Genomic DNA, 144,179 nt, shown 5'->3' with positions numbered 1-144,179 from the left:
AGAGAAACTAAAGGCAAAGGAGAAAAGGAAAGATATACTCATTTGAACGCAGAGTTCCAAAGAACAGCAAGGAGAAATAAGAAAGCCTTCCTCAGTGATCAGTGCAAAGAAATAGAGGAAAATAATAGAATGGGAAAGATTAGTGATCTCTTCAAGAAAGTTAGAGAGATGTGTACAATAAAGGACAGAAATGGTATGGACCTAACAGAAGCAGAAGATATTAAGAAGAGGTGGCAAGAATACACAGAAGAACTATACAAAAAAAGATCTTCATGACCCAGCTAACCACGATGCTGTGATCACTCACCCAGAGCCAGACATCCTGGAATGCAAAGTCAAGCGGGCCTTAGGAAGCATCACTATGAACAAAGCTAGTGGAGGTGGTGGAATTCCAGTTGAGCTATTTCACATCCTAATAGATGGTGCTGTTAAAGTGCTGCACCCAATATGCTAGCCAATTTGGAAAACTCAGCAGTGGCCACAGAACTGGAAAAGGTCTGTTTTCATTCTAATCCCAAAGAAAGGCAATGCCAAAGAATGTTCAAACTACAACACAATTGCACTCATCTCACATGCTAGCAAAGTAATGCTCAAAATTCTCTAAGCCTGGCTTCAACAGTACATGAACTTCCAGGTGTTCAAGCTGGATTTAGAAAAGGCAGAGGAACCAAAGATCAAATTGCCAATATCCATTGGATCATCGAAAAAGCAAGAGAATTCCAGAAAAACATCTACTTCTGCCTTTTTGACTACACCAAAGCCTTTGATTGTGTGGATCACAACAAACTGTGAAAAATTCTTCAAGAGATGGGAATACCAGATGACCTTACATGCCTCCTGAGAAATCTGTACACAGGTCAAGAAGCAACAGTTAGAACTGTACATGGAACAATGGACTGGTTTAAAATTGGGAAAGGAGTACATCAAGGCAGTATTTGTCACCCTGCTTATTTAACTTATATGCAGAACATATCATGTGAAATGGCGGGTGGATGAAGCACAAGCTGAAATCAAGATTGCTGGGAGAAATATCAATAACCTCAGATATGCAGATGACACCACCTTTATGGTAGAAAGCAAAGAAGAACTAAAGAGGCTCTTGATGAAAATGAAAGAGGAGAGTGAAAAAGTTGGCTTAAAATTCAACATTCAGAAAACTAAGATCATGGTATCTGGTCCCATCACCTCATGGCAAATAGATGGGGAAACTGGAAACAATAACAGACTTTATTTTCTTGGGCTCCAAAAATCATTGAAGATGGTAACTGCAGCCATGAAATTAAAAGACTCTTTCTCCTGGAAGAAAAGCTATGACCCACCTAGACACAATATTAAAAAGCAGAGACATTACTTTGCCAACAAAGTCCCATCTAGTCAAAGCTGTGGTTTTCCAGAAGTAATGTATGGATTTGAGAGTTGGACTATAAAGAAAGCTGAGTGCTGAAGAACTGATGCTTTTCAGCTGTGGTGCTAGAGAAGACTTTTGAGAGTCCCTTGGACAGCAAGGAGATCCAACAAGTCAATCCTAAAGGAAATCAGTCCTGAATATTCATTGGAAGGGCTGATGCTGAAACTGAAACTCCAATACTTTGACCACCTGGTGCAAAGAACTGACACATTGGAAAAGACTCTGGTGCTGGCAAAGATTGAAGGCAGGAGGAGAAGGGGATGACAGAGGATGAGATTGTTGGATGGCATCACTGACTCGATGGACATGAGTTTGAGCAAGCTCCAGGAGTTGGTGATGGACAAAGAAGCTTGGCGTGCTCCAGTCCATGGGGTTGCAAAGAGTGGGACACGACTGAGGGATTGAACTGTACTAAACTGAACAACTCTCTGACACTAGGAGGGGGGTGCTCTTTATTGACATCCCCATTTTACAGATGAGGAGCCAGAGGTTCAGAGAAGCAAGTTGCATTTCCTACCAAGGTGCCCCTGTGGAGTTAGGGGTGTTCTGAGAAAGTATGCACACTCTTGGCATTGAGTCCTGACTGAGCACACTCATCTGTTTCCATCACAAAAGACCAAAATGTATGCATTTTCTATGTGTTCTTCGATCTGGGAAATGGTGAGAAGCACCAGGGCGATTAATTTACCCAGGGTCACCCACAGGTGAGTGGTGGAGGGGGAATTCAGACCCTGGCTCCCAAGCTCACCCTCCGCAACAGGAAATGCCCTGCTACTCCCACATCCTGGCCCTGAGGTCTCACACAGTGACTACTTTGCTCTCACCTCAGGCAGGATGCAGTCAGCCATGAGCCTCTTTGACCCTCCCACAGACCTGGCAGGGCAGGTAGGATTCCACCCACTATACAGATGAGGACATCAGAGCGCCCTGCAGGCCTTCTTCCCACTCGCAGAATCTTGTCCAGGCCGTGCCTTCTCTACCTTCCCAGAGCAGTGGCAGTGGGGCCAGGATAGATCATGCTTGGTTCTAGAGCTCCCTGGGGGCCTCTGTCAGCAGCTGCTTTGTAAGCCTGGTGACACTTCCTCACCCAACCTTCCAGGCTCAGCTCAAATCCCACCCCTTTGGTCCCACCCTCAGAATCTAATGATTCTCTGCATCTCACGCCCAAGGCTTTGTAACAGCAGCTTCTCCCGGGATTATAACTGGCTCTGCAATGGCAGCATCCCATCCTGGAAAGAACTTCGGAGGAAAAAACCTCGATGCACAGGGCTGTGATTCACTGGGAGACAGAATTAACAGAACCTGAAGATGAAGTGGCTGTGGGGAGAATGCTGGCTGAAGGAGGGGTAAATACACCCAGCTCTCTGGTATAAGCAAAGGTGGAAAATGGTGTCATTTGCTGAGAGGGGATGGAGGAAGCCATCTGGGGCATCTATGGAGGGGATGGGATGATTGGAAGTCCCCCATGGAAGCAGGAGTCCCAGCTCCCATGACAACAATGTCACAGCAGAGAAATCTTCACAAGGAATTGAAACCTTTGGAAGCAAAGTCACCTAACACCCCCTTTCCCTCAAGTCCCAGCTATTACTGATATATTTCTAGACCTTTATTTGAATGGTGGATGAATCTAGAAAGAAATGGAACCAGGAATTTTCAGTGTGGATGAGCTCAGCTGAGCTTAGATGGTTAGGAAGTCACCCACTTTTTCGATTCCAGCTGTTGTCTAATGAAACCCTTATTTGGGGGGAGGAAGGAGAGAAGAGAAAGGTGAGGGGAAACGGACGTCAACAGCATCTGGGGTTCTGGGCTAAGCATAGGGCTGGCCTTAGAGTCAGGAGGTCTGCCTTCTGATCACTGTGCCACTTCTAATGATGGCTGTAAGCCTGGCCCTTTTACTGGAATGCTCCAGCTTGCCTGGAAACTTTCTCTTTGTTTCAAGGCCACTTTCTGTGACTCTTGAATCACTCTCAGAAGAGTTAGACATTTTCCTTTTTGCTCCTCAGCATCCTGTTCATCCCTCAATTACAGCAGCTGCCATATTTAATTATAATCATTCCTGGTCAGTGTCACAGAGTAGAAAGAACCAGGAAAACAGATTATTTGGGGTTCCCAGTCCAAGCCTTCCTCTCACTATATGTGGCCCTGGGGAAGTCTCTGTTCTCTTTAGGTTTCTAGACCTCACTATTGTGAGGTTTTAAACATGGGAAGAAAAATGTGCATAAACTGCATATTATCATGATGGGCACGTGCTAACTTAACAATAAAAAGTAGGCCCTCAACCCAAGAAGATGGCAAGTTCTGTTAGGACAAGGACCCTCTATCTTCTGTATCTTCAAGGATCTGGACTTTGCTACTAGCTTGAAAAGTGTCCATGTCCTGGCTCTGCTTCTTATCAGGTGTGTGTGTTTTTCGTTACTCAGTCATGTCCGACTTTTTGTGACCCCATGGACTGCAGCCCGCCAGGCTCCTCTGTCCATGAAATGGGTTGACATGTTCTCCTCCAGGCGATCTTCCCAATCCAGGGATCGAACCCAAGTCTCCCACATTGCAGACAGATTCTTTACCATCTGAGCCACCAGGGAAGCCCAAGAATCCTGGAGTGGGTAGCCTATCCCTTCTCCAGGGGATCGTCCTAATCCAGGAATCGAACCAGGGTCTCCTGCATTTCAGGTGGCTTCTTTACCCAACTGAGCTACCAGGGAAGCCTCCCTTTATCAGGCAAGTGACCTTAGAGCAGATGGTTTTATTTCTCTGAGCCTCCATTTCCTTATCTGTAAAATGGTGACTTATAGGAAAAATGTATATCATAAATGTGAAGTGTCTGGTAGTGTCTGGCACTCACTGTTATAAAAGTCTCAAACTGTTGAAGTTAGCCTTTTAAAGTGTAGAGTCTGTGAGATCAGGAACTATTTCTGTTTTCACTAATGTAACCCTAGGCCTGTTGTGTACAGTCGTACAAGTTGTGCACTACTCTACTCCAGAGCATCCTTCATACAGATTTGATGTGTATCGTGTCCTCTAGAGTGGTGCAGTGCATCCACCCTGCAAGCAATACATCTGGCATTGTTCTGAGTGCTGAAAACAGGATCATACTCTCATAGAGCTTGCATCATAGTAAGGAAGGGTAAACACAAGACAATAAGCTAAATATTACAATAAATAAAATAGGGTGATGTGACAGATGGTGAGGGCTGGGGAAGCCTTCAAGGTGACAGTGACTTGAACTGCAGCATGAGTGTCAACTGTGCAAATGTGGAGTGAGGTGTTACAGGGAAATCACAGAGACAAGGGCCCTGGGGCAGTCATGAGTGTGGTGAGAAGCAGGCAGAGGGCCAGCCATCTTGGGCGCACAGGTCCTTCTAAGGGATCCAGGTAGCCACAGAAGATTTCCATTAGGGGTGGGATGTAATCGAGTTTGTGATTGGCAAAGGGGAGGGGTGGAAGCAGGGACCAATCAGGAGACTGATCCAGTCATCCTGATGGTGAAGAATCCACCTGCATTGCAGGAGACACAGGATTGATCCCTGGGTCGGGAAGGTTCCCTGGAGGAGGAAACAGCAAACCACTCCAGTGTTCTTGTCTGGAGAAGTCCATGGACAGAGGAGCCTGGGGTGTTACAGTCCATGGAGTCGAAATGAGTCAGACACAACTGAGCAGCTAACACTAGGATCAGAGGGCGAGTATTGGAACCAGAGAATTCAGTTAGTACATACCAGAGGTAGAGAAGCAGTAGACACAAATGAATGGGATTTGGAAGAGAAGGACTAAGAACTGCTCTCGTCTCGGGTTAATGGGGAGCTGCTTATGGAAACAGGAAACCTGAAAGGGGAGAGTCTGCAGTGTCTACGAGGCAGCCTCATATAGCTGATATGGCTCAACTGGTCAATAAAACCCACTGGATGAATGAATGAACGAATGGGACTCCATGTCCTCTCTAAACTTGGGATAATAATTCCTCCCTTTGTGAAGATCAGAGGAGCTCATGGAGGTCATGGAGAAAGAACCTTGTCTCATGCTGCCCGGAAACGGGACAAATGGCCCTGGTGGTCTGATCCTGAGGGGCCCGCCTCCCTTTCACCTGCCTCCTCCAGGAGGATGGGAGGTGGCACTCCTGGTGTCCCGGGGAGGGGCCAGGACTCTGCAGGACAAAGCTGCTGTTCATTCCCTGTGCTTTCCTGTAACCCCCTAACCCCACTGTTCTCCACACCCCTCAGCTCCCTCCTCGCATCTGTTTTTTTCATTTTCTGGCAGGTATTGTCTCTGAACCAAAAGTGTCTGGAAACACTGCGGATTCGTGAAAATGTCAGTGCTCTTCTTTCTGCTCCATTTCACTGTAAATGCTCTTCAGAGAGACCTACAACTTCACAGTAGAGCTATGGGACCAGAGAGACTTGGGCTTAGATCTTGTTAGTCTTGAGCAAGTTGCTTCCAGTCTCTGAGCCTCAATTGCTCACCTACAAAATGGACTACTTGTTCAGCCTAAGTGTTTACCCTCAGACAGGCCCTAGACCCCGGCAGAAGGTCTGGACCAGAAGAGCAGCAGATTGAATGTTAATGCTCAGCTTTCTCCCAAATGGATGTAAAAGCACAGGCCCCAGGAAGCTCACTTCCGAGATTCAAACGTCTACTCTCCAGCTGTTCATTCATTCAGAAGGTATTCCTGAGGCCTGTCCTGTGTGCCAGGGCCTGGGCCAGATGTTGGAGCAGATGGAGTGTGAGTGAGACAGGGAATCCCAAATCTTGGCAAAGGAAAGTCATGTGAATGGGCAGAGAGTGGGCTGCAGAGGGATCTGGGAGTCAAAGGGCCCCCCTGCCCCGGTCAGCCTCTGCACAGGCTGCAGAGAGGATAGGTGTCTGAGCTGAAACCAGGAGAGGGAAGAGCTCCCAAAGCAAGATGGGGAATGTCACCTACTCCAGGCAATCAACAGCTCAATGAAGCCTAGAAGAAAGGAAGCATTTACAAAAAGGAGGGAGGAGGAAGCATAAAAGGGGGAGGCCTCGCATGCCATCCCATCCCTTCACAGAGGGCTTGGCAGCTTTAGGCCACACACAGCAATGCTATTCAATTTAAGGAGTGTCCTGAGGGTACAGACCACGTGGGTGGGCTGTTAGCAGGAGCACAGGTCTGATTTCTGATTGCTTTGCAGAGAATGAATTAAGGACAGTAGATGGAGCAGGAAGTGCTGAAATCAGGCAAGAAATCAAAGCTGAATTTCTCTTCCACTCATGAGCCCTGGAATCAGAAGGGGCCTCAGTTTAAATCTCAGATTAATATTTAGGCAGACGTGGCTAAGTCACTTTTTCTCTCTAAATCCTCGATTTCTCACCTATAAAATGAGAGTAGTTGTAACATTCATCTTTGAGCAGTTGCGTGTGTGTGTGCGTGTGTGTGTGTGCACGCTTAGTCGCTTCAGTTGTTTCTAATTCTTTGTGACCGTATGGACCCTGGCCTGCCAGGCTCCTCTGTCCATGGGGATTCTCCAGGCAAGAATACTGGAGTGGGTTGCCCTGCTCTTCTCCAGGGGATCTTCCCAACTCAGGGATCAAACTTGCACCTCTTACATCTCCTGCATTGGCAGGCAAGTTTTTCACCACTAGCACCAACTGGGAAGCCTCTTGGAGCTGTTATAAAATATTAAATGAGTTGATCTATGGACAGTGGTTGGCACGGGACAAGTGAGCGGTAATCAGAAGGTATCACTTTGCTCCTCTTCCTCCCTGTTGGGCACGTAAACACCCACTACTCTAATACACCCTTGGATTTCAGGTGAATCTCTCCCCATTTTTATAGCCTGTTCCAAAGCAGCCACTGTCAGCAGGTCTGGGTTGAGGGGTGAGTCGAAGAAAGGCCTCACAGGACTTGTGCTGTAGCTCAGTTGCCTAGCAACAGCATCAGCCTCTGCATCATTGTGGAGCCAGGCGGCATCCGGCACCCATCAAAACAAAGGCAGCAGCGGAGCTGACTCACAGCCAGTCACTGGGAACTGGTGGGAGCAGGGTCTTTATTGGAGGGTGAGGGGAATCAAGTATACCCAAATTCTAGCTCGATTCAGGGACCAGCCTCAGTTCCAGCTCCGGTTTTCTCCCCAGGGGCCCACCCCTCTCACCAGCCCCTGGACTCCCTGGTACCAGGAGAGGACTGAGAGTTGCTCAGGTGCCACTGTTTGCCAGAGTACCCTGTGGGCATTATGCGTGCTGTCTTCAGGATGGTTCTTCTCCAGTTCCTCTGGAGGAGGAAATGGCAACCCACCCCAGTATTCTTGCCTGGAGAATCCCACGAACAGAGGAGCCTGGCGGGCTATGGCCCACAGGGTCGCAAAGAGGTGGACATGACTGAAAAATTGCACTGCACTCAAGAAGATCAAAACTGGGCTCCTCGTCATCCCTCACCCAGCTCTTCCCTCTCCTGAGTCCTCCTCTTTGTGATGGTATTAGCACCAACAGGGAAGCCACATGAAATAAAGTAGGTGTCCTGGTGGGCCTTCCCTCCCTCCTCAACTTCAGGCCTGTCACCAAGTCAGCAACCGTCCCCTCCCCACCCTTCTTCCCAGGTCATTAATCCAAATCACTGCTGACCCTGGTCTCCCGGCTGGTGTGTGCTCACCCCTGACTGGTGACGGCTTCCCACCCCACACTCCACCCCATAGCTCCTCCCAAAGGCCAAGTCTGACCCTGGCACTTTTTGCTTCAACCCTATATGGCTCTACCCACCACAGTTTAAAGCCCAGACTGCTTACCAGGGCCTGCAAGATCCCACTATCCAATTGCCATGCCACCTGCCTACTGCACACAGATACACACAGATACACACACACACACAGCCATCCTGGAAGAGGGTCCCACTATCCATCAAGCCTTCAGATGACTGAAGTATCAGCCAACCCCTGGATTAGTGTTTCATGAGAGAACCCGATCCAGAACCACCCAGCAAATCCACTCCCAGAATCCTGACCCACTGAAACCTTGAGATAATAAAGGTTGGCTGTAAGGTCCCAAGTTGTAGGGTGATTTCCTCCACAGCCATGGATAACTAATAAGATGTCCTGGAGGAAATTGTCTAATCTCTCTGTGCCTCCATTTCTTCATCTGTAAAATGGGATTAATAAGAACACGTGGACAGTGTGAAAATGTGAAAAGAGTTAGTGACTAGGGACGGTTTATCACAGTGTCTGGCCTCTGTGAAACATTCAATAATTATCAGTATTGCTTATAGTTTCCATTATTATTTATTATAAATGTTTCTTCTTCATCTCCAAAGACTCTCATTTCCAAAGTGTGATTCTCCTGAGTAACACTGAAGAACTTTTTGGTATTTTATTTTTAAATATAACTTGCGATGTTTGACAGTTTGTGGGACAGCATCCTTCAGTATTCTCCACTGTTTTGTTGTTTCAGTCCCTGAGGCATGTCCCACGCTTTGTGACCCTAAGGGCTGTACTCTGTCAGGCTCCTCTGTCCATGGTGTTTCCCAGGTAAGAACACTGGAGTAGGTTGCCACTTCCTTTTCCTCAAGATCTTCCTGACCCAGGGATCGAACTGCATCTCCTGCTTTGCAGACAGACTTTTTACCACTGAGCCACCAGGGAAGCCCGTCTGCTTCTTTACTTGCTTTCTTTACACTCGGCAAATATGGAGACATACCAAACCACACCATGCTCTCTTTACCTTGAATTTTCAACCATCAGTTCAGTTCAGTTCAGTCGCTCAGTCATGTCCAACTCTTTGCGACCCCATGAATCGCAGCAAGCCAGGCCTCCTTGTCCATCACCAACTCCCGGAGTTCACTCAGATTCACGTCCATCGAGTCAGTGATGCCATCCAGCCATCTCATCCTCTGTCATCCCCTTCTCTTCCTGCCCCCAATCCCTCCCAGCATCAGAGTCTTTTCCAATGAGTCAACTCTTCACATGCGGTGGCCAAAGTACTGGATTTTCAGCTTTAGCATCATTCCTTCCAAAGAAATCCCAGGGCTGATCTCCTTCAGAATGGCCTGGTTGGATCTCCTTGCAGTCCAAGGAACTCTCAAGAGTCTTCTCCAACACCACAGTTCAAAAGCATCAATTCTTCGGCACTCAGCCTTCTTCACAGTCCAATTCTCACATCCATACATGACCACTGGAAAAACCATAGCCTTGACTAGATGGACCTTTGTTGGCAAAGTAATGTCTCTGGTTTTCAATATGCTATCTAGTTTGGTCATAACTTTCTTCCAAGGAGTAAGCGTCTTTTAATTTCATGGCTGCAGTCACCATCTGCAGTGATTCTGGAGTCCATAAAAATGAAGTCTGACACTGTTTCCACTGTTTCCCATCTATTTCCCATGAACTGATGGGACCGGATGCCATGATCTTCGTTTTCTGAATGTTGAGCTTTAAGCCAACTTTTTCACTCTCCTCTTTCACTCTCCTCAAGAGGCTTTTAAGTTCCTCTTCACTTTCCGCCATAAGGGTGGTGTCATCTGCATATCTGAGGTTATTGATATTTCTCCCGGCAATCTTGATTCCAGCTTGTGCTTCTTCCAGCCCGGCGTTTCTCATGATGTACTCTGCATATAAGTTAAATAAGCAGGGTGACAATATACAGCCTTGACGTACTCCTTTTCCTATTTGGAACCAGTCTGTTGTTCCATAACACTTGTCAAATATGGAAACATACCAAACCATACTATGCTGTATTTACCTCAAATTTTCAACCATAGCAGAGACTATTTCTATATAGGAAGACCAACTAATTTCTGTTACCACTCTCATTGTTTGCAAAAGATAAGAGAACAAAACAGTTTCTGGGAATTCAGCTTCCCAATGAGGGAAGCCCACATCATCCATATTAAATGGTAAATAGGAAAAAAAAAAAAAAATCACCAGCCTATATTCTGTGATCGCTGGAAGTCAATGTCATTACTCCGCTTAGAAAAAATTTCAGCCTGATGATTCTCAGCCTTTTCCTGTAGAGTGATGCTTACCCTAAAAACAATAACAATAATAATAAAATAATAGGTAGCCACAGTCCTTACTACCAAGCTCTCACTCTGCTGAGTGCCTTATGTACATGAATCCTCATGTGCGGGAGCGTCCTCTCCAGGGACAGATGGCAGACTTGAAGCTCAGAGAGCTGAGAGCTATGGCCGAGGTGCCCCAGGGAGCAAGCTGCAGAGCCAGGACACAAACCTTCCCCAGGGGCATTTGGCGATCTGGCCTCTCTTCTCACCTCCTCAGGCTCTTCTAAAAGATTGAGCTGTGGCTGCAGCCAGTTTCTGAGTCTCTGTCTTTAGAACATGCTTCCACTTGCGCATCAGGGTCACGGGAACCCAGAGAGCTCTCCCCGAAGCCAGGAGCCTGGCTTTGCTTCAGGGTGTAGCACATGTCCCAACCCCCACACCATCCATCAGCTGCCCCAACAGCCCTCTGAGGCCTGCAGATGAAAAGAAGGCGCGAAGGCGTGGAGCGAGTGAAAGTGCCATCCAATCCCGGCTGGGTGACCCCAGCATCCCCTGGCTGAGATGTGACAAAGGCCGTGGCACCGGAAAGCAGGAGGGGCCTGGCTCCATGCTTCAGGACTTCTGATTCAGAGCTCTGCCATCAACACCCTCCTTGAACTTGTCTGTTTGGACAATTCCTGTTCCACCCCATCTTCCACCCAACAGATGCCCCAAGAGGTGGCTGGCTGTGGCTGTGAGCCCAACAGTGACCTAGCCAGCAGCTATCAGGAAAGTCATCTCTTCTGGCCCTTTGTCCTGGTGCCAGAACAGGAGAATGTGCAGAACTGAGATTCTGTCATCTGTGTGAGACCCATCAGATATTAAAGTTCAAAGACGTTGGGTTCATCTGCCAAAACACAAGCTAGCTTTCCGATCTTCTTTCTCACCCAGCAAGAAGAACTGGACACCATACAGCTAAAGCGTGAAAGAGGGCAGGCTCTCCTTTTGGTTATCTCCCAGAGGCAGGGGGACAAAGAGCCTTTATCTGGCGATGTGATGTTTGCACGACCTTTCAATAGGAAAGCCAGAACTTGAGAGTGGGCGGGAGAGGCCACACAGCCTGCCTTTCACCCTGTTGCCTCTTCTATTCCCTTGTTTAGGGATACTTAGCTTCTCCTTACATAACTCTACTGATGGAGAGCTTACCGCTTCTCAAGACAGCCCTCCCGGAACCCAGATTTTGGAATCAGAGCCCTGGATTGGGTATTCGGTCCAGCACATGACCCTGGAGAAGCCACTTCACTCCTGTCAGTTCCAGCCTTTCCCTTTCCATAAACAGGGCTCCTGGTTCACAGGTCTGCAGGGAGATTCATATACAATATTGGTTATGGATGTTTTGAAATGGCAAGCTGCATGCAGACGGCGAGGGTTATTTTTATCATAATTGCCGTTATTATGAGGCTGTGACACAGTGCTAATTGTTCTGGAGCTTCTCTGATGTAGCGCCCACACTCGCTCCCCATCAGCCTCTGTGCACTGGGTTCCCACCATGGGTCGATCACGGTGGTTGTGGCGAGAGAGAGAAGCATTTGTCCACTTTCTGAAGATGCCAATCCAATGTGAGAATTGTCATTCTGGAAAAATACTGACCAAGGTGGCACTCACTTAGACTCCTCACTAATGAGCCAGTCATAAGGTCATGTGCACCCAAGAGAGGGACATGCTCCCACCAACTCCCTCCCTCTCCTCCTTTCTGCCAGCAAGCATTCTAGAAGCTTCTGTGGTAGACCAGAGTCCTTCCCAGATCACCCAACATAGTCCCAACACAGGCCGCCCCCCTAGTCCTTCTCCTGCTAATATTTTTCCTTCTCTCTGCTTATAACCATCAGATACTTCTTATTTATTTCCCCCTAGCTGTCCTCTCCTGCTAGAGTAGGGCCTTCTCTTTCATGTTTTCCATCCAGGTCCCAGTGCCAGCCCAGGACCCAGCATAAGAGATATTGAATCTATGGCAGTTAGATGAATTTATAAACAAGTGGAGAACAAAGTGTAATCTCTGGACCCATAGAGCTCTGGTGGAGGAATAAAAGACAAGTATAAAGATGGTATCAATCCAGAGCGATTAGGGCCATGATGACAGATAACAAGGAATAGCAGGAACTCTGCTCCTGAGGTGTCTGGGAAGGCTTCCCTGAGTCCAGACTTGAGCTGGACCTTGACGGGTGAGTAGGAGTTAGCCAGGTGGATGAGGAAGCTCTGTGTCCAAAGAATCAGGGTGTGGAACAATGGGATGCATTGGTGGTAGGACATTTTGTTCTTATGGCTGCAGCTGAGGGTTTGTAGGCTCTGCTGAGACAAGTGGGGCTGGGGTGGGGAACTGCGTCTGAAATACAAGGTTAGGACCCAAGCACTTCATCATTAAGAGCAATGCAGTGTTCAGAGAGCTTCTTGGCATGAGTGTGGTGGGATACAATTACAGTTAGGAAGATCAGTTTGATGCCATGGGGAGGAGAAGGTAGTAAGAGACTGGACGCAGCAATGGACAGGGAGGAGGCTGGTACAAGAGAGCGAAGGTGTGGTTTCAGGGGAAGGACAGGTCTAGGAGAGGGGTGTGTCCAGGGGAGGGGCATGTCTAGGAGAGGGGTGTGTCCCGGGGAGAGGAGGAGCCTCCTGAACAGGGCAGGAACTGGGAGCCAAAGATGCTGCCTGAATGAGAATGTCTGGAATCTGCATAAGAACAAAATTAGCAACTTCAAAGATCAGAGAGATTTTTACATGAAAAACTCAACTGCTTTGTGACATTAGCACTAGTCTAGATTCCAGAGGTAAAAAAAAGGAGATAAAGCCACATGTATATATTTACTATGTGCCAGATACTTTTGGTTCATTGCTTAGCTTGGTCCGTGAGGTGGGCATTATTTTCTCCATTTTACAGGTGAGGAAAAATGTTAAGAGAGGTTCAAGAAGCTGCTCAATTTTTTGTAAGTAAGGCAGTGTCAGGAATTAAACCCAGATTCTTCTGATGTTAAAAGCCAAGCTCCTCACCTTCTATCACCACCTCCCAGAAGACTCAGTGGGCATGGGTTATAGAAAGAGGGAAAGAAAAGAAAGTAGCAAGGGACAACACTGTGCTGCCTGCTATGGTATGAATGTGTCCCCTCAAAATTTATATGTTGAAACCCTAACCCCTAAAGATGATGATATTAGGAGGAGGGGCCTTTGGAAGGTGCTTGAGTTCAGCAATGCTGAACACCACATTGCTCCTGTGAAGAAGTGCTTGGGTCCTGACCTTGCATTTCAGGGTGGAGCGCTCATGAGTGGGATTAGTGCCCTTATAAAAGAGGCTCCAGAGAGCCCCCTCACAATTCTCACCATGGGAGGACACAGAGAGAAGGTGTGGGCTATGAGCAAGGAAGAGGACATTCCCTGGAAGGGGGCAACCATGCTGCATCTTGATCTTGGACTTCTAGCTTTCAGAAATATGACCAACATGTTTCTGTCATTTATAAGGTACCCAGTTACAGAGCAGCCTGGCAGGCTACAGTCCATGGGGTTGCAGAGAGTTGGGTACAAGTGACTAAGCGTGCACACACACACACACACAGTTGGTGGTATGGTATTATAGCAGTCCCAACCAACCAAGACATTGCTATTGGAGGCCACCTCCATGGGGATCTTTCTTGCTGCTAAGTTCTGTCTTGTTAAGTGTTAATAGTAAAGAGAACAAATTATCTTTTTTCTTCTGTGCTAGTTAGGTTAACATCAAACATTTTTTAAAATCCTGCCTCATTCCTGGATTCAGGCACCATTTTCCTTTTCATACATTAAACTGAGACTGTGGAAATGCAAACTCTGACCTGCTTTGCTCCCTCTTTTCTGGCACCAATTGTTGGAAAAACCTTTGGCTTTAAAATGAGAATTTCAGAACAGACGGTCCAAGCTCTTAAAAGGGAAGGAAAATCCCAGTTATTGAATACCCAAGAGAGTGCTATTACCGGAGATGCCTTCTGTGCAAGATTGTTGAATCATGACATATAATCATCTTCATTTTACAGATGAGAAAACTGCGAGTCAGAGGTGAACTTTTTCACACCGGGTCACACTGGTAAATGAAGATCAAACATACCAGATCCAGCACATGGATCCATGCCACCAAGTGGCAAAGGCCATGGCCGTTTCTTCATCACTGGGCACAGTATGGGTACTTAACAAATGTTTGTGGAATGCATGAGTGAGTAGATGGATGCGTGTCACCTTGCTCACTGTGACATCTGCTTCTGTACCCGCATTTCCAAGTATACTACCTGATGACGAGTGTTACTCCAGCCAGGTTTTTTGAGAAGACTGACAAATCATGTCCTTCTTGGTGCGGAGCAGCAGAACAGTCTCCTGCTGGGGTCCCAACAGTATACCCGTAGTACAGAGCTGTCCCTGCCCCCAGACCATGACTGACAGAGGGTCGAGCCGTGAAGGTGGGCTTGTGTAGAGCCACCGCAGAGAAGGCAGGCTGGGAACTTACCCAACCCATCTGTCTGGTTTCCTAGGTGTAGAGGGACCTTCCGTTTGTACGCAGATGGGGCCATGTGACTGGAAGAGGGTATGATAAGAACAAAGAGCTTGAGTCAGAAAATAACAGGATTCAGGGTTGAGCTATTAATACAATAAAGTGGTAAGTGTGGCTGGGGTCTGCCATGGCCACTTTTACCCGACATGGCTTTTCTGGGGGTCATACAAAGTTAGATAAGGGGAAAATCTTAGGCAGCAGACTCCTCTTTGCTTTCTTCTTGGACCTGCCACGGAGAGATGGACCAGCTGAAAAGATGGACAAGAGCTTAAGCTTAATGGGAAGTTGAAGATGATGGGACTGAAGATGATGATGGTCCAGGAGGGTACCACTGCGTGGCTTTCAGTTGAAGTGACAAAAAGTGCCCGGACTCTGGTTCCTTTACTAAGAGCATTTATTTATCTCTCATAGAAAAAGTCAGAAAGTGACCCAGGGTTCATATGTGAGCTCAACAGTACTAGCAGGCTAGAGCAATACCCCTGGAGTTCTCTTGTCCTTCCCATAGTTGCAAGATAGCTGTCATGGCACCAGGCATCACAGCCTCACTTGATTATCGTCAAACACGGAGGCAATGGTGGCATGGGGCAGAGTTTATCCTCACACACCTCCTTCTTATTATGGAAAGTTTTCGCTGGTCATACGCTGGGAAGAGACTAGTATTTTATGTTGCTGTGGTCACCATGCCCCCACAGCTGCTATTCAGTCTCTAAAGTTTATTGGTCAGTTCAGGACAAGTAGACAAACACATATTGAGCTAATCAGTCAGCCACCAGGAGTAACAGCTCTTCTTCGAACAGCACTTTATGATTATAAAATGAGTTCACATACATTATCTCCTTATGTCCTCAAAGGCAACTTTTCAGGAAGAGGAGATCATCCCCACTTTACAGATGAGAATACTGAGGCTCAGAGAGAGAATGACTAGCATATGGCAAAGCTACATTCATCTGACTCAAAACTTCCCCCGCTGCATCTACTTACTCTTCCTCCATCCAAACCATCTGCCTGGTTGGCTAAAGGGTTCTCACTGCCCAGAAGTTTCCTTCAGAAGGAAGGGGAAGGGGAGAGGGGTCCTGGGCTGTTAATCCTCCACTCTATGCAGAGAACAGATACACAAATCTCAGAATGATGTCTCTAGATGGTCATTTGGGGTTAGTTCACATTCTAGGCTCTACTGATCTTTCTGTAGACTGGAGGTCTTGGCATGGCCCTGTGGGGAATTTGGGTCATCCAAACAGGAAGACCAAGAGACAGACATGGCAGATGTGTGCCTTACTGACTCCCAAAATCGGCTCTGGAGAATCAACAGGAGAGGTTGTGCAGGAAGCGTCGTGCAGAGTTTATGAGCCTATATTTGGAAAAGAGAAGAGGGGGAAATTTACGCCTCTCTTGCCCTCACTTATGCCCCAGGCATGGAAGGAGTGAAACCGGGGAGTGGCTCTCTTCTGTGTCTCCCTCCCTCTCTCTCTCATATCCTTCCCTCCCTCTGTCTCTCACTCCCTCTGTCTCTCTGTCTCCCTCTTTCTAATCTGTCTCTTTACAACCACACACACACACACACACACACACCCCATCAGGAAATCTCAGACCGATCCTTCAAAACATAAGTACACAAGGGGTTGTCCCACCATCATTATTATTTCTACTTTGACTTTCTAGCCGCCCTCACATCCTAGATCCCGCCAATGTCATCTCTCACCTGAATTGCTGCACAAGCCTCCTAACTTACTCCCACACTCATCCCGCTACATTTTCCTGGCCTCGGCAGTCAGTGTGTTCCTTTAAAACCACAGGTTAGATAACGACACTCCTCTGCTCAGACTCCTACAGCACCATCTCACCTCACTCAGCATGAAAGCAAATGCCTTCTGTGCCCTGCAAGGTCCCACCTGCTGCCCCCAGAACTATCTCCCAGTCACATCTGCTGTGTCCACTCAGCACCAGCCACTCCACTTCCTAGTTGCTGCTCAGACACACTGAGCTCACCCTCTAGCTCAGGGTCTTTGCACAGGATCTACAATGCTCCCCGGCTGGCACAGAACTGACTCCTTTAATGTATTCAGGTTTGGGCTCAAACACTACCTGAGAACCCAGTCTCTATAAGTTGGGAAACATGGCTTTGTCTAGTTCTTTCATGGCTGTATCCCCAGCACCTAGGACAGTGCCTGATGTTCCTTTGTGATCAATGAATACATACTGGATAAATAAATATCCCATATTGGCAACTAACCAAGGGTCAGTCAGGTGGAATTCTGGATTTTGATGGATGTTGACAAAACCCAGATTAGCCAGCTCCTTCACTCCTCCAGATCTTAGGCTCCACTCTACGAAGAAGCAGGGGAATATTTGATCATGTCCATCACCCTAGAACGGGGACTAAAAATAGAATTAATATAAATGATAGAAATGATGTTTCTTGCACTAAGTGTGTGGCCTGGGATTCTCAGTAGGCATATTTTCCTTGAAGCAGAAATCATCAGCCAGTTGGGGGCAACCCATCCACAGCCTTTACAGTTTTCTGTAGGGCCAACTCATCTGCTTTTTTCATTTCTGGGCATACTTAAAGAGTAGTGACTCCCTTCTCTGTGCCATAGCTGGGCTGGTGGGCACTAGGCTACTGCCAATAATAATGATTAACATATATTGGACATTTACAGTTTCAGAAACTTTGCTAAAGGCTTCCTAATGACCCTGTGAGGTTTGTAAGGCTTGCACTATTATTAGCCACCTGTTAGATGGTCCCTGACCTAGAAGCAATCAGCGTTCCATTGGGAAAGCAAAGACACGAATCAATAATTACCATACAGCACAGGCTTGAGCAGAAAGAAGTACAATGCTGCAGGAACACAGGTGGGAAGCTGATTAATTCTCTTTAGGGTGAGGATCAGCAAATGTTCCTTTTTGCAGCTACCCTCCCAGCCTCTTCCTTTTTAGGGCTTCCAAGTCACTTGTGCCTTCTTTCACATACCCTGTCCTGGGCTGTTCCCATAGCTCCTCCTCCTTCAGCTCTAGTCTCCTCACAAATCTGCCCCCCAAAGTAGGATCCCATCTCCCCCACTAGAATGCAAGCTCCCTGAGGGTAGGGCCCCTGTCTATCCTGTTCACTACATAACAGAGATGCTCAGTAGGTATGTATTTACTGGACCAATGTCTATAGGAGTGTGGGAGTAAGTTAACTGAAATTACAGCAGGCTTGGTAGGCTGAGGGAGGGGAGAGAGGAGCAGAGCATCCTTGTTTTTGTATGGCTAAAGCTGGAGAAGGGTTGCCAGAATGGTGGCAGGAAAGAGCAAAGACCCATCATAGATGTCCCCTACCCCACTGTGCTTCAGAAACCTCATGGTCATTATTACTGGCCCCTGGTATGAGTACTAGAGAGTTCTAATAGAGCCCTTAGAACACTAAGTAGAGTTCTTAGAACCTACTAGCGTCTCTTGATATTTGATGAATGAGGGAATAACTGGAAATTACTACCTTTCACTGGCAAGAAAGGACATGATCAAATATTCCCCTGCTTCTTCTTAGAGTGGAGCCTAAGATCTGGATGGGTGAAGGAGCCTTAAAAAGGAAGAGGCTGGGAGGGTAGCTAAGCAAATGCACAGCCAAACAGGGCGGTGCCTCCCGCCAGCTTTCCTTCCTCAGCGAGTAAATGACTGTTCTCACTGGCCCACTCACTGGAAGCTTTGATTTAGGCAGATCTGAGTTGGTACCCCAACTCCACCACCTTGGAGAAGCTGCTAAGCCCCTGACCCCCAGCTTCTACTCCTGAAAACAGAGGTGACAGTATCTGCATGAGAGCTGAGAGGACTGAATGAGATGAGGTGGTCTGCAAAGCCCTCTACATATGACCGATGCATAGTAAAGTCATAATAAATCACTGAGGATGAAGGAATGGATGGATGAATGAATGAATGAAAAAGGGAATATGTGTTTTGGTAAGACCTTAGAGTTTGTAAATATGAGACACCTGGATGCAAGAGAAGCTGAAAATCCACATTTCCAAGCATCCTGAGAGATCGAGCTTATTGAAAAGTGTGATGTGAGCCATGCTGGAGCCTTACCTCATAACCACCCTCCTGATGAAACTAGAGTGGTGGCTTTAAGGGCATGGTCCACGGACGCTGCTGTGAGGATCAGCATCATCCTGTCCTAGTCTGGCCAATCAACCAGAGGCCTACCCCAGCACATGGAGAAGGCATCGCCACAGCAGAGACTGGGTGTTTTAGGCAGCTCCTAGGGAGCTTACTGGACTTTTGCAAACTTAGTTTAGTAGCTGAGAGTGTGCACTCCTGAGCTGTCTGAGTTTGAAAATCAACTGTGCTTTGTATTATTTGAGCAGCTTTAGACAAGTTACATGACCTCTCTATGCCTTGGTTTCCAAATCTATCAACTGAGAGTAAAACAGCATCTGCCTTTCTGGGTTGTTGTGGGGATTAGTGAGTTCTCACAGGGAAAGCATGAGAGTACGCCTGGAGCACTGTAGATACCCAAGAGATGGATACCAGTTGAAAGCAAAATCAAAGAGATTTTATAACCCTCCCTCACTCCATGTTTGCTCTGTTCTGGATTCTGGACTTGGAGGATACAGTGGTAAATAAGATGTGACTTCAGTCCTGACGTCACACCCCATCTGGTGAGGGAGGCAGCTGTGTCAACAGACGGTGGCCCACCATGGTGACCTTGGTGCCACGGTGGAAGACTAACAGGCCGTGAACCCCCACAACAAGGGCATCCAAGCCAATCTAGGAAACCAGAGAGTCCTTCCTGGAGGCGGTGAGGGACTTCAAGTGGGAAAGGGCACTGAACCAGGAAGAGAGCAGGGAAAGAGCATCCTATGTAAAAGACTGTGTGTGCCGTAGCCCTGAGGCGGGCGAGGTTGGCACAGGCAGGGCACAGGAGGGTGAGAAACACACTGGCAAGGTAGAGGGTGGCGGTCGGCGGGAATCTGCAGAGCTCGCGCTGTGTGCAGACCCTGTGCTCAGCGCTGGGAATGGGAAAAGCTGTCTGGAGCAGCTCTCTAGGGGGCACGCACTCTAGGAAGAGCGATGGAAACCTAGATTACTATATTATAGTCATAGTAATAACGTAATACGGAGGGCGCTAGGGCTAAATTTTGCCCAGGCGCTGGCAGGAGCCCTAGGCAAGCACATGAGAAGAGTTTTAGATGCATTCTCAGAGGAAAAAATAACTGCAACCATGTTTGTCCTTTCCTTCCTGCTCCCAAGAGGTGGCATGGAATGTGGTTGAGAGTGCCAGCCCTCCATTTAAATCTCAGCCCTGCCTATTTGCCAGGTTACTGTGTGGCCTTGGCTGAGTCTCTTAACTTCTGCATCTTCATTGGGATCATTATAGAATTACACAAGTTAACATAACTCAAGCACTGAAAACCATGCCCCCCACAAAAGTAAATGCTCTATACATTTGATGGAACAGACCCACTTATTCAGTGACTGTGTATTAAGGTGCACTGCATGCCAGACATAGTTCTAACCACTGGAGACACGAACAGTTCAGTTCAATTCAGTCCAGTCGCTCAGTCATGTCCCACTCTTTGTGACCCCATGGACTTCAGCATGCCAGGCCTCCCTGTCCATCACCAACTCCCAGAGCTTGCTCAAACTCATGTCCATTGAGTCGGTGATGCCATCCAGCCATCTCATCCTCTGTTGTCTCCTCCTCCTGCCTTCAATCTTTCCCAATATCAGGGTCTTTTCTTTTTTTTTTTAACTTAATTTAATTTTATTTTTTAACTTTACAATATTGTATTGGTTTTGCCATATATCAAAATGAATCCACCACAGGTATACATGTGTTCTCCATCCTGAACCTTCCTGCCTCCTCCCTCCCCATACCATCTCTCTGGGTCGTCCCAGTGCACCAGCCCCAAGCATCCAGTATCGTGCATCGAACCTGGACTGGCGACTCGTTTCATATATGATATTATACATGTTTCAATGCCAATCTCCCAAATCATCCCACCCTTTCCCTCTCCCACAGAGTCCAAAAGACTGTTCTGTACATCAGTGTCTCTTTTGCTGTCTCCTATACACGGTTATCGTTACCATCTTTCTAAATTCCATATATATGTGTTAGTATATCAATATCGGGGTCTTTTCAAATGAGTCAGCTCTTCATATCAGGTGGCCAAAGTACTGGAGTTTCAGCTTCAGCATCAGTCCTTCCAATGAACACCCAGGACTTATTTCCTTTAGGATGGACTGGTTGGATCTCCTTGCAGTCCAAAGGACCCTCAAGAGTCTTCTCCAACACCACAGTTCAAAAGCATCAATTCTTCGGTGCTCAGCTTTCTTTATGGTGAGCTATTTCTCTGAGGATGAGAAGAAGACAGCTGGGAAAGAGCTGGAGACAGAGCTGGACAGTGACTGGCAGGCTGGATAACACTGGCTGAATGCATGGAACTCAGCCCAAGACTCACGCCAGAATATCTTCCAAGAGGTCGGGAATCCATGTGGCAAGTTCAAAGAGGAGAAAGCAGATCAGTGTGGCTGGAGCCAAGTTCACCAAAGGAAAAGTGGGAGGAGATGAATGAAACGTGGCCCAGAATGATGGGGTTTGATGAAGTGGGGGCACGGTGACCATTTGCAGGCCAAAGGCTCAGATGTGTGAGTCTGGTTCTGGCTGGACTTCAGGGTGGTTGGTGTGGGTAGTGATTGGAGAAGATGTTGCAGGGATAAAAAGGCACTTGAGCTCTAGCCTCCGTGCCATAGGAGCCACCATAAATCAAACTTGATGTTTTAGGAAGATCACCATACTGTGTCAGTCTCCTTGGGCTGCAGTAACGAAGCCCTACAAACTGGGTGTTTTAAAACAGAAATTGATTGGCTCACAATGTAGAGGCTAGAAGTCTAAAGTCGAGGTGTCAGCAGAGCTGTGCTCTCTCTGAGAGCGGAAGAATCCGGCATCGCCTCTTCCGAGCTTCTGGTTATTTGATGGCAATCTTCGCAGTTCCTTGGGCTTCCCAGGTGGCGCTAGTGGTAAAGAATCTGCCTGCCAATGCAGGAGACATAAGAGATGAGGGTTCTATCCCTGGGTCAGGAAAATCCCCTGGAGGAGGGAATGGCAACCCACTCTAGAGTTCTTGCCTGGAGAATTCCATGGACAGAGGAGCCTGGCAGGCTACAGTCCATGGGGTCACAAAGAGTCAGACACACCTGAGCTAATAACAATTTAATTGTTTTTTGTTCACTAATGATCTTCCCTTGATTACTTATTTCCAAATATAGTCATTTTCACAATTACCAGAGATTAGAATTTCAGCATATTTTTAGAAGATGCAATTAAACTTGCAAGAATGGATAACCTCAGAGTTGTCTCTGGGCCAAATTAGCACATATCTGTATGCTGGAAAATAGAGGCTGGCCTGGGAGAAAAGGTGAAGACACATGAGAGCTGTTTTTTCGAAATTTCAGCCATAAACATTTGCCTTTAAAACCTTCTCAAAAGTGTCTGGTGGGATTTGTTGCCTGGATCCAAATAGCGGTTACCTTCCTGCTGAGGATATGAATCAATAATCTTTTCTCAAAGGCTATAAAATTCAAGACCTTATCTCCCCACTAGAGAAGTGTTTGCCTCCCCTGACTTCAAATGCATTTCAGAGACACAGCGGTCCTCCTGTTAGCTCCACCTGAACAGCAGTGGGCTCCAAGGGCTGAATTCCATCTGCCCCCTGAGAGGGACATCTCTTTGCCTCTCTGGTCTCTGCAGTGGGAGGTAGGAGGAAGGGGTGGGGTGGAAGACTGAAACTTACCAAGCTCTGCCACATGCCCAGGGGGTTATGGACTCTGGAAAGAACCAGAATTTGAAACTAAAGATGCTAAACTTATCAGCCTTTGCCACAGTCATGCCTCCCTGCCTTCCTCTCTAGGCTAGAAGAGTGCTAAGTAGGTGCTTTCAGATCCTTTGTGTGTGTCAGAATAGACCAATTGCTATAACAAACAACCCCCGCATTTTGGTGGATCATCGTAAGAAAGTCTCTTGCTCATTCACACAGAAGTTCAAAGTGAATGTTCCTGGGTGGTAGATTCCCTAGGTAATGAGGAAGAATCATGAGGTTCTAAGCTGGCTTGCCAGCACTCCATGGATGCTGGCAGAAGGCACCGGACTCTGGATCAGAGACAAACAAGCTGAGTGCCACATTCACATTGGCTCCCCTTGCCCCCAAGCCCCATGGCAGCCAGTCTGGTGCTGCACAGCCAGCTTACATTGGATGGGGAGACCCATGCTTCCGGAACCAAAATCTTTTGGCTTGGGTGGTAAGTCTACCTGATCTTTGCCCTGGAAGGAAGTATTATCTTTATTCTAAAGGCAGCAAACAAACCTGCCCTCTGCTCCAGAAGCAGACACCTCTTTATCTTCCAAAGCTCTTCACTGTAGAAACATCCTTGAAAAGAGTAGTCCAGAGTGAAAATTGCTAGTACCTCTGCTCTCAAGACATACAGAAAGGCAAGAGCCCCAGCAAACGCTGTCTCCCAGAGGGACTCCCCGCCAAACAAGGGCTCAAGGATCCAGCCTCCTTCCAAACCCTCCTCCAGATCCTTAGAGCTTTCTCTATGTAACTGGAGGATAGTGAAAGAGAATAAAGGATCAGGAGGAGGGAGAATTTAATGGTGCAGACCTGAAGTGGTGTGGCCATATTACACTGGCCAGAACTCAGTCACTGAGCCATGACTGTCCACAGAAGGCTGGGAAGTGTGGTGTAGCTTGTGGGCAGAAGGAAGAGAAAAAAGGAATGATTTCATGAACCACTAGCCAGACGCTGCCATTCTTTTTTTTTTTTTCTTGAAGTATACTTGATTCGGAGAAGGCAATGGCAACCCACTCCAGTACTCTTGCCTGGAAAACCCCATGGACGGAGGAGCCTGGTAGGCTTCAGTCCATGGGGTTTCGAACACTCAGACACGACTGAGTGACTTCACTTTTACTTTTCACATTCATGCATTGGAGAAGGAAATGGCAACCCACTCCAGTGTTCTTGCCTGGAGAATCCCGGGGATGGCAGAGCCTGGTGGGCTGCCATCTATGGGGTCACACAGAGTCGGACACGACTGAAGTGACTTAGCATACTTGATTCACAATGTTGTGTTAGTTTCAGATATATAGCAAAGTGATTCAGCTAGAGAGATAGACAGACTTTTTCAGATTCTTTTTCCTTATGCTGCTGCTGCTGCTAAGTCACTTCAGTCGCAAAGAGTTGCACACGACTGAGCGACTGATCTGATCTGATATATATATATATATATATATACTACATCTTTCTCATCTATCCCTCTGTTAGTAGACATTTAGGTTGCTTTCATGTCTTGTCTGCCATTGTGCTTTAATCCTAAGCTAAACTTTACAAAGATGTTTCAAGATTTCCAGGAATCTCCTAGGAAGCAGAGGTAAAGATAATGGGGAGTGGGATCAAGAAACAGAAATAAAGGGAGGGCCACTTCTTTGAACATACAGTGAGGTAACTGTTTAACAAGAGTACAGAGACTTCCCTGGTAGTCCAGTGGTTAAGGCTTCCACCTTCCTATGCAGGGGGTTCAGGTTCAATCCCTGGTCAAGGAGCTAAGTAAGATCCCACATGCTTTGCAATCAAACATCCAAAATATAAGACAGAAACATCCAAAATATATACGGTAACAAATGCAATAAAGACTTTTAAAATGGTCCACATCAAAAAACCCTTAAAAAAAAACAAAACCACAAGATTTGAAAAATGAGAGGCACAATTTTAGAGACTATACTTAGTATATTTAAGAGACTATTTGAGACTATATTTCCCTGGGATGACTCCTCACCCCAGTGTGAGGAGTTCTTTGGATATGGGACTTTGGGTATTTGAAGCCAACTGAAGCAGCCAATCCAACCAGTCCATCCTAAAGGAGATCAGTCCAGTGTGTTCATTGGAAGGACTGATGCTGAAGCTGAGACTCCAATACTTTGGCCACCTCATGTGAAGAGTTGACTCATTGGAAAAGACCCTGATGCTGGGAGGGATTGGGGGTAGGAGGAGAAGGGGACGATAGAGGATGAGATGGCTGGATGGCATCACCAACTCGATGGACGTGGGTTTGAGTGAATTCCGGGAGTTGGTGATGGACAGGGAGGCCTGGCGTGCTGCGATTCATGGGGTCGCAAAGAGTCGGACACGACTGAGCGACTGAACTGACTGACTGACTGCCTGAAGCAGCCAACATCTTGGCTCTGTAGCCTCCAGAAGTGATTTTGCCTTTCTGAGCCCCACACTCTTCACGTAGGAAGTGAGACATAACCTTGTCAGCTACCTTACAGACACTGTGCTGAGGGGCCCAGGGAGATGATGGGTGGGGAAGTCTTCTATAAAGGATCTCATGCATGTGAGCCAATTTTGAAATATTGTTTTTCTAGTTTTCAGAAGTTCTAGTTTTCAGAAACTAGAAGGTTGGGGTGGAGCAAAGGGAATTGGATCTAAGCAGGGGGAAAGCTCAGAGACCTCATCATTGAACTGGTTTAACCTATAAAAGAGGAATCATGAGACTCAAGGACAGAAGACCTGAGAAGACTCATCCAAGGCCCCCCAGGAAGTCTGTGGCAGATTCGGAACCCAGGCACTGAACGCGTGCCTTTCCGCTGCCTCTCGTGGAGTGTCTGCCTTCCAATACCTGTATATAGCAGGACCCTTGTGAAGTCTACTACATCCCACACAGATGAGTGTTCCTGAAAGCCATTTTTGCTGTAGATGGGGAGAGCCATCATAGATGCTCAAATCCTTATTCCCCTGCTCCTCTGCCCTTCTGGTTGCCTGCTGCTGCTGCTGCTGCTGCTAAGTCGCTTCAGTCGTGTCTGACTCTGTGTGATCCCATAGATGGCAGCCCACCAGGCTCCTCTGTCCTTGGGATTCTCCAGACAAGAACACTGGAGTGGGTTGGCATTTTTTTCTCCAATGCATACAAGTGAAAATTGAAAGTGAAGTCACTCAGTCGTGTCCAACTCTTGGCGACCCCGTGGACTTCAGCCTACCAGGCTCCTCCATCCATGGGATTTTCTGGTTGCCTACTGCTACATAAATGGAGTGATCGCAAAAGGAAATTTTTTTCACTGCCATGAGTGTTTATTTCCTTCAGTAAACTCTGGCATTGTATTATGAGAGCCCTAAAATATTGATATTCCCCATGATTTGGAGTCAATAGGGAATAAAGTACTTTGCACAAATCCTGGCTTATAACTCTGAGATTTAAAAATGAACTTCAGCATTTCTGTTCAAATTTCAAATAAAAACATTGAATTCAGTCTGAGTCTGCCCAATTTTCTAACCTTCATTGGAATATAAATATGATTTGCTTTCTTCTTAAGTCCAGAAATGTGTTTGACTAAGTCTCCTAACTGTTTTTGTTTGCAAGAAGCTAATTTAGCATGACAGCTTGTGTAGAATTAGGCAGGGAATCTGCTCAGATGGACTGCCCCCGTCTTTATCTGCAATGAAATGTTCACACGCTTCATCGTGAATGCACCATCATGTATTAACAACCAAAATAGAATTCTTTTTTTTTCCACCCCAAACCTGGTTCTCTTCCCAGGTTCCCTGTCATAGTAATGCCAGTACCATCACTTAGATGCCCAGAAACACAAGAATATTCTAAACTCTTCCCTATTCCTCTCTGCCATAGTTAATCTGGTACACGCCTCATCATTTCTGCCTCGTCGTGTATGTCTCCTAAATCAGTTGACATGCCTCAAGCCCTTTTATGTGCTTAGTTCAAGTCTTACCCTCTTTCCCCCAGATTATTACACCAGAGCCCTGACTGGGTCCTCTGACCCCCTCCCTCCTCTGATTTCTATACCACCTAAGCTAGCAGTCAAACATCCTTCTGATGGTCTGCATTTTTCTTTGTTTTACTCTTCTCTCCTTCCTCCCTGATTCTTTCTGAGCATTATCCACCTCAGCACTCAGCTTAATCTGTCTCGTGTGTGTGTGTGTGTGTGTGTGTATGTGTGTGTCTGTGTTAATCACTCAGTTGTGTATGATTGCGACCCCATGGACTTTGCCCACCAGGCTCCTCTGTCCATGGAATTCTTCACGCAAGAACACTGGAGTGAGTTACCATTCCCTTCTCCAGGGGATCGTCCCAACCTAAGGATCGAACCTGGGTCTCCTGCATTGCAGGCAGATTCTTTACCATCTGAACCACCAGGAAAGCCCAAGGTATCTCATATGTGACATTAAATATGCATTGATTCCTATCAGTTAAGAAAGGTTGCTTTGTATAAAATGCATTTTAATTTAAATAAATAGTATCATGTTATTAAGTTCATTTGGTTTCCCTTCTCTCTCTGTTGTGTTGCATGGAGACCTTTCCAAGCAGCTATAAATATACCCAGTTTGAGGTTTCAGGCTTCTGCAGACTATCCCAGTGGGCATCTGTTATATTTCATTTGTTCTTGCCCCAGTGGTGTTCACTCAAGCTGCCTTCCATCCTCTCTTCCTCTTCCATTCAGAGCCTAGCAATGACTGTCCTAGGACATGCTCCTTTGCAGACCTCAGAAGGGATTTATCTGTGCTGTAAACCTAAGAATGTGCTAAAGGGAATGTACGGAATATGCAGGCTTCATTTTGCTAAGTGCTTCAGAGCACTTTCCAGAAGGACTCTGCCAATCGATGTTCCTGTTTCTAAGCCAGGGAGTTCTGGTCTCCCCACATGCCTATCAGCATGTAGAATTATTTGCTTATTAATGTTTGCAAAGTCATACATGTAAACTGGTGATCTCAGTTGTTCTCACTTTCACTTTCCCCCATTTCTAGTGACTTTGAGCCCTTCTTCATGTACTAATTAGCCATATGGATTTCCTCTTCTGTCCCTCTCTTTTGCCCAATGTCCTATTGAATCCTGCCTTAAAAAAATTGATTTGTAAGAGTTCTTACATACCATTGGCTTCCTTGGTGGCTCAGCTGGTAAAGAATCTGCCTGCAATGAGGGAGATCTGGGTTCGATCCCTGGGTTGGGAAGATCCCCTGGAGAAGGGAAAGGCTACCCACTCCAATATTCTGGCCTGGAGAATTCCATGGACTATCCATGGGGTTGCAAAGAGTTGGACACGACTAAGCAACTTTCACTCACTTTTATATACCATTAACTTGTTGATATGACATACTACAAAGACCACCACTGAGTCTGTCATTTGTCTGCTAACTTTTCTGGTGCAATTCCTCATTGAGGGAGAATCCTCCACTTTAATGTCAGATTCATCCAGGTTTGCTCTATGGCTTGTCAGGAATGCCCCCTTTCCTCCCGGTTTACTCCTGGTCCCAAGCAGGTGATGACTGCTGAGACAATCTCATGCCTTCAGGGTTATCTTCCCTTCATGGATACACGTGACTGAGTCACAGGAGGGCACCTGGCTTCGCTGAGCCAGTGATCTCATTATTAAGGAAAGTGAAATGGGGACTCAGAGCAAATCAATCAATCTCTTCCCAAGTGTGGCTATCAAATGTGAGAACTGTTAATGACTATTTTCTGCTGTGATAAAGCTTCAGGATGACCCCAAAATATAACAGATGTGTGGAGAGAAGCAGAAGCAGGACTCAACGGGAGGATGTTGCAACACAGATGTCCTCCCCACTCTCTTGCTCCTGAGGTCCAGCCCCCTAAGATGACCTAGGGATCTTCCTTCTTATATTTCCCAATCACCTTACAAAAACCAGTGTTTGGGCATTCAAACACCATTTTTTTTTTTATATTGATCACATTCTTTCGCCACATCTGCTACTACTTGCTAATACTTTTCTCTCAATTGACTAGATACTTTTTTCTTAACACTTTTGATTTGAAGAGGAAATTTCATGCGAAGGCTGTAAATAAAAAGTTTACAGAATTTGTCTACCCAGAAGTAATAATGGAAGTGAATATAATAGAAATTAAAGGATGTAAATGCTAACTTGGTACCATCACACGCTGAAGAAATGCATTCAGACAGAGTGGACCCAACCTGAGACTTTCTTCTCAATGTAATCAGGATCCACAGAGGTTTAGAGAAAACGTAACCCTTTCTTGGAGTCATTCAGTGTGACTGCATACCTTCTCTCCAATTTCCTAAAAGCGTCTTCCTGCCTTAGTGGTTCTGAAACGTGGACACCAAAGGGGAAGGGGAGTGGGATAAACTGGGAGGTTGAGATTGACATATATATATACGCTACACTGTGTATGAAATGGATGACTAATGAGAACCTACTGCGTAGCACAGGGAACTCTACTCAAAGTTCTGTGGTGGCATAAATGGGAAGGAAATCCAAAAAAGAGGGGAATATGTATAAGTATACCTGATTCACTTTGCTGTACACCACATCATAAAGAAACTATACTTTAATAAAAAATTTTTTAATCTAAAAAAAAAAAAAGCTAGTTTTCAAATAAATCCCTTCTCTCTCCCTCTGATAGATTTGTTCTCCTTTATCTACATCTATTAACAGCAAGGAGATCCAACCAGTCCATTCTAAAGGAGATCAGCCCTGGGTGTTCTTTGGAAGGAATGATGCTAAAGCTGAAACTCCAGTACTTTGGCCACCTCATGTGAAGAGTTGACTCATTGGAAAAGACCCTGATGCTGGGAGGAATTGGGGTCAGGAGGAGAAGGGGATGACAGAGGATGAGATGGTTGGATGGCATCACCGACTCGATGGATGTGAGTTTGAGTGAACTCTAGGAGTTGGTGATGGACAGGGAGGCTTGGCGTGCTGCGATTTATGGGGTCACAAAGAGTCGGACACGACTGAGTGACTGAACTGAACTGAACTGACTGATTAATAGTTTTCTGATCATGGCAACCAAACACATAACAACAAAATGATGTACTTGCAATTAAGGGGCCCAGTGGTTCTAATTAACCATTAAGAACCAGGCTTGCAAGAAGATGGTGTGCGTCACCTCCGTGAACAAGTAGTCCAGGACTCGGTTACAGGAACCCCTCCTAGAAGCAAGAGTCTGGGAAATGTAGTCCAAAGCTCAACAGCTAATTCCTTGCAACAACTCTATACCACAGAAGGAATGCATAGGTCTTTTGTGGACGGTGTCTGCCACACACTGTCACAGCTAGCACAGGGCCGAACAAGTTATGGGAACTCAGTTGAGGGAGGGAAGAATGGTAGAAAAAAGGGACAGAAGAAGACAATTTGCCCTAGTTCTTTTCCTTTAGGTGGAAAAAAATTCTACTCATCCGTAAGTCTCATCATTTTAAATGAGCATAAACTACTTTTTCTACAGATGTATGAATAGTTAGGATAAAGCAGTGAAAACCTTATTGTTTTATTAAGCAGATTTATTTTCACTCCCAGAATCTTTTGGGGAGTATATCATGCATAGATTTATTCCTGAAAGGTCACTTGTAAAATACTTTTCTATAAATTAAATCTTATCTTCCCTTGACCTTCACAGTGCTATCAGAGTTGTTCTCCGGGAACATATTTCTAAGCCATATCCTCTTTACGAATCCAGTGAAACATGTAATATCACAACCTTGAGCGTGTGTGTGTAAGATGGTCCTCGAAGCAAGTCACAAAGGGAAATGACCCGGGACTAAGAATTGCTTAGATACGGTATTCGTTTCCTAAGGATGCAGTGACTAAGCACCACAAGCTGGGGTCTTAAACAACAGAAACCGATTATCTCATGGCGTCTTCTGAGATGGGGATGGTGCTGTTGGTCCCACATGTCGACTATGAGGAGGAACCTACCCTGTGCTTCCCTCCTGGTGCCCAGTGATTTGCTGGGCACCTTTGCATTCTTTGACTTGTGGATGTGCCACCCTGCTCTCTGCTTCCAGGTTCCCAGGGTATTCTCACTGGGGCATGTCTGTCTCTGTGTCCAGATTTCCCCTTCTCGTCAGGACACCAACCATATTGGATTATATGACCTTAACTTGATCATCTGGAAAGAACCTATTTTCTTTTTTTTACCCTACAAATTATTTTTATAACTATATTTTGTTATTGATAACACTATTGATATTGCTGTTTCAGAATACCATCTATGTGGTATGGCTTCCTTTTTAGAAAAGTTTTAGGTTCACAGGAAAATTGACTGGCAGGCGCAGAGATTTCTCACGTAGCCCTGGTGCCCACATATGCATCTCCTCTCTCACTATCGACATCCCCCACCAGAGTGGCCCATTCCTTACAACTGGTGAACCTGCTGACGTGTGTCATTTCACCCAAAGTCTATAGTTTATTGAGGGTCCACTTTGGTTGCTGTACTTTCTATGGGATTGGGCAAATGTAAAATTACATATATCAACCAGTACAGTGTCATACAAAGTAGCTTCACTTTCCTAAAGCTCCTCTATCTTCTACCTATTTGTTGCCTCTCCTCCCTAAGCCCTGGCTGATATTTTTACTGTCTCCTTAGTTTTACCTTTTTCAGAATCATATCGTTAAAATCACATAGTTGCAACACCTTGGAAAAACTCTTTTTTATGGTATTGTATTCTGAGGTCCTGGGGTGTCGGACTTGAACATATGAATTTGTCAAAGACATAATTCAACCCATAACAGTCATTGTCTCAAAATCAAAATGTCCAAAGGAGAAATAGCAGGCACCGTGTCGGAACAAGGCACACTCCCGGAAGCCAGTCCGCCTCTGTGATGCCTCCTGATCCGCAGCGAGAGGACAGAACACACCTCTGATTTCTCCAGGGTTCTTTACCAGGACTGAAAACAGGAACTGACCTCTAAATAATGGATTGTGGGCTCGTCAAGAGAATTAGACGGTGGGCGCTAGAGGCGGACGGCCTGGGCCCTGATCCAGGTTTACACTTAACCAACTAAATGAATTTATCACGAGCCCTTGTTTTCTCCTCTATAACCTAGGCTGATGCAGAGCTCATAAGATCATCATAATGACTCAGTGAGCAAAACACCTGATAAGTAGCATCGAGCTAAGGCGTACAGAGCGATGCTTAGGACAAACTTACCCCAAAAGAGTTTTATGGTGAACAGCCATGTGCCCACCACCTAGATGAGATTAGTGCTTTGCTACATCCCCCTAACAAACCTCTCCATCTCTCCACCTCCTCTAGCCCTCCATTACTGCATCTCATATTTGATATATTTCAAAGTAAGCTGCCAACATCAATACTCTGCCTCCTTAACATTTCAGCACTCATTCAGCATTCAATATATTTTCTGAGATAAAATTTAGCATAGTGAAATGCACAAATCTTAAAAGTGCCTTGTGTTTTGACAAGTGATACCCCTATGAAATGCAAGCAATTATCAAGACACAGAACATCCATCGACTCCAGAACTTTCCTTCTTGCCCCTTCTGAATCAATCTCTGCACCCACCTACTCTGCAGAAGCAGCCGTTGTCTTGATTTCTATCATTAGAGACTAGTTTTGATTGTTGCAAAACTTTATATCCAGAATCAGACAGTAGGTTCTCTTTGCGGCAAGCTTCTTTCACTCACAACATGTTTTCGAGCTACCCCTGTGTTATCATGTCTCAGTGGGCTGTTCCTTTTGTCTCTTGAGTCATCTTCCATTGCCCAGATAGATCACAGCTTGTTTAGCTATCCTCCTACAAAGGGATACCTGAGCTGTTTTCTGTGTTTTGGTTGTTCTAAAAAACAGTGTTATGGATATTATTACATGAGTCTTTGTATCCGATGTGCTTTCATATTTCTTGGGAATTTAACTGTGGGTCAGAGAGTAGGGATATGCCTAATTTTATTTAAAAAAAAAAAAAACCTCCAGAGTGTTTTACAGTGTAGCTAAATCATGCTATGCTCCCAAAAACTTCCTAAGATTTTGAAAAAGGAAGATCACCCAGGTGGTCTCTCAGGAAGGTGAACTGGAGGAAGGAGGGCCCAGACCAGGCAGATGATGGACAGAGAGGCCTTTGCAACCTTCTGGAGCAGGGGACAGGAGCTGTGTAAGGGCCTCCTGAGTCCCCAAGACCTCTCTCTTCTGTTTAAAAGGTTCGTAATGCAGCAGAATTTTGATCCTGTGTGTGTGCTCAGAATAATCCCACACTACTACCGGGACACCAGATGGGGCTGAGAGAAAGAAGTCTCCATTCTGAATTTAGACAGTAATTCTTGGGACAAAAGAGACTTATACATGTGGACTACTTTAACTTTTGTTAGAGCATATTTTTTTTTTATTAACTCTAAAGAGGTTTGACCTATTTCATACCAAAAGGGGACAGTCTGGGCCTGAAATGAGGATATTTCTGTGCTGTTTCTCATTTGTTCTCCAACCGGAAGCCGGTGCAGTGAATGGTCTCCCTGGCAGCGTCCCCCGACAGGGTTGTGGGTGCTGCCCAGGGAGCTAGGCTTAGCTTGTGTTGGAGTCTCCAGCTCTCTTAACCAAGCTGTGAACCTCTTAGAATTTTTTTTTTTTTTTTTTCTTTTGGCCACAACTGTGTGGCATGCGGGATCTTAGTTCTCTGACCAGGGATCAAACTCATGTCTCCTTCAGTGTAAGGCTGGAGTCTTAACCACTGGATCACTAGGGAAGTCCCACTTAGCAAACTTTTTTTATATTTATTACTTTATTTATTTGTTTCTTAGGCTGTGCTGGGTCTTAGTTGTGGCATGGTTTTGGTGGTTTTGTTGCTAAGTTATGTCCGATTCTTGTTACACCATGGACTGTAGCCCACCAGGCTCCTTAGTCTGTGGAATTTCCCAGGCAAGAATTCCTGGAGTGGGTTGCCGCGCCCTCCTCCAGGGGATCTTCCCGACCCGGAGATTGACAGCCTCCTGCATTGCAGGCAGATTCTTTACCTCTGAGCCACCAGGGATAGATTGTCGCAGCATGTGGGGTCTCTAGCTGCCACATGTAGGATCTAATTCCCTGGCAGGGATCAAAACCAGGCCCTGTATTGGTAGCATGGAGTCCTAACCTCTGGGCCAGCTGGGAAGTCTCCTGTAGCAAATTTTAATCAATCCCTTTTCCTCCTATACTATGTGGCAATCTTCAAACCAAGGTGGGGAGCAGATCCCAGAGAGAATGCAAAGACTCAGGTATGTTTTGGGGACTCAGTTTCCAGATCTTCAGCCTTCAAGAGCCCTGTTTGTAAAATGCACCCTCAGGTCACTTCCAGGATCTGCCTGTTCTTTCCCTCCTTCTCTTTCACAATCATGCCTCTTGCAGTTCACAAAAGAAAGCTTGCTTTTCCTCCAGGGTATTATTGCTACAAAGCTCAAACACCTCCAGGACCAAAGAAAGGGTAAGAGTCCAGATGACCAGCTCCCAGGTGAGGGAGTCCCTGAGCAGTGAGGAGTCCCTCTCTGCAGTGAGGAGCTCCAAAGCAGACACCTTGCAGGAGCCCTCTAACTTGATTCAAATATCTGTCTCTGTCTAACTTATAGTTTTTGTTTTTCAATTTTTTTTGAAATATAGTTGATTTACAATGTTGTGTTAGCTTCAGATATACAGGAAGTGATTCAAGTTTATATCTTTAAAAGAATATATATATGATGTGTGTATGTATATATGTATGTATATACTTTTTAAGATTCTTTTCCATTATAGGTTATTACAAGATATTGAGTATGGTTCTTTGTGCTATACAGTAGGTCCTTGTTGGTTATCTATTTTATATACTAATTTAGAATTCAGAAGTACAGTAGTTACCTCATGGTCAAGTTTATTTGAACTAAGTAATGAAGCTAGATGTTTTCTTTCGAACACTTTGAGTTGGGTGATGGTTTTAGTAAATGACTTTGCAATTTAGGTTGCCATTTTTCAAAGTTGAAAGCTCTAAATGTGTAGCTTCAAGATTTCAAAGAAAATTGATTTTAATAAAATACTTATACAATGAATAGTAAGCTATATATTTTACAACCATTTAAACTTGTCACTTAAAAGAATTTACATTATCAACCTAAAAAAAAAAAAAGTGCAAAGAGAAATAAAGTTTTAAAATTATTATTGTTTTAGGGGGATTTGAAGTAAAATTTTTTCAAGACCCCTGCCTTGGGACGTCACCCTTCATCCAAACTGGCTTCTCAAGGTGCTTCTTCCAAATAAATGCTATTTGTGTTCTTTTCAGGAGGAAGTCTGGAGAATTGAATTCTCCCCATCTCATGGCATTAGAGGAAGGAAATGATAAAGCTGTCCCTTTACTGAGGGGAAAGGAAATCCATTTGCAAAGGATTTGATTAGCCACAATAAAGTTGCCTGATGGGCCTGATGAAAGACTGCACATGTCAGAGACTAACAGAATCACACGGTGCTCTTTTCAGCCCATTCATATTCCACAGGCCTCCACTGAAAGAGGCTCTCTTTCCAGAATTGCAGGAAGGGGCTGCAGGCTAAAGTCCAACCAAACGTACTGCTTGTTGCTTCCCACCAATGCTGAGTCTAAATCCCACTTGCCACCTCCACTTGGAGGACAGTGCTCCCTCCAGTGAAGAGCTTTTCCCACCAACAGTGGCCCCTTGCTTGTTTAGGAAACGTGGAAAGAGGATGGATCTGGCTGCAGGGCGGGCTTGAGCCCAGCTCCACCGTTCCCTGTGTGCTGTTGAGAAAAAGGTCAAAGAACAACTAATTAAAAGCACCACTTCTCACGCTGGAGAAAATACAATAATGCCTTTAAAAGATTTTCCTGTTTTCTTTCTGAACACGATTATATGCCAAGCACCTTGGCTGATCTCAAGTCCAAATGGCTGATGCTATTTTATCTAACTCATGATTACAAAAGTGTTGGAGAGCTAACAGCAAATATGCGAGGGAGAGAGTTTGTTTTCCAGCTCATCTAGTCTAAATGAAGTTTCTCTTATTTTTTTTTTCCCTCTGTAGGCAAGCTCATGGTTGGGATGCAGTGGGGGGATGTGTAACAGCTGTTGTTGTTGTTGTTTTTAAACTCTCTTTTTAAAGAACACGACCTGTTTTTTTTTTTAATATATATTTATTATTTGCATATTTATTTGGCTGCACGAGGTCTTCATTATGGCACTTGAGATCTTTAGTTGTTGCATGCAAAATCCTAGTTGCAGCATGTGGGATCTAGTTCCTTGACCAGGAATCAAACCCAGGCCCTTGCACTGGGAGTGCAGAGTTTAAGCCCTGGACCACCAGAGAAGTCCCGTGACAGTTGTTATTATCTGTGGAGTGTGCTTCCCTCAGCACACTGTGGAACCCCCAGCATCAGAGTCTGTGGCAAACTCCCTTCCCAAAGCCCCCTTTAAACTGTTTGTAACCCTGCCTCCTGTCTTACAAGGGTCAATCTGGGAGCTCTATAAGGGCAGAGATAGGTCCTCCCATCTGAAAGTCCCAAGCAGCTGATCCAGGCCATGTGGGCACTGCCTGCATGACTCCAGGATGCTTGAAGGGATGAAAGAGCATGGCTTTGGAGCTGTATGTGTTTGGTATCTGTTACTGTTTCTGTAAAGGGGCTCCCCAGGTGGTGCTAGTGGTAAAGAACCAGTCTGCCAATGCAGGAGATGTAAGAGACTTGGGAAGATCCCTGGAGGAGGGCATGACAACTCACTCCAGTATCCTTGTCTGGAGAATCCTATGGACAGTGGAGCCTGGTGGGCTACAGTCCACAGGTCACAAAGAGTTGGACACGGCTGAAATGACTTAGCGTGCACACACACACACACACACACACTGTCTCCTTGAAGGTGAAGTCTGCATTTTAGATGTCACTGGTTACTCAGTTCCTAGCAGAGACTCAGCACACAGGAGGTGATCAGTGAACACTGAATGGGAGGGATCACTCAACTTTTTATTCATTTCTTGTAATGATGCTGATTCTGGCCTCTGTATCCTGACACCAAATTAAATCTCAGAGAAAGAGTTTTGGGTGAAGTAGAAAGAATAGCTTTATTGCTTTGTCAGCAAAGGGGGCCACAGTGGGCTAAAATTCTCAAAATTTACAACCTGGAGAAGGTAGTAAAGAGTTTTAGAGTAATAGTTCAAAGAGGCTCTGATCAGCTCATGGACATTCCTCTGACTGGTTGGTGGTGGGATAAGTTGGAATTAGCATCATCAATCTTCTGGTTCCAACCAGTCTGAGGTTTGCATGCTTGTGGACAGCATACAGCTAATTTCTTTCACCTAGTGGGGACTTCATTATCTGCAAAACAGCTCAAAGATGTTGTTATGATGGTCCCTCGATCACCCCTCGATGGGGGAACTAGGACCCTACCCCAAGGCTGCACTGTTGCTTCTAGATTGTCCTTTATTGTCTCTGCATCCCCTCCCTTCTTTGATTAGCAGCTGTTTGAACATGCCCTTTGGAACTCAGGGAAGGTCATGGAGGCTGAATGAAGCCTATTTCCTGTAATCAAAAAATGGGGGTAGAGATTGGTTCAAGATGGCAGAGTAAAAGGATGTGTACTCATCTCCTTCTTAAAAGCACCAAAATTGCAACTAGCTGTTGAACAATCATTGACAGGAGGACACTGAAACTCACCAAAAAAAAGATACCCCATGTCCAAAGCAAAGGAGAAGCCACAATGAGATGGTCGGAGGAACATCAGTTCAGTTGCTCAGTCATATCCAACTCTTTGTGACCCCATGGACTGCAGCACGTGAGGCCTCCCTGTCCATCAACAACTTGCGAAGTTTACTCAAACTCATGTCCATTGAGTTGGGGATGTCATTCAACCATCTCATCCTCTATTGTCCCCTTCTCCTCCCACCTTCAGTCTTTCCCAGCATCAGGGTCTTTTCAAATGAGTCAGGAGGAATATAATCATGATAAAATCAAATCCCATACTTGCCAGGTGGGTGACTCACAAACTGGAGAACAATAATACTGAAGAAATTCTCTCACTATTGTTAAGTTTCTGAGCCCCACATCAGGCTTCCCAGACTGAGGATCAGCAAATGGACTAGGAACCCCAGGGAATGTGAATTTGAAGGCCAGCAGGATTTGACTGTAGGACTTCCACAGGACTGGGGGAAACAGAGACTCTACTCCTGGAGGACACAAACAAAATCTTGCATGTACCAGGACCCAGGGGATAGGAGCAGTGACCCCACAGGAGACTGAACCAGACCCACCTGTTAGTGTTGGAAGGTCTCCTGTGAAGGTGTGGGTCACCAGTGGCTCACCATGGGATGGGGGCGCCAGCATCTTGCAAGTCACCATTAACCCTACCATAACTCCTGTAGACTCCAGGGCTGGGTTGCCTCAGGCCAAACAACTAACAGGGAGGGAGTACAGCTCTACCTATCAGCAACTAATCAGATTAAAGTCTTACTGAGCATGGCCCTGCCCACAGAGCAAGACTCAGTTTTTCCCACTGCCAGTTTATCCTACCAGAAAGCTTATACAAGCCTCTTAGACCCATCTACCATAGGGCACACAGAAGCAGCAAAAGAACCACACTTCTGCAGCTGACCACATCACAGAAAGTTCATCAAAATGAAAAGGCAGAGGATTATGTCCCAGATGAAGGGACAAGATAAAACCCCAGAAAAACAACTAGATGAAATGGATATAGGCAATCTTCTAAAAAAATAATTCATAATAACGATAAAAAAGCTGATTCAGAATCTTGGAAAAAGAAGAGAGAAGATGCAAGAAAAGTTTTCCAAAGACCCTGAAGAACTAAAGAACAAACAGAGATGAGCAATACACTAGAAGAAACAGATAGCAGAATAACTGTGGCCAAAGAATGGAGAAGTGACCTGGAGGACAGAATGATGGAAATCACTGCTGCAGAACAGAATACAGAAAAAAATAAAGTGAAGACAGTCTAAGAAACCTCTGGGACATCATTAAATGCGCCAACATTCACATTATAGGGATCCCAGAAGGGAAAGGGAGAGAGAAATATTTGAAGAGATAATATCTTAAAACTTCCATAACATGTGAAAGGAAGTAGTCAATCAACTCCAAGAAGCACAGAGAGTCCCAGGCAGGATAAACCCAAGGAGGAACACACCAAGATACATAGTAATCAAATTGATAAAAATTAAAGACAAAGATAAAATATTAAGAGCAACAAGGGAAAAATGACAACATACAAGGGAATTCACATAAAGTTATCAGATGACTTCTCAACAGAAACTCTACAAGCCAGTAGGGAATGGCATTATATATTTAAAGTGATGAAAGGGAAGAACCTACAACCAAGAACAGACTATCTAGCAAGACTTTCATTCAGATTTGATGTAGAAATCAAAAGTTTTACAGACAAGCAAAAGTAAAGATAATTTAGCATCACTAAGCCAACTTTACAACAAATGCTAAAGGAACTTCTCTAGGCAGGAAACACAAGGAAAAGACCTACAAAAAATTAACCCCAAACAATTAAGAAAATGGTAATAGGATCATCAGTTCAGTTCAGTCACTCAGTCGTGTCCGACTCTTTGTGACCCCATGAATTGCAGCACGCCAGGCCTCCCTGTCCATCACCAACTCCTGGAGTTCACTGAGACTCACGTGCATCGAGTCAGTGATGCCATCCAGACTTCTCATCCTCTGTCGTCCCCTTCTCCTCCTGCCCCCAATCCCTCCCAGCATCAGAGTCTTTTCCAATGAGTCAACTCTTTGCATGAGGTGGCCAAAGGACTGGAGTTTCAGCCTCAGCATCATTCCTTCCAAATAACACCCAGGGCTGATCTCCTTTAGGATGGACTGGTTGGATCTCCTAGCAATCCAAGGGACTTTCAAGAGTCTTCTCCAACACCACAGTTCAAAAGCATCAATTCTTCAGCACTCAGCTTTCTTCACAGTCCAACTCTTACATCCATACATGACTACTGGTAAAACCATAGCCTTGACTAGATGGACCTTTGTTGGCAAAGTAATGTCTCTGCTTTTCAATATGCTATCTAGGTTGGTCATAATTTTCCTTCCAAGGAGTAAGTGTCTTTTAATTTCATGGCTGCAGTCACCATCTGCAGTGATTTTGGAGCCCCCCAAATTAAAGTCTGACATTGTTTCCACTGTTTCCCCATCTATTTGCCATGAAGTGATGGGACCAGATGCCATGATCTTCGTTTTCTGAATGTTGAGCTTTAAGCCAACTTTTTCACTCTCCTCTTGCACTTTCATCAAGAGGCTCTTTAGTTCCTCTTCACTTTCTGCCATAAGGGTGGTGTCATCTGCATATCTGAGGTTATTGATATTTCTCCCAGCAATCTTGATTCCAGATTGTGTTTCTTCCAGCCCAGCGTTTCTCATGATGTACTCTGCATAGAAGTTAAATAAGCAGGGTGACAATATACAGCCTTGACGTACTCCTTTTCCTATTTGGAACCAGTCTGTTGTTCCATGTCCAATTCTAATTGTTGCTTCCTGACCTGCATACAGGTTTCTCAAGAGGCAGGTCAGGTGGTCTGCTATTCCCATCTCTTTCAGAATTTTCCACAGTTTATTGTGAATAGGATCATATATATCAATAATTACCTTAAATGTTAATGGATTAAATGCACCAACAGAAAGACATAGACTGGCTGGATGAATGAAAGCACGTCTATGCATGCATTTCCACTCACCACATCACTCTACCTGACCCCTCAAATGTATGTAATTATTTTGTATTGTTAGGTTCATCATGTTTCCATTATGGCTTACAATTGTAATTATCTTTTATTTTTTTGGTCTGACTATTGATTGTGAAAACTGATAAACATCTTTTACTATTGTGATTATGTAACTTTTATTCATTTTAATACCATTGTATCATGATTGGTCAAAAGAAAATAATAGAATTCATTTAATAGAAAAAAAATGTAATCACTCTTTAAAATCTAGATGCAATTAGAATTAGCTTGGCATTTTTTGAAAAATAAAAATGCCCAGGTATTGTTTTTTCCCCTCCAAAGCTCCAGATATGATTCTAATGAAGAGTCATGTTTCAAAATAAATGGACTACCTGATTAGCTTTTACTTTTATCTAGTTTGTTTCACTTTTTCTATTTCATATTCAGTGCTCCCATTTCATTTAGTTTATGGTTTCCAATTTCTCCATTGGTTTTTTGTTGTTGTTGTTATTGTTATTAATCAAGTATAGTAGAAAATCTTTATACACAAAGTGTGTATAATATATATTTTAGAAAACATGAATTTTTGCTTGGCTAAAAAATTTATGACATTTTGGTTCCACTTGTTTTACTTCATATGAAAAGAATGCTAGATTTCTAATTTATATTCACTCAAAACCTTAATATAGTTTTATTTATTCTGGCATCTAGTATTACTGCTAAAAGTCTAAAAAGCTTATAATTTTAGTAATTAAAAAAAATTTGAATGAGGCTTGAAACTTCTAATCCAACTCTGAGACTATAAAGAAATACTATGTTGTAAAAAAAAAAACAAAACAGGAAATTAACATGCAATACAGTATTATTAACTCAAGTAAAAATTTTACTGAAATTTCACAAAATTTTATACTAGTGGCAATTATCTGTTTTCGTAACTTATTCAAGATTCCATATTGTATTAAGCTGCACTGAGCAGCTTCAACTACCTACAACAAATTCTGGTGAATTCTCTTTTCATATTTATTCTATTACAAGCATTTTCTATTTCCTTGTTATGGCTTCTTAGATACATCCATCATTTAAAAGTAGACATTTAATTTCCAAATATATGGGTTTTTTTAAGTATCTTTGATATTAATTTCTCATTTAAATGATTTATTCTCTGCAACTTCTCTCTGTGTTTTTTCAGTCCTTTAACTTTATTGAGGCTTTCAATGCTTAAGTCAAAGATCTTTCTTGGTAAATGTCACACTGCACTTGAAAATTTGTGGGCTATTTTCAAATATCTTTTGATATGGATTTCTGACATAATTCCACAGTGGTAAGAGAACAGACTCGGTATCATTTCAATACTTTTAGACTGAGATTTTTGCACCTTGTTTTATGCCCCTGGATATGTTCAAGTGTCTCCTGGTCTATAGTCTATGGGAACCTGAGTAGAATTTGTATCCTATACTGGAAATTGTATAAATCTTAATTATGTTGAACTGGTTCCTAGTGCTTTTCAGGTCTATTATATCCTTCTACTTTTCTGTCTATTCATTCTACTAATTTTTGAGAGTTTGACATTCAAATTAAAACTAAAAATCTTAATTTATCTACTTAAAAATTGTAATATATAGTTGAACTGTATGTAATTTTGTTCTGTATTTTCCAAGTTCTGTATTTCCACATGTAAATGTGTTATCATATTTTTATAATTTAAAAAATAAAAAAGAAAGAAGAAAAAATAGAATATGACACAAATAAAAAACAGAAATGGGGATCACCCAGAAAGACTTTTGTTCCCCAGAGCCCCCGAGTTCTGCTTATTTTCAGTAACAACTACACAGTGACTCTTGTTACATGCAGTTCAGGGAAAGAGCACAGCTCTGAGGTCTGTATTAGTCGGCCAGGACAACAGACTGAGTGGCTTAAAACAACAGAAATATGCAGTCCTCGTGGTTCTGAAGGTTGGAAGTCCGAGATCAAGGATGGGTTGACGGGGTCTGGGCCGCGGGGGAGAACCTGCCGCTTCCCCGCTCTGCATCCTGGACACGTGCAGGCAGTCTCTGTGTCTCAGTTTCTAGCTGCATGGCTCCCATCCTCTGCCTTCACAAGGTGCTCACCTCGTGCGTGTGTTTCTGTGTCTGAACTCCTCCTTTTTGGACACTATTCACATGGGATTAGGGGCCACCTTGCTTGAACTTGGTTATCTTGCTAATGACCCTTTTCCCAAATAAGATCACAATCTGAGATGCTAGGGGCTCTCGCATATAATACATCATTTTTTTTGGTGGGGACACATTTCAATCCACAGCAGAGTCAACCAGACACGGGTAAGTTTTCTGCAGTGGGACCCTGTGCTCTAGGGTCTTAAGAGGATTCACTTGTGTGTTTTACTGCAATTTAATGTAAAGCACTGTTCTTTTCCTACTGCCAGAGTACCTTAGAATTCCCCAAACACCTGGATTCTTTCTCAAATGAACTTTCTAGCCATGCTGTGCAGTAGCGATCAGCAGCACAACTTCAAAATTGAGGAAAGTGAGGCTCAGAGAGGTGAAGTGACCTGCCCAGAGCTGGTGGGCAGAGAGCAATGAGACTGGGATTCAAATCCAGGTCTGTTTGACTCCCAGCCCAGGACTCTGGATGCCACAATGAAAGCTCCTTCATTTTCCCTTTCAAGAGCTCACTGGTCTGACTTGTGTTGTTTTTTCTTTGTTAATTAGTGGGAAAATTTGCATGGAGGGGAATAAATTGCTGGCATAGAGAAATACATCCTCCTAATCAAGTGTGTTTGTTTAAAGCTGCGGGGAAAAGAGCTGGCCTGTGGAGATGCGGTGGATGCTGAAATCATGCAGGAGGGCAGGACCAGAGGCCTCCAAACCAGATGGCGGATGGCTGCAAGGAGGATGGAGGGTGGCAAGGGCGGGCACAAACAGAGTCCCGGCCAGGGTGCTGAGGCTGGGCACCCGCACAGCAGGGAGCGTGCAAACCCAGCACTGACCCTTCTGAGCCTGTTTCTTCACCTATGAAATGAAAGAAGACGAAGAATACCGACCACATATTCTACTGAATGTATAAAAAGATTACAAAGTAAGGAATGCAATAGAGGAATAGTCAAGGAGCTCTGAACGCCCAGAGGAGGGGCTCATTCAGCCACAGCAAGTCTGTACCACGAGGCTGATGAGACTGACCCGAAAACAGGAAGAGATGAAGATGATGAGAAGGGCAGAGAGGGTATGTACCTCCCTCCATAAGTGCAGGGGCAAGGTCTCTCTTTTCTCCCAAAACTCAGTGAACGCCTACCTTGAGCCCTCATCCTGTTGGGCCAGCAGCAGCTGGTGCCTCAGCCCTGTGAGAAGTCTGGTCCTGTGACCTGAGGCATCTCTTGGAGACGCAATGTGCCTGTTTCGGCCACCTGTTCAGTCTACTCCGGAGCCGCAGATGGACCCCGACAGTCTCCTGGGTGACTGACCACTCTCCCAGACATGCAGTTCCCCTTCCTCTCCTGGGCCTTGGCGCCCTAGCGGGAGGGGCCCCCTGGTGAGCAGTGTGCAGGGCCCTCCTCTGTCTGAAATCCCCAACCTCTCTGCTCCATCCCCTGCTGCCTTCAGGAAGAGAATCTTTCCTGGAATGAGACAGATTTTCTGTATATTTCTTCAAGACACTTGATGTGTACCTAGGAACGGTCTCCCCTCCGTGGTATGGATTTTGGAAACAAGTGCAAGAAGGTCAGGAAAGCACTTTCTGTTTTCCTCGCTGCCTCATCTTTCTCCCACGAAAGGAGCACAAAGACAATTATCAATCTCAGTCGGGAGTGGTGAGGAGGATTGAGGAAGGCGAAAAAGTGAAACAGTCTCCATCATAGTGCCCCAGCTCACAGGGCATATGAGACAGTGTGTGTGCTGTGAAGCACCAGTTCAGTGAGACGGAGAGTGCATGGTGGGGGCGGGGGCATTGTCCATGGAAGACATGAGGGGGTGAGAGCAGCCGGGGATCAGACTGTGATGGGCTTTTGATGTCAAGGTCAGGGACCTACACTCAGATTCTGGCAAAGGAAGTGGCCGACTCGAGCCACTTTGAAAATGGAATGGTCAGAACTTAGCAGCCAATCCAATGTTCATTGATGTAAAGGGGAACATCAAAAGCGGCACCTGGGTCTAGAAAGCAGAGCAGCAGGTGGAGTCATCACCCCACTTAAAGGACATGGGACATAAAGCATCTTTGGGGGAAATATGATGAAGGCTCTAAAGGACATTTTGACCTTGAAGTGTCTGCAAGGATATTCAGTTATCAAGGGCCAGAAAGAAAGAATATACATGGAGTGAGTCTCAATAGAGAGATCTGGACTAGAAACAGACATTTAAAAGTTATTGGCATAGAGCTGATTTTTTTCACCCATCCATTCAGCCATCCATCCAGGATACCACCGACAAGTAATTTGATGACAAAAATAGATTGTAGTCATTCTGTGACACAGGGATGCGCAGAACTAGTGTGTGTGGGAAGGTAGGGACTGTTGTGGAGAATCCTATCCAGTTTGGGGAGATCACAGAACAATCGGCACCTGAACTGAGCCCTGAGGTGTGGACTGGAAAGAGCTTGATGGATGAGAGGGCTTGGGGCCTGGGGGGCTTCTTTAAGAGAGCTCATCTGAGGACAGACCTGGAGTCACAAGCCTGACCCCAAAGGAGTGCCTGGCCTTTGTCACAACCAATCCTAAATACGGTGTGGTACCCAAATAGAAAATAGATTTCCTGTGTGTACTGGTCATGGTAATTCTTTTTACTGTAACAAATAGACCCCCAAATCTTGGAAGTTCTCTTTCATTCATATAAGAGCCCAGTGTAGGCAGACGGCTGTCCACCTGGGGACTCAGGGATCCGGGCTCCTCCCACCTTGCATCTCCATCACCCCCCAGGAGTCCTCAGCTTCACCACATCACAGAGCAGGGAGGAGAGGGAAGGAAGAGAGATTAGAGAAGCTGCGTCACCTGCCTGCAAGTACCATCCTAGAAGGAACACACATCACTTCCACCTTCCACTCACGTTCAAATGCTGAAAACTAGTCTAATCAGGCTTGGAAATGAGGGGCTGGGAAAGAGAGTCCCTTACCAATCGAGGCCATCCTGGTGACAACTCCAGGCTATGGAAGGAAGTCACGGGGTTTTCAGTAGAACCAGTGATCCCTGTCACTCTCAGCTTCAAAATGAGAGAGAGGGGGACGTGGGGAACTGTTGTAAGGAAAGATAATATGGCTGCGGCAGGGCTCAGTAAGAAAGTTGATGTGACAGAGTCATTGTCTGCTGTGGGTGCAGATAAGAACAGTTATGGTGTGTGGCCAGTTACTTCCAACCCCAGCGTCATAGCTCTTCCTCAAATTTGCCCTTTAGTGCAGTTGCATGGATTCATGTTGGGGTCCCAGGTAGAGTGTGAAGGAGGTAAAGGCGCTGTCAGTAGAAGAACGAGTCCTTTGGTTAAACTCTGGAGGGCACAGGAAGTGCAAGCCATCCTAGGTGGGCCCCGAGAGCAGAGTGAAATGCAAAGGGAAGAGGACGACTTCTTTCCTCACACCACCAGAGCCTGGGGAACCGTCAACTGCACGGCCCTAGCACATCAGTGGCCTCGTCCATCAGTTTTAAAAGCTGGGGACATCCATGGAGCTCAGTGGAGAACAGAGTCAGTAGGTTCACACCTGTTCTCCAGCACATGTGAGAGTCCCCCTGGGCTGGGGAGAGTGGTCTTCACAAGGGGGCAGAAGGTCCCATAAGCAGTTGGGAGCAAGTGTCTATGACATTTAAGGTGCTATTGTTTTTTTGTTTTTTTTTTTTAATTTAATTTTATTTTTTAACTTTACAACATTGTATTGGTTTTGCCATGTATCGAAATGAATCCGTCACAGGTAAGGGTGCTATTGTTATTAAAACCTTGTCACTACTCTGAATGTAGGTGGTGAGACCTGAGAAACTCAGCTTAAATATAACACAATACACTGTGCTAAGTCGCTTCATTCATGTCCGACTCTGTGCAACCCCATGGACTGTAGCCCGCCAGGCTCCTCTGTCCATGGAGTTCTCCAGGCAAGAATGCTGGAGTGGGTTGCCATTTCCTGCTCCAACACAATACACTGATTCCATCCAAAATGTTAGCCTAACAAAGTAAGTGGCTTTATATACGTCTTTTGGAGAAGGAAATGGCAACCCACTCCAGTATTCTTGCCTGGAGAACTCCATGGACAGAGGAGCCTGGCGGTATACTGTCCATGGGGTCACACAGAGTCAGACACAACTGAGCAGCTAACACATATACATCTTTACAATGAAACACAAAGCAAGATGATATATCCTAAAATACCAAGTTAATTACTCAAAACATCTCTCTAGTGATGTCAGAAATTCTAAATGTCAAAAAAAGTCACATATCTGAAACGACTTTGTATGTATATAAGAGATGAAAGAGTGAGTAAATATGTTGTAAATAATAGAGTCATCTTTCTCACTATCAGAGAAAGAAGCTACAATCAAGCAAAGAGAGGATGGTACAATACACCCTTTGGTTTTGCATTGAAATCAGAGGTATCAAAATAAATGTATATTTGATTTTGATAGAGATAGAGAGATAGATAGATGATAGATAATAGAAGGTAGATAGATAGAGATATGGGGGAGAGAGAGAGAGGTGTCTGTGCATACATGGACTGCTATACATCCATCATATCCCAACTGTCCATGAAGAGGACAGTGAGAAGCAAGGAGACTTCTCTAGCAAATGAGGGTGGGTGGGAGGTAACTGACTTTTGCTATGGACACTTCACAGCCACTGCCTTGTTTTAAGCCACAGCAACCCTATGAGGGGGAGGGGTTGTTGATAAGTAATTCCAATTTACAAGTGAGAAACCTGAGTCTGAGAGAGACTTACTCAAGATACAGCAGCCACAATTTGTTGAGTGCCTGCTATAGGTAGAACTTTACATATTTCATTGCATTTTTTGCAAAATGAGGCAGATAAAAATTATTATCCCCGTTTTAGAGATGGGAAGCTGCAGCTTAGAGCGAGAAGAAGGGAACCAACAAATGCCACAGAGCCAAGAGGAGCAGAATTTGAATGCCATGCTCCTTCTGAGCTCCTCTGAGCTGTCTTGCCCTCTGCTGCACACCCCACCCCACACCGGACCCAAACCCAGCACAGCACTCACAAGGGCCCTCAAACTGAAGCATAAAGCACCAGTCCACACCTCCAGACACCACTCCCTTGAAGGAGACAGAGAGGCAGAGAAAAGACAAGGACAGATCCAGATGAGAAGGGGCAGGTGTCCGAGAGGGGTGTGGCCATCTCTCCAGGCAACTTGGACTCGTGATCTCTGGGGCTGGGTTCTCTGAAACACATCATTTCTGACAAAAGAGCAGAGTCAGATGAACACCCCGCCATGCCAGACTGCTTCTCATGGCCTTGATGTTGCCATGGAAACCAACCCTTTTCCCTCAGTGGTTCAGGCGTGTTGTTTTTCTAAAGAGACTGTGTTGTGTGCTTGTTGAGTTAGGGACTGAGGATTTCTTTCTCTTCCTCCACAAGAGACCCCCTGGGATTAGAGCACATTGTAGGGGTGGAGATGGGGGAATAAAGTGATTGACAGCAGTTCCCACAAGCGGTCTTTCAATTTGCCAGAAAAATGTACCTTTCCCTCATATCTTCAGACCTGATTGATGGCTGGGATTACCCCAGGCGCCATCCCTGCCTCTCCCCGAAGTGCAGCAACTGTATCATCATTTCTCTCCCTCCCGTCCCCCATCCTGAACCACGAGCCCCAGGGCAGTGGCAGCAGCTTCCTGTGCCTGTTTAACCTTGGGGTCTGGCACTGGCAGCGGGGAGACCTCCCAGCCCTGGGCTGTCTCCCCTTAGCACCTTGGCAACGCAGTTCCCAGAGCCTGGGGGGATGACTCTGGGGTGTCTTCTCTGCACCTTCTGATTTCTCCCTGTCAAAATGCAATGGATCAAGGCTGAGGTCAAAATCGAGTTCCTCCAAAAGCCCCACTGCCACGCTCTCCCTCCTGAGAATGTCCGCCCCAGTTCCCCTTCCTGTGCCCATGTGGAATGTGTGTCTGCCCTTCCCACAGACTGTGAGTGTCTTGAGAGGGGTCCCCACTGCTAGTGAGCAGATTCAAAAGTGCAGAAGCCACAAACAGAGCTTGTTCTATGAACCAAAGAGCTATCTTTACCATTTTCTGTCTTAACCCTTTGTCAGCCAGCAGAGCCCTACAAGATCCCATTCTCCAAAACCCAGAGGAGCTTCCCCCAACCAAACCCCACTTGATTAAACTCTCCTAGAACTAATCTCCCACTCTATGGGTATTTGTGGGAGGACTTAAGCATCCTCCTTTTTTTTTTTTTTTTTTCTGATGAGGAAATTCTGACTCTGCCAGGAATTGCACATAGCCCCAGGGCCTCTCTTCAAACCAGAAATTTCTGCCATGTCTCCAGTCCCTGACATGTGCCCTTCCTTCAGTCACACACTCACAGAGCCTGCTCGTTCCAGAGAAAAGATAGCTTTGGTTTATTTTTTTGAGGCAATGGAGTGGCAAATTCATTTATGACAGAATGTTTGAACATGTGTTCATTTAGTCTTTAGCTGACTCTGTGTAATTGAGAAAAATAGTGGGTGTTTACACACTGGCCGTATGGATGAGGCTGCCTCTGCAAGAGGGAGGCCAGCAAAACAGCCCTGCCTGCCCAGATCCCTGGGCCCTGAAACCACAGTCTAAAGGCTTTGTGGGTGCAGGCGGGGTTGTCTAAGGCCCGCTCGTGCTCAGCAGCCTGTGCAGCCCCGAAGGGCAGGGCTCAGGTGGCCCCTCCTCCTTCCCACCAGCCACGCGTGCACGGCCACCACCCCGGTGCAGCACTGAGCCTGGAGCCTCAGCCTCCAGCTCTGTCCCCAGTTAATCCTGCCCTCTCCCCCAGTGGCCTGCATCCGAGTCTGAGAGGAGTTGTGAACACACACTAGACACTCCCAAAGTGCAGAGAGGAGCTGGTAGAATGGCACCATTGTTGAGACACTGGTATTCAACGTGTGGGTTGGAATCGGCTACCTCCTAATGGCAGGCCTCCTTTGTAGATGAGGCACTGCTCTGAGCTTCTATTCCTTCATCTCAAAGTGGGGGTGATGATCATATGAAGACAGCGATGTTGAGGATGGGGGTACCCAACTCATGAGACTGGAGGAAGAGTTACAGGAACCAGGACGCCCAGAGCACTTAACACTTGGCCTGGAGCAGTAGTTTAGTGTCAGTCGCTCAGTCGTGTCCCACTCTTTGTGACCCACTGGACTGTAGCCCGCCAGGCTCCTCTGTCCATGGATTCTCCAGGCAAGAATGGAGTGGGTTGCCACGTCCTTCTCCAGGGGATCTTCCCGACCCAGGGACTGAACCCAGGTATTGAACCCATTTCTCCTGCATCGCAGGCAGATTCTTTACCATTTGAACTGCGGGGAAGCTCTAATGGTATGTGGCATGTAGCAAGGGGCTGTTAAATGTTTACTATCCTTAACACTCACTGCTGATGCTGATTCGGGTAAAGGATAAGCTAGTTCGCTTTTATAAATGTGACTTGACTTTCTGAGACATGTACCTTGACAGTGTTGCTCTGGGTCTTATAAAAGCAGTCGAAGGGGATAAAGTAGTCACACACACACCTGAGTTTGAATCTCAGCTCATCTGCTAGAGTCCCAGGCATCTCTCCATCCTCCTGAGCCTCAGTGTCTTAATCTGTCAAATGGGTACCAATAATTTCTACCTGCCTAGGTTATAATAAGCTTTAAGTGGGCTCATTATGAAAAGGGTCCACTCATCACCCATCAGCTTCCTCCTCAAACTGTTGGCAAATGGCCAGATGGCACTCTCAGACTCTTCTCATGCCAATGTCTATTTCCACATCTGACTCTACCTTCAGACTTCAGGGGGTGAATACGTGTCATGTGGGGCTGGGTGCCCCATAGCCAGCACAGCCTGGCCCTCTGCAGGTGCTCATCAGATGCTCACAGGATGAAGGATGCTGTGCTGCAAGACAACAGCCAGCTGCATCTGTTGGTCCTTGCCTCTGACCTCAGCATCATCACTGGCGGAGGATCGAGGTCCCCCCACCTCAGTTCCACCCCCAGCCTAACAGGACACCGTGCCCGCTGCATCTTTCCCACCAGGTTCACTGAGCAGAAGATGAAGAAAAATGTAAAGGAAGGTCAAGACTCTCAGACACATCTATCTTTATTTGTTTCCTGTCAGAAAAGTTCAAGAATTACACCAAAAAATACTTCAGCCTCTGCTACCTACTGACAAAAATACACCACAAAATTATAAAGCGCTCAGCAGTTTCGCTAGGGACAATTTGTTATTCCACTTTAGATGACAAATGAATTTACAGGTGACTCGAGGTGACTGGAGGGTGGGGGCGGGGAGAGGAAAAGTCAAATGATAGCTTTTAGCAGAATAGTTTGAGCTATGCTAGTCTCGTTACCCAGCTGTTGTGCAGGATGATTTCAGCATCATAGCAAGCCACTAAAAAAATGCCCTTTAAACGGCCTGTTCAAGCTTCATGGGAAAACAGAATCACATCTCAAATAGCCAACTCTCCCAGCCAGTTCTGGCTCTGCTGGGCCCAGAGCCAACACCACACAGAGGGGTCTCCCCAAAACATTAGTGGGAGAGCTGTGTGGGACTGCCTGATGTGGGTGCAAGGCAATGGGTAGCCTGGGCAATGCCAGCTGTCGCCTCCTGATCAGAAGCTTCTAGAAGCAGATGGGAAAGTTTGGACTATGCCCCTGTCAACACAGTGAAGTGTGCACAAGACGGCCATGGTTCTCAGTTTCCCTTAGACAAAACGACTTAGCATTGCTGAGACCCAGTCGAAAGCCTCCCTGGCTGTCACCTGGTCACGACCCTTCCTGTTCTTCCTGGTCATTACCACTTTGGGAAACAACAAACCAACAAAAATGTTAAACTTGGGTGCTGTGCTTACAGCTCGGTCAAATGCCACCTGCCTGTCCATCCTCTGCCTTCTTCATGCTGCAGTCCCTCCTTCCTCCTCTTTCTACCCCTGCCATCTCCTAGACGTGGGCAGCACCCAGGTGTAGGGCTAGAAACTCAAGAGAAAGGCAAAGAAAGCCTGCCTGCTGTTGAGTGTTCACTTCTATCCTCCGCATCTCCAAACCATGCAGCCCAAGCCCCGCTCTGATGCCCATACAGACAAGTTTATCCTCACTCTGCAAAACACACATGGTTGAGGCTTCTCTCTTTGGGTTGTGCATGTCCCAGCCTTACAAATGCCAAACTCAGTCTTCTTTCTAACTTGACAGTTCCTAACTTTCAGTGTTCCTCCTCTGCAGACCAGAGGCCAATCGAGCAGACTGCCTGCCTCACTCGCATTCTGCACCTTCCAAAGCCTACCCTGAAGCAACCATCTCCCCCAGTCTGAGCAGCCCGGAATGTCTGTGCTCTTCAACACCCTTCAACACACGCCAGATGCAGCCAGTCTACGACTTCCATGTTTGTTTTCTTTCTCTCCTTTCCTGTTTTTAAATTTTCCTAACAAATAATAAGCAGTGGCTTTGAAAATATCTTACATGGAAACAGTCAACACGAAACATGCCTTTGTACATGGGCCTGACTCAGGGACGAATCAACGATACCAAAGGACAAAAAGAAATACTGATTCAGACAACTCCAGCGCACGAGATTTTCGGTGAGCTCCCCCCACCCACCCCGGCCCCACCCCCGCCCCCTTTTCCCAGGAGTACAGTGTTGTCTTGTAACTGGAGCTCGGCTTAGCCAGCGGGGTTCTCCTCCCCACTCCCCATGCTGGCTGGCGGGGGCGGCCTCTAGTGGCCCTGGGTCTTGGGCGGCTTGGGCTCGTGGATGACGGCAGCCGCCGACAGCCACGGCCCGATGGCCCGGGCGGTGCTCTGCTTGGCCACGCTGTAGTGGCTGATGACTGTGTAGAAGCGGCTTCTGGAGCTGGGGTCCTGGGATGAGTAGTAAGCATCCAGGGAGGCCGGGATACAGCGCTTGTGCTGGGGAAGAGAGAGACAGTCAGGAAGAGCTCAGCAAACGCTTCCCACCTGCCCTGCAACGAGGCCATCCCATCTGGGGGCCCCGGCCATCCCCGGCTCACAGCCAGCCGGCAGGGGATGGCATCTGGCCCGGGCCTGGTACTCGTCAGACCTTCCTTCATGTCATCACCATCACCATCATCAAAGCTGCCACCTACAAGAAGACAGAAGAAACTAACCTGATGTTAGAATCGTTTCCAGAGGCGGAGAAGGGGTGAGAGAAATGGGTCAAGGAAATCAAAAGGTACGAGCTTCCAGTTATAAAATGAGTATGTCCTGGGGGTGTAACATACAGCATAGGGACACAGTTAATAATACTGTAGTGGATATTTTAAAGTTGCTAGGAGAGTCGGTCTTAAAAAGTCTTTATTGCAAGAAAAAAATTTGTGACTATGCAGAGTGATGGATGTTGACTTACAGTGGTGATTATTCTGCAGTATTTACAAATATTTAATCACTATGTTGAACTCTTGAAACTAATACAATGTTATATGTCAATTAAACCTCAATAAAAGGAGAAGAAATAAAGGAAGGGAAGGAGGGAGAGAGAAAGAAAGGAAGGAAGAAGAAGGAGGGAAGGAGGGAGGAAATTGATGCCAATACTAATTCAAGGTCAACACCCTCTGCTTACTAACTGCAGGGTCGCAGTGGACACTGTTGATAGGTCTTTGCCTGGCTGATTCACCCATCCCCTAACTGCTTCGCTGGACCACTGCCTGTAGCCAGTTGCTGCCCATTTCTTTTCTTTGATTGGCTATTTATTACTGTGTCTTCTTATATCAAGCCTTGGTTCCTAACAACATATAATTATATATTTGCATTATCCTACAATATCAATCAAATGGTCCCAAAATAACAGCAATATGATGAGTAACAGACTACTGAACGGACTATATCATTTCTCTGCAGCTCTCTGTGTCCTTAGAATATATTCCACTGAGGGCATAGAGTCAATATAGTGTATTAAACAGTCATTTGGAGCAATTACTTTCTTGGCAAGTTTAGTCCTCAACTTGATATACAGCTGGATTTTAACTTGGTTTTAATTTTAGGAAAAAATTTTTTTTTAATTTAGTTTTTACAAACATGTCAAACATTGACAGGCACCCAGGACAAATGCTTATCAAGACAAAGGCAGAGAAGCCTCGCTTCTCATGGTTCCTTCTGTTCCCTCCCTGCCCACCTGACTCAATGTATTTCTGTTATTGTTGTGGTTTTAATTTATCCTTCCAGAATTTCTTTCTGAAAATATAAGCAAACATCATTCACACTCCCTTTTCTCACTCAAAACCAGCATCTTTTGTTCTTCACTCTTATCCCAGAGGGTGTTCTCTCTCCATGTCTGGAGACCCCCTCACTCACTGTCACAGGTTGTTCGGGGTTTCATATGCAGACACACCCTAGTTTATTCCACTGTCTCCTACTGACATCCCAACACCGATAGTGGTTGCTAGTCTTTCCGAACCCCAGGTTCTAACGTCCAAGGAGGTCATCTTAGGAAGTCATGTGGCAGAACCAAAAGACATGTGTTTTTAAGGCAGAACAGTCCCTGTTTGATTCCCTCACTTTGGAACGTAACAGCAGTGATGTCTTAGAAAACTCTAAAGACAGAATGCTCTTAATCTCCGTTTCCTCAGATGCAAAATGGGGGCAATGAAACCTCCTTTTCAGAATGGGTGGACAGCTCAACTGAGATACTACTTATGAAAATAGCCTAGGAAGGAAGGTGACATCTAATTGGTACTCAGTAAGTGGTAACTTATCAACATTCATTTCAACTCTGAACTAGATTCTAGCTTTATTACCTCTAATAGTTATTGCCAGCCCATTCTCTAGCAGGCCCTTTGCTGTCTTGATTTTACTTAAATTCTTTCCAAGATCCCGTGGGCAGACATCATTGGTGCCCACTGCAGGCGAGACACCCGAGGCTCAGAGGGGTGGGGGAGGGCTGGAGGTCATGCAGCCAGTTCTGTCTTTCAAGGCAAGGCATGCAATCAGAGTGGGGAGGAGGCGGCCCAGCTGCAAGATGGGGAGGCCACCTCAGAAGTTCTGTTCCCTGTCTTCACATCTCTGCAGGGACAAGGAATCAGCCATTAAACCAGGATCACCCCAAGGTGCAGTCTTCTGGAGATGGAACGAGGAGTTCTCCCCCACTTCTGACTCGTAGTCCAAAGCCAGCCTGCCTCCCTTCCCCACACTCTGGAGGGCACCCTCCATTGCCTACTGGCGCCCAAGTGCTTCCTGGAAGCCTGAAAACTCCCTGCCACACGTAGGACTTTTTTATTGTGATTTTATAATTTCACATCAAAATGTATTGTAAATATACAGTATTTTAGAGAGTGAAAATAATTTTAGATTGCCACCATGGATTGTGCTTTGGTGTTACTTCTATATTTCTTTGCACTTTTTTTTTTAAAACATATTTCAATTCCTTGATTGAATGCATAAAGTTTTCTTTTTTCTTGAGGTATACTTGATTTATAATACTTTGTAAGTTTCAGGTGTATAACAACAGGAGTCACAATTTCTAAAGGTTATACTCCATTCATAGTAGTTATAAAATATTGTCTCTACTCCCTGTGCTGTACAATGTATCATTATAGCTTATTATTTCATATACAGTAGTTCAAACGTCTTAATCCTCTACCTCTATCTTGCCTTTCTCCACTTCCCTCTCCACACTGGTAACTGAAGTTTGTTCTCTATGTCTGTGAGTCTGTTTCTTTTATGTCGTATTTACTAGGCTGTTGTATTTCTTAGATTCCACATATAAGTGATATCATACAGTATCTGTATTTCTCTGTCTGACTTATTTCACTTAGTATAATGCCCTTCAAGTTCATCCATGCTGCTGTAAGTGGCACATTTTCATTCTTCTTTATGGTTGAGTAGTATTCCATTGTGTGTATAACAGGTATAAAACATGTGTGTATACACATCACACGCATGTGACATCTTTATTCATTCAGCATTGATGGACACTTAGGTTGCTTTTATGTCTTGATATAAATAGTGCACTGTTATCAACATTGGAGTGCATATATCTTCAAATTAGTGTTTCCATTTTCTTCAGACACATATTACATTTTAAACAATTTGCAGAGAGGTGACCATACCCAGAATTTCGATGCCAATGAAAAGAGGTTGACCCTCTAACTGAAGTTGATGGTCACCGGGAGCCGCTCCCCTGCCAGAAGCCCCTTCCTTACCTTGTAGACAAATCCCTCTGGGCAGCTGTGGTCGTAAGTGAAGGCTTTGTAAACCACCAGGAACACGATGCAGGCGAGGAAAGCTAGGGCCAGGCTGACGAGGATGGTGACCTGGAGAAACACAGGACAGAAGGCTCCAGCCTCAGCTTGCCTGCTTTCTGTCCACACATGGAGCCTTCAAAACCTGGAGCTGGTAGGAAGCCTGGTATGTTAGAAAAGGTAGGGGGTGACCAGGGACCCCAAGAACCAGCTCAGTCTCAGCTCCGTCACCAACCTGCAATCTTTGAGCCTTGGTGTCCGTCTTCCAATATTCTTGGAGGCTCCGTCTTGGCCCCATGTGTGAGGTCCACGCCCCTCCCCATGTACTTTCCCTGTTGATTTTGTATAGGGGTTGATCATCAAGCGATCACTTCTAGCAGTTCTGCCTTTGATCACCACCTCCCTGCCACTACTGAGTTCCAGTCTCAGATATCAAAGCTTGTTCTACCTCCACTTGGATGCCCAATACTCACCTGAATTGCATTCTCAAACCCCTGCTCCCCTCCCATCCAGCTCCACCCAACTTTCCCCATCTCAGAAAATGTCAACGCTACCTTTGCAGTCACTCTGGCCAAAGAATTTGAAGTTCTCTCTGACTCTCTCTTCCTCACGCTCTACATCCCAGCCACCAGCAGAAGCTATCATTTCTGCCTCCCAACACACGCCTCATGGAATCACTTCTTACGCTCTCAGGCAGCTCCACCGGGGCCAGAGCCATCATCACCCCTCACCCGCGGGACTGCAACTGCCTTCTAACTAGTGGCCTCCTCGGCCCCGACGTGCGTTCACACAGTAACCTGAGAACCCCACTCAAAATCCAAGTCAAGGCACATCCCCTTTCTGCTCAGAAGCATCTAATGGTCTCCACAATTGCTCACAATGAAAGCCCAGCTCTTGATCATTATCAACAAGCTTTAAAAAAATACACCACCAAACAAACTGAAGGCACCATCAGGCTTTACTAGAAAGGATGGAGTGGCTGATTCCAGAGGCACCTTCAGGTCTGCACTGGCCCCATGTCGCCACCTGTGTACAAAGTGGTGGGGCGACCACCCCGATGCTGCGCTCTGGGTGCTATACACAGAGCCAGCACCTGTGGACAAAGTGGGGGGGCGACCACCCCGATGCTGGGCTCTGGGTGCTATACACAGAGCCGGCACCTGTGGACAAAGTGGGGGGGCAATCGCCCTGAAGCTGGGCTCTGGGCATTATACACAGAATTTTTTTCTACATTACTTTCAAAGCTGGTAGCCTTTTGAGTCAGTTGACCTAGAAATATGGCAGAATTCCTGTCATAGAGAAAAGGCTTATTTTGATTTGGAAGAAAAATAAAATCATCTTGGGGTGGCAGGTGTGGGGAGGTCCCTATCCCATCTCCTTCCCACCTCAGGCCATGGTTTATAAGGACAAGAGGAGATGGGATTCTGCATTGCTCCCAAAGGAGTTGTATGTTAGCAGCCATAAATCCTGAAAGGAAGGAATCTGAAGTGGAAAAGAGGAAGATGGATGTGGGATGCAGTCATCTGAATCCTATGGGCAGACACTGTCCATGAAATTCCTCTGCATGTGGGTATGAGGTTTCAGGTTAGTGGACTATTGTGATATAAGAAACATATCTATTTGGTCTTGTTCCCAGTTCCTGGCACGGAGTTAAAACCCATATAATTTCCTACGTGATAAGAGTAGGGTAGCAGCATCTTTTGTTCTAATATTTAGTTTTTGTGCCCAGTTCCTGAAATAATTCCAATTCATAAAAGTGAAAGGAGCAACTTTTATTATTCATAACAACCCCTTTCAACTATACCTGAGTTAACGCTCTGTTATGTTATGAGGTGACTTTTGGAAGGCCCCTAAGGCTGGGGAAGGAACCACTGACAGGAGGCTTGTAACTTAACTGCCTCCCTCACCTCAGAGGCAAGAAAGAGGGGCTGGAGATCAAAGTAACCACCTTAATAAATCATGAAGGCTCCAGAACCCTAACTGAAGGGCTCAAAAACCTTCCAGTCTGGTGAACAAGAACACATCATGCCTCTGAGGGGGGTGCACCCCAAACTCCACTGGGACAGGAACTCCTTGCTCAGGAGCCTTCCAGCCCTTGCTCCATGTATCTCCTGGGCTGGCTGTTCATGTGTATCATTTAATATCCCTCACAATAAATCAGTAACAGTAAGTAAAGTGCTCTCCTGGGGTCTGTGAACCATTCTAGCAAATCATTGAGCCTGAGGAGGAAGTGGTGGAGAGGCCCAGTTTATAGCCTGAGATTTGCGAGTGGCATCTGAGTGGATGCAGGCTTGTGGGACTGAGCCGTTGACCTGTGGGGTATGTGCTAATGTAGGGCAGTTAATGTCAGAGTTGAGTGAAGTTGTAGGGAATTCAGTCAGCCTCCACCAAGAATTGGAGAATCGCATGGTGTGGGAAAAACCACACATTTGGTGTCAGAATCAAGGGTACAGAGAAAAAGTATTTTTCCCTTTTATATGGTGACAGGTGAAATTCATTTCTAATGACTGTCCACACGATGTGCTGTCCGCCCTCTCCACTGACATCCCAAGCTCTCTGCTGCAGCCTGTTGCTCACTCATCAGCCTCCTGGCCAGGACCGGGGTGGTGGCAACAGAGGGGTGAGATGGTACAGTGGGCAGACTGGAGTCCCCCAGCAAGTTGTGGAAAGAGAGAGAGATCAGAGGCCAGAACATGGAGCAAGAGCTGCCTCAAAGACGCATATCCCCCTTGCTATGCTAAGCTGCTACAGTCGTGTCCGACTCTGTGCAACCCCATAGACGGCAGCCCACCAGGGTCCTCCGTCCACAGGATTCTCCAGGCAAGAATACTGGAGTGGGTTGCCATTTCCTTCTGCAGATTCCCAATAACCAGTGCATAAAAGGTAATTAAATGGATACCATAATTCACCATCGGCCAGACCAAAAAATTAAAGGAAAAAGTTTTAATCTTATGTCTGATTAAAGATCAGTTCAGTTCAGTTCAATCGCTCAGTCGTGTCCGACTCTTTGCGACCCCATGAATTGCAGCACGCCAGGCCTCCCTGTCCATCACCAACTCCCGGAGTCCACCCAAACCAATGTGCATCGAGTTAGTGATGCCATCCAGCAATCTCATCCTCTGTTGTCCCCTTCTCCTCCTGCCCCCATCCCTCCCAGCATCAGGGTCTTTTCCAATGAGTCAACTCTTCTCATGAGGTGGCCAAAGTGTTGGAGTTTCAGCTTTAGCATCGGTCCTTCCAATGAAAACCCAGGACTGGTCTCCTTTAGGACGGACTGGTTGGATCTCCTTGCAGTCCAAGGGACTCTCAAGAGTCTTCTCCAACACCACAGTTCAAAACCATCAATTCTTCAGCGCTCAGCTTTTTTCACAGTCCAACTCTCTCATCCACACATGACTACTGGAAAAACCAAAGCTTTGACTAGACGGACTTTTGTTGGCAAAGTAATGTCTGTGCTTTTGAATATGCTATCTAGGTTGGTCATAACTTTCTTCCAAGGACTAGGCCTCTTTTAATTTCGTGGCTGCAATCACCATCTGCAGTGATTCTGGAGCCCCAAAAAATAAAGTCAGCCACTCTTTCCACTGTTTCCCCATCTATTTCCCATGAGTGATGGGACCGGATGCCATGATCTTCGTTTTCTGAATGTTGAGCTTTAAGCCAACTTTTTCACTCTCCTCTTGCACTTTCATCAGGAGGCTCTTTAGCTCCACTTCACTTTGTGCCATAAAGGTGGTGTCATCTGCATAGCTGAGGTTATGGATATTTCTCCCGGCAATCTTGATTCCAGCTTGTGCTTCTTCCAGCCCACTGTTTCTCATGATGTACTCTGCATAGAAGTTAAATAAGCAGGCTGACAATATAGAGCCTTGACGTACTCCTTTTCCTATTTGGAACCAGTCTGTTGTTCCATGTCCAGTTCTAACTGTTGCTTCCTGACCTGCATATAGGTTTCTCAAGAGGCAGGTCAGGTGGTCTGGTATCCCCATCTCTTTCAGAATTTTCCACAGTTTATTGTGATCTACACAGTCAAAGGCTTTGCATAGTCAGTGAAGCAGAAATAGATGTTTTTCTGGAACTCTTGATTTTTTTATGATCGAGCTGATGTTGGCAATTTGATGTCTGATTCCTCTGCCTTTTCTAAAACCAGCTTGAACATCTGGAAGTTCATGGCTCACCTATTGCTGAAGCCTGGCTTGGAGAATTTTGAGCATTACTTTACTAGCATGTGAGATGAGTGCAACTGTGTGGTAGTTTGAGCATTTTTTGGCATTGCCTTTCTTTGGGATTGGAATGAAAACTGACATTTTCCAATCCTGTGGCTGATGCTGAGTTTTCCACATTTGCTGGCATATCGAGTGCAGCACTTTCACAGCATCATCTTTCAGGATTTGAAACAGCTCAACTGGAATTTCATCACCTCCACCAGCTTTGTTCCTAGTGATGCTTTCTAAGGCCCATCTGACTTCACATTCCAGGATGTCTGGCTCTAGGTAAGTGATAACACCATCGTGATTATCTGGGTTGTGGAGCTCTTTTTTGTACAGGTCTTCTGTGTATTTTTGCCACCTCTTCTTAATATCTTTGCTTCTGTTAGGTCCATACCACTTCTGTCCTTTATCAAGCCCATCTTTGCATGAAATGTTCCCTTGGTATCTCTAATTTTCTTGAAGAGATCTCTAGTCTTTACCATTCTGGTGTTTTCCTCTATTTCTTTGCAGTGATCGCTGAGGAAGACTTTCTTGTCTCTTCTTGCTATTCTTTGGAACTCTGCATTCAGATGCTTATCTTTCCTTTTCTCCTTTGCTTTTCACTTCTCTTCTTTTCACAGCTATTTGTAAGGCCTCCCCAGACAGCCATTTTGCTTTTTTGCATTTCTTTTCCAAGGGGATGGTCTTGATCCCTGTCTCCTGTACAATGTCACGAACCTCCGTCCATAGTTCATCAGGTACTCTGTCTATCATATCTAGTTCCTTAAATCTATTTCTCACTTCCACTGTATAATCATAAGGGATTTGATTTAGGTCATACCTGAATGGTCTAGTGGTTTTCCCTACTTTCTTCAATTTAAGTCTGAATTTGGCAATAAGGAGTTCATGATCCGAGCCACAGTCAACTCCTGGTCTTGTTTTTGTTGACTGTATAGAGCTTCTCTATCTTTGGCTGCAAAGAATATAATCAATCTGATTTTGGTGTTGACCATCTGGTGATGTCCATGTGTAGAGTCTTCTCTTGTATTGTTGGAAGAGGGTGTTTGCTATGACCAGTGTGTTCTCTTGGCAAAACTCTATTAGCCTTTGCCCTGCTTCATTCCATATTCCAAGGACAAATTTGCCTGTTACTCCAAGTGTTTCTTGACTTCCTACTTTTGTATTCCAGTCCCCTATAATGAAAAGGACATCTTTTTTGGGTGTTAGTTCTAGAAAGTCTTGTGGGTCTTCATAGAACCGTTCAACTTCAGCTTCTTCAGCATTACTAGTTGGGGCATAGGGTAGGATCACCTTGATATTGAATGGTTTGCATTGGAAACGAACAGAGATCATTCTGTCATTTTTGAGATTGAGATATCCCCCTTAGGTCCCTCAAAGATAGTATTTGACTCGCACAGAGTCAGACACGACTGAAGCGACTTAGCAGCAGCAGTAGCAGTACAGGGACAGGAGTACCCAAGACCACTGCCCAACGCTGAGGACCTAGGAATACTCAGTGAGCAGACGTTTGGAATAAAGAATTTTAAATGCTCAGTCTTCCCAGTAACCAACAGGTAGAAATAGCCTGAATGTCTATCAACCAATAAATGGATAAACAAACTGTGGTCCATCTGTACAACAGAATATTATTCAGCTATAAAAAGGAATGAAGTTCTCATACAAGTGTGGGTGGGCTTTGAAAACATGCTAAATGAAAGGCCACATACTTTATGGTTCCAATTATATAAAATATCCAGATAAATAATTCCATAGAGACAGAGTGCAGACTGCTGGTTGCCAGGGGGCATGGGAGATGACTGCTAACGGGGACAGCGTCTCCTTTTGGGGTACTAAAGCATTTCAGAACTAGATGGAGGTGATGTTGCCCAACGCTGTGAATGTACTCAGTGCCACTGGAGTTTTTACTCTAATGCTCTTAACTTTACGTCATGTGAATTTTACCTCAGCTTTTTGCTTTCTTTGGCTGCTCCGGGTCTTACTTGCAGCACATGGGATCTTCAGTCTTTGTCGTGGCATGTAGGGTCTTGTTTCCTGACCAGGAATCAAACTCAGGCACCCTGTACTGGGAGTGTGGAATCTTAGCCACTGAGCCACCAGGGAATTTGTCCTACCTCAACTTTAAAATACATGCCCCGAGCTCTGGCTGATTCTGTCAAAGGGACCTTAAGCTCCTGCAAGCACCCCATCACCTGAACTCCCCCAAGACTGGGACAGACATGCTCAGAGGCAACTCCACGGACGTGCAGACCTTGAACTTGCAAAGAAAAAGTCGAGAGCTTTTGCCCACCCTGCCACCACCACCAGCCTGATGCAGGGTCTGGGAGAACACGCGGACAGCCCCCCATCCTAATGGCCACATGCAGCTCCAGCCTCTGCCTGAGCAGAGAACTGGGCCTCTCTGTGACTCAGGAGCAGGGCAAGACTCCAGCTCAGGCGTCTCCGGTGGGTCTGGTCCCCGGCAGCCCGGTGAAGCTGCTGGGACCTGGAGCAGGGCCCTGCAGGCTGGCTGTGGGACAGGTTCCCTTACAGTGGGTTTCTTTTTGTGTTTGGGTTGGTGGGGGGGTGCTCTTTCATTCCTAACAGCCCTGAGCTAGCAGCCCCCCCCCCCCCCCAGCAGGGGCAGTGTCTGATTCACCACAGCACTCAGGCTTGACTGGCAGAGCACAGCACATGTTTCTGGAAAAGGAAAAGAGAGGGAGGGAAAAATGGAGAGAGGGAGGATCCTAAAGAATCCAGGGCTGATGCCTGGACGGCCACCAACCGGTGCGTTCTGATTTATCAGGTCAGGGACAGTGGGCCCAAGACGCTCTCCAGGTGACTTTAGTGTACATCCAGACAGGAGAACCACTACTCCAGGATGACTAGGTCTGAGGCTTCTGGAGCTTAGAATCACCTGGGTAGTGCTTTAAACAATCCTGATCTTCCGGCTCCATCCAGCCCAACTACATCAGAGTTCCATGGTGTTTGCCATGTGCAGGCAAGTGTCGAGAAGAGTCGGCACAGAGAGAGACGGAGGCGTGTATGTGTGACCACAGGAGTCAAGGGTCTGATGCTGACTGGGACGCCAGGAGCACAGCCCACCCCGGGGATTCTACCAAGCAAGGCTAACTTCCGCCATGCATTCCACAGCCCATACTGAGGGGGATGGGAGGCCGTTTTAGGCAAAGATAAGTCTGCCTCCCCACACTGAACCTTGGTAACTTCTGAAACAACTCGAGGGCAGTCATCCCTTAGGGGCCTGTGGAGGTCAGAGAGGTCAGGGCTGTGAGCTGGGTACCAGTCTTCGCTCAAGGCCTCACAGGCCACAGGGCGAGGGAGAGGTGGGCCCGAGGACACAGGCACTTGGAACACAAGGGTGGCACCATGGTGGGGTGCAGCCCGGGGGGCGGCTGGACCTAACCAACCTGAGGGTGGGGGATCAAGGAAAGCCTCCTGGGGGAGGCGACTCCGGGAATGACTTCAGGGAAGAATGCCAGGACAGGGGAGGAAGAAGGGTCTGAGCAGAAGAAGCCACATCTGCCATAGAGCAGACTGGAGCTGTTCTAGAAACATCATATGGCTTGTCATGGCTGGTCCAGAGGATGCAGTGAGGGAGAGATGGGCCTGGGGCAGTGGGCGGGTAGGAGAGAATAGGTAAAGAAGGACCAGGCTAAAACTTAGGCTTTAGCTCCAGGCTGACAGAGAGCCCCTTAAGGTTTTAAGCAGGAAAGTGACAGGATCAGAAAGATGGTAAAGGAGGGAAGTGAACACAGAGGCATATATAATTTGGGAGGGGCAAGGCTGGAGGCAGGGAGGCTGGTGGGAAGGCTGATGTACCAGGGCATGACCTAAATGCTGAGACCAGACCTGGGGTTGTGAGGGTGGAAGGGGTCGCCAGCTTGAAGAGGCCTGGGAGGTGAGGAGAGTGATGTGAAGAGGAAGGAGGAGGGGGCTGACTCTGCGGAGGACGTTTGAGCTGCGTCTGGATTCTTATCCTTAATGACCGAGTCAGTGTTGGCTACTGTGTGGGGGGATGGGAACACCACTGAGGTTTCTGACTGTTGTCGGGCTGAGATTTTTCCTGAAGGCGGGTCTCCATAGAGCACCCTGCAGGCAGCTACGACTTTCCCTTTCAGAGGGATTAACCTCACGGAAGGGGGAGGTCCCAGTGCCTCCTCCCGGCAGCAAAGCTCCCGATGCGGGGGTGGGGGGACTGTGGGAGCGAGAGGACCTGGGAGAGAACCACCTCCCCACCCCCACCCCACGGCTTCCCCACAGAGAGCCTCTGAACATGAAAGCCGGCCATACTTCAGCGTCCATTGGCTCAGTTTATATAACTTCGTTGCTTGCAGATGGTGGAAAGCCCTTGGCTTTACCTCCCGAATGCAACAGCCCAGGATTAGAAATAAACAAGTTCCTGGCGCTGGATTTGAGAGTTTCCTTGAGATGTGATCCTCCCTGCTCCCCATCTCCCTGCTCATCCATTCATTCCCTCAGCACATGGGGAGTGCAGAGAAGAGGGTCAGATGCTGAATAAGTAATCACCTGATAAAAAATGACAAAACCAGACCTGAGCAGGATCTGGACAGCGAACAGGAGAGGAGCCTGGATACGGTGGGCAGGGGCGGGCGGGGGAGCCCCACACAAGAAGACCCTGGGCCAGAGCCGCCTCAACTGAGGCTCCGCCTCAAAGCCTAAACAGAAGAGGAGCTCAGAGCTTGGGAGGAACAGCTGCCTGAGGTGGGGAGAGAGCACTGAGGGGAGTCCAGGGCTATGGAGACCACGGTCACCTCCTCCGACCCAGCAGAGGAGCTTCCTCCCGCTTCCATCCGGTGCTTTCCTGGACAGGCCCCGCTCAGCCTGGCCCCCCCTGCCAGCCTCTAGCCTCCTTCTGCTGGAAGTGCCTCTGGCAGCCCCCAGTCTCATCCTTTTCCCCTGTGCCCAGCACCATGACTCCATGAGGGGACCGGCATTTCCTGAAGAGAAATGCTGAACTGAATTAAGACCTGGAGTGCACACACACACACACACACTCACACATACACACATGCACACCCCTCTCCCCAGACACACACCCAAAGATATGCAACCTGCCACAAAGCACACTGTATTCCCGTGGGATGTGATGGAGCCTGAAACATCTGTTCTTCTCCGGTCACTAGTCTCAACTCCTTCCACCACACACACACAGGCTCAAACTAAAGAACCTTAACCTTGGAAAGAATCAAGGTGTGGGGTAGCTTCAACTAAGACCTGCCCAAGATTCTTCTCCAACTTTTAAGCATAGGTTAAGGAGAGAACCACTTCAGTATTCTTGCCTTGAGAACCCCATGAACAGTACGAAAAAGCAAAAAGAGAGAACAGTGAAAGATGAACTCCCCAGGTCAGTAGGTGCCCAATATGCTACTGCAGATCAGTAGAGAAATAACTCCAGAAAGAATGAAGAGAAGGAGCCAAAGCAAAAACAACACCCAGTTGTGGATGTGACTGGTGATGGAAGCAAGGTCCAATGCTATAAAGAGCAATATTGCATAGGAATCTGGAATGTTACATCCATGAATCAAGGCAAATTGGAAGTGGTCAAAAGGAGATGGCAAGAGTGAACATTGACATTCCAGGAATCAGCAAACTAAGATGGACTAGAATGGGTAAATTTAACTGAATTTAACTCATCTGAATTTAACTCAGATGACCATTATATCTACTATTGTGGGCAGGAATCCATTAGAAGAAATGGAGTAACCATCATAGTCAACAAAAGAGTCTGAAATGCAGTACTTGGATGCAATCTCAAAAACGAAAGAATGATCTCTGTTCGTTTCCAAGGCACACCATTCAATATCATGGTAATCCAAGTCTATGCCCTGACCAGTAATGCTGAAGAAGCTGAAGTTGAATGGTGCTATGAAGACCTACAAGACCTTCTAGAACTAACACCCAAAAAAGATGTCCTATTCAGGTCCCTAGGGGACTGGAATGCAAAAGTAGGAAGTCAAGAAACACCTGGAGTTGTGGCAAATTTGGCCTTGGAGTACAGAATGAAGCAGGGCAAAGGCTAATAGAGTTTTGCCAAGAGAACGCACTGGTCATAGCAAACACCCTCTTCCAACAACACAAGAGAAAACTTTACACATGGACATCACCAGATGGTCAACACCAAAATCAGATTGATTATATTCTTTGCAGCCAAAGATGGAGAAGGTCTACACAGTCAACAAAAACAAGAAGCTGACTGTGGCTCAGATCATGAACTCCTTAGAAAAAAATTAGACTTAAATTGAAGAAAGTAGGGAAAACCACTACACCATTCAGTTATGACCTAAATTAAATCCCTTACAATTATACAGTGGGAGTGAGAAATAGATTTAAGTGACTAGATATAATAGACAGAGTGCCTGAAGAACTATGGACGGAGATTCATGACATTGTACAGGAGACAGGGATCAAGACCATCCCCAGGAAAATGAAATGCTAAAAAGCAAAATGGCTGTCTAAGGAGGCCTTATAAATAGCTGTGAAAGGAAGAGAAGTGAAAAGCAAAGGAGTAAAGGAAAGATATAAGCATCTGAATGCAGAGTTCCAAAGAATAGCAAGGAGAGAGAAGAAAGCCTTCCTCAGTTATCAGTGCAAAGAAAAAGAGGAAAACAATAAAATGCGAAAAACTAGAGATCTATTCAAGAAAATTAGAGATACCAAAGTAACATTTCATGCAAAGATGGTCTCAATAAAGGACAGAAATGGTATGGACCTAACAGAAGCAGAAGATATTAAGAAGAGGTAGCAAGAATACACAGAAGTATATAAAAAAGATCTTCATGACCCAGATAATCACAATGGTAGGATCACTGACCTAGAGCCAGACATCCTGGAATGTGAAGTCAAGTGGGCCTTAGGAAGCATCACTATGAACAAAGCTAGTGGAGGTGATGGAATTCCAGTTGAGCTGTTTCAAATCCTGACAGATGATGTTGTGAAAGTGCTGCACTCAATATGCCAGCAAATTTGGAAAACTCAGTAGTGGCCACAGGACTGGAAAAGATCAGTTTTCATTCCAATCCCAGGAAAAGGCAATGCCAGGGAATGCTCAAACTACTGCACAATTGCACTCATCTCACACACTAGTAAAGGATGCTCAAAATTCTCCAACCCAGGCTTCAACAATACTTGAACCATGAATATCCAGATGTTCAAACTGGTTTTAGAAAAGGCAGAGGAACAAGAGATCAAATTGCCAATATCTGTTGGATCATTGAATAAGCAAGAGAGTTCCAGAAAAACATCTGTTTCTGCTTTATTGACTATGCCAAAGCCTTTGACTGTGTGGATCACAATAAACTGTGGAAAATTCTGAAAGAGATGGGAATACCAGACCACCTGACCTGCCTCTTGAGAAATTTGTATGCAAGTCAGGAAGCAACAGTTAGAACTGGACATGAAACAACAGACTGGTTCCAAATAGGAAAAGGAATACGTCAAGGCTGTATATTGTCACCTTGCTTATTTAACTTATATGCAGAGTTCATCATGAGAAACACTGGGCTGAATGAAGCACAAGCTGGACTCAAGACTGCTGGGAGAAATATCCATAACCTCAGATATGCAGATGACACCACACTTATGGCAGGAAGTGAAGAAGAACTTTTATCAAGAAGCCTCTTGATGAAAGTGCAAGAGGAGAGTGAAAAAGGTGGCTTAAAGCTCAACATTCAGAAAACGAAGATCATGGCATCTGGTCCCATCACTTCATGGGAAATAGATGGGGAAACAATGGAAACACTGTCAGACTTTATGTTTTTGGGCTCCAAAATCACTGCAGATGGTGACTGCAGCCATGAAATTAAAAGATGCTTACTCCTTGGAAGGAAAGTTGTGACTAACCTAGAAAGCACATTAAAAAGGAGAGACATTACTTTGCCAACAAAAGTCCATCTCGTCGAGGCTATGGTTTTTTCCAGTAGTCATGTATGGATGTGAGAGATGGACTACAAAGAAAGCTGAGTGCCAAAGAATTGATGCTTTTGAACTGTGGTGTTGAAGAAGACTCTTGAGAGTCCCTTGGACTGCAGGAGATCCAACCAGTCCATCTTAAAGGAAATCAGTCCTGAATATTCATTGGAAGAACTGATGCTGAAGCTGAAACTCTAATACTTAAGCCACCTGATGCGAAGAACTGACTCATTTGATAAGACTCTGATGCTGGGAAAGACTGAAGGCAGGAGGAAAAGGGGACAACAGAAGATGAGATAGTTGGATGGCATCACCGTCTCAATGGACATGAGTTTGAGTGAACTCCAGGAGTTGGTGATGGACAGGGAGGCCTGTCGTGCTGCATTCCATGGGGTCACAAAGAGTCAGACACAACTGAGCAACTGAACCAACTGAACTAAGGAGAGAAGAGAAGAAGGGAATGGCAACCCACTCTACTAGTCTTGCCTGGAGAATTTCATGGACAGAGAAGCCTGGTGTGCAGTCCATAGGGTCGCAAAAAGTCGGACACAACTGAGCTACTTTCACTTAAGGAGAGAAGAGTGGAAGAACTTAAACAGAGCATGCATCCAGGTGCTCTGGCAAAGGTGTGCTGACACCTCAGTCATGCCCATTCTCAGTGGGTCACACTCCAAAGAATGATAACAGTAGCAGTAGTGGTATTCATAGTAACAATAGGTGCTAAGAGTTACTGGGAAATTCAGTCAGTTAAGTTCAGTTGCTCAGTCGTGTCTTACTCTTTGCGACCTCATGGACTGCAGCACACCAGGCTTCCCTGTCCGTCACCAACTCCTAGAGCTTATCAAACTCATGTCCACTGAATCAGTGATGTCATCCAACCATCTCATCCTCTGTCATCTTCTTCTCCTCCAGCCTTCAATCTTCCCCAGCCTTAGGGTCTTTTCCAGTGAGTCAGTTCTTCGCATCAGGTGTCCTAAGTATTAGAGGAATACTGGGAACTTACTGTATATTAATATCACCACCATCATATGAAGCAAATAGAATTTTTAACCCCATTTTGCTGATGGAGAAACTGAGGCTCTAAGAGGCAAGGTGATTTGCTCAAGGTTCCACATTTAGTAAAAGATAAGTCTGGCCAATGTCCTCAAGGACACCTTGAGCTCACCATGCCAAAACCAGCCTGGTATCTTTGCCTCACCCATGGTGGGAAGTCACTCTGCCCACCTGCCTCTGGAACCTGCCTTCCTGCAGCCAATCCCGCCATCACTCACTTGTTTCCTTGAACCCCACCCCAGTCGGCCACCAGTTCCCAGAGCTTCTGCCTCCAGCATGGTGCGTTTTTCTCTCTCCACCATCTTCATCATAACTTCCCTGGGTGGGACCACCATCCATGCAGTGGCTTCCTCAATGCTTCCCTGACCTCCAGCCTCCTGGCTTCCAGACCACCCTAGACTTTCTAATGAACCAACCTTGGCATGCAGCTTTCCTAGTGAATGAGCTGTCACAACTACAGGGTCAAGTCTGAACTCCTTACGCAGCAGACACTTCCTGGTGGAACCTCAGTGTGCCCCTCTGCCCTAACCCCTCTATTGCCTGATGGCACCCGTGTTTCCCCACCTCCAAACTCTTGAGCCTACTGGTCCCTCTGCCCCGAACGTCAGCCTCCCCTCCCGAGTGCATCAAGCCCCTGTTCATTCTAGACCTAGGTCAAGTTCCTCCTCTTCCCCAAAGTCTTTAGGTGATATTTAGCCACTTCCCCATCTGCTCACAGCTCCTGAGACACTTCTCCCAGAGCACTCTAATTAACCACCACGTGTATGCCTCCCCTCCCTAGAGACAAAGTACAGTAATACTTCACATTTCCATTTACTAAGCACTGATGATGTCCAGGCACTCTTCTCATCACTGTATATGAATTTGTTCTTACAACAGCCCCATAAGATAGTACCATTTCATTTCTTTTGACTAAAGCACAGAGAGGTTATGTCGTTTTCACAAGGTAACACAGATAATTAAGTAATACAGTTAGGACTCTATGAAGTGTTTTTAGCCTATGATATATTCCTCATAAAGCATTTATTCACTAAACATTAACTGAGCACCTACAATGTGCCAGAGAATCCCACACACTGAGAGTAGAGTGCTGAGGAAGGGAGGTCCCTGCTCTCCTGAAGTTTACCTTTAATCTATTTCAACAAGTGTCCACTTCTGTAAAGCAGAATAGTAATGGAATCTGCCCCTCAGAGTTCTGAGGATTAAATCAGATGGTGCATGGGAAGCCCTGTAGTGTGTTGAATGATGACCTCTTAAAAGATAGGTCCACATATTAATCACCAGAATCTACAAATATCATCTTACTTAGAAAAGAGGTCTGTATGCTGCTGCTGCTGCTGCACTTGGAAAAGAGGTCTGTATAGATGTAGTTAAACTAAGGATCATGAGATGAAATCATCCAGGGCTGTCCAGGTGGGTCCTAAATCCAAGGACAAGTGCCCTTATGTGAGACACACAGGGAGATAAACACAAGGAGGAGAGAAGGGCATGGAACTAGAGAGGCTGAGATTGAAACGATGCAGCCACAAGCCAAGGGACACCTGGAGCCACCAGAAGCCAGAAAAGGCAAGGACAGATCCTTCTCTAGAGGCTTCAGAGAGAGCATGGCCCTGCCAACACCTTGATTTTGAACTTCTGATCTCCAGAAATGCAAAAGAATAAATTTCTGTTGCATTCATCCAGTGTGTGGCAATTGGTTGTGGCAGCCCCAGGAAACTAACCCACTGCCTTCCCACACTGCCTGGCATATGGGCTACAGATGTGTGTGCTCCCCTTTCTTGCCATGTCATCTGCCATGCTCTTCAGCATGCACTTCAAGGGCTCCAATCACTCAGGAAGACTGCCATTTCTCAACACGGATTTCTCTTGTATACATGTCCAGCCCTTTTTTCCTTGGAGAACTCCTATTCATGCTTCAAAACCCAACTCATAACATCTCACCTCCTCTAGGAAGCCTTCCCTTGCTAACTTGTTTTCTCACCACACTTTGCTTTCCCTTCACCACATAGCACTCAGCCACTGCATCATGACTATCCGGACCGTACCTTGTTGGCCTCTGTGGTCCAGCTCACGACTTGGCACAGATCAGATTTCCCATCCCACATTCTGATGCCACACGTCTTTCTTCATTTTTGGCACAAAGCGCTTCCTTGAGTGAATTTTAGGGCCCCATTTAACTGTTCCACACCTGACAGAGTAACCGGATAAAATCACTGCATTGAGCCATCTGAGGCAGTCTGTCTGATGCTGGGAAATGATTAGCCTTTCCCATGAAGCAACCTCCTTGTCTGCCTGCTATGCCCTGAGAAGATGAGAAACTTCTCTCTGATGGCTGGGAGAACTAGGGTTTTCATTCTAGGCAATGTCCATGCAGTTTTCTGCAGTAGCTGTGGCCCCATCCCAAGAAGGTTCCCATTCTGCTTCAGATTCTGATGAGCTGTGTGACCTTCCACAAGGTGCTTCTTCTCTCTGAACTCCTACTTCCTCTTCTGTTGAATGGAAACGAAAATTCCACCCCACAAGATTGGTGTGATGATTGTATGAGATGATGCCTGTAAATTACCTGGTCTTGTCCTGGTCCCTGGCCTTAACCGATAATAGCAGTCGCTTATTGACTGTTCAGTGAGGTGCCGGGTACTGTGCCAAAAGCTTCTTATATAATATCTCCTTTAATCCTCGTGATAGCCCCATATGCCTCATTATTACATCCATTTTACAGCTCTGCACACTGAGGCACAAAGGCATAAAGTAACTTGTCTGAGCTCAGGTGGTTATTGCAGTAACAGAGCCTGATTGGAATTCTGGAATATCAGCTTCTGAAGCCCTCAACCCTAAACGCTACCTTAACAGCCCTTTGGATAAATATTTCTCTGCCCTGCAGTTGCATTTGCTTGGAACAGTGCAATGAAGCAAGATGATGTGTACAGTAAACTTATTCCAGGAAGATAACGTCACAGCAGACATGAAACCCCAGGAGTGAGGAAGAGAAAAGAGAAAAACACTGTCTGTTAAGCCAGGGCGCTGATCTAGGACACTCATTATGCAGTGAAACATAAACTTCATTAGCATTCATGTACTGCACCATCTCGGCACCACGATACCCAATAAACCATCCTTCTTTATGAAGAATGCAAACCCTGGAAACCTCAAAACAATAGAATCACTCACATCGGAGAAATAAGACTTTGTGGGGAGATAAAAACAGAGCTGCCCGACAGATATTTGTCTTCCGTATGTGACAGCTGGAACCTCTAGAGACAGAATTAGGCCGCCCGACGCCATGCTCCTGGCTCGGCCCCAAAGATCCTGACAAAAGGGCTTGAGTAGAAAGTGCAAGAGGATCGCCGAATCCATAAATTCTGCCCAAATGACACCCTCTCCTACCCCTCTCCCTAGTACCAAGCAGCAAATGGAGTAGAGTCTCCAGGGGGGTCTAGTCTTCAAGTCCAGCTCTGACTCTTATTTGCTGTGGCCCTGGGCAAGTTGATTGCTTTTTCAAATCTTCAAAAGTCCTTTCCACCAGCTGTTGTGAGATAGAATTTGATCATGTCTGAAGCCCTAAAGCATAGGCCTAGCCCAAGGTAATGACCTCAGTTAGCATCCAGAGGGAACACACACACATCACTTTGTGTTCTGCAAATCTGTGGGAAAGGTATGAATAATGTACCCATTTTACAGATTATCTATCAGAGGTAGATGGAATGACTTTACCTACATGATGGGAGACAGGATTTGAACTCAGGTCTGTCTAACTCAGAAGTCAGCTACCTAACCATATGTATTCTGCCAATAAATCACAATAACTGTGCTAGAGTTTATTTTTACTAAAAACGTATTGTGTTATAAGAACAAAATGGGAAATCAAGAGGAGAAACACCTGTTATGACGTTGCCACCATCTCAAGTCCGTTTTTACATGCTTGCTATATGTTTCTATCCATATAGAAAGTCCTGATCCCCCTGCTCCTTCTCATTTTACCCATTTGTGGTCGATCCAACTTTTTCTGATCACGTAGAACTTCATCACAAGCCCAGTCCAGGCCATCCCAGAACAAGACAGGTTTCAACTTCATCATCTACAAAATTACTCCAAATCATTACACTAATCTGCACAAAACTGTCATGAGGTGCAACAAAGATGAGTGATGCAAACGGCGAGTCACTCATGTAAAGGCAAAAAAGATAAACTCATGCTTCTTATTGCCACCAATGCTGTTGTTACAGTTGCGCGTTACTAGAGTTAAGTTTAATTCAGTTGCTTCCTCAGCACAAGGACCGCTGGGTGTTACGCTGCATTACCATCACCTGTGGCCTGTCCTCCCAGACTGACAGCAGCCCCTCAAGAGCGGAGCAGTGCTCTGTCTTTCAGCGTCTGGGGCCCTGAAAGTAGAGCGTGTTAGTCCTGGGCCCTGCACTCACAGATCTGGGTTCCTCTGGTCTGTGCAACACTCATGAATCAGCATTCCGACCTAAGTCAGGAGGTTTGGATGCGAGTGACCTGGAGCCTACAGTTAGATCCAGACAAGGGCCAACATGCTTCGCCTGGCTTCTGAAGAGAAGGTGACAAGGACCGTACATCCTTGAGAGTCAGATATTCAGCACAAAGAGGGTCTCAGTTGGTCCCTCCCAGTGTCCCATTAAGTGGGTACTGCCCACATTCTTGCTTCTCAGATGAGGAAACTGAGGACTGCAAAGGCTGTATAGTTGTCAGGATTTTCCAGGCCATCAGTCGTAGAGCAAGACCCAGAAGCCAGGTCTCTGTGGATCTAAAACACGTTTTCATCCCTTGGCACTGCATTTAATCCTCTGGTCCTGCTTACCTATCCTACACCACCAACCGCTGTGACCCTAGGAGCCCTCTCTCACGCACACAGAAATGCACAGATACACAGATACACACACAGGCAAATACAGACACACAGAGACACATGTAGACACAGAGACCCATAGACACACAGACATAAATATACACACACACACAGACTCATGCATACAAATATACAGATATACACAGTAACACAGACACTACAAATACACCCAGATTCACACAGGCAGAGGCACACACAAACACATGCACACACACACACACACACGAACACCCAGAGACAGAGAAACACAGCCGCACAGACACACGCAGACGCACACAGTATAGGCCTGGTCCCTTAAATCCCAGACTCTCTGCTGCTGGACGCCTTTCCGCTGTCTTCCCCTGGAGGGTGTCTCCCCGACACCCCAGGAAGCTGCCCCAGACCTCTCCCTCAGGAGGGTGGTCTCTCTGGGTTCCCCCAAACTCCACCCTGGCCACTGTCACGTGCTACTCTGTGTCATCAAGACTTCTAAACCCATCAGCCTGCTCCACCACACCATGAGCCTCTGGGGGGCAAGGACTGTACCTCACCAACCTCCAGCCCAGCTCTCAGCCGGGGCTCAGCACCACGAGTACACAAATGAGCTTCAGAGATCTCATATCCCTTTGCTTCAGCCAGCCCAGAGCTAGGCCCAGCACGGGGCAGGTGGTCCCTCCTCCAGGGTACCAGCCACACACGTCTTGGCCACAATCAGAGGTGCGCCACTGCCTCACTGCCTCCAGCCGAGCCTTGTCCAGACGCAGCCTGCATCTTCATCTCCATGGAGATGCCAGCCCTGCAGCCCAAATAGCCTGTTCTGTTAAGCTACTTTCTTTCCTCAATCCTCTTTCTTGGCAGAAGAACTGATAAAAAAAAAAAAAAATCAGGTCAGCAAAATTGGTTTGGAAAATTAGAAATCATCTTCTCCAAGTTCCCATGTGTGGCGCCGCTTGGATGCCAGCGGGGGGTTCTGAGCCAGATAAGCTGTTCCACGTCTTCCTGTAATTCCTGCAAGGCTGAGCGCCGATGCCTGCCAGTAACACAACAGCACACGCAGAGGGATCGCCTCTGTACAGAAGGTGGCCACGTCTGGGGGAGGCAGCATTTCTGCCTCTATTCAATTCGCTATTTTTGTCCACGAGAAGGAAGGAATCTCTACCCAATCTTCCACCTCCTCACTCCTCCCACCCTACATATATACATGCATACACACACACACACACACACACACACACACACACACAGAGGCACACACTCCCTACCTAGGAGGAGTCTTGGAGGAGTTTTCACAGAACACAGTTAACATATCAGGCCTGAGACTGCTTCCCTTGGCAAGGTCCACTTACTAGCTGGCATCCAGGAATTTGGTAACAGGAGGGTTCCCATGATGCTTGCCTGGTGGCTCAGATGGTAAAGAAACTGCCTGTCATGCAGGACACCCAATTTTGATCCCTGGGTCAGGAGGATCCCCTGGAGAAGAGAATGGCAACCCACTCCAGTATTCTTGCCTAGAGAATCCCAGGGACAGAGGAGCCTGGCGGGCTACAGTCCATGGGGTCGCAAAGAGTCGGACAGACTGAGCAACTAACATTTCCCATGAGTCCCAGAGCTAGTAAGAAGGACTCGCTGTGCCTATACTATTCAAACAACATGGTTTACGCTGAACACCTGCATTCTTTTTGGAGTCCAGAATTAGGTACATGCAAGTCTGCTGATGTGACCCAGCTCCCAGCAGAAGCCCTGGGCACTGATATCTAGCTAGTTCCCTGGTCTACCACTCTCCATGAGTATGCTCACAACCCCTTGCTGGGGCGCGTGAGCATGTCCCGTGTGACTCCCGGAGGAGAGGCCTCTGCCAGCTCCCGCCTGCTTTCCTCTGGCGCGATCCCTGCACCTTTTCCCTTTGCTGCCTGTGGTTTGTATCCTTTCACTGCAATAAATCATAGCTGTACTACAGCTACACCCCGAGTCCTGTGAGTTCTTCCAGTGAACCATCCTCCTCAGTAACCTCTGATACAGCTCCCTTGCTGTCCCCTTTTTGGTTTCCACTGGATCTTATTTTTCAGAGCCTGGCAGCAAAGGTTACACTTTACTACAGACACTCTGCCTTAAAAGCAGCGCCGGGTTCCAGCTGTAAACCTTTCCCTTCCTGCCCCCAGCACCCAGACCCCGTGCCTCCTTGCCACATGGGTCCGGATGGAGGGAAAGTTCCCACTCTTCCTATGTGGAAGGAGCCTGTGCCATCTCTTTTCCATCCATCCTTCCCCATACTTGCAGCATCTTGACCAAGGTTATCACTGGGTGAGACCGATTCACTAAGAATTAGGAACAAACACTCTCCTCCTGCCTTCTGCCTCAGTTTTCCCTCCAGGGATGGTGAGTATCCATCAGCATGAGATCCCTCCCTGGGGTGAGGGTGGGAAAAACAGGCTGAGAAGCTAGAAAACCGCCTGGGCCTCCCATCCAGAGCCTCAGGTCCAGCCATGCTCATGGGAGAAGCTGCCTCCTGGATTACCGGATGCCTGGCAGGTGAATAGGGTAGTTCTTCATCTGCCGTTTGGGGTCCATCCTTATGTTCAGATCTGCTTGGCAGTAGCCTCCGAAGGAAATAGTGGAAGGATACTGGCACTGAAAACTCTTTCCAGCCCCCGTCAGTCTACAGCTGTGGGTGTGTAGGCTGACCCCTTCAGCCAGCTGACTTGGTCAAGGGTTCACCATTCTCACATTTTAGTCGCTCCTAGAAGCTGAATCTACCCTCCAAGTACAAACGTTCCCAGGTCAGCGAAGTATGTTTCAGTATGGCCTTAGATGGAAAATTTTCCATCATCCTGTTCTGTCTCAATAAAGAGAGAAAAATGGGGTGGTGGCCAGAGCCCTGACTTGGAAGCCAGAAGCGCCCGGGTTTGTATTCTAATCCCACCACCTCCTGGTTCCCTTTTTATATTTCCTGGGTTTCAGCTTTCTCATCTGGAAACTGGGATCCTAATAACTACCTTGGAGCATCAGTGTAAAGATGATATGAGATCACTCAGTGAAGACACTGCAGACAACACCTGTCACAGAGTCAGTGCCCAGAGACGTGTCCTGAGGATCCAGAAAGAAGGGACACATCTCAGGATATAAAACCATGTGCCCTCTGACTGTCCCATTGGTCCACGATTTTAGTGATTTTTTTTTTCATACCAAACAGACACATCCACTCAATCAGTGCTAAGGAATTCATTCTCCTGTTTTGGACTCATCAGACTGATGCACATAGCAATGAATGGGAAATAACCAGAAGGACCAAAGCAAAGACCTACAGCGTTTTTTGTTGGATGTTTGAACTAATCAGAAGAAAAGAAACTGTTTCCTTTGGTGGTGGGGTGGGGGGAGGTTGTGAAATATTGGGACAAGACTGAAGACAGCCATCACTGCTAGCTAGAGCCAGGCCAGAGCCAGTGCAGACTCTGAGAACACACACGTTCTCCACTGGCAGCTCTTCCTGCTACTACCCAGGTGACTTCAGACAAGTTCTGTGACATCTCTAAGGCTCAGTTTCTTCATCTATGAAATGGAAGTTACAATGATCCCTAGTTCCCAGAGGCGAGGGTTCAGGATGGGGAACACATGTATACCTGTGGTGGATTCATTTTGATATTTGGCAAAACTAATACAATTATGTAAAGTTTAAAAAAAAAAAAAAAAAGACAACATGAGGTCATACAGATCACCTGCATGGCTTTGGTCTGAAGCAGTGTTCAGTAAGTGGCTTCTAAGTGAATGTATCAGAATGCTTTCTATTGAAATGTTCTCTCTCAGGTAGGAATGCCAGCCCTAAAATGGCAAGATCGGTCCGGAGGGTGAACATCTGTTCTGTTTACTGCTCGTATTCTGTTTAAGTCCTCAGTCGGGGTCAGTTCCTAGAGAAGGAGTTGGTTTTGCTTATGAACTGTGCTCCCATGAGCAAGATGGTTTCATTGGAAAGGCATAAGATAAACATTAAGGATTAATGAACATGGTATATATGTGTATATATATATGTATAATTTATTTCTTATTAATAATTTTTAAAACCTAGAAGATAGGTCTTTTAATTTTTTCCTGTTTTATAAATGAAGAACCAAAGACCCAAGGAAGTGAAGTCACTTGCCTAAGTAAATTCAAATAGTGAATGAAGTAGATTTTGAACTCAGGTATCAGCCCCAAGGCTGTGTGTGCTACTCACTCCCTCCACTTCCCCTGGAATGGATGCTACCAGATTAGCTGTTTGGAATACAAGTTTCTCTCTATCCCAAACCAAAAAGATTATGTATCATACTGGTTAGTCAGTTCCCCATGAAAGCCCTCCAATATCCATTAAAGAAGCCTATTATCTAGGGCCCCAGTGAATCCCGTTGAGTAAATTGCCTTCTGAAAGGAAAGGGAAAATGAAACATCTGTGGCCTCAAACTTTATATGAGCAATAATTCAAGGGTCTCTTTCAGAACCCAGAGAGGACAACTCCCCATGGAGGCAGGGGCAGTACAGAAGCGTGAACCTGGCCAAAGCCAGAAATTCATTAATATCAGCAGAACCCTTGAAAGAGAGAAATCACAATTTAAATTGGAACACTCCAAAGCAATAACTCATTTTCCAATTTAATTTGCTATTGGCACAATCATTAGAAAGAAGAAATGGGGGCCTGGGGCCCAGTTTACGTAGGAGATAAATCTCTGACCTCCTGAAGCATTTTTTCATTTTGAAAGTGCAGACCCTTGTTCAACTTGGATCAGAGGATATCTTTGAGAGTAAACTTCTTACAGGTTGGAGAAACTGAGGGCTTACTTCACAAGGTTGTGTCTTTATCAGTTGATTAACAAAGGCAAATGTAGAATATAGATCTTAACCAGTATGCATGTGTGCATGCTCAGTCACTTCAGTTGTGTCCAACTCTTTGTGACCCTGTGGACTGTAGCCCGCCAGGCTCCTCTGTCCAAGGGATTCTCCAGGCAAGAATAGTGGAGTAGGTTGCCATGCCCGCCTCCAGGGAATCTTCCCAATCCAGAGATCGAACCCATGTCTCTTTTGTCTTCTGCATCTTCTTTACCACTAGCACCACCTCGGAAGCCCCTTAACCAGTGTACCTAGATTGAAACAACCTAACAAAGGGAGGAGTCGATGTTTCCTGGTCACCTACTCTGTGCAAGCCAGGTAACTGAGGGAAGAGGGCCAGGTGTGGGGAGTGGAGGGAAGAGGAGGGAACGTGCCACATCCACATGGGGCAGCTGCCCAGTCCCTGACAATTGTCAAGGATGGGAATGAGGCCCTCATATGATTGGTGTTCTGCGTTTTCCAGGAAATACGAAGATTTTGTCCATAAGCAAAATGTCCCGATCTTCAAACTAGGGGCAGCTGATACACTATGCTTTCTTTCATTATTTATTCTAAACCTTTCAATGACTCTGTAAAGTCAGTCTTTTAAAACCTATTTTACAGGAAATATGGTTCCAAAAAGTGGTTGGTCCAGGGTCAAACAGCCAGCAATGGTTGAAACCAGCACATGCTCCCAATTTGTTCTGAAAGGGAGGTGCCCAGGTCTAAGGGGATGAGCTGGGGAGTGTGACTGGTCTGGGGCTGAGTGGAAAGTCAGTGCAAAGTGGAAAGTCAGTGCACCAAGAATATCTGTGACACTGTGTCAGGCCAGGTGGGGATTAGAGGGGTCTGGAGTGCATTCTAGAAAACAGCTGAAAGTACTATCTACCATGGCGGAAGGATTGGGGGTCATGGAGAAGGAGGACCTGATGTTTACCGAGCAGCTACTAGACGCCAGACCCCAGGCTCTACATGCATCGCTTTACTGAATCTCCACACAAGGCTGTATACTGTCACCCTGCTTATTTCACTTCTATGCAGAGTCCATCATAAGAAATGCTGGACTGGATGAAGCACAAGCTGGAATCAAGATTGCCAGGAGAAATATCAATAACCTCAGATATGCAGATGACACCACCCTTATGGCAGAAAGCGAAGAAGAACTAAGGAACCTCTTGATAAAAGTGAAAGGGGAGAGTGAAAAAGTTGGCTTAAAACTCAACTTTCAAAAAATGAAGATCAAGGCATCTGGTCCCATCACTTCATGGAAAATAGATGGGGAAACAATGGCAGACTTTATCTTTTTGTGTTCCAAAATCACTGCAGATGGTGACTGTAGCCATGAAATTAAAAGACGCTTGCTCCCTGGAAGAAAAGTTATGACCAACCTAGACAGCATATTAAAAAGCTGAGACATTACTTTGCCAATAAAGGTCTGTCTAGTCAAAGCTATGGTTTTTCCAGTAGTCATGTATGGATGTGAGAAGTGGACCACAAAGAAAGCTGAGCACCAAAGAATTGATGCTTTTGAACTATGGTGTTGGAGAAGACTCTTGAGAGTCCTTTGGACTGCAAGGAGATTCAACCAGTCCATTCTAAAGGAGATCAGTCCTGAATATTCATTGGAAGGACTGATGCTGAAGCTGAAACTCCAATACTCTGGCCACCTGATGTGAAAAACTGACTCATTTGAAAAGACCCTGATGCTGGGAAAGACTGAAGGCAGGAGTAGAAGGGGACGACAGAGGATGAGGTGGTTGGATGGCATCACTGACTTGATGGACATGAGTTTGAGTACACTCTGGGAGTTGGTGATGGACAGGGAAGCCTGGAGTGTTGCAGTCCATGGGGTTACAAAGAGTCAAACACTACTAAGTGACTGAACTGAACTGAACACAGCTCTTTGAAGGTGTTATTATTGCTGTCTTCCTGAGGGCACTTCCCAGGGCCACACAGCCAGCCCAAGGTGAACCTCTTCATTCTAACATTTACTCAAAACACCTGGGCTTTAGGCAAGGCGAGGCCTGGAGCTTCCACTGCCATGTGGTCAACCACCAGCATTTTGTGAATAACAGTCCAGGACAGAAGGCCTCACAAATCTTACCAGGGTTATTTTGCACGTAGTGAAACTCAGTAAATTAAGATGTCACGCAAGCTTTGCTATTTCCACAGAGAGGGACTGTAGCTACAAATCTGTCCCAACGTTCAGGCAAATGGGCTCTGAGCAGATAGGTCATGACGTTTGTTTACTGCTGCTGTGATTATGATTTTTATTTATTGTTAAGAAAATGAAAGGCACCCAAGGGTCCAGGGTCCAAGGGGGTGACAGTCCGCTTGTGGCTCTGCAGAGACTGGGATACAGACATCTAACGGAAGCAATTTCAGGTGGTGTGAGAGCGAGCCAGGCCCTAGCACCACACTGACCTGGATCCAATCTCTGCTCCACCACGTACTGGCTGTGTGACCTCAGGCAGGTGATGCCACCTCTCTGAGCCTCAGTCTCCTTATCTGAAAAAATGGGATTGATCATAATGCTCACTACCAGGCACATTGGTAGGGCTCCCAAGGACACTGGGTATAAAGCTCCCAGCAAAGCTGGATATCATCACTGGATATCATCACTGGATATCATTCATTACTGAAGTACATTCCATATGCAGTTGCCCATAAAGCCACCTGCTTGACATCCTGTCACTAAAATAGCAGGATGCCTGGACCTCTTAATTTCATCAAAATCATCTGTTGAGTCACAGCTTCAATTAACCTTCCCATGGTTCCACTGGGAAAGCATGTTTCAGGCCCTTGCCTTTCGTCCCTTCTCCCTGGCTCCACATGATGGACGTTCACGTCTCTTATAAACCATTCTGACTCTACACAGATGAGTAAATCACCCGTAGAGCCACACGCTCAACCAGACTGCAACAATGCAAAGCTGTCCACAGAGCATTACGGAGGCAAAGGCTTGGAAACTAAGGAAATCGCCTTCCCTCAACGAGTTCCCTACAGTAGCTGCAATCTGGGTCCCCGGATGGTGAGCGTATTCAACTGTGACCTCAGGCCGCGTCTTCCCAGCACCCCTGGAGGGGTGAGCTGGGCTTGGTGACCCAGAGCAAAGGGTCAGTGTGCTTCACATATGTGAAGCTGCTCTTTGCAGGGTTGCTGGAAAGCATGGGGCTGGGAGGTGAGGTTCAGGTCGGGGCTGCTTCCTGGGTACAGAAATAAAACAAGACAGGATATACCGAGAGGGCAGGATGCTCTGAGCTACAGGCTCCGTGGTGGGAAACTGCCAGCCGGCTGAGAAAGCTTGTGTGGGACTTGAATTTTGACTGAGCTGTTTGCTCCTTGGGGGCTCCAGCCCTTGAGGATTCATCTTGGTAGCCCCTGTGTTTGACTGCAGTGGGTGCAAGATAAATCAGTGCTTAGTAAATAAACGCCCTTAACTAGTTTCATTCATCTTATTTTCATTACACTCCTTTTTCCAGAAATAATTTAAGGCAGCTTACAGGCTACATGATTAGTAATTACTAACATTTGCTAAGTGCTCCCAATATGCTAGGTTCTGCCCTAAACATTTTATATGATTTCCTCATTATGTCTTTACAGCAATCTTTTATGATAGGTATTATTATTATTGTCCCCATTTTACAGATAAGGAAATTTTACAAATAAGGAAAACAGGAACACAGTAAATGGAACATCAGGAACAGACCCTGATGCTGAGAAAGATTGAGGGCAAGAGGAGAAGAGGGCGGCAGAGGATGAGATGGCTGGATACCATCACTGACTCAATGGACCTGAGTTTAAGCCAGCTCTGGGAGATGGTAAAGGACAGGGAAGCCTGGTGTGCTGCAATCCATGGGGTCACAAAGAGTCAGACGTGACTTAGTGACTGAACAACAACAACAAAATGGAAAAAGATGAGTGTTCATCAGAAGCAGGTGTCGCAATAGTGCCTGTACTTGCTGCAGGGGGCAATACATTGGTGAAAGGTATTTCAGAAGCCTAGCCAAAGACAGGAACTGGATTCACTGTAACATTCAGGAGTCCAGAAGATAGAAACAAACTGATTGCTCAGAATATGCACAAATTGCTCCTATCTAATATGTGGTGTTGGAGAAGACTCTTGAGAGTCCCTTGGACTGCAAGGAGATCCAACCAGTCCATCCTAAAGGAGATCAGTTCTGGGTGTTCTTTGGAAGGACTGATGAAGCTGAAACTCCAATACTTTGGCCACCTGATGCGAAGAGCTGACTCATTTGAAAAGACCCTGATGCTGGGAAAGATTGAGGGTGGGAGGAAAAGGGGACGACAGAGAATGAGATGGTTGGATGGCATCACCGACTTGATGCACATGGGTTTGGGTGGACTCTAGGAGTTGGTGATGGACAGGGAGGCCTGGCATGCTGCAGTCCATGGGATCACAAAGAGTCGGACACGACTGAGCGACTGAACTGAACTGAACTGAATATGTGTGGCCATGGGTAAGTCACAAGTCACTTCTTTTTCATCCTCTGGCTTCTTGGTTTTTTTTTTTTTTTTTTTCCTGTTCAAAGAGAGTGATTACAATAATGTCCCCATCACAGAGCAGTTACAAAGGTCAAAGGAGATGATAAATGCAGCAAGCCCAGTGCCTGGAACCCAAAATCTGTTCCATCAATTACTCAGCCTGTCATATTTCTGGCCTTCTCTCTCCTTCCACTTATTGAAGGAGGCCTCTTGGAGCGTGGGTGTTTAACTGTAAAATCATTGGCAAGACTGCCCAGCCAGTTCATTATTGCCTAAAGAGAAGAAAGGAGCTGTGCAAGGCTTTTCAAGCATCCCTGCTCCTAAATTTCACAAGCAGTAGGCAGGTAAATGGTTCAGTGAGTTCCAGTCTGGGCCCTGCTTAAATCCACGTTAAAATGGAAGGTGCCTCTTACTCCCCATTATAGCGCTGTGCCCTGGGATGCTCAGGAAAGTCACGCTTTCCATAGTCTCCTGCAGCCAAGAAATGCAATTGATTTTCCTGGCCTCGTTTTCATATTTTAAAGAACTGTGTCCCCAGGGCTCCTCAGAGAACTGAAATGGGGAAAATCTCATCCATATTTTACCATGTAACCCAAAGACTAATCATGTACCTGACAACAGATCCTGGTGGTACACCTGGTCCAGAGCAGGGCCAGGACCAGACACACGGGATGCAGGATGACATGCGTGTGGCCTCTGTGCTCACGGGAGACTTCAGAAGTCAAGGCAAGAAGCACTGTGACGGAGAAAGCACTGTGACGGAGAAAGCACTGGAAAAGGGGTTCCTAAGCCAGCCTGGGAGGAGATGGAGAAAGGGTAATTCAGGCAGAGAGAACAGTCTGTGCAAAGATATGGAGGTGTGGGTGGTACATGAAAGATGAAGCTTAGAAGGTAAACAGAGGCAAGCTCAAGAAGGAGCATGGCTGTCAGACTAAAGGGTTTATTGTGAGCATTGGCAAGCTAACAGCTATTTGATATCTGGTATTCACTGATATGGCTTCATTGTTTTAAAATGAAATTGGATGGGTGGAGATTTAATTGGAGGAGATGAAACTGGGAGTTAGGAGAACCAGGCAAAGGCTCTAAAAATAGTCCAGACCTAAACAAGTATTCCATGAGTGTCTTCTTCACAGCCCAGTACTGAGTTACTTTGGGAAAAACCAAAAATAAAGAGGGAGAGATAAACTGACTGGGTGCCAAATGTATTTCCATGCTTTACAGATCTTGTCACATTTAAGTATCACAGAACAAGATTAGTACCTCTGTCTTACAGATTAAAAAGCCCAAAGTTCAGGAAGGTAAACAGAAGTGGTTCATAGGGGGAAAGCCTGTGATAAGGTAGGTCTAACAGGCTCCACCCACTGCTGACCAGTGTGGCTCTACCCTGGAGACCAGTATCAGAAATGGGGCAGGCTCAAACACAGAAAATGTGTGTTAGTCGGTCAGTCGTGTCTGACTCTCTGCAACCCCATGAACTGTAGCCTGCCAGGCTCCTCTGTCCATGGGATTTCCCAGGCAAGAATACTGGAGTGGGTTGCCATTTCCTTCTCCAGGAATAGAACCTAGATCTCCTGCATTGTAGGCAGATTCTTTACCGTCTGAGGTATCAGCCTGCTGCTGCTGCTAAGTCGCTTCAGTCGTGTCTGACTCTGTGAGACCCCATAGATGGCAGCCCACCTGGCTCCTCTGTCCCTGGGATTCTCCAGGCAAGAATACTGGAGTGGGTTGCCATTTCCTTCTCCAGGAATAGAACCTAGGTCTCCTGCATTGTAGGCAGATTCTTTACCGTCTGAGGTATCAGCCTGCTGCTGCTGCTAAGTCACTTCAGTCATGTCCGACTCTGTGCAACCCCACGAACAGCAGCCCACCAGGCTCCTCTGTCCATGGGATTCTCTAGGCAAGAGTACTGGAGTGGGTTGCCATTGCCTTCTCCAAGCTACCAGGGAATTCCCTCAAATACAGAAAGAAAAGACAATTTGTTGCATCTCTGTGTGCAGCTTGGAATGAGAAGTTGTAGTCTCGATCCAAAGATGACTAATGTGTGCCTAAAGGGTGATCTATAAACACAGAGCCCAGAGCTCTATTAATATTCAATGATAAATGATGTTGCTTTCAAATCAAATTCATACAAATGGAGGTTTCAGCTGTGTGCCAGCATCCCAGGAACATTAGGTTGGGGGCCATGCCTAGTACATCCATGAATCACCTATACACCTTCTTCAAGGCTGGAGACATGGTGGCTACTGTCTAAATACATATTGACTGAATGGGGCCACTACAAGAAAAATTACTAAAGGGAGCTACAATTAGGAGAATGTCAATGAGTGCACTTCGTACGTCACCTTTTAAAGCTTCAGAGAGATATCTGGGTACAAATGGAATTTGTTTATTATTAATAACTCTCCACTTGTTTACTGAAAATGACCCACGCCCTCCCAATAACACTAAGCCAAATGACTTTATGGGTTAACTTTGTTTTATAAAGGGCTCAACGAATCATTATTTCTCGGCCTTTCCAATATTCTAGAGTGTGGAGAAAGGAAAAGGCATGTACATTCTCTTTACAAAAACAGTATAACTCTAATAACCTTACCTGACAAAAATGGCACATACACGAAAAGAAGCTCAACAAAACTTTTCATTATGATTAAAGTGACAGTGTTAAATAAGATATTAGCAAACAGAATGCAGTGATACACAACGACCAAATAGGAAATGTAAGAGTGAATTAATATTTAAAAGTCTATCAGTATAATTTACCAGGTTGAAGAAAATGAACCATATGATCATCTCCATAAATGCAGAAAGAGCTTTTGAGGGGGAAAAAAATCATCAAAATTTACATGGTGAGATGCTAGAAACAGTAGATCTAAAGTACTGACCCGTGCAAAAATGACATTAGGAGCCTAATAATTTCAAGGAGGAAATAACATAAGAAAACTAAATATACCAAAAGGGAAGCAATATTAGTATTATGGACAGAAGATACAATTATATATGTAGAAAAGACAAAGAATTGAATTTTTAGATAAACTATTAGAAATAATAAGAGAAATTGGTAACTGTGTGGTGGCAAATAAAAGTACAAAATTCAAAGTATCTTTATTAAGTATAAGTAATAACTTAATAAAAATTAAGTTAGCAAATATAATGGCAGAAAAGGGCCTTTTAGGATACCAACAAAAATTAGGTAAAATACTTTGGAATAAATTTAATAAGAACTGTAAAGATGATTTTAAAGTTTAACTGAGAACCTCAAAAGGAGATTTTAACAAATGCAAAATTAAATCTTATTTGATATCTCTTATGCATAGAGTCTAAAAAATTGTACAAAACAGAATTAGAATTATAGATGTAGAAAATAATCATGGTTACCAGGGGTGAAAGTGAGGGGAGAGATAAATTGGGAATTTGGGATTGACAAATATGTACTACTGTATGTAGATAACTAATAAGGACCTACTATATAGCATGGGGGTACTTTTGCCTAGAAAATCCCATGGACGGAGGAGCCCAGTAGGCTGCAGTCCATGGGGTTGCTAGAGTCAGACACGACTGAGCGACTTCACCTTCACTTTTCACTTTCATGCACTGGAGAAGGAAATGGCAACCCACTCCAGTGTTCTTGCCTGGAGGATCCCAGGGAAGGGGGAGCCTGATGGGCTGCCATCTATGGGGTCGCACAGAGTCGGACACAGCTGAAGCGACTTAGCAGCAGCAGCAGCATATAGCATGGGGAGCTCTACTCCATACTCTGTAATGACCTATATGGAAGCAGAATCTTAAAAAGAGTGGGTATATGTATATGTATAACTCATCTACTTTGTTGTACCACAGAAAGCAACACAACATTGTAAATCAACTATAGTCCAATACAAATTTTTAAAAATAAATAGACTAAATAAAGATGTAGTCCTCTTCAAGTTAATCTTGGAATTCATGCAACCCAAATTTGAAAGTTAACAAGAGTTTTTGGACCTAAAGATACATTAATATGTATCTGGAAAAGTAAGTGTGCAAGAATGGATTGAGAGTTCTTGAAAAGTAGAAGAATACAGATTTTTAATACACAGATTTTTAAGAAGTATTATAAAACTATTAATTGAAACAGTTTGGCATTGTCTCGGTTATTGATAGCAAATAATTGTCAGATACATGGAAGAAAAGTGCAGAGAAGTAAACTCAAATGCATAGGAAATATCTAAAAAATGTGGCATGTCAAGTCAGAGGAAGGACGAAGGAGTAATCATAGATCAACCGTCAAACTGCCGTTCAAAAAGAAGTAAAACTGGACTCCCAGTCTACTGTTTACAAATTCCAGATGAATCCAAACATTAACACAAAATCACAAAAGTGGCAGAAGAAAACATGAGTTTACGGTGAGAGAAGGCTTTCATTTTTATAGTGTCAAATGTACCCATAATCGGGAGTCTGTGATTAATTTGAATTAAAGCAAAAGTAAGAAATACTGCAGGCTGAAGAAAGAAGTTGTACCATAAACAAAACAAAAAGGCAAAGGACAACTGAGAAAATACTAAATAAGTGAGAATGACTAAGTTCTCAGCTTCTGGAAGAGGCCATGCAAATCACTAGGAAGGAAGAGCAAGTGGTCTGACCAAGCAGGGTGTGTTCCAGGAAGGATGCGTTAAACAGTCAATTGGTATGCGGGAAGAGGCATGCCCTCACCAGCAATGAAAGACATACAGACCGAAGCAAAGGTGAAGAGCCTTTTTCTACCCATCAGACTGATGAAACTTTAAAATTTAATTTAATTTTTTAATTTTCAAAGTACAGTCGATTTACAATGTTGTGCCAATCTCTGTTGTACAGCAAAGTGACTCCATTATACACATATAGACATTCTTTTCATATTCTTTTCCATTACTGTTTATCCCAAGGAAATATATCCAATCTTCCAGTGAAACTGTTAAACTTAATTAAAACAGATGCTGGCAACATGGGGGAAAACACATTTGTAGGCACAAAGGAGGATGTATAGATTCTTGGGAACTTTTTGGAAGGTAATTTGGCAAAATTTATTAAAATTGAAGACTCTCATTAACTCTGGAAACTTGGACAATACAGATTCTCATACCTTACAAATATACTTGTAGAAATATATGAAGGGTGTGTGTGTGTGTGTGTGTGTGTAAAAACACATATACTAGGAAACGTACTGAAGCAGAGCTCTATGCAGCAAAAGACTGAAAGCTGAAACAATAGGGGACTGATGGAGAAAGACTGCAAAAATCCTCAGTCTACAGTCATTAACAAGAATAAAAAAGGAGCCCAATGTGCTGATGTGGAAAGATATCTGAGATACATTATTAAGAGAGAAAAAAAAAGCAAGGTACAGAAGAATGTACATAAAATGGTCTCATTTGAGAAAAAGAATATCAAATGTGCATATGCATATATATGTATATGCTGATGTGTAAAAAATGCCTCTGGATAGAAACATAAGGCGATGTTCCTGGGCTAGTCAACAGAGCTTTCTGCAACATGATGATGCCCTGCAAATCTGTCCAGAATGGTAGCTGCTAGGCTCACGTGATTATCAAGCTCTTGAAATGTGGCTTGCGTGACTCAGGAATTCAATTTTGAATTCTAGTTTATTTTGATTAATTTAAATATATATAGCCACACGTGGCTAGAAGCTTCCAATCTGGATAGCACAGACATTGACAATGGATAGTTTGGATGAAGAGGATTGTGGAGAGAAGGGGAGACATTTTTTCAGTTTTTGTCTTTCTATAATGTTGGAATTTTGTGCATGTACTATATGTATTACTTTTTTATAGTTTAAAGCAGATTTTAGTTATCATCACCTTCTTATCTGTGTAAAGTTTTCTCTACCCAGCAATCTAAGTGCTCTTCAATGGGCATTTCCTACACAAAATCTCCAAAACTTTTGCTTTATTTATTTCTCCCAGTTTTATTGAGATATAATTGACATATAGCATTGAATACATTTCAGGTGTACAGCATAATCATTTGACTTACATACCTTATGAAATGACTGCTACAATAAATTTAGTGAACACCCATCATCCCATATGAATACAAAATAAAAGAAAAAGTTTCTCCTTGCGATGAATACTCTTAGGATTTACTCTCTTACCAACTTTCATATGTAACATACCACAACATTAATTATATTTATCATGTTGTACATTACACCCCTAGTATTTATCTTTTTATAAATGGAAGGTTGTACTGTTGAGTACCTTCATCCAATTCTTACGCATATTTTAAAAGTTACTGACCCCTAAGGTCCCAGGGTCAATAGTCAGAGGAGAGGATTCAGAAGTGAACCAAGGGTGGTGCCTGTCCTCAAGAGCCCAGGCTTTCATAGGGCCAGAGAAAACACATGCAAGAAAACCACTGCAAGAAGGAGGCTGAGCTGACAAACTCCCCAGTGAGTGAGGCCCCGGGGAGAACGGGGCAGGACCACAGCCGACAGTGGGGGCGCGAGGAGGGGCTGTGAGAACAGCCTTCACCCGGAAGGGGATGCGTGAGCCAGCCTGCGCGATGAAAAGCTGCATGCTAGGCCACAGCAGAGAAAAAAGCATTCAGGGCAGAAGAAACAGCTGTTTGGAGGAGTGGACGCAGGATAGGACAGAGTGCGTCCAGCATTCCATGAGTAATTTAGGTTCGTGTGAGGGGTGTGCAGTGAGAAAGGAGAGGAGGCTGAAGAGATGAGAAAGAGGTTCTGAGGACCAGGGACAGTAGACTTAGGAGTTTAGATTTCACCCTGAGGGCCAGGGGAAGCCCCAGAAGAGCTTTAAGCAGCAGGGAAAGGTGGTCACAAAATGACTCTCAGAAGAGACAAACACTGGCTAGAGCTTGGAATGTCAAAATCAAAGACAAGCTGGAAAATGAGGGATGCAGTTGAAATATATACATGACTTATTTTTGTCCTACCTATAAAGATAATAAAGGTATTTATGGATTTAAAATTGCATCGTGTACATTTTACTTTGCCCGTGAACAATCACCTTTGATAAATTAAGAGTTATGCAGTACCAAGGGAAAAGAAAATTCAAAAGAATTCATTTTGCCCACTTTCTGTGACTATCTCGTATTTTATCAAGTCCCTTAGGACCTTGAGAGGTCTTGTTTTTACCTTTACTAATTTTTCTAGGGCTTCAAATCTCCAGGAGACAGCTAGGATAAGAAACTGAATATTCAACAAATCTAATATGTCATGGTAGGGTGACAGGGGCGTAATTCCCATTTTCAGACCAATAAATATAGTGATAAATCCTGGGCCAAGTTTTCCTCAGCCTCAGCACTATTGATATTTTAGGTAGGGTAATGCTTCATTGTGGGGAGCTGTCCTGTTCGTCATAGGATATTTAACAGCATCTCTGGCCTTACTTAACCTACTGGATTGGAGACCAGTAGCACAGATACATTCAAACACACATACAGACTGGTGACGACCAAAAATGTCTCCTGGGGAACAAAGTCACCCCTGATGGAAAGCGCTGCCTTAGAACATCTCAGACAGAAGCGCCCTTGGGGACCCTCCCAGTCAACTCCCTCATTCCACAGATGAGCAAACTGAAGCTCAGAGACTAAGACTAGAAACCAGGTTTCCTTACTCAGGTTAGAATATTTTTTAGAGATCAGATATCTTTTTTCTTAGCCTCAGAGAAATGCAATTGTTTTTAAAGTGTTGGAGGAATTCTAAATATCAGTTTCACATGGATGGGCCTAAAGATTATCATACTAAGTGAAGTCAGACACAGAAAGACAAATATATGATATCACTTATATATGGAATCTTAAACACACACACACACACACACACACACACAACAGAAATAACTTATTTACAAAGCAGACTCACAGACTCAGAGGAGGAACTTAATGGTTACCAGTAGGGAAGGAGTGGGGTTAGGGCTAGACTGGAGGTGAGGGATTGACATGTACACACTGCTGTATTTAAAATAAGGTAACTGACAAGGATCTACAATAATAGGTCCTTGCTGGTTGTCCATTTCTTTCTTTTTTTTTTTTTCTTTTATAACTGAGATTTTATTGGTTGTTTTGAGGATCACTACACAGACATTTCAATTTGTACACAATTCTTCACGTATGTACCAGAAATCTAAAATATCATGTAGTTGTGATTCATAACAGTTATTCCAGTGACTTCCAGCTTAAAATTTGGAGCAAACTTTCCTTAACAGGATATCAAGTACCAATATCTTCAAATATTGATATGTTGTTACATCATAAGTCCCACTGATTCACAATTTAATATCATATACACTACAAACCCAAACTGTCAATCGTTCACAGCACATTAACCAAGTTACTAGGAAAACTGGACTACCACGACCAAAGATGTTATAGCATAGTGCACAAAATTCTGACCAGGAGAGCCGAGATCAAAAAGTGGTTTGCTGTAGGAAATAATTCTACCAAAACGATATGGGAAGAGAAGTAATTTCAAGTGTTCAAGACATTAAATGCACAACTGACTCCAAACTGCCATTTAGTATGCTTTTGTGTTACAGGATATAAAAGCTACCCCCCATCTACGGAATGTTAAGCTGACACCCAAGACAATCAAAGCCTCCCGTATCCAATATCCCACTATTTTCTGGTTGTACCAAAAAATAAACAACCAGCAAATGATTTCACCTCTTAAAAAAAAGCATTTATACTTAAAAAATGGGATGAGGTGGGATTCCCTCCTTTTTAAAAATGTTTCTAGAGCTACTAAAAAACTTGCATTTACAAAATAGTTGATAAAAATATTCCTCTGGATTGTACAAGAAGGGAAACAGGGACCACTGACAGGACTCGGTATGTGGTTATTAATCAGACTTGGCTTCTTTCTCTTCTGCTTCATCAGAGGCTGGGCTCTCCTCGTTTTTAGTCTCTCCATTTTCTGCAGGTAAGTCTTCTTTAGTCTCCTGGTTGGCCACTTCCGCCTGTTTTCCCTTTGCTCTTTTCCCTTTTGTTTGCACTTTTTTGTCTGAAGATTTATTCTTTCCCGCCGCCTTTTTTGGCTTCGTTTCCACTTTTGCAGGAGCCGGTTTAGCTGACAACCTCGCCGACCTCCTCTTGGGCTCCTCCTTCGCCGCCCCCTCGGCGGAGCTGACCTTCCTCTTGGGCATCGTGGCGACGGGGCAGGCGAGAGCCGGCTGCCTGAGGGCCGCGGCGCGCCGAGAGCCTTCGCGAAGCTGAGTAGCCTGACCGCTGCCGCTCCTCCCGCCCGAGCTCTGTCCATTTCGAATACAGCAGTGTGTACATGACCTTCCCAAACTCCCTAACTACCCCTTCCCCCCAGCAACCGTAAGCTCATTCTCTAAGTCTGGGAGTTTCTTTCTGTTTTTGTAAGTAAGTTCATTTCTGTCATTTCTTTTCAGATAAAAGAATTTGAAAAGGAATAGATACATCACTTTGCTATACACCTGAAACTAAAACAATACTGTTAATCAACTATGCTCCAAAGTAAAAGAAAAAAATAAAGCAAATTTAGTTTCATCTAGCTGAATCTTCATTTGTTTTTCCTCTCTCCTCTCTTTTCAACTCTCTCTCCTTGATATAAATTATTCAGCCTAGAATTTCTATTTACTTGTTTTCCTAGATACAAATGCTAACAAAATTAATAATAATAAAAAAGATTATGAAAACATCCATACTTCTCTAATTCAATATTTTTCTTTTTTCATTTGTTAGCAGTGAAGAGGTGAAGGGGAAGATGTCCAATATATATATTCGAGTGTCTGTGTGCCAGGCACTTTGCCTGGCACACCCTAAACACGGTTATTACAACAACCCTCAGAAGTGGGCATTGGCAAGCTTACTCATATTCCTAAAGAGGAAACTGAGGCTCAGGCAAGTAAGGTGACATGCTCACACAGCTAGTGAGTTCTCAAACTGGCATTTGAACTCAAGTCTGTCAGACTGTATAGTGAAACTGAGCTCAGGTTGTAGAGACTTAGAATGGGTTCACGATTACTGCCCAAGAGAGAGCTGAATCCCTTCAGAGAAACAAACTCCCCCGCAATTGTTCGGATCACAGAGCTGAGGAGCTTGCCAGCATCTCCAGGAGGAAGCCAGGCCTCTGAGGCAGTTGCTATGACGACTAGTTTTCTTATAATTATAGAACATGGTGGTGACACGACAAAGCTGCACAGACAATCACTTTGTTAGGACCTGTCTTCCTCTGACAGTTCCAGGAGCTTAAATATCATAATTTTTTTAAGTCCCATTTAAAATAATCATGCATTGCAGCAGCAGAGGCCCAGGGAGTGAGAAAGTCGAGGAGATTAACCCTCCTACTGTGTGAGAGGACCAGGAGGCAAGCCACACGGCAAGCCATGAGGAAAACAGCATTTCTCCCTTGGGAAGTGTTTGCTTCTCTTTTTCCTTTTGGATCAATGCTTTTAGGATTTGGCCAAACAGCGTATTTAAAGAGAAGAAAAAAAGAGAGCCAAAGAAAAATTGGCCTAATGCTTGGCAAATAACAGGGATAGGCAGCAAAATTTTAGCATTCTAGTAAACTGCTTTTCAGTTTAGTTTAATTTAGCCCATTCCCCATATGTGTAGGGTTTCCTGATTTGGAAGCTGATACAGACAAAAGGGCACACACACAAACATATATGCACATCACAGACAAACATACCCCTCTGAGCCAGAAAGCCTGACTGTACCTTATTAGCTGTGTGACGTTGAGCGTCTTAACTAACCTATCTGATCCTCAGTTTCCTTACCTGTACGTCAGAAACAATGCCTACTTCATGAGTTAAAGATAAAATGGAAAATGACTAGCAAACTACACAGCACACAATAAGAGCTCAATGAAATCAATTAAGTAAAAATAATAAATTTTTAAATCTTGTTTCACTTTCCATGAACATCTATCTTCCTTTTATTATCCCAGCAGGGGACGTGAGAAAACTTTATGAAGCCCTTCACTACTTTCAGCAATCCAACCAGGTATCACGGGAACTCTAGGTGAAGTCAATGTGCCATCTCAGGGGAGTGATGGGTGCAGGAAAGGCTGGGAGTCTGGGACTCCAGATGAGAAAGTGACTTGGGGAATCAAGGGTAAGTTTCAGAAGGAGGTGAGACCTGGTCTGAGTCACAAGGCAGAAAATGTAGGCAGTCGAGCCAGAGGAAACCGCATGGGCAAAGACCAGGAGAGGTGAAACGAGAGGTGGTTTTGTAGAACTGAGAGAGGCCTGAAGCACTGAGAACAGGGAATGGCAGAGGGACAAGCAGCAGGGGCCACCTCTGGGGAGCCTGCAGTGCCAGCTAAAAGCTCACACTGTTGACCACAGGACGTGGGGGCCGCCGGGGATTTCTCAAGCAAGATCTGACGGTTGTCCTAACCACACAAAGGTGGAAAGGCAAAGGTGGGATGGAACTGGAAGGCCAGAAGCTGGCCTGGTGGAAAGGGTGGGAGAGGAGAAAGAGCTGAGCCACGGTGTTGAGACAGAGGGCCTAGTGAGATGCAGCCGGCTGTGGCTCCCCACTGAGGCCCGCCCTAGGTGGGAGCATTCCATCCACTGCGTGACCAACTTCCCAGAAATGAAACAGGAGGAGATTCACATTTCTAAAGCTTCTGTGGGGCTTATGTTGTCTCATTTTGTCCTCAGGCCAGGCCTATGGTGCAGACAGCATTGTCTTATTTTACAGCTTGGGAAATGCAGGTTCAGAGACATGAAATGACTCGCTGTCGTTCGTATAAACCCACAGTGCCAAACCTCCAACCCACGGAATTCCCCTTTTCTGTACTGCTCTTCACACAAGCGTGCTGGTTAACTGCCCTGGGCTCGGAAAGGAGGGTGATGCATGATTTAGTGTTTGCTCATTGCCATGGTATAAATATTCCCCCAAAGCTTGGTTACATACTTCTAATAGTTTAACAACTGGTGTGCAGACTTTAAATCGGCCAACTCCCTCAGGAGTCCCACAGGAAATAAGAATATTCACTAAATTCTAGGAGTCTTCTATACCAAACTTACTAACAAGTAATTTGCTTTACTACAGCATTTATGTGCCAGTGTTTGAATCAATGAGAATGACAACCTGGCAATAACAGCAGCCCAGGCATGAGGCTCTGGAGTGGAGCTGTCACCGAGTCATCCAGGGCTTGCACGAGCCTCACACCCTGCGCACATTCCGCCTGAGACAGCACCACAGACGTTTTCTCTCCCAGGGAAATGTTTTGTTTAAAAAAAAAAAAAAAGCCACATTCGCTTTTCAATTCTCAGTAATATATGTTTCTCAAGGTTACTCCAATAGTGCAATTTCATGAGGCCAAGAGAAAGCACCCAGCCATAAACATAGGCTTGTGTCTTTGTTCTGATTTTCAATAAAGCCCTAGCCAGAAGTGCAATAATAAACATCAAATACTCTTGCAGCCTTTTTTTTCCCACCAAGCACTCACATGCAAATTCTCTTCATGCCAGATAATGACTCTGCTCCTAACCCAGCAGGCAGTGTTTTTAATAACTTACCTAAAGTGTTTCTCAAAATTAAAAAAAATAAGAGAGCAATAAAAACCAAGACAACAGATAATAAAGTAAAATCGCTTATCTCCATTTGCTGCTGTCAGCAAATATTAGAATCCCGTCAATGGAAGGCAGCCCCTGGGATTTTTATAAAAAACTGGAAGAAGCAAATGGCAAAGCTATAAAAGAGGTCTCACCTCCCAGGGAATGTGATATCAGGAAGAGGACATCTATGAGAATGTGTCATCAGCAAGAAGCTTAGAAGCAAAGATATGGCCCCAATTTTAAATAAATATATTGAAAATGAGTCAGCCAGAGCTCTGGTGTTTATCAGCATGGAGTTCTTCCATCAACCATGGGGATATTTTGTTTGTTTATTCATTTACCTGCTCATTTATTAAAGATATCATTTGGTGCCTAGGGTGGCCAAGCATTCACTAGGCTTTTGGGGTGCAAAGATGAAGATAGTGGGAGACACAGCAGGTAAAGCTGATGCCAACACTGTGTCTCTGGAAGGTTATACAGCAGGTGTGGGAATCCCGAGGGGGAGGGACAGACTGCACATGGGTGGGCAGGCAAGCCTTCACAGGCAGGGCCATTTGAGTTGGGTGCTGAGGGGTGAGAAGGGAGTTTGCCCAATGGTGGAGGCAGGTAAGGCAGTTTGGTTGGAAGAGACAGCATGAACAAAGACGGGGAGGCATACGACGTACGTTACGAGGAAAGGACCAGGACTTAGGGCAGGTGAGGGCACCTGTGGGAGGAGGCAAATGAGCAGGGCACCTGTGGAAGCCGTGGGATGGTTAGAAGGGCAGCAAATGCATCATGCATGTATGCACCCATACATGCATTAGGAAGAGTCTTCCTTTGGGGAGCGAGGAGAATGGGCAGGAGGGGGCTGAGAAAGGAGGCAGAGGGAGCTGGAAGGAGGCTGGGCCAGCAGATGATGAGTGGGACAGAGACCAGAGCAGAAAGCGTGGTGACCAGAGACTTGCAGGCGGGAGAGGGGTCTGGACTCTGCCGACTGTTAGACATGGCCACCCTCCTGGGGAGACTGGTTCTGGCATTCCACCGTGTAGTATTGGGGGGAAGGTGAGAAGAGTTGTGGCCTGAGACAGAGTGCCAACATCCCCAACCTTTGGCCAGAAGCGGAAGAGAAGAAGGAAAGAGGTGACTGGCAGCTCGGTGGGCTCAGCAGCAGCCCCTGGCTGTGATTCTCTGGTAGCTGGGCCCCCCTTCCCCTGGCGGCAGCTTCCCTCACCCCTTACACTCAGCCAAGCCCCTGCTTAAGGCCTGTAAGTACAGCCTGGCTCCACAGCCTCCTGGGCATGGAACTCGGGAAAATGCCCAGCCTCTGTGAGCCTGTTTGCCTCACCTGCAACCAGGGTGACAATCTCACCAGCGGGCTATCTTACATAGTGCCAACCACAGGTCAGGCCGAAAGCAGAGCACAAGCCTCAGACGCTGAGTGGACCGACAAATGGATGGAACGCTAAGTCAGTATCCTGTAATATGAGTCCCGAGGCTTCAGCTGGGTATCTGTTTCTTTTTGTTTTATTGGTGTGCTGTCGCCGCTTGTTTTTAGCAACAGGCCACAGACACCAACCCTTTAAAAACTGCTAGCTTCTCACTTCTAATTCTCCCCACCACTTTTATGCTAATGTGCCCATCTGCCTGACAGGAATGATGAGGCCTGGCCCCTTTGCACTGATGCGTCCCTTGCATTCCGCATTCTCCCCACTGACTGTGCTCGGGGTCTGGTCTACAGGCACCCTCAGGATCTTTCCCCACATACCTGGACACCCTCCAGTCTGAGTGTGCCCAGGTCATAGCCACCAGGGGCAGGTTTTCTGTATCCTGACTCAGGATGTATTATCAGGGATGGACGCTGAGGCAGTCCCAAGACTGGGTGGGGCTCAAGCTGTAACACACCCGACACTCACTCTATACTATACCCCTTTCCGAGAACTGAGAACACACGAGTGGGCCACTGCCACCCTACCCTCCAGGGACCAGAGGCTGAAGGTACCAGAATAGCGCAGCACAGTAGTACGCATGACCCCCTTATGACCTGCAGAGCTCAGACCAGTCATCAGACTCGGAAGATCAGGGGAGGCATCTCAGAGGAGGTGCCCCTACAAGGACACAGACAAGAAGTTGGTTGGCATCTTCTTGTCTAAACCACACGTTTGCAAGCTCCTCCAGAGCAAGGCTTCGGTCTTGCCCGTCTGCGGGTCTCCCAGCAACACATCTAGTGCAGCCCAGTGCAAATTTGATACAGACAAAAACAAAAGGGGAGAAAGGGCAGAAAGGGAGGAAGTCAGGCAAGCCACAGCTGGGCAGGGTGTCATCGAGGTATAGCAGAGAAAATGGGTTATGGAGCCATAGTTCTGGGTACTTATTTGTCCTTAAATGTCCTTGCTGCATGGCCTTGCCAGACACTTCACTTCTTTGAGCATCAGTTTCCTTAACCATAAAATGGAGGTAATAATAAGAGTGGTGATAATATAATAATAAAAGTGGTACTGATAATAATAAGAGTAGTAGTACATAAGGTTGTCGTCAACCTGAAAAGTGGATATAAAGGCATTTTTAATAAGTACTAGGATTATTCATGTTATAACTGATGTGTTGAGAAGTAGCTTACCAAAAAATACTGCCTGCATTCCCCAAGAGGCAAAGAGATGACTCCCGAGGTCACTGTAGAGAGCCAGAGGCAGCCCATGGGTTCTGACATTGAATTGGCTACTCTTAGAACAGTTCCTCCCAGAGAAGGCAATGGCAACCCACTCCAGTACTCTTGCCTGGCAAATCCCATGGACAGAGGAGCCTGGTAGGCTGCAGTCCATGGGGTTGCTGGGAGTCGGAAACAACTGAGCGACTTTACTTTCACTTTGCACTTTCGTGCATTGGAGGAGGAAATGGCAACCCACTCCAGTGTTCTTGCCTGGAGAATCCCAGGGACGGGGGAGCCTGGTGGGCTGCCGTCTCTGGTGTCGCACAGAATCAGACACGACTGAAGCGACTTAGCAGCAGCAGCAGCAGCAGCAGAAGAGTTCCTCCAGGTTTATCCAGTCACTTTCCCAGGAGGAAAAGCCAGGAAAGGGAGGACCAGGTCTGTCTCAACCAATTGTCAAAATCCAGCTAATTAGGCAGAAAACTTAAGAACCCAGGATGAAGGAAAGGGATCAGAACAGGAAGAGAATAAAATGATCATTCACTGAGAACTCGAGAGCTCCAAGAACTTACAGTTCGGGCTATCTCAAGACTGTGTCTCAGTTAATGGATGAGGAATCAAGAGCTCAGAGAGGTGAAGAGAATTCCCAAGGTCATGAAGCTAAGAGGTGACAGGGACATGACCTGAGTTGCCGGTGAATCTGGTCCCAAAGTACAGGTGTTCCCTAGAATACCTCTCCTCACGTTAGCACAGCTTCCAAATGCAAGACTCAAGTTTCTTCTCTCAGGTGAGCCTGGGGACAGACAGCTCCTTTCCCAGCAAAATCAGCTTCAGAAGAAACTCCAGCTCTCCGGACTAAGAAAGAAGGCGGGGCTTCTCTCTACATGCTCCCATCTTCTCAAAGAAGCCTGATGAACATTCTCGCAAGTCTGTGACCCTTGGCAATGACTGTAAGAGCCTTCATGTTTAAAAAAAAAAAAAATTCCAGGCGATTCTTTCAATCTTTCTCCATTCATCTCTCCCTCCCTGCTCTCTCCTCTCATTCTCTCTCAAGGTACAATTGTTATGAGCTGATCACCCCAGGTCAGATTTGAGCTGTGAAGTCACAAGCTGTTCCACTTCCTCGAAGGTACTGGGACTAAGGGTCAGATGCATCTTTGTCATCCCCATGGTTACTTCTGCCGTGGGTGATATCCTGGAGGGGGCGCCTGGCCATTGTTTATCAGCCTTATACTCTCTGAAATGAACTGGGAATTTTCTGACTTCAAGCTCCAGTTCCCTAGCCTCAATTTCCATCCTGAGCTCCAGACCAGTTACATCCAAGGGTGGCCAGACTGCCTCCTCCCCCACTCACCTCTCCCATGGTACCCGCACACCCTCCACTCAATGTGCTCCCCACTGTCCAGTCCCCCATCTCCCATCCAGTCAGCCAAGCCAAGCACCCAGAAGCTCCTGATGGAGCCTCTGATTCTCAAACCAGGAACAAGTCCTGCAAGTTCACCTCCGTAACAGCCCACCTGGATGCCTGAGTGCCCCTGCAGCTGACGCTCAGACCCTCAGACTCCTCTCAGTCACCACCAGCCTCCTCCTTAGACTGCAGCATCAACCATCACCCCAGTAGAAACATCCTCCATGTGGCCCAGGGGAAGCTCTCGTTAAGGAAGTGAAAAGCTGGTCAAATGGATGCTTGCAGCTTTACAAAAGCAAACAAATTTGCTCCATTCCTTCCATTTTGTTCCAAGTGGCAGGGCCCTCCACCCACACCACTGCTGACAAAGGTCTGACCCCAAATCCCAGCACCCCTTTTTTTCCCACCCCCAGGACCAAATGAGTCCAGTTGTGGGGGGCTGGGGGGCGGGCTTCCACAGGCCCTGATCCCTGATGAACTACTCATTTTTTCTTGGCTGACTCACTTCTGTTCTAACCCAGAGTTACCTATGGCAGGCCGTGTGGATGAACAGACAGTCCCGGCCACTTGCTAGTGGGGGAGCAGGTTGCAATGCTGCTCTGAGCTAAAGTTCCTCTTGAAAAAAAAAAAGGGGACTATATCAGCCTCTCAGGGACCCATGGGCCTCATGATATGATATGATGTTTACCATATGATAAAACAGCCACATCACCGGAAGCTGCCAACAAAGAGGAAACAAAAATGAAACAACGTGATCCCAGCACCGCTGCTGATGACACAGCCACAGACGACATTCTGAGACATTTCTTTCCTCTGTATACTTGTGGTTTTTTCATAGTTCCAATCATAGAAAACATACAATTTTAATCTCTGCTTTTTTCACTCAACCTCCTCTATAATAAGTATCTGCCCAAATTATCACATGCCTTCATAACCATCATTTTAAATGATTGCTAAATAAGGATTAATTTCATCAAAAACTGTAACACTCTATTTGGTAAAACGAGCAAAATTTTTAAATGTGTCTAATTTTTTATTGTACCAAGTCATGCTCTTGTAGAATTGGGAAAGTAAAAGAAAGAAGAAAATATCTCACGAGCCCGTAATTCAGAGTAAACTACTCACCCCGCAAAAGTGGTTCTTAAAAAATTGTTGAACTACTCCGTCCTATGCATGTGGTCTTACATATGGAATCATGAGAAAGTTGCTGAAAACCTAGCATTGTTTCCAATGCTTTGAGTTTACCAATAACACTGCAATAAACATTTGTGCTCACGAATCTGGACATATTTCTGATGATCTCTGCTGCTAGGAGGACAGGTCAGCTTCACTCCCTGGCCTGGTCCCCACACACTGTGTACCAAGACACTCCCACCCTCCTCTCATGGCTACCTGCTGGCTCTTGCAGGTAGGTACCTGCACGCAGTTCAGGCCAGGTCCAAGTTCACTTGGCCCATGCTGTGTGCCAGACATTAAAGCCACAGTCAGAAATAAAAGCAATCCTTGCCCTCTAAGAGGGGGTCAGCATCTAGCGAAGTCCCACATGCTGGGGGATGTACACAGAGGTGCCGTGCTCCCTCCCAGGCTCACACACCCAGCTGCTCTAATGTAGATCGAACAGGGAAAAACACAGGGACAGAAGCAGACCAGCATACGTACCCGCATACATACTCCAATCCCCAGACAAGCAACCAAGGACTGTTTTCACGTCCAAAGTCCCTGAGCCACAGTTGACACGAAATAGCTGCTATTAGTCATATACTTCTTCTGCTTTGCATGTATTCTGTACGTCATCCTCACAGTGACCTTCTGGTATTTCCCTCTGGTAAGTGAGGTTTACTGACTTGCTTGTGCTTCCCAAGTGGCTCAGTGGTTAAAGATTATTCACCTGCCAGTGCAGGAGATGCAGGAGACGTGGATTTGATCCCTGGGTCAGGAAGATCCTCTGGAGAAGGAAATGGCTGCCCACTCCAGTATTCCTGCCTGGGAAATTCCATGGACAGAGGAACCTGGAGGGCTACAGTCTATGGGGCTGCAAAGAGTCGGGCATGACTTGGCAACTAACAACAACAACTGACTTGCTTGTGGCCACATGGCTGGTATGAGGCAGAAACAAGAGCTCAAACCCTGCCAGGCTGCTCCAGCATCCTTCTACAGAACCACTTATTCTACTGCCTCCATGGCAGATTTTGCCTCCAAAATATCTCTTAGGTCTCTAATCCACTCACCACCCTTCTCAAAGCCACTACTGGTGTTTGAACGTGGACAAATGCAGTAGCCCAGCAGTTTCCGCATGTTCCCTCTTGCCCACTACACTCTGTTAGTCATGTAAAAGCCAGTCTGCTTTTTCCAAAAACCAGCTGTAATCATGTCCTTCCTTTACCTGAAGTCCTTCTAGGGTGTCTTCATAAAAACCCAAATTCCTCCATACAGCATATGAGGCCTAGGATTGTCTGCCCTCTGCCTATTTCTCCTGCCTCCTCCCCACACCTCTCCTAGAGCCAGATTCGCTGCCCTTATGCCTATTCAGTGTTGGGTCCAACTCCCCTCCAGCCTCAGGGCCCTAAGTCCTAAGTGACTTCCCCATGGCACTTTCCTGAGGTTCCTCCACACATCTTTGCAGAGCAGGTTTTGTGGCTCCTTCGTGTAATTCATCACAGTGATATATACTCCTCAGTTCTCCTAGTGACCCCTCCACCAAGAAATAGAAATTCAATCATCTAGTTTTTACCACTAAGTCAACTTTTCTCTACCTTTGTTGTTTTCGTATTTGTTGCAATCAGCCACTGTCTACAATCTGCGTTTCTTTACACATTTCCATCACATTTCCTGGAGACTGTGATGGAAAGGCAAAGAGACAGGAACAGGATGTAAAAGAAGAAATGAGACACATTTAACAATTATCAAATTGTCTAAACATTTCGGGGCCAGAGAAAGGCTAATTCATCCTCAAGAGGCAGAGTTTTGTTATTTGACTAGACTCAGTGACTCATATGCAGTCTTTCTGTTACACATCAAGACACTGACCGTAAATTCGGCGATTTTCGGCACCCGGAACTTCCCTTTGTTCTTCTGTTCAGGCTGATATTCTGTTCTTGTCTTCACAATCACCTAAAATGATCAACCAGTGTTAGCACACATAAATACTTGGGAGAGTTTTCTCTTCCTTTTTTTTAGTAACTAGAATTAACTATATATTGCATAAAGATCAGAAAACACACACTTCCTCAAACACACACAAGAAAATTAAAAATTAAAATTACCCATAATATTTTCCCATTCCAACAGAGACAACCATAGGTGACGATTCTGGTCACACCTTTTCAGACGTTTTTACACGCACATATATGTGGGCTGCTGTCTCTGGGGTCACACAGAGTCAGACACAACTGAAGCGACTTCGCAGCAGCAGCAGCAGATGTATTATATTGTATTTATGTATTAGCTATTTATACAAATATATTTTTGTGAAATGGACTGGCACTTCATTTTATCACACAACACTACACTAACATTTTTTTCCATGTAGACAAATATATGATTTCAGTTTGCCTTTTGATGTCCTTTAATATTTCATTGTATGTGTTACTACAATTACTCTAAGCAGTATTGACCGTTAACATGTAGGGTGTTTCCACAGTTTGGATTATCTAAGTAAGTTATGATGAACATCTTGTAGCTAAACTTTTGCACATATACTTAATTCCAATTTAATTTGGAGACTTCCACAAAGCAAAATATAAAGGTCTATTGAATCTATTGTATCATCCTATTTTTCTGAAGTCTGAATATTTTGCAGAGGCGGCTAATATCTTTTCAAGATAAGCTGTCAACCTGCCAAGACATTTATGGAACTTCATCCCACTGTGTAGGCAAAGTGGAAGAAAAAAAGAAACTTGACAGATAATCAATAACTATTGCTGAGTGCCACAGTGTCATGGGGGGCACAGGAGCTGTCTGAGCCTTGGGGTCTCACCTGTAAAGTAAGGACAATGATCATAATAATAACCCCTATTTAACAAGATTGTTTTGAGGGTTAAATTAGATGATCATAGGCAAAATTTTTGGAATAATTTATTATGTGCCAGGGTTAGATCAAGCTCTCCATATACTTTATCCACAAACCACTACTATTTCCATTCTCCTGAAAGGGAAACTGAAGCAGAGAGCTGCCAAGTCACATATCCAAGGTAACACAGCTCAAAGGAAGCAATCTTCTAACTATGATCAGTCTTCTCATTAGAGCTTAAATTAACTGAATTTTCACTGAAAACTTTCACCCTGAGTTTTCCTAGAAATGACAGTCAAGTGTATGGACTCCTGCAAGAATTCTATGAAGAATGCTCTTTAAGGTCTCTGAGGCATACTGTGGACAAAATACAGCTCACAAAGGAAGGGGCAGGGGACGAACTTCCATGATTGAACATCTCCTGTATGGCACTTAAATATGTTGGTTAGGAGGATCTGGGTCCCAACCCATGCAAAACACCGCTCCCTCCCTGACACACAGAATTCACCTGCAGATGTAAATTCTGTTGCTGTGGCCCACCCTCTTTCAATTCTGCTCCTCCAAACAATAAAAAGTGATCCCTGGCTTCCTTAAACTAAGAAATGATACAGTCAAACAAGGGTGAGGGATTTGGGGGGAGAATGGGGTTAGGGAATGTTCAATTTTTTTCCATCTCCTGCTCTAAAGAAGAAGAAAACAGAAGCCTCCTTGCCACAAGTAAAAAAAAAATATCCCTCATGCTTTGCAAATGTACCGTACAGCAGACACTGAGCACTTGCCAGGCACTATCTCATTTAACTCTGTGTTGTGGGGCAGATACTGACATTGTCAATATTGTAGGGAGGTGAAAGATTGCACAATGTGCTTGAATCCCAACTCTAGCGCTGAGCCTTCTGTGTCTTGGTTTTCTCATCCATTAAATGGGAAATAACCATAAGTTTTTAGGAGGCTTATGTGAGTCAATATAAGTCAAGCACTCACATCGTTTATTCAATAATAAATGTTTTTTTAAACACTGCCTCTGAGCGCTGCCAAATGTTTTTCCAATAGATGTCTGAAGCAGATGTAGCTTGGGCCTGGCTTGCACATGTCAACCTGTAGGTCCTCCCTATCCAGCCCTTACAGAACAACACAAGGAGTTCTCAAGAATGATGCTCTTCAAGCATGGTCTAAAAAAGGGGGCTTTCAAGGATGAATACCGTTTTCCTGAGTGGACAAGCCAAGACATTTTATGCAAAGTGAACCACACGGTTTAGGAAACAAAAGTGTGAAACAGCATGTAGCCTACGTGTTTGGATGCTTTGGTGTCACATGAACTTCAGTGTATAAGTAAGAATTGAGAGCTAATATAACTACAAGAGCAAATGCAAAAGCACAGCTCATAGGCAGTGCTGTGTGCTTAGTTGCTCAGTCGTGTCCGACTCTTTGCAACCCCATGGGCTGTAGCCCACCAGGCTCCTCTGTCCATGGGGAGTCTCCAGGCAAGAATACTGGAGGGGGTCACCATGCCCTCCTCCAGAGCATCTTCCCAACCCAGGGATTGAACCTAGGTCTCCCACATGCAGGCAGATTCTTTACCGTCTATGCCACCAGGGAAGCCCAAGAATACTGGAATGGGTAGCCTTTCCCTTCTCAAGTGACTAAGCACAGCACATCACATCCCTTTTCCTGGGGATCTTCCTGATCCAGGAATCAAACTGGGGTCTCCTGCATTGCAGGCAGATTTTTTACCAGCTAAGCTACCAGGGAAACCCTCTAGAGATGGCTGTGTGGCCTCCATAGGCTAGCTGTTTCTATTAGAAACTCACAATATTCTGGGAAGGGCCAAATGAAATATGCTCGTGTTTTGTGAACTTAAAAGATACTCTATAAATTGTAATCATTAAAAATTGTTGGGATAGTACTAGAAAAACTGGCAGGTTATGAAATGTATAGAATATTTAGATGTCTGACCATTTTAAAAAATATTTACAAACTGGGAATTATAGTTTCTTCTCCCAATTCTTCATGTTATATGTGTGTATATGCCTCATGTGTGCATGTATATATAAACATAATACAACTCAGTATCTATTTCTAAGCTTAGTAAATTTCCTGGTCAATGTGCTATGTAACCCATAAAACTTGGGGCAATAATTGCCTTTGTCTTTTATGATAGACAGCATTCTAAGATAGTCCCCAAACTTCCCAGCCTATCCCCACCCCCATATAATCTCCTTCCTCAACAGTGTGGACAGGACCCATGAATATGATGGCACAGTCACTCCCATGAGTATGTTATGCTATCTAAAACTCCATCAGAGCAGACTGGAGAGAGATGCTCCTTCTGGCCTTCAAGTAAGTCAACATGTTGGAGAGGGCTATGCAGCCAATGCCTGAGGGTGGACTCTAGGGGCTGAAAATGACCCATTACAGGCATACCATTCTGCTATAAATGCCATAATAAATATTTTGTGGTTGTTTCTCTAGTATCCATTCCCTTCTTCAATCAAAAGCCCCTAGTCCTCCTTTTAAGAGCCCTGTCCTATGTAACAGCCATGTGGTTTGGTGGAATTGTTGCCTTCCTTGAGGGCAGGGATGGTCCCTAATTAAGTTAGGCCAATCAGAACATACAGTTCTATTGTTCACAAAATTTGATTGACTCAGAGATGCACATGTTATCCAATTTGGATCAAAGTATATGAGACGGTTGGGAACACGGAGCCAATGGAGTCTATTCACTGGGGTTCCAGACCAGGCAATGGAGCAGGTAAATGAGCTCAACGAGAAGGGCAACGAGGCCCTGAGAGCTGGCAACACTGACGATGCGCTACAGTGCTACTCTGAAGCCATTAAGTTAGACCCCCAGAACCATGTGCTCCGCAGCAATCGCTCAGCGGCCTATGCCAAGAAAGGAGACTACCAGAAGGCTTATGAGGACAGCTGCAAAACCACTGACCTAAAGCCTGACTGGGGCAAGGGCTATTCACGAAAAGCAGCAGCTCTTGAATTCTTAAACCAATTTGAAGAAGCCAAGCAAACCTATGAGGAGGGTTTAAAACATGAAGCAAACAATCCTCAGTTCAAAGAAGGTTTACAGAATATGGAGGCCCGGTTGGCAGAAAGGAAATTCATGAACCCTTTCAACATGCCTAATCTATACCAGAAGTTGGAGAGTGGTCCCAGGACCAAGACTCTGCTTGCAGATCCTACCTACTGGGAACTGATCGAGCAGCTGCAGAACAAGCCCTCCAACCTGGGCACGAAACTGCAAGATCCCTAGATCATGACTACTCTTAGCATCCTGCTCGGAGTTAATCTGGGCAGTATGGATGAAGAGGAGGAAGTTGCAACACCTCTGCCACCACCTCCTCCCAAAAAGGAGACAAAACCAGAGCCAATGGAAGAAGATCTTCCAGAGAATAAGAAGCAGACGCTGAAAGAAAAAGAGCTGGGGAATGAAGCCTATAAGAAGAAGGTCTTTGACACAGCCTTGAAGCACTACGACAGAGCCAAGGACCTGGATCCCACCAACATGACTCACATAACCCACCAAGCAGCCGTGTACTTTGAGAAGGGTGACTATGGTCAATGCTGGGAGCTTAGTGAGGAGGCCATTGAAGTGGGGCAAGAAAACCGAGAAGACTACCGACAGATTGCCAAAGCTTATGCACGAATTGGCAACTCTTATTTCAAAGAAGAAAAGTACAAGGATGCCATCCATTTCTATAACAAGTCTCTGGCAGAGCACCGAACCCCAGTTGTGGTCAAGAAATGCCAACAGGCAGAGAAAATCTTGAAGGAGCAAGAGCGGCTGGCCTACATAAATCCTGACCTGGCCTTGGAGGAGAAGAACAAAGGCAATGAGTGTTTTCAGAAAGGGGACTACTCCCAGGCCATGAAGCACTACAGAGAAGCCATCAAACAGAACCCCAAAGATGCCAAACTGTACAGCAACCGAGCTGCCTGCTACACCAAGCTCCTGGAGTTCCAGCTGGCACTCAAGGACTGTGAGGAGTGGAGCCAACCTTTATCAAGGGTTATACCCGGAAAGCCACCACCCTGGAGGTGATGAAGGACTACACGAAAGCCATGGCTGTCTACCAGAAAGCACTCGACCTGGACTCCAACTGTAAGGAGGCCACAGATGGTTACCAGCGCTGCATGATGGCCCAGTACAACCAACACGACAGCCCTGAAGATGTGAAGCGGTGGGCCATGGCCAACCTGGAGGTGTAGCAAATAATGAGTGACCCAGAAATGTGGCTCATCCTGGAACAGATGCAGAAGGACCCGCAGGCACTCAGCGAACACTTAAAGAATCCTGGGATAGCACAGAAAATCCAGAAGCTGATGGATGTGAGTCTAATAGCCATCCGGTGATGACTTGCTCATCATCCCCTTCCCTTCGCCCTCATGTGGAAAGAGGAGCTGGGACCGCGCCAGGCAGCACGGAGCAGAAGGAAGAGAAGGGGAGACAAGCGAACAGCATATCTATATGTTTATACAGACCTACATGGAAGATTCAGAGACTTACACTCGTGTATTCATGCAGCTGCTGCCTCTGGGCCCTCCCAGCACACACATGGCCCTTCCCCTGCCCCCCAGTCGCTGTCTCAGCTGCTCTCCCGTAGTTGGTTATTTTTTATTTGGGGCAGTGGGCTTGTATGGGGAGGGGAGGGTGTTCTTCCCAACCTCAGGTCCCAACTGTCTTCATTCACATTGTTAACTCCACGTCCTCTTCTCCAATAAAACAAGCCAGTCAGGTGTCATTACATAAAAAAAATGGATATGAGGCAATACTGACTGGAAACTTGGGGGAAGACGCCTCCTTGCTCTTTACGAGTGCTCCTTAAAGAGCACGGTCTTCCTCTGGACTGTATAGTGAGGACCTCATTCTGAAACTGTTGATGCATTTGTTGCTACTATGAGGAGGAGCCAGGATGAGGTAAAAGGCAGCATATAAAAGAGGACAGAGTCAAGAGGAACCCGGAGAAATGGATGTGAGCCCTGATGACATCCTGCCCTCTGGATCATACCTTGCCTGAAACCAGACCCACACTGAACCCTGCAGTCATGGGGCAGGGGTGGAGGAGACAAATCTTACTCTTTGGGCCTTAATCCAATTTATGCTGGGTTTTCTGATATTTGGTGTGAAAAGCTTTCTATCTGATACAAGTGTGTTCCAAGAAAAATGAACTGAAAAGCTATTAGAATTTAGTAAGATAGCCATGTACTAAAATCATAACAAAAGCAATAGATTCTTGGCACCAGCAAAAAAAAAAAAAAAAAATCACCTCAGAATATGATGGATCCACCCAAAGATACATACAAAAATGTTCACAACCACTTTTTTTCATGATAGCCCAAACTGAGAACAACTCAAATGTCTATTAACAGGAGAATGGATAAATTGTGGTTTACTCATAAGATGGAATGTTAAACAGCAATGCTATACACATGGGTGAATCTCACAGGCATTACATTGAACTGAAGGAATCTGATGCAAAACATTTTTTTATATCCTGTGTGATTTCATTTATATCAAGTTCAACATAAATGAAATAATTTTTATATGATCTTCTACTGCTTCTAAGTCGCTTCAGTCATGTCCGACTCTATGCGACCCCATAGACGGAAGCCTACCAGGCTCCCCTGTCCCTGGGATTCTTCAGGCAAGAACACTGGAGTGGGTTGCCATTTCCTTCTCCAATGCATGAAAGTGAAAAGTGAAAGTGAAGTCAGTCAGTCGTGCCCGAATCTTAGCGATCCCATGGACTGCAGCCTACCAGGCTCCTCTGTCCATGAGACTTTCCAGGCAAGAGTACTGGAGTGGGTGCCACTGCCTTCTCCATTATATGATCAAAACAGATATATATATACTATATATGTATACTATATATAGTATATACATATATAATACTATATGTATATATAGTATCCCAACTACCATTTACAGTAATAGGAGGGATGCTGAGTTTAGTAGAGTCAGGGTCATAGCCCTCCACGTCCTGCTTTGCCCTGAACACCTAAGCGATGTTGCTTATGCTCTGAATGAGTTTCTAATGAAAACACTTCTTTTGGCTTCAGAATACTTCCCAAACCGCCAGGTTCAAACTAGGCCAACAGACAAGGGGGCCCCTGACCCCATGCCCATCCTCAGTCATCTGCTCCTCCCTTTAGCTAAGCCATACTTTCTCCAAAAGCAGCCCAGCTAATATTTTACCTTTGCCCCAAGGAAATATTAGCTTATTAGAACCCCTTCTCCACATCAAAAGCAGGTCTTTGCCTGTTTGCCTGGAACAAATGGGCAGTCCTCTGGACTGGTCTTTTTCAACCTCTCAGTTATATTTGACAGGCTTGCTCACTCACTCCTCCATAAAGGTCCTCCTCCCAGGACCATGGTCCTCTTCCTGCTCACTGACCATCCCTCCTCAGTTTCCTCCTCAAGTCTCACCCACTCTGCTTAACCTCTCAGCATTAGAATCTCTCAGGGTTAGGTCATGGGATACTTCTTTCCTACAAATTCCTTCTGAAGGTTCTTACTCCTATCACTTCAAGCTCCATCTTTATTCTCCTAAGTCTCAAATTTACACCTCCAGTTCAGACCCTATTCAGCATTCAGATTACCCTACTGGATGTTTGCCCTTGGACAGACGCACCTGAATTTATCGTGTCCACAGCAAAGCTCTTGGGTTCCCTGACTCACCTTCCCCAGCCATCTTGCCCTTGACATTCTCTTCCTTGTGTAATCCCTAGCTAAGAAAAACAGCAGCATGATAAGCCATGGTTATGTCAAGTCATACACAGGAGTCCCTCATGATCCCTCCCTTCCCTTCAGTCTCCAGATCCATCCCACCACCACTAGTCTCCGCTTCCTCAAAACTTTCTCTCAAATAAACCCATTTGTCCAGTTATACTTCCCTAGTCCAGAGCACCATCCTCTCTCCACGAACATTTGCTCCGACCATCTTCCTTGCTTCCATCCTTGCCTCCCAAAATCCAAATAAAAAGAGCTTTCTAGACTAAGAGAGCATCAGCCAGCAAACATTCAGAAGACATCCAGGAGGCTGGACCTGGGAGGACCACAAAGACGTAGTTTTTTTTTAATATAAATTTATTTAATTGGAGGTTAATTACTTTACAGTATTGTATTGGTTTTGCCATACATCAACATGAATCTGCCACGGGTGTACACATGTTCCCCATCCTGAACCCCCTCCCACCTCCCTCCCCATACCATCCCTCTGGGTCATCCCAGTGCACCAGCCCCAAGCATCCAGTATCATGCATTGAACCTGGACTGGCGATTTGTTTCATATATGATATTATGCATGTTTCAATGCCATTCTCCCAAATCAGTGGACTGGGAACAGAGCGGGTGAAGTGAGGGGTAAGCCGAGGCTCTGCATGCCTTGCCTCACATATTAAAGATGAACTCGAGAGCAGTGAGGAGCTAAGGAAGGTTTCTAAACCAGAGAATGGCTTTCCAGGCAGGCATTACAATTAGAGGAGAAGCCTCTGGCACAATGGAGATACACTGGAGAGATGCAGAGAGCAAGAAAAAACAGCCCTACAGTTACTGGAACCAACCAGCTATTGGGCATGTGATGAAGCATGGTGTGCTGTTCCCATGGACTGTCGCCAGAACAGATCCTTTCTATAAAAGGAGACATAGTAACAGTGACTTTTTTTAGTACTAGGAAGGAGAAAGCATAAGAAATGTTAGCCAATCATTATTAATTGTACCTTGGAGGAATCAGCTTGCTTATGCAAAGAAAGAGAGAAGAGAGAAAACAAATTTGGTAAAAAGGTTCTATTTTCTGCAGTTGAAAAAAAAATGGAGCAAAATGGAGCTCTGAGCTGCTTGATTAATAACTGAAATGTAATGAAAAAGTGGGGAGGAGGGAGGAAAAATTCTTTCTACTTGTTTTTATTAAAAGTAGGGTTTTATAGATACTTGGAAGAATGAAACTCCTGGTTTTCAAATATCGTTTTGAATTTAGGCAAAGAAATAAATTTGTTTTCTTCTCATATCAATACATCAGCCCCTATTGTTCTGTTGGCAGTTGATATGAAGAACATAATTTAACATAATTGGCATTGTGAAAATGGGATAAATTATTCATCCCAAAAGGACCCCTTGTCTGGATATATTCCCCCTTCGCTGGCAAGGCCAGATAATACATGGTGGTTCAGATGGCGCAAAGTACAGATCATAAAAATTTAAAATACTACTTCCCAGGATTATCAATAGTGAAGAGGTTCCCACATGAAGAGGCCCCAGGATTGGCAGGAACAATAAATAAAAGTGCAGAAGTGCTGACAAGGAGCATAATTGTATTTTTATGAGCTGGACTGGCACAGGCCAGAAATAGATCTAAGCTGTACTTTCAGCTCATTCTTGCAGCAAAGAGAGAAGTTAGAGCAGGACAATGAACCTGCCTCTGAGCACCTCCTGTGTGCCAGACACAGTGCTACTCATGTGTACTCATCAAGTCTCACACCCACTCCCCCGCTTATAGATTCTCTCTGACCTTCACGTCTCTCCTTTAAGATCATTATTATGCCCATCTTTCAGATGAGGAAATTTAGCCTCAGAGACTTCAGTCACTTGCCTATGATCAAATGACAGGTAAGTGGTTGAGCTGGTATTCAAACTGAAGAACATGATGCTCTTTTCTATAATTTTTAAGGTACCTGCTATGTGCCTGGCACTGTACCAAAAGCTTTACATCCTGTATCTCAGACAATCCTTTCAATCACTTTGAGGAAGGAGAGAGTACCCCCATTTTACAAGAGCCAGAGTCTCGGGGAGCAGAAATGATGGCACAACCTCACATAACCACTAATGGGCTGACTCAAGGCTTGAGCCTGGGCTTCTGGCTCAAATCAATTGCCACTAGTAAGGCCATCATTCAAAAATCATAGCACTCAAACTCTGATCCTGTGGCACCTGATGCTCTATAAATGCTATTGAATGAATGCCCTAATGAGTGAATCCTGCACCTAAAGAGACAAGGTGAAGCTACCCCAATGGGGCCTGGGTACAGAGCTGGGAACCTTCTCCCATTTACCACCTCACTCCTCAACTCACACTCCATCTCTTTGGGTCTGAGTCTCTCCCTGGGCCCTTGAAGTTTGGTACTAGGCCCAGAACACAAGTAAGATATCAGTGTTCAAAGAACATTAGTGGTAGTATTGTCCAATCCCACTGATCCACAGATGGGAACATGGGAGCCCAGAAAGGGGGAGGGATTTGCTGCAGGTCACACAGCAAAGACTGCAGTATGGACCTGCTGCCTCCCAGTCCAGGGCTCTGTCTGTGGGCTCAAATCTCTTTTCCTTGCTGGGCCTTTGACTTCTCAGGGTAGAATTGAATATTGGCCTGGAAGGCCACATATGGATGGGCTAGCCCAGTAAGTCTATGACTCTTCAACTGTGACAAGGCATATAGCTGGGGAAGATGAGGGACTCTTCATTGGTCCTACAGGGACTGCCAACTCCTGCTCTGAGCAGAGGCTAGTTGCCTGGGCTGGAGTCTCTACAGCCATCCAGACCCATCCTCTACAGGGCAGAAGCTCAGCCCCCCTCACTGTTCAACCTTTCTTGCACCCCTGGGCACTCCAGGAAAAATGATCCTGACTATGGGACTGAATTGATGATGATGATTGTAACACCAATTGTAACAACAACCTTGCATTAAGCACCTACCCTGTGCCAGGTATTGTGATAGACATTTGACATGCATTTTCTCATTTGACCCTTTAAACACTTCTTAAAGGAAGATACTATGGTCCTCAATTTAACAAGAAAACAGAGGGGCAGAGTTAATTAGTAAACTTGCCCAGGGTCACACAGCAAGTAGGTGGTAGAATTAGGATTCGAATTCCAACTGCATTGTTACAATGCGTGTGTCTCTGTTTAGGCCACCCTTTGCTTGCAGGGGCACTGGCTCACTAGCTCGCTGTCTCTCTGTGCATGAACATAAGCAAGTAAGGCACTTCAGCTCTCCGAGATTGCTTCACCATCTGTGAAATGGAAGTGATTTATTAAAAAATGCATAAAATTTGATATATCCTCATGGTAAAGAAAATAAGTATGAAACTTGTAGAATTATATATATATATACATACATACAGTCTTCAAATGGGCCCCAACCACCCCATCCATAGTCCCTAACCATTCGATGGTTTTTTGTGTGTCTTTTCAAGACTGTTTTATGAGTTATAAGAATGAAACATACACCCATATTTCCACAAATGGGGCTCCATGACACATTCTTCAAAGTTGTTTTAAAGGAACAATGTGTCTGTTGCTTTTTCCACATTAGCACAAACACAAGCAAATCTGTCTCATCCTTATAACAATTGCTTACTTTTCCACATCCATGCACTATGGTTTATTTAACCACTTCAATCTCATAGAACATTTGTTTAACCACTCCAATCTCCACATACATATATGGCTTTGCAGATTTGAAAAATATATCCATAGGATAAATTTCTGCTGCCAGTAGCAACATACCAATCAAATGGGATATACAGTTCTAATTTCTAAGCAATGTCCAAATACCCTCTAAAAACCACTGCATCAAATTATATAACCAACCGGAGTGCAACAAGAAGATCTGCTTTCCCCTAGCGTTAGCAACACCAGGCATTATCACTTTATTTATTTATTTTTTTTTGCCAATCAGATATGTAAAATGTTATGTTCCATTTAAAATTATTATGTTTTAAATTATAGAGAATTTTCAACCTGCTTATTGGTCACTTTCTGTCTGTTTGTTGGAATCACCTAGTCAGAGCCTTTGCCCCAATTTGGGGTGATGCACAGTCTGCCTCTTGTGAGCCCCTGAAGAGCAGAACAAGGGGGCTCTATCAGCTTGGAATCTGCAGGGATGTGCATTTTCTGCTTCCCAGGGAAAGGCTGCTGGTTCTCTGATCCTGTGTATCAGGGAGAAAAATAAATCCTCTGGTGAAGCCACGACAAAGACCAAGAAGGCATGCAGGACTCAGTGACAGGAGCAGTGTCTCCTTTGCTCCTTTCTTTCCAGATCTGCCCCATCGAACCCTGAACCTCCACCATTGAAACCCCATCCTTCTCAGCAAGTTTTACTTTTATAGTCATCCTCCAGAAATGTCACTTTGGGGAGACACAGTCTGAATATCCAAGGAGAGGAAGGAAACTGTCAATGAGCCCCATGTTTGAGTCATTAGACAATTTTGACTTGTTTCCTCACAGTAACCCTGTTAGGTAGCGATTATGCTCATTTCACAGAAAGAAAAAAAAGGGCCCAGAGACACCAAGCAACATGCCTAAAGCCACACAGTACATGAATAGTTTAGCTGAGGTTTGCATAAAGTCTCTAGGACAACAGAGCACACGTGGTCTACCACACAAAATGTGAAGCGTGCCAAACACTAATAACTGATCTTTTAAGGCCTGCATTCCTTTCCTCCCACAGGCAGGTGAGCCAGCCTCCTGTGGGACGTGTAAAGATTTAGTAATCAGGAGAATGGAAAGGAACAAACTGCCTAGAGCCTCACAGCTGGCTTTGCTGAATACATGATTCATCTGGGCCTTTGCCAAGGAGCATTGTGCCTATCTGGCTTGCTTTCAGGGGAATAACCATCCTTTAGCTGGCATTTCCCAGACTCCTGGGTGCAGATCTTGGTTGCACCGTTTTCTTTTGGTGTGTCCTAGGATAGTATTTTACTTCTCTGAGCCTATTTTCATATGGACATAGTGGTCATGACCTCATAGAGGAATTGTGCAGTTATCTGGGTTATCGTGGTCACTTAAATAAACCAAAGGCACATCCTGGAGTTTGGTATCTACAGACTGATGTCCCAACTTCTCAAGAGCTTGCTCCCATGGCCTGGAGGGAGCTACCAAACTGCATAGATTTAAATGGATTAGCTAAGCCTACCTTTACACTAGGCAAGGGGCCAGGGGTCTCATTCAGCCATCATTTCCGATTTCCCACCATATGCCAGAACCAAGGCTACAAAGATGAGACAGAGCCAGGACTCTCAGGCCTAGTGGGAAAAGCTCCTTAGGGCTGACCCAGCACTGCCATAATCAATCCGTCCATCTCCCCATTTCTGTGCCGATCACAAACACAGCAGAGACTTTCTAGTTGATCTCCTGCCCGCCACTCTTCTCTTCCCCGACTCATGGAAGGGAGGGTGCAGCTAGAAACCCAGTAGCCTCTATTTGGGGGAAATTTCTCTGGTGCTGCCTCGTTTGGAAGATGGATTGGAAGAAAGGGGGAAGAAGAGACCAGGCCGTTGGGTAGCCCACAGCAGCCAGAGTAATCTTCCTAAAATAGAAATCTGATTCTGTTACTCGACTTCTTTAAACGCCTTCCGAAAACGTACCACGTGAACTGGCGGCCACTCCACCTCGCGTGCCACGCCGATCCCGCTCACGCACCCAGCAGCTCGACCTCCTGACTGTCCTCCTCCTCCTCTCGGCACCTCGCGTGCAGCGTCGACCCCACTCACACACCCAGGCAACTCGACCTCCTGACTGTCCTTCTCCTCCTCTCGGGGCTTGTCCATATGCTTACCCCTCTGCCTCTACCCCCCTCACCGCCCCCCCCACCACCCTCCAGCTCTCAGCCAGGGATGCTTCTTCAGAAGGACCTTCCCTGACCACTGTTCCACCATAATTAAGCCCTCTTAAGTCTTAGCCTTTACAATCTAGCACCTTACTCTTTCCTTAATAGCCCTTCTTGCAAGTTGCATCTCTGAACTTCTATTTGTGTGCTGGCCTGTTTGAAGACCCTCTTTCCCACTGGGACTAGAAGCTCCATGAAAGTATTGACCATGCCTGACTTTTCCTGGCTGTGTATGTATAGCCTAACGTAGCGCCCAGCACATAGAAGGTGCCCCATAGAAATGCTGGATGAGTGAATGAAAGAATGAGTGAGTTCCTCCCAGCATAGTAAGTGTAACCTTAGCTATAATTATGAGTGGCCTGGGAGGGTGTCCAGGAGAGCTGCCATCTGAACTGGGTTTCCAGCTACCATGAGCACTGGCTTATCAGACAGGAAAAGGGACAAGCAGGGCATTCTGGGCAGAAGGAACGGCGTGGGCAAGGAGGACGGAGCAAGAAACACCCTGGACAGTATGGAAAATTCCAGGGCTGGTTTTTCAACCTCAGCACTGTAGACATTTTGGGCAGGACAGTTCTTCAGGGGTGGCATTTTGTGCATTGTAGGGCATTTACCAGCATTCCTGGCCCAAAGCACCCCACCCCTTATTGTCACAACCAAAAAGTGTCTCCAGACACAGCCAAATGTCCCTCTAGCAGGGAGGGGAGTCACCCCCTGGTTGAGATCAATGGCTCAAGGTAGCTCTGCCATGCTGGTGTTTAAGGGACAAAGTGAGAAGTGGTAGGAATGGAAGCCAGTGGGGCAGGTGATGGAGGACCTGGAGTGTCAAGGTCAGGATTTGAGGACTGTACCCTGCAGGGAGGACTGTATCCTGCGGGGAGGACTGTACCCTGTGGGGAGGACTGTATCCTGTGGGGAGCACTAGAAATGCTTTCCAAGGGAGAAGGACTGATCACAGCTCTGGGGGCACTACCACAGGTGTGGTGTGGAGGACTGATCAGAGTGATAGAAGAGGTGGGGAAACAGGCATGAGGCCTCCTCTCCTAAGGTAGGCACAGCTTCTCCAGCACTGGGGAGGGAGGGAGCACTGGAGGCTGTGATGTTCTCTTTCTAGGATGGCCCCAGGCGTCACCTGCAGGCCCAAGAGAGCACAACAAGGAGCCTCGGCCAGGGGTGAAGGGATGTAGAGTCTGAGGAAGCACTGCCTGGGGTGGGAAGTTTCTCGTTATTGAAGGCAGCAAGGTGCAGAAGGGGAAACCGAGGTATCAGGGGCACTGGGCTTCCAAACTCAGCTCTTCCACTCTCTCTGTGAAGCTTGGGCAAGTCTATTGATCCAAGCCTCAGTTTCCCCACCAGTGAAATGGGTGCACTAACACCCACCTCATAGGGTTGCTGGGAAGATTAACTGAAACCATAGCTGTGGATGCCCTGCATGGCCCATTTCTGGCCCAGAGCAAAGGCTTCAGACATACTCCTCCTCTCCACTTAGCCTCCAAAACCTTTCCCCCAGAAGCTCACATCCCATACTAAGAGTACTCAGTGGACAAGTCTAGAAATAATTGTCAGTATTACATGCCAAAGCACACTCTGTATTTTACATTTTCAGGAAGAAAACTCGTGATATTGGGGTCTAATATACACCTTTCTGATAACTTTTTAGCTTTAAACCCTCACCATCTGGCTGGACCCAATGAGAGAGCTGACAAATGTGTCAGAGCTCGCTTCACCTTCTCTAAAGCCCTGTAAGGTTGAGTGCTCCCTCTACCCACGAGGAGGCTGAGGCTGAGCCAGCTGGCCCCCTATTCCTGCTGAGGTGGAAGTTTCTAGAACAGCACTGCCTGGGCTCTGGATCCTCCAGGAGGCTTACCAACTCTCGGATTTGGGAAGTGACTTTACCACCATGCCTGAGTTTCATCATCTTTAAAAACTGGATTAAAGAAGCAACTCTTTTATTAGATCCTATTAACTACTGAAAGGATGAAAGAAAATTCTGTGTTTGTGTGTACGTGTGTACTTCTGACTTAAAATCTAGCAAAAGTAGCAAATGAAAATGATAATTATTATCTCTTGTGGCTAGTTTTGTGCCAGGCACTGTATACATATGGCCAAATATAACACTGCTCTGACTCTTACGAAGTAGGTGTGATCCTCCTCACTTCACAGAGGACACTGAGGTCCACCTGGTATGAAGGCTCTGTTAAGGATACCTGCCAAAGTCTGTGAGGTGCCCCTGGGGATGTGTCCACTCAAGGATTTTCACCCTTCAGGATGCACTGATTTCCCTTTCCATGCCTGCAAGTCCACAGTGTACTTATCTTCAGGCTTTGGGACAGTTTTTTGGCACATCTGGACTGGCTTAGTTGTTATCAGGCACATTTCCTGTCTCAAGGAGAGAAAGCAGTCCTTGGAGGTGGGAAATGGGGTGAGGAGGAAGGGGTGACAGAGACCATGATGTCTCTGGATGGCCCGCAGGTGTGTGTAGAGTTAAGGGGAGAGGTAACCTCACCAGTCCCTTTTCCTTGCGTGCCTCTCAGGGACGTAAAGATTCTTGAGACTACAGGGGAAAGATTCTTCCTAAAACTTCGCAAAACTTTGAGTGAATATCCCCTCTGCTTGTCCTCAGTTTCCACTAAATCTGTGATCAAATTCCAGCATTGCCACTTACTCCTCTGTGAGTTTGGATAAATCACCAAATTTCTCTGATCCTCCTCCACCTTTTGCCTGCAAACCGTGGATGGATGTATAACCCCCCGGTAATGTGCATCTAGCACAGTGGTTCTCAACTTTGGCGGCACACAGGAGTCTACCTGGGAAGGTTTAATTAATAGTGATGCTTGGGTCTCACCCCCCAGAGATTCTGATACAATTGTTCTGGGGTGTGGCCTAGGTATCAAGATTTTCCAAGGTTCCCCAGTTAACTCTAATATACAGTCACAAACTGAGAACCTCTGCTATACAGGTAACCAATACCCAATTCATATTACTCCTTCACAGTAACAGTGTTAACTGCCTGTTAGCAAATTTTATTTTCAAAGGGCCTTATCAGTTTCTCAGGATGGTTCAGTGATTCTTTATTTCTGGAACCCCTATGCATATTTTCATATTGACAACCTCTGCACTTTCAAAACAGATGACTCAACCCTCAGCCAATCAGCCAGGCCCTTTATCTAGCTTTGACTTCTCTTCTGTTCATTGGATACAGCCAATTGGTTAAGACACACAATGCCCTCCTGGAGATGCCAATGAGAAAATCAAACAAATGGAATGATCCATTGTTCACTCTTCAGCTAGGGAACTTCATCATTTGCCTCCTAATCTATCTCTTATGGCATGCAAAAGCTCACATTATAAAACCCCAAGTTCTCTCAGAGGGATCTTAATATCACTTCTCCCACCTGTGCTCATAGGATAACTCCCCCACTTTCGTATAAATGCTCACCTCCATTCTTCATGGACTACTCCCATGTCAGGAGATGTGCCATCAGCCAGTCACTCATTTCCAGCCACGCCTCCCCAAAAAACACTCTATTCCAGTCATGCTATTTTCCAAAAGCTCTCCATGCTTTGCACATTTGTGCCCTTTGCCTTAGATGCCTTTCCCTCCAATGGCCTACCTGGGAGGATTTTACTCACCTTTAAAAACCAATTTCAAATGTTTCCCTCTGCAGCTGACCTAACCTGTCCTCCCAGTTCCCTCTCTGCCACAACAGAATTTAGCTGTTTCCACCCCAGTGATCTCACAATCTTCGTAACGCTCAGGCATTGCATTTACCATGATGCTTTATATTAAGTCTTATATTGATGAGGGATTTTGTAATGTGTGTTTTTATAACCAACTTCCAGGGTAGGAACATGGCTTTAGCAGATGCAAACTAAATGCTTATTGGACTGAATCCAATTCTCTGTCCTCCGATTTGTAGCACTCAATTTTTAAAAGACCTTCCTCAAATAATCAAGACCATTTTCTTTTTCTTCAAATCTAGAAGCTTATTAGTATTCATCCACTGTGATAAAACTTTTTAAAAGAAAGATTAATGTTTTTGCCTACATATGTGAACAAAAACATGAATAAGCACTTACCATAAATCTGAAACAACACAAGAGGTGTCATGTCTCTAGAAGGAATAACTACATTTTACAAGAAACGGAACGTATTTGGCTGGTAAGGGAATGAAAGGGTTTGAGGGAGGTGGGATTTTCTTGCTGCTTTATTTCCTGAGATGGGGGAGCACAGGGGCTGCTGATGAGGACCGGGGCACCTGCTTTACCTTTTCCGGAGCAGGCAGCTGTAAGTGATTAACCTCCAGGGGCGTGATGAGAGGGACGGTCTGGAAGCCGTCCTCAACCGACGGTGGTTTGGCTCCCTTCTCGCTGGGGTTACTGTTCAGCTTCACCATTCTGACGCCTTTCTTCCCAGACCTAAGACAAGCAGTAGAATTCTAGTTACAGTGGGGAGAGAGGCAGGAAAGAGAGGGCTGACGACAGAGAAGACAGCACTGCCCTCAACAGCTCCACTCTGGCGGCTTCAGTGTAGACATCAGTCATCGGTCTTCCGCTAGATTTCCTGACATGATCCCTATTATCCAGGAAAACTTCTTTAATCATCAAGAAATGCCACCTGCCTATGGCACTTACCAGCTTTCAAATTTGAGAAACTCAAGGAAAATCCCAGTCTTATACACAAAATATACAACCTTAAAAATATAGCCAAGACACCAGAGCTAACATAATCACATAATCTCAGTGGAAAGCTAATTCTTAGTGAAAAAAATAAATCCTATTATTCTGGGTCATCCTGCAGTATGATAAATTTCACCTTACCATCTTGATAGCTATTTTATTATATTGTGTTTTCCCCCCATTAATCTCCCTAAAATACAATAAACACATTTAATGCCTCTATGTGTAGTATACCCTTTTACACAACATGTAGGTTGTACAGGAGATACAATTTCTTAAAACAAAAAAGGACTGTCTTGAACCTGATCCTGATATTCAGCCATGGAATGCCTCCATTTCCTCAATAGCAAAGGGCCATTTTTTGTTTGTTTCCACGGAAAGTTAGCAACCCCCGTATTGCAAGATTGCCAACTAAATAAACAAATCACATTTATTTCTTTCCAGCTCCCTTGGAAGTCAAACGGCGTTCTCTCCCCACCCCCAGAAGCCCAGCACAACTGAATTTTTCTTGTCAATCCTGCTGATTGGAACGTTATTAGACAAAATAGGGTTGTTGTGGGGGTGAAAGGGATGGGCAAGGGTTGGAGGATACTGGGGAGTGGTTATAGCAAAAACAAATGCCTACTTACTGTGCAGCACTCTGGGGGTCAGAGCAGATTCAAACCAGTTTGAAGAGGAGGAGGGCGGCCAGGAGTCCTGCCTCCTCAGCCGGAGCTTGTGGTGCTGAAAGGACAGCGCCTTGCGTGCGTCTGGATGGGGAGCTTCTGAGAGCGAGGCGCCAGCGAGCGGGCTCCTGGCAGCTGTCTGCCGCTTGCTCGCTCGCTCGCTCGCGCCCCCTCCCACCGGGAAACGGGCTCCCACACCATCTGTCATCTGGCACCACCTGCTGTTTCTCATGCATGGCCACAACCACAGCATGGGACAAAATGGTTTCAAGAAAGTGGGAGGGATTCTGGCCATTAAAAAAAAAGAAAGAAAGAAATTAATAGGCACTGTACTATTATACAAGCAACCCTTAAGCCTTTAGAAAAACTGGAGGAGGCTGCATATTCATTAGGAAAAGGGACCACTCCGAAGATTTTCCAGGACAATATTATGAAACACAAAATTGTTTAGGACTTAACACCGTGCTCTGACCTGTGTATGGAAAGAAGAACTAATATTTATTATCTACCATGCCTTGGGCCCTTTTCCAGGTTATTTCAGACTATTTCTTTCATTTGCAAATTGTGATTTCTAATAGTGCCTACATGATGGGGTTAGAGTGAAGTGTGAATGTGATAACTTGCAGAAAGCATTTAGCTCAGAGCAAGGTGCATGGCTAGCAGTGCATAAACATAAGCACCTTTTCTCACAATGCTGTGACCATGCAGGTCAGCTAAGGTCACAGAGCTAGCAGAGCACCAGGTATCTGAACCCTGATCCACTGTTGTCAAAATTTGTATGCAGTCCACATTACAGAGATTCTAGGTTGGTGTCTGGAATCAGAGAGGGCAACGTGCTGGAGTCAGTACTATGCAGTTCCGGCTGTGGGGACATTTTGAATTCCCTCTCCAAGCCTTCTTTATCTCTGATATGGGTATAATAACATCTCCCTTGCCAAGCGGTTGTGAATATGAGAAGATATTGCACTCAAGGAAGCCCCTTTCAGCTCAGGGACAGGGTTCTGAATGGTTGAACTGTTTCATCCCTGGAGATTGCTCTTACATGCCCTTTCAATCCTCTGAGGTCAAGACTGTTTCCACTAGTTCCTCCCAGACGTATCCACATCACCACTGGCCATTCATTCCCAGCTGCAATGCTGTTTATGATGTACTTCATAAGGTCTCGGTATAAGTAATAGCATCCTCTTTCACTGTCAAAAGTATCCCAGCTTGCACGATAAATTATTTGGTCACCTTGGCTGGTGTTCACATATGGAGCATAGCATACACTCTCCTAGTTAAAATGCCAGGAGAAGACACATATATTACCTGTACTGTTTAGGAATGAAGTGGGTGTGTGTATATGTGTGTGTGTGAGTGTGTGTTTGTGTATAGAAAAAGAGATGTTTATGAGACAATAGAGGCTATATTGCATCAGAGCTGAGTAGGACACTTCTATTAATAGAAGAATGCATACATATAAGAGGGAGGTATTCCAATAAATGTGAGCCCTCCCTTCCCTGCTTTTCCAAAGACCTGGGTGATTTTCAGGTGCAGGCACTAAGGGCAACCTAATGGAAGCAACTGTGAACACTTGTACTTGATCCTGTTACTGCTGCCTCCAAAGGAAAAGGGAAGTCCCCTTAACACAGCTTACGACAGAGTCACAAGCAGAAAACCACAGGACCTGAGAGTTTAGTAAGGTCCAGGATAAGGGCCTGCCTCGTGTAAAATCCAGGATTCTTGATATTTGAGGCCAGGAGAGAGGGTGCAGAAAGAAATGAGGGTCTGGAGTGATGTAGAGAAGCCCTTTGTTGGAGAATGATATGAGGGATATTTAATATAATGGACAATTATTCTCTTGTAGAGCCCTGGAAAAGATGTTTGACAATTGACAACAAAAATAATGACATTCTGTCATGAGGTTCTCCAAGTATGTATATGTAGATGTAGTATATAAGACAGTAAGTGAAGGGTAAAGGGGCCAATCTGATGGTATTATTTCTGTATTCCACTTGAAGTGGTAAAGTATTGATTCCAATTAAACTATAAAAATTTAATTATGCTTATTGTAACCCCTAGCATAACCAAAACATACCAAAAGGTGAAGTCCAAAATGTGACATATAAGTTTAAATGAAATACAAAAAAAAAAAAGTTCAAGTAGCCCAAAAAAAGGCAGGAAATTGAACACAGAGGTACTGGGTCAGGCTTTCGGCTTTCAGCTCAGAGGAGGTCACAGTGCAACTTTCTTCTCTCCTCCCACATCTGGGTTTATCTGACACCAGGTGCCTCTGTCATGCTGCCCAAGTTTGACCCCAATGAGATCAAAGTCATGAAACTTAGGTTCAACAGTGAAGAAGTCAGTACCACATCTTCCCGGACCCCCAAGATCATCCTTCTGGGTCTGTCTCAAAAAACAATGTTAGTGATGACATCACTTAGACAACTGGTTACTGAAGGGTCGAAGGATTACAGAGAAACTGACCTGACTCAAAAGAGACAGGTGAGATTAAATCTCAGCTCTGTCACTTGCTATATTTCTGATTTTAGGTAAAAGTTACCTAACCTCTCTATGCCTCAATGTCCTCATTGTAAATTGAGGGTACTAGCAATAATTCACAGGGTCATTATAAGGATTGGATAAGTATAATGACCCTGTGAATTATTGCTATATATATACATATATATTGCTATATATATACATATGTATGTATATATATGAAGAACGCCTTCCTTGGTAGCTCAGATGGTAAAGCATCTGCCTACAATGTGGGAGACCCGGGTTCGATCCCTGGGTCGGGAAGATCCCCTGGAGAAGGAAATAGTAACCCACTCCAGTATTCATGCCTAGAGAATTCCATACACCAAGGAGCCTGCAGGGCTACAGTCTTTGGGGTCGCAAAAAGTCGGACACGACTGAGCGACTTCATTTTCACTTTCACTTTATATATATGGGCTTCTCTGGTGGCCCAGATGGTAAAGAATCTGCCTGCAATGCAGGAGGCCTGGGTTTGATCCCTGGGTTGGGAAAATCCCCTGGAGGAGGGCATGGCAACCCACTCCAGCATGCTTCCCTGGAGAATCGCCATGGACAGAGGAGCCTGGTGGGCTACAGTCCATGGGGTTTCGAAGAGTCAGACATGACTGAGCAACTAAACACACACACACACACACTGCATTGAACAATACCTATAAGTGAAAAACAAGTATTTATTATTATTATTCAATTATTAGATAATCATTTTCTATAATTAGCTTTCAGGGCTTTTTTAGTTTTATAACCTATCAATTTATTTTTAAAAATTATTTTCTTATTCTTTACTTCCTTATTTTTGTCCCATTTTTCTGTTTTGAGCTTCCCCAGATATCTAGTTTTGATTTGCTTTCTGTTTTATAATGAATGAAATTAATGCTACTACTTTAATGTATCTCTGATTAGTGATGCTTTTTATTATCCTCCTTCAAATAGTGTATAACTGAGTATTTGCTTCTTTGACTCAAGTCATTCAGTAATAGAGTTTTGTTTCATAAAATGAAAAAAAAAATTTTTTTAATGCTTGACTTTCATGGTTGCTAATTTATATCTCTTGAGACTAGTTTCTAGTTTCACTGCATGTAGTCCAAGACTGTTTTCTGTATATTTTCTGCTTTGGGGAGTGTATTAAATTTTCTTTGTAGCCTAAAATATGAACTATTTCAGCTAAAATCCTCTGAGCATAAGGAAAGAAATAATATTCTATATGTGTGGACTGTGTGGAAAGTCACTCAGTCGTGTCCAACTCTGCAACCCCATGGACTGTAGCCTATCAGGCTACTCCGTCCATGGGATTTTCCAGGCAGGAGTGCTGGAGTGGACTGCCATTTCCTTCTTCAGGGGATCTTCCCAACCCAGGAATTGGACCTGGGTCTCCCACATTTCAGGCAGATGCTTTACTGTTTGAGCCACCAGGGAAGCTTTTATATTCTATATAAATACAGATTATTATACATAACTATTAAGTCAAGTCTCTTCCTTAAGTTACTCAAATCTTCTATACTCTCATTGGTTTTTTACTTATTTATCTATCAAGAAATGAGAGAGGGGTGTTTCTATTTTCCATTACTGTTGTGATATTTCTCCTTGATGCCACATCTTATGGGTTTTGCTTATAGATGTAAAATAACCTATTAATCATAATTAATGTTTCATGATTTGAATTCTTGTCTGTATAAAATGTAATTGCAAACATTGTAAATACAAACCCTAGTTTGTATTTTACTCTTTCAAACACAGGAAAACAATAGAATGGGAAAGACTAGAGATCTCTTCGAGATAATTAGAGATACCAAAGGAACATTTCATGCAAAGATGGGCACAATAAAGGACAGAGATGGTATGGACCTAACAGAAGCAGAAGATATTAAGAAGAGGTGGCAATAATACACAGAAAAGCTGTATAAAAACAATCCTAATGACCCAGATAACCACAATGGTGTGGTCACTCACCTAGAGCCAGACATCCTGAAGTGTAACATTAACGGGGCCTTAAGAAATATCACTACAAACAGCTAGTGGAGGTGATGGAATTCCAGTTGAGCTATTTCAAATCCTAAAAGACAATGCTGTTAAACTGCTGCACTCAATATGCCAGCAAATTTCGAGAACTCAGCAGTGGTCACAGGACTAGAAAAGGTCAGTTTTCATTCCAATCCCAAAGAAGGACAATGCCGAAAAATGTTCAAATTTTCATACAACTGCACTCATTTCACATATAGCAAGATAATGCTCAAAATCCTTCAAGCTTGGCTTCAGCAGTACATGAACTGTGAACTTCCAGATGTACAAGCTGGATTTGGAAAAGGCAGGTCAAATTGCCAACATCTGCTGGATCATAGAAAAAGCAACGGAATTAAAAAAAAAAAAAATCTGCTTCATTGACTATGCTAAAGAATTTGACTGTGTAAATCACAAGAAACTGTGGAAAATTCTTAAAGAGATGGGAATACCAGACCACCTTACCTTCTTCCTGAGAAATGTATGCAGAACTAGAAGCAACAGAACCAGACACGAAACAACAAACTGGTTCAAAATTGGGAAAGGAGTACATCGAGGCTGTATATTGTCACCCTGCTTATTTAACTTCTATGCAGAGCTCATCATGTGAAATGCCAGGCTGGATGAAGCACAAGCTGGAATCAAGATGGCTGGGAGGAATATCAATAACCTCAGATATGCAGATGACACCACCCTAATGGCAGAAACCAAAGAGGAACTAAAGAGTCTCTTGATGAAAGTGAAAGAGAAGAGTGAAAAAGTTGGCTTAAAACTCAACATTCAAAAAACAAAGATCAAGGCATTGGGTTCCATTACTTCATGGCAAATGGAAGGGGAAAAAGTGGAAACAGTGACAGATTTTATTTTCTTGGACTCCAAAATCACTGTGAATGATGATTGCAGCCACGAAATTAAAGACACTTGCCCCTTTGAAGAAAAGCTATGATGAAACTAGACAGCATATTAACAAGCAGAGACATCACCTTGCCGACAAAGGTCTGTCTAATCAAAGCTATGATTTTTCTTCTAGTAGTCATGTATGTATGTGAGAGTTGGACCATAAGGAAGTCTCAGGGCCAAAGAATTGATACTTCTGAAGTACAGTCCTGGAGAAGTCTCTTGAGAGTCCCTTGTACTGCAAGGAGATCAAACTAATAAATCCTAAAGAAAATCAACCCTGAATACTCATTGGAAGAACTGACACTGAAGCTGAAGCTACAATACTTTGGCCACCTGATGCAAAGAACTGACTCACTGGAAAAGACCCTGATGCTGGAAAGATTGAGAACAAGAGGAGAAGGGGGCAACAGAGGATGAAATAGCTGGATGGCATCACTGACTCAGTGGACATGAGTTTGTGCAAACTCAGGGAAATAGTGAAGGACAGGAAAGCCTGGTGTGCTGCAGTCCATGGGGGTGCAAAGAGTCAGACCTGAGTTAGCCACTGAACAAGTATTTTATAATCGAACTTTCTTGATGAGGTCACTTTACGTAACTTTTTTAAATATGGGAATTTGACTCCTTATAATTAACACTTGGAGAAGGCAATGGCACCCCACTCCAGTACTCTTACTTGGAGAATCCCATAGACAGAGGAGCCTGGTAGGCTGCAGTCCATGGGGTCGCTAAGAGTCGGACACGACTGAGAGACTTCACTTTCACTTTTCACTTTCATGCATTGGAAAAGGAAATGGCAACCCACTCCAGTGTTCTTGCCTGGAGAATCCCAGGGACGAGGGAGCCTGGTGGGCTGTCGTCTATGGGGTTGCACAGAGTCGGACATGACTGCAGCAACTTAGCAGCAACAATTAACACTTACCATGAATGAGCAACTTTACTTTCACTTTTCACTTTCCTGCATTGGAGAAGGAAATGGCCACCCACTCCAGTGTTCTTGCCTGGAGAATCCCAGGGACGGGGAAGCCTGGTAAGCTGCCATCTATGGGGTCGCACAGAGTCGGACATGACTGAAGTGACTTGGCAGCAGCAGCAGCATGATGTGTATTGTCCTGTACTTATTATAATTTTGATAGTTCCTTTCGAGCTCCTTCATTGTTTTCCTACAATACACTTTTGCTACAGTAACCCTACATGAACTTTTTTCCACCAGTAACTTGGAAGACACAAATAATTCTTTAAAATCATCCTTCAGTTATTTTTTAATATGTCAAAAAAAGATATGAATAGACATTCATCTCCTAGCCTTCAGAATAAAACAGATTATTTTGATACCCACTATATGTAAAATGAGATAATTAGCTCACATGTATTTCTTCTCCTTTCCTGCCTCTCATTTCTCCCATATGTATCAGATGTTAAACCCAAGTTTTTATTTTCACTAATGCATATTTTCCTGCTTTATTTCCATTTCCTGTTACACTCTTGTCAGAATTGGAAATGGAAGAAAAGTGAATACAATGTGAGCCATTTTCCAATGGGCTTGATGATGACTTATCTGAAAATAATAATTCTGCATACATAAGTTTCAAAGGATCTGTGATGCTTCTGTGATTGGTTTTCAGTATATCTTAGCACTTAAGATCCGTTTTGTTTTGTTTCCATGCATAGATACACCTCCGATGAAGAGATGATAAAAGCACTTTAGATGTCTCATTATAAATCTCGTTGTCAATTTAAGAATGTATTCAAAGTTTAATAGTATGATAGGAACATAAGCTTTTTAGAAATCTGTCCTAAGAATCTCCCAGAGGCAAGTATAAAAGGAAGCTATTCCTATGTTATTGCTAGGGTGCTCTATATTTAAATTTCAAATAACGGCAGTTGGAAAGCTATGAAAAGCTCGAGATTCTCTTTCTTCTTAAAAAGGGAAGCAGACATTGCCTACTTCTGATTTAAAGGGAAAAAGGACAATGAAGAGGCAGAAAGGCAAATGGCAGAAAGGCCAGCCCACATTTCTCCTCTGATTGGCTAGAAATAGATGAAGGAGACACTAAAGGAGGCAAGCCCTGGGGGTGAAAATTGACATCAGCTTAGTTCAGGCAGGAGGCTCACAAAGAACCTTTGCAATTAAAGTCTGGGGATCCACTTAGAAAGAAATAAGCTGATAAGAAGAAAGGCTTTTTGAGGAAGTTTTTGAATTTTGCCTGGAAATCTGTCTTCAGAAGGCATTCCATGGGACTCTTTTCCTATTAAATGATCGATCCAGTTGTGTGTCTCTTCCAACAAAAGCCTTCGAAGTCTAGGTTGTAGAATTAGTCCCAGTTGAGTAGAAAGTTTTGTTGTGGGACGGATTCCTCCAAAAGCTGATTTTCAGAGTTTTGAATGCACAAAGTTTACTCAGGAGTGCTCTCAGGAAAAAGAACAGAAGGGAAGAAAGCAGAACTGGTTAGAGGGAGAACTTGAATGGTGAAACTGTCCCGAGGAAGCCCTCAGCCAACATCAACACGCACCTATAAAGCTGGGATAAGCCCTTTGTAGTTGTGCTGAACTGAGATACAGATGAGCGCCCTTCCCCAAGAGAGCAGGGCCTGGGCAAGGCGTCACTCTTCAGCCAAGGGCAATTCCCGGAGAGGGTTAATAGCTAAGGCTGTTAGCTAGCAGATGAGGAACAAAGGCCGGACTTCCCAGCCTGAAGGGGGGACCTATCTGGGAGCGTGGCATCCACCATGGGCTCTGTCCTCGTCTGTCTTCACATCATACTTCCTCATGTAACCACCACAGCCTGAGACTTCAAACGCCGTTCATATATTTGTAACTCTTAGATTCCAGCAGACAGATTTCTTCTGGACTCCAGACCCTATCTGCAGCTATTTCCTTGGCATCTGCACTTGAATGGTACACAGCCACCTGCATCTCAACATGTCCCAAACCAAACTCCTGATCTCTCCCGCAAAACTGCTCCTTCTCCTGTATTGTCTTTCAGTGAATTGCCCCACTGTCCCCATTGCTCCACCCAGAAAACCGAGAGGAGCTCCTGATGCTTTCCTCAGTCCCACATCGGTCACCACGCCCTGCTTCTTCTCCCTCCCAAGTGCTTCTCTCAGCAGTCTGCCTTCCCTTTGTCCATGACTCTCCCTATGTGCACTCTACCTCCCTACCCAACAAGCTTTCTAACAACTGTGCTTTCCTCGCCACCAACCTATTCTTTAGACGATAGTCCAAGCAACTTCTATAAAATAAAATTCTGGTAGTGTTGCTTCCTTGCTTAGACCCCTTGAGAACTTTTCTTTTCTTTTAAGATAAAGACCCAAATCTCAAACTTAGACTGTAAGGCTTTCATGATTTCTCCCGACTACTCCACAAACTTCACCTGCTGTCACTCTTCCCTGGAAACTGCATTTCAGCTTTACTGACCTTCCAAATACGCACTCCTTTCCCACCCAGGTGACTTCTCACCTGATGCTTCCCCTGTGGTTTGCTCGAGGGCATGCCCTTTCCCACTCCTTTAATTAATGTGTCGTGAGTCTTCAGACTCATTTAAATATTACTCCCTCAGAGAAGTCTCTTCTGAGATGCTAGACTGTATCAACTCCTCTTGAACTCAGTGCTCCTTCCTCTATGCTTAAATACCTTTTCTCAAAAATATAACATATGATTATCTACATAATTACAGTTTAGTGACAGTAGGGACTGAGCTCTTGGAACCTAAATAACAGCCACTAAGGAGTGAATGGGTGAATTTTGGTTCATCCCATATTGTGAAACAGTATGCAGTCTTTAAAAATATAATAGAATAGTGAATAACATGGGAAGTGTTTATAATGTTGAATAAAAAGAGGAATCAAAATTGTATTAGATAGTATGATTTCAACTATATGAGAACATAGAGACTGAAATAACAACTACTAAAAAGAAAAAAATTATGTAATGTGATAGAGGTGCTAATTTTTGCTACAATGACAATCATATTACAATACATAAATGTGTCAAATTAACATGTTGTACATCTTACATTTATAGTGTCATATGTCAAATATATTTAAATTAAAAAAAGACTGAAAGGAATAAAAATGCTTATAGATTTTTTTTCTGGATGGTTTATGGGTGATTTCAATTTTAATACTTTTTGTTCATCTTACCAAAACACATTATTTTTAAATCAATCTTTAAAAAATGAATAATTTCCTGCTAGAGAAAAAAAAACTACCAAGTTCTAGAAAACATAAAGCACTTTTTCAAAACAGTGAATTTACAGAGAGACTAGTAAGCCAACATGGTGAAATCAAATAGGTGAATATAAGTTCACTTGCTGTTATGAAAGACCAATGGAAAATTTCTTTTATTCCCCTGTGATGTACCAGAGAGGATTAATGGCTTATAAATATCTACTAATATTTTTTCTTCCAACTTTATATATAATTAACAAATAAACATTATTCATACGTAATCAATGTAGTATGTTAATATATGTATACATTGTGGCATGATCACCACAATCAAGCTAATTAACATATCCATCACTTCATATAGGTTCCATTTGCATGTGGGGGGAGGGATAAGGACATTTAGGATCTACTCTCTTAGCATATTCAAAAACATGATACAGTATTATTGACTGTAGTCACCAGGCTCTACATTGTATCTCCAAAATGTATTCATCCTGAATAACTGAACTTTGTACACTTTGATCAACATATGCCCATCTTCCCCTCTTCTCAGCCCCTGGCAAATACCATTCTACCCCCTATTCCTATGAGTCTGACTGTTTTGGATTCCATATATAAATGAGATCAGGCAGCATTATCTGTCTGTGCCTGGTCTAATCAGTTAGACAGTCTCCTTTTCAGGTAGATAGTGCAGTGAACATGAGAGTGCAGATGTTACTTCGAGATAGTGACTTCATTTCCCTTGGGTATATGCCCGGAAGTGGGACTGCTGGTCATATGGTAATTCTATTTTTTATTTTATTAGGAACCTCCATACTGTTTTCCATAGTGGATGAACATTTCCATCAACAGTGCACAAGGGTTCCCTTGTCTCCACACACTTACCAATGTTTGTTATTTTTTACCTTTTTGATAACAGCTGTCCTAGCAGTGTGAGCTGGTATTTCACTGTGGCTTTGATTTACATTTCCTGATGATTAGTGATGTTTAGCAATTTTTCATGTACCTGTCATTGCTGAAGTGCAAGAAGAATGTGAGTGACCTGTTCCAAAAGGTGGACTATGTATCTATCTACACCAAGGAGGGAGAGCTTATATTTGCAAATTCCAATGAAAAGTTCCTCTTTGTAGAGAAATTTCACTTGCTTGACTTTTTACGTCCATATTAAAGAATGGAAAAAAAAAAAAAAACTGTCTCTGTCTCATATAAGAAAGGCCTGCCTCCTTCTAATCCATTCTCAAAGCAGTTGCCAAAGCAGTTCTGTTAAATGTTAGTCCATTCTTGGCAGTTCTCTGCTCAAAACTTTTTAATAGCTTTCCATCTATGGGAAGTACTCAAAACAGTATACTTCACTTCTCTACCCTCTCCCCTCATCTTCTACCATACCTTTCTTACTCCACCAGGACTCTTCTGCCGGGGCCTACGCCGTCTCTCCTTCGAATACCCTGGATCAGCCAGGGCTGGTCCCCGGCTGATCCAGGGTATTCGAAGGAGAGACGGCGTAGGCGAGGATCAGGAAACAATTGCTTAATTAAATGTTAATTAAGGATATAAAGAGAATAAAGGATATAATAGAATGAGGATAGCTCAGTGAGGAAATTTCAGTGAAGAAAAGAGGCTGAAATAAGGATAGCTCAGTAGGAAAATTCAGTGAAGAAAAGAGGCTGAATAATTCAGCCAGAAGGTAAGAGAAAGAACGACATGGTGAGACCAAGTTTCGGTGAACAAGGCCCGCACTTTATTTTCCAAAGTAGTTTTTATACCTTAAGTTATGCATAGAGGATAATGGGGGAAGGGATAGAGTCCTGCAGCAAGCCAGGCTTTCTTCCTGCAAACCTATCATATGCAAAAGCTTAGGTGATTTGCATCATCTTCTGGCCCGGAGGCCTGTTAACATTTTAAGACCCTTTCTTCAGAAAACTTATTTTTCTCTAAAGGTGATAAGTCAAGCGCCACCCTCCAAAAGCATTAAATAAAGTTGCATTCCTACAGAGCAAAAGTGTGGTGGGCTATAACAAGAAAAAGAATTAACTCAAGGGTCCCAGGTTACAAACATTAAAGCTACTACTTACACCAATTATATTAATCAATACACTGCCAGGGACACAGCAGGTAAGGGATATGGAAACTTAGCAGCAAACATTGGCCCAACAAGTGAAAATCCCTTCACCAATACAATTTCTAATCAATCTTTTAACTGCTCAAAGGAATCTGTATTTAGACAGTTTAGAACATCTCCTGCCTCTCACAGTTTGGAGGCTCTGAACAATCACATGTGGCCAGAAAAACCTATTCAGGCAGGCTAGAGGATTTCCAAAGGAGTTTGTAGGTTGAAACACTGTCACACCCAGGAATTATTAACTGGAGCTATAAGCTAACTCTTTTTTCAGAGAGAGGTAGTGGGGGACAGCCCCCCGTAAAGTCAGAGGTGTAGGTGAAAGCACAAAGCAGAAAGTAGGCAGACTCTGGTTTTGGGGGTAGATGGGGGACTCCTGAGGCTCGATCCCGCCTTTGCGTATGCCGAGCCTCCTTCCTCATGACCTTTGTCATGGGCGGAGTTCCTCACTGGCTCCCGGCAGTGATAGAATTCCAGTTGAGCTATTCCAGATCCTGAAAGATGATGCTGTGGAAAGTGCTGCACTCAATATGCAATATGCACTCAATATGCAATATGCCAGATCCCGTCACTCTTCCTTTTTTTTTCCTGATCTCCAGCCTCAGGTCCTTGACCTCTACCCAAACATTCTATGCTGCTTCTGCATGTCTGACTTCCTTACTTTAGGTTTTTATCTAAATGTAACCATCTACATGATTTCTTCTCCTCATCTCCCTAATTAACAGTGCATCCCTTGACATACCCTCATCTCCTTTATTTTTCTCCAAAGCATTTTTTTTTTACACTGTACATCTTAATTATTTTATGTCTTTCCCTGCAGATATTGATTTTTGCATATTTTTTCACTTCTGTTTCCCCAGGTCTAGAACAGAATCAGCAGTGTGATATGGATTCAGCAAATATTTCATAAATAAATGAATTAGTGAAGAATGAATGTCTCACTGCAACGAGACTCATATAAGTTAGGGTTAGATGTCACCACTCCTCCACAAGCTCTACCCTCAGTTCAGTTCAGTCACTCAGTCATGTCCGACTCTTTGCCATCCCATGAATTGCAGCACGCCAGGCCTCCCTGTCGATCACCGACTCCCAGAGTTTACTCAAACTCACGTCCATCAAGTCGGTTATGCCTTCCAGCCATCTCATCCTCTGTCGTCCCTTCTCCTCCTGCCCCCAATCCCTCCCAGCATCAGAGTCTTTTCCAATGAGTCAACTCTTCACATGAGGTGGCCAAAGTACTGGAATTTCAGCTTCAGCATCAGTCTTCCAATGAACACCCAGGGCTGATCTCCTTCAGAATGGACAGGTTGGATCTCCTTGCAGTCCAAGGGACTCTCAAGAGTCTTCTCCAACACCACAGTTCAAAAGCATCAATTCTTCGGTGCTTAGCTTTCTTCGCAGTTCAACTCTGATATCCATACATGACCACTGGAAAAACCAGAGCCTTGACTAGATGGACCTTTGTTGGCAAAGTAATGTCTCTGCTTTTGAATACGCTATCTAGGTTGGTCATAACTTTCTTTCCAAGGAGTAAGCGTCTTTTAATTTCATGGCTGCAGTCACCATCTGCAGTGATTTTGGAGCCCCAAAAAATGAAGTCTGACACTTATTCCACTGTTTCCCCATCTACTTCCCATGAACTGATGGGACCAGATGCCATGATCTTAGTTTTCTGAATGTTGAGTTTTAAGCGAACATTTTCACTCTCTTTCACTTTCATCAAGAGGCTCTTTAGCTCCTCCTCACTTTCTGCCATAAGGGTGGTGTCATCTGCATATCTGAGGGTATTGATATTTCACCCAGCAGTCTTGATTCCAGCTTGTGCTTCTTCCAGTCCAGCGTTTCTTATGATGTACTCTGCATATAAGTTAAATAAGCAGGGTGACAATATACAGCCTTGACGGACTCCTTTTCCTATTTGGAACCAGTCTGTTGTTCCATGTCCAGTTCTAACTGTTGCTTCCTGACCTGCATATAGATTTCTCAAGAGGCAGGTCAGGTGGTCTGGTATTCCCATCTTTTTCAGAATTTTCCACAGTTGTTGTGATCCACACAGTCAAAGGCTTTGGCATAGTCAATAAAGCAGAAGTATATGTTTTTCTGGAATTCTCTTGCTTTTTCAATGATCTAATGGATGTGGGCAATTTGATCTCTGGTTCCTCTGTCTTTTCTAAATTCAGCTTGAATCTGGAAGTTCACGGTTCACATACTGTTTAAGCCTGGCTTGGAGAATTTTGTGCATTACTTTGCTAGTGTGTGAGATGACTGCAATTGTGCAGTAGTGTGAGCATTCTTTGGCATTGCCTTTCTTTGGGATTGGAATGAAAACTGACCTTTTCCAGTCCTGTGGCCACTGCTGAGTTTTCCAAATTTGCTGGCATATTGAATGCAGCACTTGCACAGCCTCATCTTTCAGGAGTTGAAATAGCTCCACTGGAATTCCATCACCTCCACTAGCTTTGTTCGTAGTGATGCTTTCTAAGGCCCACTTGACCTCAAATTCCAGGATGTCTGGCTCTAGGTCAGTGATCACAGCATCATGATTATCTGGGTCGTGAAAATCTTTTTTTGTACAGTTCTTCTGTGTATTCTTGCCACCTCTTCTTAATATCTTCTGCTTCTGTTAGGTCCATACTACTTCTGTCCTTTATCGACCCCATCTTTGGTTCCCTTGGTATCTCTAATTTTAATATTCCCTTGGTATCTCTAATTTTCTTGAAGAGATCTCTAGTCTTTCTCGTTCTGTTGTTTTCCTCTGTTTCTTTGCTTTGATCACTGAGGAAGGCTTTCTTATCTCTCCTTGCTGTCTTTGGAACTCTGCATTCAGATGCTTATATCTTTCCTTTTCTCCTTTGCTTTTCGCTTCTCTTCTTTTCACAGCTATTCGTAAGGCCTCCCCAGACAGCCATTTTGATTTTTTGCCTTTCTTTTCCATGGGGATGGTCTTGATCCCTGTCTCCTGTACAATGTCATGAACCTCCATCCATAGTTCATCAAGCAATCTATCTATCAGATCTAGTCCCTTAAATCTATTTCTCACTTCCACTGTATAATCATAAGGATTTGATTTAGGTCATACCTGAATGGTCTAGTGGTTTTCCCTACTTTCTTCAATATAAGTCTGAATTTGGCAATAAGGAGTTCATGATTTGAGCAACAGTCAGCTCCTGGTCTTGTTTTTGTTGACTGTGTAGAGCTTCTCCATCTTTGGCTGAAAAGAATATAATCAATCTGATTTTGGTGTTGACCATCTGGTGAGGTCCATGTGTAGAGTCTTCTCTTATGTTGTTGGAAGAGGGTGTTTGCTATGACCAGTGCGTTCTCTTGGCAAAACTCTATTAGTCTTTGTCCCACTTCATTCCATATTCCAAGGCCAAATTTGCCTGTTACTCAAGGTGTTTCTTGACTTCCTACTTTTGCATTCCAGTCCCTATAATGAAAAGGACATCTTTTTTGGGTGTTAGTTCTAAAACGTCTCATAGGTCTTCATAGAACCGTTCAACTTCGGCTTCTTCAGCATTACTGGTTGGGGCATAGACTTGGATTACTGTGATATTGGATGGTTTGCCTTGAAAACGAACAGAGATTGTTCTGTCCAAGGAGTGGTGGCTGCGCGAGTCGAGAGGAGCTACTCCACGTTCAAGGTCAGGAGGAGCAGCCATGAGGAGATACCCCTCGTCTAAGGTAAGGAGCAGTGGCTGCACTTTGCTGAAGCGGCAGTGAAGAGATACCCCATGTCCAAGGTAAGAGAAACCCAAGTAAGACGGTAGGTGTTGTGAGAGGGCATCAGAGGGCAGACAGACTGAAACCATAATCACAGAAAATTAGTCAATCTGATCACACTGGGACCACAGCCTTGTCTAACTCAATGAAACTAAGCCATGCTGTGTGGGGCCACCCAAGATGGACAGGTCATGGTGGAGAGGTCTGACAGAATGTGGTCCGCTGGAGAAGGGAATGGTAAACCACTTCAGTATTCTTGCCTTGAGAACCCCATGAACAGTATGAAAAGGCAAAATGATAGGATACTGAAAGAGGAACTCCCCAGGTCTGTAGATACCCAATATGCTATTGCAGATCAGTGAAGAAATAACTCCAGAAAGAATCAAGGGATGGAGCCAAAGCAAAAACAATACCCAGCTGTGGATGTGACTGGTGATAGAAGCAAGGTCTGACGCTATAAAGAGCAATATTGCATAGGAACCTGGAATGTTAGGTCCATGAATCAAGACAAATTTGAAGTGGTCAAACAGGAGATGGCAAGAGTAAACATCGACATTCTAGGAATCAGTGAACTAAGATGTACTGGAATGTGTGAATTTAACTCAGATGACCATTTATCTACTATTGTGGGCAGGAATCCCTTAGAAGAAATGGAGTAGCCATCGTGGTCAACAAAAGAGTCCAAAATGCAGTACATAGAAGCTCTACCCTTCAGTTCAATTCAGTTCAGTTCAGTTGCTCAGTCGTGTCCGACTCTTTGCAACTCCATGAATCACAGCAAGCCAGGCCTCCCTGTCCATCACCAACTCCCAGAGTTCACTCAGACCCATGTCCATCGAGTCAGTGATGCCATCCAGCCATCTCATCCTCTGTCGTCCCCTTCTCCTCCTGCTCCCAATCCCTCCCAGCATCAGAGTCTTTTCCAATGAGTCAACTCTTTGCATGAGGTGGCCAAAGTACTGGAGTTTCAGCTTTAGCATCATTCCTTCCAAAGAAATCCCAGGGCTGATCTCCTTTAGAATGGACTCTTGGATCTCCTTGCAGTCCAAGGGACTCTCAAGAGTCTTCTCCAACACCACAGTTCAAAAGCATCAGTTCTTTGGCGCTCAGCCTTCTTCACAGTCCAACTCACAACCACACATGACCACAGGAAAAACCATAGCCTTGACTAGACGGACCTTTGTTGGCAAAGCAATGTCTCTGCTTTTGAATATGCTATCTAAGTTGGTCATAACTTTCCTTCCAAGAGTAAGCATCTTTTAATTTCATGGCTGCAACCACCATCTGCAGTGATTTTGGAGCCCAAATAAATAAAGTCTGACACTGTTTCCACTGTTTCCCCATCTATTTCCCATGAAGTGATGGGACCAGATGCCATGATCTTCGTTTTCTGAATGTTGAGCTTTAAGTCAACTTTTTCACTCTCCACTTTCACTTTCTTCAAGAGGCTTTTTAGTTCCTCTTCACTTTCTGCTATAAGGGTGGTGTCATCTGCATATCTGAGGTTATTGATATTTCTCCCGGCAGTCTTGATTCCAGCTTGTGCTTCTTCCAGTCCAGCATTCTCATGATGTATTCTGCATATAAGTTAAATAAGCAGGGTGACAATATACAGCCTTGACGTACTCCTTTTCCTATTTGGAACCAGTCTGTTGTTCCATGTCCAGTTCTAACTGTTGCTTCCTGACCTGCATACAGATTTCTCAAGAGGCAGATCAGGTGGTCTGGTATTCCCATCTCTTTCAGAATTTTCCACAGTTTATTGTGATCCACACAGTCAAAGGCTTTGCATAGTCAATAAAGCAGAAATAGATGATTTTCTGGAACTCTCTTGCTTTTTCCATGATCCAGCAGATGTTGGCAATTTGATCTCTGGTTCCTCTGCCTTTTCTAAAACCAGCTTGAACATGAGGAAGTTCATGGCTCACGTATTGCTGAAGCCTGGCTTGGAGAATTTTGAGCATTACTTTACTAGCATGTGAGATGAGTGCAATTGTGCAGTAATTTGAGCATTCTTTGGCATTGCCTTTCTTTGGGATTGGAATGAAAACTGACCTTTTCCAGTCCTGTGGCCACTGCTGAGTTTTCCACATTTGCTGGCATATTGAGTGCAGCACTTTCACAGCATCATCTTTCAGGAGTTGAAATAGCTCCACTGAAATTCCATCACCTCCACTAGCTTTGTTCGTAGTGATGCTTTCTAAGGCCCACTTGACTTCACATTCCAGGATGTCTGGCTCTAGGTCAGTGATCACACCATCGTGATTATCTAGCTCTACCCTAGACCATTATATATTGATAATTGAAGACTCCCACCTTCAGGCGGGAGTGGGTAGTACATGTTTGGGAACAATTTGGTATGACTTGTGTTGAGATAAAATCCATGGATGGAGGAGCCTGGTAGGCTGCAGTCCATGGGGTCATGAAGAGTCGGGCACGACTGAGTGACTTCACTTTCACTTTTTACTTTCATGCATTGGAGAAGGAAATGGCAACCCACTCCAATGTTCTTGCTTGGAGAATCCCAGGGATGGGAGAGCCTGGTGGGCTGCCGTCTCTGGGGTCACACAGAGTTGGACATGACTGAAGCAACTTAGCAGCAGCAGCACTGTTGAGATAATTAAGTTTTCAACTGGTCTCTGTCTCTTGATATCCAGAAGACTGCATTTTTTTTTTTTTTAAAGAAATTAAAAGATCAGGGTCAGAGAGAACATTTCCTCTCTGGCATATACTTGACTTTTAGAAAGCTCAGAATAAAACAAATGAACCTCAATGACAGTCAACAGTATGTATAATATTTAAAAAGTAATATTAATGGAATGTTAAAAGTCTAAAAAGATTATATGCAACATAATGTCCTCTTTAGAAAATTAAACACCTAGATTTATAATGCAAGTTTTAAAAAGATATATAATTGCAATAAAACAATAAAAATCCATAAAAAGCAAAACTGCATGGATTCAGTATGATACTTATCTTGAGTAGAAGAGGTAATAAAAATGGGTTGCGAGGTACTGGGCAAAATGATTAGTGTAAGTTATTTTCAAGGTAATATTTTGATGGTAGGCTCACAGTTACTTAATGTATTATTAAAATATTTTATATAAACAACATAATACACAGTTAATTTTAAAATATAGCTATATATACAATTATATGAATATACAAATTATATATAAATATTTTATATTAAATATAATAAAATTAAATATAATTTAAATTAAATTATAAATTTAATATAATTATATTTAAATATAATTTAATATAATAAAAATAAATATAATTTTATATTTTTATAAATTAAAATGTAATTTTATCATAGTTAAATACAACTGTTAAAAATAACTAAATAAAAATGGGCCATGCACTGATCATTAGAATGTCATGAACCAAGGATTAGTGATGAGTCCAATCTCTATTTTTGAGATCCATAAATCTGACAGGGAAGAGATAAAATGGTTATAGCGACACCATAACATGAAATTAATTATAATCGACTGGGGAGTCAATGGACCAAATTTCTGAATTCAACTTAGTATGTACCCTACTGGAAAGATCATCACTTCCACTCTAACAGAAAGAAAGGTACATATCTGCAAAATCACAGTTTTTCTTTAATTCATCAGATTTCTGAGGTAGCCATACAATCTACTTACTTGAAATCTGAGGAAAAACAGGCATCTCCAAGCAGAGACAAGATGCCAGCATTTTCTTACCTGGGGTAAATGCCAGACATTGTACAAGTTGGCAAGAATAATTCAGCTTAAAAGTGAAATGGAAGCTAAAAGCTGAATGTGAGCCAGTGTCAAAGTACAGAATCACCAGAAACCACATACAGGAGAATTTTCACCTACTCAAAGGTCTTCTATTCACATAGTCACCTATTCATATATCTTACCAGGTGCTCACAAGAAAGACTTTAGTCAGAACAGAGATCACAGACTTAGCAACTAAGCAACAACAACACAGTATAGAACTTGGACAGGAAAATAGCAGCAGGGCAAGAAAGGCACTCAGTTCTGTTCAGACCCCTTTTTCCTGTCTCCCCTCCAAGCAAAATCATTCAGCACTGGTGGATCCAAAAACTAGGAGACACACAAGGAAGCAAGGGGAAAATTCAACACACAAAGAAATCAAAAGAAAAAGATCCATATGTGATACTGATGTTGGAATTAACAGACAGAATTTAAAATAAGTCTGATAAACAGGATAAAGTCTCTAGTGGAAAATATAAGGAATGGCAATGCCAGATAAGGAATTTCATCAGAATAATAAAAACTGTAAGAAGGAATCAAGTGGAAATGCTAGGAATTTTTAAAAATGCTAGAATTAAACATGTTTAATGCCAGTAACAGAGATGAAGAAGGCCTTCTGAAGCCTCATCAGTAGACTTGACACAAATGATGGAAAGAGTCAATGAACATGAAGATAAAGCAATAGAAATTACACAAACTGAAAAACAAAGATACAGAAGAATGAAAAAATAAAACAAGAGCATCCACAAGCTGTGGGACAATATCAAATCTCTAATATATGTGTAATTTGGATACCAAAAGAAGAAAGAAAGAACAGAACTGAAGAAATATTGAAGAGATAATGGCCAGGACTGTGCCTTAAACAGAAGGAAACTCTTGATGGCAGCCAGAGACAAAAGAAACTTCATACACAAAGGAACAAACACAGAAATAACAGCAGACTTCTCATCGGAAACTATGCAAGCTAGAAGACAATGGAGTGTCATCTGTAAAATGCTTAAAAAAGAAAGTTGGCCCAGAGTTCTATACAGGGAAAATAGTCTCAAAAAATGAAAATAATAAATTATTTTTTTCAGAAAAAACAAAAATAAGAGTAATCATTACCATCAGACATGTAAGAAATGTTAAAGGAAGTTCTTCAATCAGGATGAAAACGGAAAGAAACTTACGTTTCTTCTTGATAAAGAAGATCAGTAGAAATGCAATAATGACTGTAAGGCATATAATTCACATTATTATTTTTAATTGCTCTAAAAGATTATTTGAAGGTAGGATGAATAATTTAATATGTATACTGAAAACCCTAACATCATGTCAGTCGTCAGTCATGTCCAACTCTGTGCGACCCCATAGACGGCAGCCCACCAGGCTCCCCGTCCCTGGGATTCTCTAGGCAAGAACACTGGAGTGGGTCGCCATTTCCTTCTCCAATGCATGAAAGTGAAAAGTGAAAACCCTAAAGAGATGACTAAATTTTTCTTAGGAGTTAATAAATAAAAAGCTGTGATAGGTACACTTCTAAGATCTCCACTCTGGTGTTCACCTCCTCAGGTAATTGCTTCCTCCTGAATACAGGAGAAACAGTGACTTGCTTCAAACTAATGTAACTTTATAAAAGTGATGAAATATCACTTCTGGCTATAAAAGACTATGATTTCCACATTGCTAGCAATACTTTCACTATTTTGAAGAGGCCCACATGACAAGGAATTGAGGGTGGGAGGAGAAGGGGGCAACAGAGGATAAGATGGTTGGATGGCATCATTGACTCAATGGACATAGTTTGAGCAAACTCCAGGAGATAGTGAAGGACAGGGAAGGCTGGTGTGCTGTAGTCCACGTGGTTACAAAGAGTTGGACATGACTGAGTGACTGAACAACAATAAGCTAATAACTAAAAAGGAACCAAATGCTGCCAATAACCAATGAGTGAACTTGGAAGTAGATCTTTCTCCAGTTGAGCCTTCAGATAAGACCACAGATGTTGAGCTGATACTTAGAGGCCTTGAGAGAGACCATGAAACAGAGTATTCGGTTCAGCTGTGTCTGTATTCCTGACTTATAGAAATTGTGAGATAATAAATGTGTGTGTTTTTAAGCCACTAAATTTGGGGATAATTTGCTGTGAAGCAATAGACAACTAATATGTAAGCCAATAGTTGAAATAAAATGGAATAATAAAAAAATACCCAATCTAAAAGAAAACAGAGAATCAAAAGAGACAGAATCACAAAAAATAGCTTAGGTGGTAGACTTTAATCCAATAACATCAATAATTGTACTTATTCTAAATGGCCTAAACATACCAATTAAAAGCCAAAATTTAAAAACAATTATAGGCTTTCTACCCAAAATATACTTTAAATATAACATGGACACATTAAAAGTAATAGCATGGAAAAAGATATATCATTCAGTGACAATCAAAAGAAGACTGATGTGGCTATGTTAATATCAAACTACAGTTCAGAAGAAGAAACATTACCAGGAATAGAGATATTACCTAATATACAGTTATCAATTGACCTTTATCATAGGTCATTACAGTTCTAAATATGTATTCACCTTATATTATATGAGAATAGCATTACTGTGATACCAAAACCAGACAAAACATTGCAGTGAGAGAAAACTATAGATCAACACCCATCATGAATATAAAGGCAAAAACCTTCAATAACAGCAAGTCAATTCTAATAATATACAGAAAAGGATATCACATCATACCCAAGCAGAGTTTATCTCAGAAATGCAAGGCTTGCTCAACATTTGAAAATAAATCAATAGAATTCACCTTATTATAGTTACATGTACTTCTCTCAAGCTCCCAACTCTCCCTTAATCCCTGGAAACCACTCATCTATTGTTCATTTCTGTAATTTTCCTATTTCAAGAATGCTATATAAATAGAATACACAAGAGATGGGAATACCAGACCACCTGACCTGCCTCTTGAGAAATCTGTATGCAGGTCAGGAAGCAACAGTTAGAACTGGACATGGAACAACAGACTGGTTCCAAATAGGAAAAGGAGTTCATCAAGGCTGTATATTATCACCCTGTTTATTTAACTTATATACAGAGTACATCATGAGAAATGCTGGACTGGAAGAAACACAAGCTGGAATCAAGATTGCCGGGAGAAATATCAATAACCTCAGATATGCAGATGACACCACCCTTATGGCAGAAAATGAAGAGGAACTCAAAAGCCTCTTGATGAAAGTGAAAGTGGAGAGTGAAAAAGTTGGCTTAAAGCTCAACATTCAGAAAATGAAGATCATGGCATCCGGTCCTACCACTTCATGGGAAATAGATGGGGAAACAGTTGAAACAGTGTCAGACTTCATTTTTTTGGGCTCCAAAATCACTACAGATGGTGACTGCAGCCATGAAATTAAAAGACATTTACTCCTTGGAAGGAAAGTTATGACCAACATAGATAGCATATTCAAATGCAGAGACATTACTT

At 44.6% G+C, this 144,179-nt stretch overlaps 2 protein-coding genes and 1 pseudogene across 2 annotated transcripts; 1 reads left to right on the top strand and 2 right to left on the bottom strand.

Moving 5' to 3' along the window:
• Positions 1-50,528: 50,528 nt before the first annotated feature.
• NSG2 (neuronal vesicle trafficking associated 2) lies at positions 50,529-121,679 on the bottom strand. The gene is made up of 5 exons (XM_061393243.1): positions 121,497-121,679; positions 120,456-120,606; positions 102,602-102,685; positions 55,597-55,707; positions 50,529-52,348 (listed from the first exon to the last, which is right to left on the bottom strand). The coding sequence occupies exons 2-5, from the start codon at positions 120,582-120,584 to the stop codon at positions 52,157-52,159; spliced, it is 516 nt and encodes a 171-aa protein (XP_061249227.1). The 5' UTR covers positions 120,585-120,606; positions 121,497-121,679; the 3' UTR covers positions 50,529-52,156.
• Positions 91,016-92,177, bottom strand: LOC133233443 (non-histone chromosomal protein HMG-14-like). Its single transcript, XM_061393244.1, has one exon. The coding sequence runs from the start codon at positions 92,142-92,144 to the stop codon at positions 91,842-91,844; it is 303 nt and encodes a 100-aa protein (XP_061249228.1). The 5' UTR covers positions 92,145-92,177; the 3' UTR covers positions 91,016-91,841.
• LOC133233341 (stress-induced-phosphoprotein 1-like) lies at positions 106,309-107,960 on the top strand (annotated as a pseudogene).
• Positions 121,680-144,179: the final 22,500 nt, after the last annotated feature.

This window comes from Bos javanicus, chromosome 20 (genome assembly GCF_032452875.1).
Source record: "Bos javanicus breed banteng chromosome 20, ARS-OSU_banteng_1.0, whole genome shotgun sequence".
NCBI classification, from domain to species: domain Eukaryota; kingdom Metazoa; phylum Chordata; class Mammalia; order Artiodactyla; family Bovidae; genus Bos; species Bos javanicus.
This window is presented reverse-complemented; position numbering and strand designations above follow the sequence as displayed.

Excerpts from the sequence above, each read along its gene's own strand:
- LOC133233443 (XM_061393244.1), bottom strand. The coding sequence starts at position 92,144 with ATGCCCAAGAGGAAGGTCAGCTCCGCCGAGGGGGCGGCGAAGGAGGAG.
- NSG2 (XM_061393243.1), bottom strand. The coding sequence starts at position 120,584 with ATGGTGAAGCTGAACAGTAACCCCAGCGAGAAGGGAGCCAAACCACCG. Across the intron at positions 102,686-120,455 it reads AGCTGCCTGCTCCGGAAAAG|GTGATTGTGAAGACAAGAAC; the intron begins GTAAAGCAGGTG and ends TGATCATTTTAG. Across the intron at positions 55,708-102,601 it reads CGAAAATCGCCGAATTTACG|GTCACCATCCTCGTCAGCCT; the intron begins GTCAGTGTCTTG and ends GTGTTTCTCCAG.